At 44.4% G+C, this 144,179-nt stretch overlaps 1 protein-coding gene across 2 annotated transcripts; it reads left to right on the forward strand.

The window, feature by feature from the left end:
• The first annotated feature begins 2,214 nt into the window (after positions 1-2,214).
• Positions 2,215-103,159, forward strand: LOC116437353 (mothers against decapentaplegic homolog 2-like). Of its 2 annotated transcripts, XM_032095023.1 has the most exons (10): positions 2,215-2,506; positions 79,885-79,974; positions 81,109-81,302; positions 81,804-81,938; positions 94,165-94,239; positions 95,929-95,982; positions 97,047-97,259; positions 99,023-99,160; positions 99,322-99,466; positions 102,891-103,159. In XM_032095023.1, exons 1-10 carry the CDS (start codon positions 2,271-2,273, stop codon positions 103,012-103,014), a joined length of 1,404 nt encoding a protein of 467 aa, XP_031950914.1. In that variant the 5' UTR covers positions 2,215-2,270; the 3' UTR covers positions 103,015-103,159. The 2 variants fall into 2 exon arrangements, with proteins under 2 accessions (XP_031950914.1, XP_031950915.1); XM_032095024.1 differs by lacking the exon at positions 79,885-79,974 and having other exon boundaries at positions 2,271-2,506; positions 102,891-103,014.
• The last annotated feature ends 41,020 nt before the right edge of the window (positions 103,160-144,179 follow it).

The following is a 144,179-nucleotide window of genomic DNA, read 5'->3' on the forward strand; positions in this document are numbered from 1 at the left end:
TGTTTCAGAAACCTAGTGTGAGAGTTTGTTAAAACAGTAGAGGCCATGCAAGCCTCCTGTTTCATCTCTGGAGTTACTCAGTAACAGTTCAGAACATGCGAAAAAGGGAGTGTAAGACTACCTATTTGGCTTTGCCACCAAAATAAATTATCTAAGTTAAAAGTCCATGCCCAGATTTGCATTTCCAGCAAAGCAGTCAATGCTAAAATGGCTGCTGAAGGCTGGGACTGGAGTCCTCCATACATACTTCTGTAACTCCCCTGACATCAGCTGGAGTACTTACAGTACTCTGTGTGAGCTGCTGCAACTTGTTAACCTGAAAGAAAACAAACTCAGCAAAAAAACCCCAACAAAAACCACCCCTAAATGGACCAGTTTTTACTTGGTTATCTAGCTGAGTCTTTGTGGAAAGGTATTAGCACAGATGCAGAGGTGGTAGTGGTGCCACAGGGAAGAAAGGGAGGGCTGTGCTTCCTGTGGCAGGAAGCTGTTGGGTTGGCTTGTCTCCCTATGAAACTGTACCCTGAGTGTCCTAGTCAGTGTTTAATTTGAAAATTTCTATGATTCTCTTATTTAGGATAGATTATTTTGAATGGCTTGCATAAAGTTCCCAGTGTTAATCTTGAGTCCCTGTTAATTGGAACCTCTGTCTCCCAGATCCGAGAAAACTACATTTCTTGCTTCACCTGTGTTTTGAGGTGCTCTCAGAAGCTGGTTTATGGAGGTATAATTTAGTTGAAACTGAAATGTCATGCCTACTGAATGTTCTGTTTTGTGGAAGTTGAAAAGTTATGATTTAAAGTTACTTGTAGAATATAATCTAGTGTCTGTTGACAGTTCTCAGTGAAACTGCAAAGGTGTGACAAGGCATAAATTAGCCATAAATACTGTAGCCTGAAGTATCCCAAATCAACCATGCTGTTTTGCAGGTGGGAAACTTCAGTAAGATTAAATTGGTGTGTTTTGGATAGAAGTGAGGAGTGTATCTGTACAGGATGTAGAGGCATGTAAGCTGCCTTGAAAGCTCAAATTGAGTAGACTGAACCTAGTCTTAAGTTTTAGCTAAACCAAGGTTTTTTCAGCTGACCGAACTAACTTATACAGCTTGGAAATACGGGAACTTTCTGGAGTTTGTTGCCTGGAAATAAGATTGTTTTTGACTTCAATGCCATACTTCTATCCATAAGACCATTATGTACTTGAGCAATTTCTAACAGCTGTCTGCCTGAATTAATGTGGTTGGTTTGGGGCTTATATTTTAATACATAAAATTAGTCTAATAGAAGCTCCAAAACCAAGATTTTTTTTCTAAATGGCTATAATTTTTCTTTTAAATGATTTGAAGTGCAAGTTGTAGTGAATGTTAAACATAGCCCAACTTTCAGCATCTCTTCTAATATTTCATTTCATATAAACATCCTGACCAGGTAGTTGATACTGAAAGGCGATCAAAATTGAAAATGGACAGTTCTACTACCCATGTATCTGCAAAGTAAGATTTTAACTATCCTTTAATAAATTTTGAAAGACTTGATGATTTTGAGCACTGCCAGTTGAGAAGATTAATTATCTGTATGCCATTAAACTCTAGCTTGAAAGATGGGAATAAGCTTATTACCAGATTTATACGTGAATTTCAAATTGGTGTCCCCAGTGGAACAAAAATTGGTAGTTATTTAAAGCATGACAAACAAGGAGAAAAGGCTTGTGAAATGGCTGGCTGTTGGAAGACTTCTGTCAAGCTGTCATGACTAAATGACATTTCAAACACAGTTTTGCTTGCTAAATTAATTTGGAGATGGGCAGAATGTACATATATCTGTATACAATTTGTCAATCATTTGTGGAAAATTTTAATAAATTAATAGACCCAGCCAGCCTAGGTGCAAAGCTAGACTAAAGTTAACTTGGTTTTTTTTTGGGTGGTTTTTTTGTTTTTTTTTTTTTCCTGGAGTTGATTTAGCCAGGAAAGACTTGAGGAAAAATTAAATGTCCAATCCAACAGTAACCTTAGTCTGTGCTAACTGTCGAAGAGTCTGCTGCAAACTTGCCTTTGAATTTTATTGGTGAAGTACCTAACCTTTATGCAGACTTATCTGACTTATTTTAGGATGCAGTGCCCTATGGCATTTGGTAATAAAAAGTCCAAAGCAAGGTATTTGTTTCATGTGAAACCTCAGTGCTAATGTGTCTGTTTTGGTTTGTGTTTTTAGGGATCAGACGGGAATCTCTAATTTATTGCTTGCTGAGTGTTCTGTCTGGTAAAAGTCATGTCATCCATACTGCCATTCACTCCACCAGTTGTGAAGAGACTTCTGGGATGGAAAAAATCTGCTGGTGGCTCTGGAGGAGCTGCTGGTAGTGAGCAGAATGGTCAGGATGAAAAGTGGTGTGAAAAAGCAGTGAAAAGCTTGGTCAAGAAGCTAAAGAAAACAGGACAGCTGGATGAGCTTGAGAAGGCAATTACCACTCAGAATTGCAGTACAAAATGTGTGACGATTCCAAGGTAAGTGCTGTTGTGTTTGAAATTGTTACAACTACTTAGGAAATAAGTAAATGGATGTTTAGGCTATCTGAACAAATGACTAAAAAATCAGTTGCATGCTTTGATTCTTTACAAATTCTTTAAAACCTATATTGGTTTTATATAGTGCTTGCTTATAACTGGATTACATGCTTTGTAAAGTTACAATTTCTAATAATATCTTTGTTTCAATTTTCATTGCTACTTATATTCAAATTCAGTGTATTCTGGTCATGCCTAGCACAGTTCTTAGTTTGTAGCACTGCCTTATGGTTTTATTTAATAACCCTGTCTATAATCAGAGTGGCATACTTGAACTTTCACTTTAAACATAAGACTAGTTTTTCCTTAGTCAACACTTCAGTCATCTATTTATTTTCTGTTGTATCTGGTAGTTTCAGTTAAATTGTACAAGCTGTATCCATTCTCCTTTTTGAAGTTTTGTCTTTGGAGGCAGACTGTCTGAAGACCATTTTAATTATTTGTTATTGGTTAATGTAAATGCTTTTTTATTTAATAACTTGGAGTATTTCTATAACTGCTCTTCCACTCCTGATATGTATATGCATTTAGGTAAATAACTTGCATTCTACCCCTTTGTCTTTCTCAACTTAATTCATGGCAACTGCTGTGCGAGGGGCAAGGGTTATGTTTGTAAGTATAATGCGGTCTGTTTTCCATTCATGTTGTACAGAAATACCACTAAGATGCCTGTGCAAGCTAATTATGTGCAACACAAGTATCAAATCACTTCACAGGTGTGTTTTCCTATGAAAAAGAGGATCTGGTGACATGGGAATATTTTGGGCATTTAGTGCCTTGACACTTAAAATAATTTCTAGGGGAGAGAAACTGCATCTGGTTTATGACCCTAATTTCTGTATTAGCACATTCATCCCAACTACTTTTAAACTTTGTATTAATCATAGCACAAACTAGATTTGACTGGTGTCACTAATGATTTCCATATATCAATTGTGTTATAGCTCTTATAATGGTTCTAGTGTTTTCTTTTAGATTTGATACAGCTGTTTGGGAAAATCATGAGTATGCTCTGAATAAATGACTACTTTAATTGTGTTTTCTCTTTTCTATCCACCTTTTGTTTCTAATGCTGCCCTCTGCTTGTATTTTCTTCCCTAGAGCAGTTCCAAAATTCTCTGGGTTTCCCTTCTGCTTTCTTCCTTTTGCTGGCTGGAAAACAATCGGAAATAAAATATTAGCTCTTTCTTGTCTTGGTGTATATCAGTAGACTAAGATTGGAACCTGTAGGGGTATGTATTTCTTGACTTGACATAAGATGACTATGTATTTAGCAAGTCTTTACCATGATAAAGACAAAATGCTTTAATTGTGAGGTGTTTCATGACAGAAGCTATATATCCCATATAGAGATTCACTTGATATAAAATGTGTATCTATCTTCTAGAGCTCTCCTGCAAGGGTACTGGGGCAGTAAATATTGGTATTTCAGAAGAATAGTTGTCTAATTTTTCTAGAGTATACAAACAGTATGCTAATATATCATTGTTTTCCTAGTCTACTTTGGGTATGTCCTTCTGCTTGCATGACCTTTTGTGTGACATGCTAAATAATACTTTAAAACAGAATAAAAAGCTCTATGATAGCTCTGTATAGCCTCCATGTTGTGACCAGCAATTCTTGCTGGGCTGTGATATACTGTTCTCCTCTATCCTCCAGTAAGCTGTAAAAAGTACTGGACCTAGGTTTTACTTTTCTTAACTACTTTAGGAGTAAGCTGGTAGCTAGAGAACTCTTGAAGTGATGTTGGCAACTGTACAAGGCTTAATTTTAAACTAAGAAATGGCTTTGGTATTAAGGGGTGAGATTATATCAGGGTTGCCAGAATTCTTGAGTTTCATAGTTAGGTTTTGGACTGTTGATATTATTTCACTTTGATAGCAGGAGTCTGGGTTCCCAAGAAATAACAAATGTCAACTCAGTACTGTAATGACTTCTGGAGATTCTTATTCTTGGATTTAGTAAGTTAACGACACTGCTGCTTGAGATCTATTTAATGAATGTCTTAAAGATCTGCAGATCAGCCGGGATAAATAATAAAATGCTGAATTTGGAACTTTTTTCCTTCCTAGTCAACAGGAAGTTTGAGGTGCTAAGATGCTGAAATGTAGTTCTGATGTGGCAGCTGGACTAACTTTCCAAACCTTGTTTTGCTTAGGGAGGGTTTTTCTGTTTGGTTTTGTGTGGGTTTTTAAAACTTCCTTTAGATTTACTTACTAATACTTAGTGTAGGTATTGACAAATGTTGTGGGATGTTTCTGTTTGCCACTGTTGCATTATTTCCTCAACAGAAGTTTCATTTGTGGTTTCACAAATTTCTGGTCCCCTTGGAGATTTCCAGAGAGTTTTAACAGTACTTAACTCTAGTATACTTTTTCATCATTGAAACCTAAAGCAACTAAACACCTACAAGCTTTTCTCAAAACTGAGAGCAGCTTGGACAAAAGTTGTATTAAATTGCTTCTTCAGAAATCTGCTTATTATATATTACTGTATGTCACTGATAATCCTGTTGAATTAGGATTGCTCTGTTTTTATGCTGTTTGTCAAGATGACTACATATTAAGTGAGGCTGTTACTGCATGTGCTATGCAAAAGCTGCTCATGTGGTAATTAACAGAACTTCTTATGCAGACTAATAGAGTTTCTGAGAAAGCAGAAGCAAACAGATGGAGTGGGTGTTGACATTGCACAGCAGGGATGCTTAGCTCTTCATAAGTGGGTCAGTAATCTAGAGCAGAGGCTAAATAAGTACAGAGGTCCTTTTGACACTAGCCCTCTAAGTAATTTGTAGTTATCTTGCTGAATCCTCCCAGCAAGCCAGTGGGATTTTAATCACATAATCCCTGAGTATCTGGAAACTAAGTGTTGGCATGGGAGTTCACCATTTATATGAGTCTTCTAATAGAGCAGTTTCTTCCCTATTATCATGGATTATTCTGTTGAAATAGAGTCACAGAATCGTAGAATGGTTTGAGTTGGAAGGGACCTTAAAGATCATCTAGTTTGAACCTCCCTGCCATGGGCAGGGATACCTTCCACTAACTAAACAAGGTTGCTCAGAGCCCTGTCCATAAATACTTTGTAATTAGTGGTAGCTAAAATCCAAGCCTTTAACAAACCAAACCATGCCACATAATGAATAGTCAAATGGCATATTCATAGTCTATCTTTGTTATTTAAAAAGATCTTTCAGTGGTGACAGTACAGAGTATTGGAACCCAAAGCAGGGAAACAAATAACTAGTTTCATAATCTCACTATTTTGGTGTGATCAGCTGTGTGGCTTTTCTGTCTTTAAAAGATTATAGATATGCTTCGTGTCTTCTTGCTTCTTTTAAATAAGACTTGCCAAATGCAGTTGCTTTTGTAAAATGCCTGATAATGTACAACTAATAAGTGTTTAGTTGGGGCAGGTTTGAGATAATGTTGGCCTGGAATGTTGTAGCTCCTATGTTTTTAAAACTGAAAAAAAAGCTAGTGGAAGGGAAGCATTGAGTTTAGACTCCTTTGTGATGTCCTGTGCTCCTCTAGAGCATACATGTCTGAAACCTAGTGCAGAACTGACTGTGTCCTTCCTGAGCTGTAATTGGGTACATCCATATCACAGGCTGAGTTCTGCTTCCATGCGAACATTTGTATAATGTGTGACTGTATTAGGGATTTATTTTATATGAAGTATTACTACTAAAACTGCAGAATCTGATGAAAGTTCATCAAACATGTGAAAGCAAGACCATTTTACACGGTATCGTGGTTTGACACTGGTTAAAATGCCAGGCACCCACAAAAACCGTTCACTCACTCTCTTCTGCTACAGCTGGGCAGAGGAGGGGGAAAAAAAAAATGAAGGGTTCGTGAGTTGAGATAAGGACTGGGAGAAAACACTTTAAGGGCAAAACAGGCTAAAATTTAAAGGTATAAAGTAAATTTATTATTAACAGTCAGAAGAGGATAATGAGGAGTAAAATAAGCTTTTAAAAACACCTTTTTCCTCCCAGCCCCTCCCTCCTTCCCACCGACAGCACAGGGAGACGGGGGGGGGGGGTTGGTCAGTTCCTCACTTGATATCTTTTTTTGTTCGCTTAGGGAGAGGAGTCTTTCCTCTGCTATGCTATGGGGTCCTTCCCATGGGAGACAGTTCTCCGTGAACTTCTCCAGCGTTGTTCTAATTTCACGAGCAGCAGTCCTGCCAAAACTGCTGTAACGTGAGTCCCTCCCAGGGGCAGTCTTCCCAAAACTGTTATGGCGTGGGTCACTACTCCACGAGGTGCAGTCTTTTAAGGATAGGCTTCTCTAGTGTAGTGGGTTGAACCTGAGTTGATGGACAGACTTTTAGACCAATAACGCTTATCGCATTTTACATATTTAAACTGCGCGGAAAGGCGGGGATTTCCTTTTGTTCTAGCTCGCCTGCCGGAAGGTGGGAAGGCCTTCGAGCCACCGGGCCCTGCTGGGCCGGGCCGGGGCCTCTTCCCCTTCCCCTTTTCCCAATGCCGCGGCACGGACCCCGGGTCGCTGGGGATGGGGGGGGGGGGGGGGGGGGGGGGGGGAAACTATCCCAGAGCCGCAGGCAACTAAAACCAGCCATGGACTGCCACACAGCTAAACCCATCCGGCGCGGCTTCTTGGCACCGGTGGGTCCCTCTCCTCTCCACGCGGAGCCAGCGGGAGCTGGCGTAGCCTCCTTTCTGCAGCCAGCACACTTCGCGCTAAACTGAAGAAGACACCATGCAGCCAACAACATAAAGGGAGCGAGGCTTTCTCCACCGTAAAGGCTGAACAAGAACACTCTTCAACATGGTGGCTTCAAAGTCAGAGAGAAAGAGAAAGTGAGTCATGTGAGACAAAGCTGAAAATGGCGACAGGAAAAAAGAGGGCGGCGCCACGTTTTTTGCGCATAGCTTAAAAATACTTCTCGCAGGCCGTGGTAAGAAACTGTAATATCACAAACTGTAAACCTCTTTAATCCATTTTTTTTTAAAGTACATGGGAGATGAGGAATTCATGTGCGGTTTATAAAGATGTGAAGAGTGCCTATGCCAGGCTATATAGAAGCAGTGAAAGGCTTTTAGAGGCTTGTGAAGAAGAAAGCCTTTGTGTTCAGGCTCAAAATAACTCATCCTTAAAAAGATTAATAACCCCATGTGATTGCCCATGTCTGGCAGTGTGAAGGAACTGTGAGATTTTTCATGGGAGAGATGTTTTTTCACTGCAGCAGATTTCCAGGCGGGTCTGTTGCTGGTGGCAGTTTGGAAACCACGTGAAGCAGAAGAAACCCTTTTTTCCTTAAGCATAAGAGAGAGACTTTTCAAGAACTAAAACACTGACCAAAATCCCATGTTCTGTTTTCCTTTGTGCGAGTTGGGTAAAAGGAGGGGAGTGCTGGAAGAGAGGGGAGGTCTGCTTTAATTTATTGTTATTTCTTTTTACTTTTAATTCTGTTAGTAATTAACTTTTTCTTTGTACAGCAACTGTTTAAGTTTAAACCTGTTTTACCTCTCAGCTCTCCAGTTTTCCTCAATATTTTCTTATTTTCCCCTTATGAAAAATAACAGATTTTGTGTGCTTGACACTTAGCTGCGTCAAACCACGACATCTAGTTTGGAAGCAAGGGCTTTCTCTCCCTGTCTCTGGAAGCCAAGGCCCTCTCTCTCTGTTTGGGTCTCCCACTGGATTACAGCTTTTTCTGGACTCCACTCGCTCCAGCATGGGCACCATTCCCACAGGCTGCGAGTGGATTTCTGCATCCCCCATGGATTCAATAGATTACAGGGGGACAGTTTGTTTCACCATGGTCCTCACCACAGCTTGCAGAGGAATCTCTGCTCCGACACTTGGAGCACCTTCTCCCCCTCTTTCTTTCCACTGACTTTGGTGCCGCCATGTTGTTCCCCACATGTTCTCACTTCCTTTTTCTCCAACTAGAAGAAAAACTGCTGCTCATAGGTACTATTGCCAACAAATTCCACTAATTCAAAGATTTCTGCAGGATCTCGCAGCGCCGAGAGGTTTATTTTGTCTAGGTTCTGCATCGGGGAATCGCTCGCCATGTTTTCATGGCCAGCTTGGCAGCCCTGCCGCCACTGCATGGGCAGCAGTGGCTGCTGCAGCGCTGGCACTGTTTAACACTTCTCTTCATGCGGGGCGCCAGGAAGGAGAAGCCGCCACCACCACCCCTGCCTTCCTGCCTGCAGTGCAGCATGGCTAGGGGTGGCCAGGCAGGCAAGGCTCGCCACGGGCTGTGCCCAGATGGTGGCGGCTACGGCGGCCGCATCGCTGCGCACAGCGTTGGGATGGCTCCCGGTGGCAGTGTCTTGCCACCCCTGGGAAAAAACTGCATGTGCTGTTTTGATTTTCTTCTTAAATATGTCATCACAGAGGGGTTACTAACCTCTCTAATTGGGCCAGCAGCATGTCCATCTTCAAAGCCATCAGAGGTTGGCTCTGTCGGACATGGTGGAAGCTTCTAGCAGCTTCTCACAGAAGCTACTTCTGTGGCCTTCCCCCTGCTACCAAAAATTCAGGCCATGCCAAATTAACACACATGGTCAAAATTCTCTAAAGAAATTATTAATTTCTCTAGTATACTAGTGTTATTCCTTTGTTTGCTTGTCCTGCAGCCCTTTTTTTTCATTCCCTGCAGTGAGTTGGCACTAAGGATAAGCAGCCTAGGCATAGCTTATGGTACATGTTAAAATTGTTTTCTGAAGGCTCACTCTCTTTATTAGTTAATATGAGCCTCCATACATGGAACTTTAGTGCTGATCACAGTGTCTACAAAGGAGTTAACAGCAGAAGTAAACTAGGCAAAGATGGGATAACTGGCTTGGAACTGCTGTTTCAGAATAAAAAAAATCTTTTAAAATTATGACATTTTGAGGCCTTTTCTTCTCATAACTGAATGAAAAATAATTTCTAATTTAGGTGTAAAGAGCACAGTTTTTCTTGAATATAACCTGTGCTACTTGTTAGCATGTTTTCTTTAATTCCTTGGGAATATTTGTCAGGAAAGTGATCCACATAGCTGCATGCAATAACCTAGTTTTAGGGATGCTTTTGATCACCAGTAGGGCAGAGTTTTCAAGCTAATGTGGCTTTTAGAATAGTTTATTTTCAAGCTTTAGCATCTTTCCCCAAAATAGGTTGCTTCAGAGTATAGCAATACAGGTTAAAGCCATAGGAAATGGGTGGTTTCAACAGTTACACTGAGGGGAAGGGAAAGTTCCTCTGGAGACTGTTTTAGGAGAGTTCCCAACATCTGCTGCTAAGGTATGAGTGCGTTAGGTAAGGGGACAATAGCAGGCAGTTGGATTGACACAGTAGATCCTAAAATAACATTGCTCTCCAGACAGAGGTGAAGTCTATTTTCCCAGAAGCAGAACTTGGCACTGTCTGCTAGTTTGTAGCAGAGCTGGGATAATTCACTATTCAAGTTGGAGATGGACATTGATTCTTAATCATAGCTCACAAGTAGAGAGTTGCTATGTATAAAGAACATTCTCATGGCATATGCCATATCTCAGTCTGCATGCATTCACTTAGCTATAAATTGGTTCTATGAATTTTTGAAGACTATAGTTGAACATCTTAAGCTTTCTAAAATAAGTATAGTTATTTAAACAGTGCATCAGAATATACTATTTTTATTGCTGAGGTTACATGAAGAATGTGCTTGTAAATTGTTAGTTTATAAACTGACTCCCTTTTCTTATGACAGGATTATTGAGGATGAAGCAGAGCCCCCTCTGATTTTTCTCTTGTTGGAATTTCAATTAAAATAATGCTTTAGAAGAAATCCAGAGAGATCTTTCCTGGAAATGTGGCAAGAGATAGTTGATATTTTGGGGAGTGTTGGCCAAAATTAGCTTCAAAATCCCCTTATCCTCCTTATGATAGCTGGTGCTGTGAAGACTTTGGATGTGTTAACTGGAAAGGCATAGCAGGAGGATCAAATTGCCCTTCTTTTTCTCAGTTCTGTAATTATGGTGGGAGTTGAATGTTGTCTCTATGTTCTCTGTAAACGACTAAAGCAAGTTCTTGGTGCTAACTGTGTTGCACCAGGCTCTGGCCTCCACAGGGCAGTAAGGACAGAGTGATGGTGTGCTTTGCAGTAGCTTCCTGTTGTGTGTGACATTTCTTCATCTTGGAGTTGGCCCCATGTGTATGTACTCCTCCGGCAGCTTACTGTGTAACTTCCTGACTTCCTCTTAGTAAATGGTGTTGTGCAGCCGAAATTTCCAGCCTAGGAAACAGCCAGGCAGCTGCTTGTCTGGTGAATAGAGTCCACCTGCATTGCCTGAACATAAAATGTAAGATGATCCTGTGAGAGAAGCAGTCTGTTGTTTCTGAAAGTGGTGAGTGTGAAGCAGCTGACTTTAGGAGTGTTTTTCTGACATTTTGTAGTGTCTTTTAATCTGTATTGAGCGTTTCTTTCAATAATTTTACAATGACCGCTTTCAACTGGTCCATGTTCTGTAGTGCTGTATTGTGCAGTCTGGATTAGTGTGTAGAGAGAACAAGAGTGCTCTGAGAGATTCTACTAATTTCCTTGGAGCCTTTCACAGAGCTGGGGTGGCAGAAGCTGGCACCTGGTTTTCCAAGACAATCTTGAACCCAAAGATAAATGGTTCCAGCTCTTCATAGTTCCTAAATTTTCAGGATGATGTGGTTATAGACACAAGGATGCTGGCCCTAATTACATATGTGTAAAATGACATGTTCAAACTCTAGGTTGCAGAACACTTTTAGATGCTGTATGGACATAAAATGGGAAATAAAAATTCTTGTCGGGTTTGACTTCAAGTCTCTATGAAACTTAATTCCTAAGCTTGATGTTAGCAATCAATAAGACAGTGTTGTGAGATTTCCTGCATCTGTTTACAAACTACTCTTATGCATTTCTTTTAGCTAAAAAACTATCTTAAAAATCAATTTAGTTCATGTTTTATTACCAAATTAAACTTAAAAATGAGAACTGCTGGTCACTCACAAATTTCTCAGTTTCTTTTAAGCTGATGAGAAAAAAAAAGAAGTCTGTTCAGACAAACTAACCACATGGAAATATCAGCTTTTCTGGCATTAGTATTCCCAATTTGTTTGTTTTTTTTTTTTTTTTTAAATGCTTATTCAGGGAAGGAGTTGAATAACGGTATGATGTCTGTGGTGCTTGTCTTCAGAAACTGACTTGAGATAAATGCCTTTTTGAAGCCTTTTGTGAAAACAGTAATTTCTTAGTAAAAAGCATTTTTTAATAAAATTTTTTGTGAACTGGTCAACAGTCTTGAGGTCCTTGTTCATTGAGAGGGCCATCATGGATGAGGGTGTAACAGAGTGCAGTGAATGGTCAAAGTAGAATAAGCTAAGAAGTTACATATTGTTGTTCCCTTAACCCTTTCGACATAACTTCCACATTATAGCCTAAAGTTAAATTGTTTGCTTTCTTCTATTTGTTTCATAGTGTCAGTGTATTTCATATGTAGTGTAGGATGCAGGATTTCTAATAGCATATTTTTCTTCTACCAATGCTTCCTACTTGAATGGCTGATTAGCAGCAGGACCCTTCTGATATATTCTGATATATCTCCCTCTCTCTGGGGAGATATTATAGCAACTTTCCAGTACCTAAAGGGGCTACAAGAGAGCTGGAGAGGGACTTTGGACAAGGGCATGGAGTGATAGGACAAGGGGGAATGACTTCAAAGTGACAGAGGGCAGGGTTAGATTAGATATTGGGAAGAAATTCTTGACTGTGAGGGTGGTGAGGCACTGGCACAGGTTGCCCAGAGAAGTTGTGGCTGCACCCCCCTGGAAGTGTTCAAGGCCAGGTTGGATGGGGCTTTGAACAACCTGGTCTAGTGGAAGGTGTCCCTGCCCATGGCAGGGGGGTTGGGACTAGATGGTCTTAAGGTCCTTTTCAACCCAAGTCATTTTGATATCTGTATACAGAAGAACATATGTGCATCAGTAGGGCAATGCCCAGACACTGTGTATTACAGCAGCTAGGGCCTTGCAAGTCAGTCATTCTTTAGAAGATGAATTTGAAGATTTAAGTTTTCTAGCCTTCTAACAGTGTTGACTGAAGTTAAGAATAGTGATTGTGTTCAAGTGTAATTGAGTTTTAATTATAAATACTAAAATATAGCTGATAACTTGGTTTGTTGTACAGGTGGTGATGAGGACTGAATTGCTATAACTAAGGTTAAGCTTTAATGTAGACATAGTTCAGGTTACAGCATCTTATAATGATGTCATCCTGGAAAAGGAAGTCTTGGAGTATTAAACATACTTAGGGCTACCAGTTTTAAGCTTGCGCAATTCAGGAAGCCATGTAACTTACCCACATAATTTGTTAGAGTTGGTGTGCCAAGCAGAAAGTATCAGCATGTCTTTCGAGGTAGGTCAACATGTAAAAATATAAATGTACAAGATATTTAGCCAGTAGCAAAATGCTGTATAGTTCAAAGGAGATTGTCTCTCAAGTCAGGAGGAAAAAACCATTGAATTTTGGGAACTATATTGAATACTAACTGGAGCACTGGGTAAAGGCTCAGGGGATGTGGATTCTGGCCTTGGCTCTGCTGCTTTTTCTCAGATAACCTTACAAGTTTTTAATTTTCTGTCATTTTTCAGTCTATAAATTGAGATGATTTTTTGTAAGGTGTAGGATAATGCAATTTCTTCGCCTCAGTGGTATAAGCTGTATTATTTGTTTAGGGAGTAAGTTTAAGGTATTGTTCCCATTGGAGTATCAGTGATGTGGAAAGCAAATTTATGGGTGAAAAAATGTTGTTGGAATTTGCACAAGTTCAAGTTACTGTTCCTTCTCATTAGGATTGTCTTAATGGTAAGCAGGAAGAATAAGAATCAAAAATAAGTGTTAAAGCTTGCTTGATATTTATATGCCATTTATTGTTTGTCAGGTTAACAACTGATTCTAGGACTGTTGAGTTTTAAGCAAATGAAAAAGAGCTATTTGTGATTACTTTAGTGACTTACCTGCTTAGTGAATCCTAGTATAAAGCTCTAACTAGTTAGAATAATGTCTGTGTCTGGCACTTCATGCTACCATTAAGAAGACATATTAATCACTAAAGAAAAATGTTGACTGTGGTTTATTGTCAATACTGAGCCCCAAATTATCTCATAAATAGTATTTATTTTCCCTCCAATAATGGAATCAAGGCTTTAGTTGGCTTCAGTCAATTCTAAACTATTCCCTGGTTTACTGTAGTAATTTTCCTTTATATCAGGCCAACTATTCAATGTGACAAAGATTCTTCTCCTCATTATATTTTTCTTCTGTAGAAGTTAGCCAGTTTATTTTTATTGGTACTGTAACAAAATACCTGAGTGCTGTTTTTACTGGTGTGAATGTTTTATGATAACCAGAGCAATTTTACAGAAAAAAACCCTTCCTGGTTGTGTTGCTCAGGGAGTTAGCTTACAAAGAATTTCTAGGATAAACAACATACTGCAGTTCTTTTACTGCTGCAGCTTTGAACACAAATAGCTAGTTAATAGGCTCCCTACTGCAGGGATTGAAGAGGCACGGACTCTGCTGGATATAGCAAGCAAAGCCAGTTTATTGTACAAGTTACCAGCGTTTTATAGTTTACTACTCCTGGGCAAATCCATAGGCTCAAACCCCCCTGCCCCATTCCCATAGCAACACTATCAAGTCCTTGCAGATTCCCTCTTGTGACAGTGGTGTCCTGGCTAATCATCCTTTTGTGCCAGAGGCTCAGGTCATGGTGTCCTGTTTGTCCCATGTTTGCCTCTTGTTCTTGCCTTGGGCTTTGTTTCATCTCTGCTTCTTGTTCTTGCCTTGAGTTTCTAACCTGTCCCATGGCTTTCACCGCACCAAGGCTAGAAGGTCTGCATAACTATCAGCTTTCATCGCTCTCTGGCTCCTGTCAATTCCCCCTCTCTGTTCAATGATCATTATTTGCTTTATTGATTTATTAAATAATCTCTGAATACATGAATCAAGCAAGGCAAGCATATCACTATGATTAACAGCACCCCTAATATAAACATTCCCATCTTGACTAAATTTTTGATCCATCTAGTGATCCCCCAGTCTCCAAAAAGCCTATTTAACCAATCAGCACTATCTTCTAGTTTTAATTTGGCTACACGATCTTGTAAAGCTTTAATACTCATGTTAATAGATTGTGAGTGATCAGAAAGGTTCATACAGCACATTCCATAAAAATCTTCACATCCATGTCTGTGCTAGAAGCAAGAAATCAACAGCAGCTCTATTCTGCAATGTAGCATGTCTAATTGAATCAACATCGGTTAAAAATCCTATTAAAGCATTAGTTTGTTGAGCTAGCCAGCAGCCTAGCTTGTTTAACAATCCCAGTGCCTTTCTGGCCGCTACTCCTGGAGCAAAAAAGGAGGCTGCCCAACGTCATTATAGTGACCAAAAGTTGAGGTTATCATCACAATCAGGGGCAAATGCATGAATACTGCACTTTTTTTCTGTGGAAATCTATGTTGCAAAATCATGGATCTGTTAGGTGTTAACAGTGAGAGTCGCCCCAAACTGCAGAGGCCTTCCTTAATATGTGATGGAATAGCAGCCCAAGCTCTGTCTCCACAAATAAAAAACACTCCTGCTGGTAGTGATAGTGGGGCATTAGTAGAGTGAGAGATAATATTAGTAGTGTAATTACAGCAAGCACTTGCATTTCTAAATATAGGCTGGGTCGGAGAAACATCCCATGCTTTAGATTGGTTGGTCTTGAAATAATTAAACTTAACACAGAGGTCCATTTTTATGGACCCCAAAAGCTCTATTTCTTGGGGTTCAAGAGTTTCATTAGGGAGATATGGGACCCATTGGTCCCAAGCATTGGCATGATTCTCTGAATCAAGAATGTGAGCTTGAGAAGGATGTGGCCACTCATCTAAAGGTAAACCAACAAGGCAAGTAGAAAATAGATTCTCAGGAGAGGCCGTGGCCAAGCATAAGGTATCCTGCCCTGTTAGATTGGTTAAAGTTCTCCATACATTTGTTTTTGGCTGATTAACAGGCCAAGCAAGCGTAACAGAAAGAAGCATTAATACTAAAAAAGCTTTTGTTAGCATAAAGCAAACTTTATCTTTTAACAAGAGTACTACTAGAATATTTGGCCACTGTAGTGGGCCATTGTTCAGCAAAGACTTCCAAGTGTTCAGGCAAGCCACAGCTGTGCCCAAACACTAGAGTCTTTATCTATATATCACTGATTCAAGAATATTAATCCTTTTGTGTATTTTGATCAGCTGGTTGTTCGATGAAGGGTCTGATGTTCTTGGCTGGAACCCAACGAGGACCGGTATTTGTGGAAACACAAGCATAACCCCTTCCCCATGTAATGAGGGGAAATGGACCTATTATTTTCCCACTTTCTGGGTCTTTTACAAGGACTCATTCTTTCTGCCCTGTGTCTAATGACGTTTCCTTAGAAGTAGAAAAGTGTTTTATTATAGGGGGAACCTTGCTATCACCATAGCAATTAAAAAAATTAAAAACGTACAGTGCCTTGTGTAGCCTTCCCATTGGGGTGCACCCCTGCATCCCCCCTTTCTGTTGTGCTAAAAGATGCTTAAGTGTTGAATAAGCACGTTCAATAATTGCTTGTCCTGTAGGGGAGTGAGGGATGCCCATAATATGAGAGATTCCCCATAAGGTGAAAAAGGAGGAAAGTAGTTGAGAAGTGTAAGCAGGACCATTATCAGTTTTAATCTGCTGGGGAATCCCTAAAGCTGCAGAAGCTGCCAAAAAATGGCGGCACACATCTTTGGCAGTTTCTTCTGAGTGGCATGATGCAAATAATGCACCTGAGAAGGTGTCAATAGATGAGTGAACATATTTGAGGCAGCTAAATTCAGGATAGTGAGTGACATCAGTTTGCCATACCTGGAGGCTTTGTAGGCCACGTGGGTTAATTCCTGGTGAGCCTGTCAAAAAATTATGACACTGACAATCAGGGCAAGCAGCAATGATGTCTTTTGCTTGTTGGTACTTTAAAGCAAATGTGCGACAAAGAGCTGCAGCGTTCTGGTGAAAAAAGGAATGGCTAAGTTTGGCTTGTGCAAAACAATTGGGAAGTACCTGAACAGGTAAGGTAAGCAAATCAGCTTGTCGGTTTCCTTCTGCTATAAAACCAGGTAAAGTTGTGTGAATGCGAAAATGCATAACAAAATAAGGATGTTGTCTGGTGTCTGAAAGGGAAATTAATTGTTGTAACCACTGAAAAAGATCAACATTAGAAACTTATCTCAAAACAGCAGCTTCAGCTCTTTCAAGAATACCTGCAACATAAGCAGACTCTGTTACCAAATTTAAGGGTGTGGGCCATTTTTGAAAAACACGAACGACTGCAGCTAATTCCACAATTTGTGGAGACCCAGAAACTACAGTCACATCAGAGGCCCGTGTACCAGTCTCATTGTCCCTCCAAAGTAAAACAGATTTGTGGGATTGTCCAGAGCCATTGGTAAATACTGTAGGAGCTTGTAAAGGCATCTCACTGTGCTTGGGTTTTAAAAGAATATTAAAATTAGTAGTTAACAATTTATGAGGTGGTGAATGGAGGGTAATCTGACCTGAAAAATCAGCAAGTGCAGACTGAAAAGGTCTTGATGTCTGTAAAAGCCAATCCAGATAAACAGTAGTTATAGGTACACAAATTTGTTCAAAATCATGACCTGCCAACATTTGCAATCTCTGACGTGCCCTAATGATAAGCTGTGCAAACATTTCATGTTGAGTAACAATTGTCTTTGTCATCTAATGAGGTAAAAAAATCCATTCAATGATAAGCAAAGGGTCGGCTGTATTAGGATCTCATTGGTAAAACAGTGCATGTGGCTGTCGTGAAGGGTTTAAAAGAATCAGTGAAAATGGAAGATCAGGTGCACATCGTGATGCTTGCCTATGGGTGATGGCATCTGCTACCTTTTGCAAGGCCAATTGTGCTTCATGATTCAAATGTCTTGGGGAAGACAAGTCAGGCTCTCCTTTTAATATTGCAAAAAGGGGAGCTAGATCTGAATTTGTGATTCCCAGCAAGGGCCTTACCCAATTAATAGCTCCTAGTAATTTCTGTGCTTCATGTAATGTAGAAATTTTGTTTTGAATTTGTAATTGCTGTGGCTGTACAGTTTGGAATCTAATATGCCAACCTAGATATCACCACGGGGGCATTTGTTGAATCTTATCCTAGGCTATTTGCAATCCTGCACATTTTACAGCTTCTGTGGTAAGGGCCAAGGTTTCCTTCATGTCTTCTTGTTTTTCTGCTGCAATGAGAGTATCATCCATATAGTGATATAGTAACATATGAGGCTTTGCCAGTTGTACTGGGCTAAGGGCCTGTGCAACCAACCACTGACAAATTTGTAGGGCTGTTTTTCATCCCTTGGGGTAAAACCACCCAGTGGTATCTTTGCAAAGGCATTGATGCTGTAAAAAATATTAACTGAGCAATTTTGGACCCTTGGGGTACAGTACATGGGGGGAAGGGAGTCCAAACCATGATTTTGACTTCTCCTAAAAAGTCTGCATCAATTACACCTGGAAGTACAAACAGTCCCGTTAAAGTAGTTGAGGAATGCCCCAAAAGCAATGCACTCCATCCTTGTCCTAAAGGTCCATTGACCCCTGTGGGGGTCACATGGACGGAGGAGTCTAAGATATTTACTGTCCATACGGCGATGAGGTCCAAGCCCTCACTGCCGGAGGTGGCTAGTTGCAAGGCTGAAACACTCCTGCTGCTGCTGAGGGGGTCGGCTAAGGGATTCGTGTCTGCGTGCAGGGCCGACCTGTGCTCTGTTTCGCATTTCCTGGAATTGGTTTGCCGTCAATATCATATTTAGAGCGGCACTGATTAGCAAAATGCCCCCCTTTTCGGCAGCGCAGGCAAACTCCGGGTTTTTTGGACTTTGCTCCTTTTAAGGCATAGAAGTCTTAAGGTGGCCTGGTTTTCCACAGCCAAAACAAGTCTGTCCCGCGGGATCGGGAGCCACCTTAAGAGCAGCAAAGGCATCAGCCATGGCTTCATATTTGTACTCCACAATTCCGATAAGATTGCAAGCTTCAACCGTTTCTATAATGGTGGGGTTTTTAAGTGGCCTTAAGACTTTTTGGCAGTCCGAATTTGCATTCTCAACCGCCAATTTTAAAAGAATAACATCGTGGGCTTCTTGATGTGATACCTGTCTCTAATGCCTGTCACATTCGGTCTATGAACTGCATGTAAGACTCTTTCGGCCCTTGGGTTATGGATGTAAAAGACTTTTGCAGCTTGCTAACATCGGGGACTTTCATGAAAGTGCGATATGCATCATCTTTAATATCACTTAGGGCTTAGCGCGGGATATCCCGTGCTTGGGCTTCTGGTGCGGAGTGCTGGCCTGTTCCAGTAAGATTGTCAAATGTTAAAGCTTCGAGCTGTTGATTTGCATTCCAATGCTCTTTGTTTCAACTTACCTCAGTTGTTATGTAAATTAGGACGATTTAGATCAGGCTCCTTCTCAGGATCTACAGTTTCAGAATCAAAGGGGTCGTCTCCAAATTCCGAATCCCCATCAGAAGCAGCAAATTCCATTGCGGGAACCCGTGCCGGAGCAGTGGTGGCTTGTGTTCGCGCGGGTGGCAGAAGGACAAAAGGCGGCAGGGATTCTCCTGCGGTACTTTGGCAGGGAGTTGCAGCCGCCGGGGGGGCCGAGGCGGGGAAGCACTGCACAGCGGGTGGCACAGCAGAGCCAGCAGAGGCAGGCAGCGCGGCGGGCAAAGCAGCGGGCGGTGGCGCGGCGGGCGGCACGGGGGAGCTGCGGCCAGAACCAGTGGCAGGAGCCAACTTTTCCTCGGCAGCTTCCTGAGCTTTAAGAGTCTCTAAAATTGCTCTCCAAACAGGTAACAATTCGGCTACTAATTTGTCACCTTTAGTTGCTTTGTCCCAAAGTCTCACCCCCACATGATCCCATAGTTCCGCTGAAAAAGCTGTGCTAGGACTTAACCCTTTAACCTGTGATTCAGTCTAGCGCAAAATCAGCTTAAGAGAGGAAGAAGCAACCGACTTCCCTTGCTTCTCCAAAAGTTTAGACATAAGTTCATAAACATGCTTCTCTTCTGAGAACATATTACCCCCCATGTTCCCCACAGCTCACCTTCAAAACCTGAAGGGATTGATTGGCCGAATTCCCACTTCTTTTTAGTGACACTTCAAGTTCTGTGGGGTTACCCATCGGATGCGCATCTGTAGGCGAATATTCGCTCTCCTTACACGAGAGGCACCATTTGCGGAGATTGAAGAGGCACGGACTCTGCTGGTGTAGCAAGCAAAGCCAGTTTATTGTACAAGTTACCAGCGTTTTATAGTTTACTACTCCTGGGCAAATCCATAGGCTCAAACCCCCCTGCCCCATTCCCATAGCAACACTATCAAGTCCTTGCAGATTCCCTCTTGTGACAGTGGTGTCCTGGCTAATCATCCTTTTGTGCCAGAGGCTCAGGTCATGGTGTCCTGTTTGTCCCATGTTTGCCTCTTGTTCTTGCCTTGGGCTTTGTTTCATCTCTGCTTCTTGTTCTTGCCTTGAGTTTCTAATCTGTCCCATGGCTTTCACCACACCAAGGCTAGAAGGTCTGCACAACTATCAGCTTTCATCGCTCTCTGGCTCTTGTCACCTACAGATTTAATCCTGCTTGTAATCTATACCTGTTAATTTAATAAAAGTAACTTCCCATGTCTTGTTTACTACTTTTTTTGGTTTACTTACTCTGATTTAGTTGCAGTGCTGATTGGTGGTGAAGTAAAGAAATTCAGCCAAATTAAATTTAATAAAGAAATAGATTTTATTACGCAGCCGAAAGATCAGTCACACAGAAAGCCACGATCGGAAAAAGGTCAGTCCCGAGCCTGGGATCGGTGCTGGGTGAACACAGATCTGACCTCTATCGCGTCAGATCCCCAAGTTCACGAATGTCGCTTTGGCTGGTTCCTTCTTATACAGTTCTTGGGCAGAGTCCGAATTAATTCTATTCTTCTCGCAATTTAGCATATTCATGATGTTCTCTTGTCCTGAAGTTGGACTGCACAAAGCATTTCCTGGGTCTGATGAATTGTCCATCTTGGATGATGAATGGTCCATCTCCGATTCCTGGAACAGTTATTCTTAGTTCCCGGAATGGGATACTCGTTTAACGACTCCGAGATGTTAATCAGTTCCATCATCATCCAGACCATCACCCAGGAGTGGTGTTAATGGCTCCAGATAAGGTCTACCTCCACCCAGAGATATACTTTTTCGTATGCTGATTAGTTCCTGGCCATATAATCTTCTCTGCTGCTGCCAAGGCTTGCGAAATTTTCTCCGTCCCCGGCCTGGGGTTTGGGCTTAGGCGTTTTTATTTGTACAATTAATATATACATTTATATACGCAAGCACGAATTACCAAATTCATTTATAACAATTCCCTCCCCTTTTATATGAACACATTAATTCATGCTTCCTTTTTAATTTTAAGTCTAGTTAACTTTATTACACCGGCATTAGGTCTTGGAACATAAACAGCTAACAAATCTTTTTGCCCTTGGTTTTTCAATCTTTTTTATAAATTTACCTAGTTTATTTTTATTTGTTTTTTGAATTCTAATAGGGCCTTGGCCGCACTGCTGTTCTCTGATTTTTCTTCTAGTTTTATAATTTTGGAGATCCTAGAAGTTTTAGGTAAATTTCCTGCAGCTAGTTCTGGATCTATGGGCATTGCCGCTAACTGCATGCCTTGTACCACTGAATGGATTAGTCTAATAAAACATGGTATTAGGCAAGTTATGAACATTATCCCAGCCACTGAACATAAGATGAAAAATACTACCTTCTTCCACCATGCACCCTCGAATAGTCGATCCCACCATGATGCTTGTAAAATCGAATTCCATTTTTGAACTGGGACATGTGCTACCTTTTTGATTTCAGCAGCTAGCCCCCTTATAGTTTTACCATAGTCATCAATTTCCACACAACACTCAGATTCATTAAATTTTCCACAGACTCCCCCTTCGTCGGCCAGTAAATAGTCTAACGCAATTCGGTTCTGATATACAAAGGCTCGCATCTGGGAATGTTGTTTTGCTAGCAGTTCTAGAGCGTCTGAGGTATGATTAGATACTATCTCCACAACAGCTTGGAGCCTTATAAGACGATTGAGCAAATAAACTGGGGTTCTGGATCCCCAACTCCCGTCTTGGGCCTAAGTTGCAGGACCATAATACTCTATTATTCTTTCCACGGGCCATTCTTCTTCACCTCATTTCTGACTCTCACCAGCTATAGGTATTTCTTTCTTTATTTCTCTTTTCTTTCTGTTCAGGGCTTCGTATAAAAGGGAACTCCTAACAGACCGCTCTCAGATCTGGGAAGCGTGAAGAAGGAAGGTCGAATCATTCCTAGTGTGCATGAGCCTTTCCATTTCCTAGGCAGCTCACTATATGCCTTTTTCCCACAAATCCAATATATACCACTGGGGGCTTTCCATTTTACTTTTGTATTCTCTGGTTCCTGCCAGTAATCTTTTAAATTTTCTAGGGATTGATAAGGGTTAGCTCCAGGGCTTTTGTGCCAACATAGACTGATTTGGTCATTCCATTCACATTCTTTTCCCTTTTTCTGACTCCAATAGCCTGCAGGGGGTTCCGGTTGCCAGATTTTACTTTTATTATTTGAATTTACAGTGAGGGTGGATATACATGGAGTATATCCCATGACCTCAGTATATTCATTTCCTTCCCTGCTAATACAAATGGTCCCTATCACTCGTTGATCTAGGACCCACCTGTCAGGTCTTTGTATGGTCTTTGAGATTTGGCCCTCGTCCCATCTTAAGAGCTGTTCTGGAGCTAAGCCTTCACCCTTCCAAGGCCATTTTTCGGCAGATTTTAGTCCCCCACAGATCCAACAACTAGATAATCCTAGCTCGGTGGCAATTTCCTGCATTAAATTTATGAACAAATTTTGATTGGGGGCCGGTAATCCCCAATCATTATACTGTTTCTCTAATTCATCATACTGTTTGCTAAGAGTTAACAATTTTTCTTGTGCCACCCTCTTTTTCCTCATTTCGGATTCTTTTAAGTTCTGACGATATTATATTTTCTGGGTCCATTCCCTCTTTGTTTCTTGAGAAACAGAAGGTTTTGTCATATTTCAAACATTCCCTGTCGTCCCTTTCTTCAAGCAGATCTAATATAACAGACTCACTGCCCAGGGTCAGCTTACCTTGATATTTTAAATTTTGCCCCACCCAGTAGGTTTTTCCACCCATAATAGATATGCTTAATGTAGAGGTATCATAGCACAGATTGTTAACCTGAAAGTAGGCCACAAAAATGGATTTCATTTTTCCTCCAATCCAAACAGTCTGATTACATTGGTTGCAAGTTGGAATAGGTTTTTGTGTGACTTCCCTTTTATATCAATTAAGGTGGTGTCTACTTTTAATAGGAGGTGCCCTTGACTGCCCGTGCTTAGAGCTTGCAACTTGGGGGTAGCACAAAATTACCCCATTTGATTTACATATTTGGAATCGAGTGCCGTTTATATGACAGGTCCCACCTTTCTTTCTGATTTCACAGACTTCTGGGACTTGATATGTACCCTGTTCCTTTAAGAGGCTTGGCAGACACAGCTTACGCCTCTCGGTGAGGTCTTCCCCCTCAGTGTAGGACCAGCTATCTGGCTGTAGGTTAGCTGTCTATCATATGGCTAGGCTCAGAACCATCAGGAATCCCCACAGATGCATCCCTCTGCCTGTGCCTACGCCCACTGGGTTGCCACCAGCGGCGAGGTAAACCATCTTCTCGGCAGCAGGAATATTGTCCTGGGATCCTGTGGCCCGATCGAGCTGCATACTGCCTTTTGTACACACCTCACCTAGAGAGCTTAACTGTGTCAGTCCCGCAGGGTACTTTATTTAACCTGCGACACTTGACAGTCAGAATCTGTGCCAAAGAGTCCAATTTTCCCCTTACTCTGTTTTTGTATAGGCGATACCACTCTAAAGAATCCAATTCTATTATACCCAAATTTGTAGCAAGCTCTAAGACACGGCTAGTCAAGTCTTGTTTTTCTTCTAAACACTTTGTACACAAGTCTCTGGGTCTATAGCCCCTTTGGCAATGAGTAACCCAAACCTCATGACAATATTCGCACTCAAAAGAGCCAAACGGGTAACATATTGTCTTGGGGTGACCTTATGCTGCGTATCCCATATCGCTGCCTATGCCCAGAAATTAATTCCTGTGCCTTTCTATGCCTCTAAACTGAGCCTGAGAGGGGGAAGGAAAAAACTGAGCAAAACTTTTTCAAAGCAGTTTGCAGCTTGTTCAAGGTCACACACACAGATAGCAATTTGTTTCCCAGTTGTGGCAGGGGAGGGAGGAAGCACCCGGCTGGCTGCTCCCAGGACAGTTTTTTTTTTGGCCAGTGGTTCAGCTGCTTTTTCTCCAGAGACTGAGAGTTGAATTTTTCCTTCCCTGGAATTTCTCATTTTCTCCCTTTTCTACTCGACTGCTTGATTGCTTTAACATCAGAGCACATCGGGAGGACTTTCCACCGGGCACAGAGGGCCTGGCCCTGGCCCAAGCCCCAGCTCCGAGGAGACCAAAGGGAGGACTCTAACATTTTCCCAGGTTTTTCCTCCACAGCGAAAGATTTTATTATTTAGTATTATTTTCCTTTTCTGTGTGTTTGTTAAATAAATAGTTTTATCTCCTTCACTTTCCTTCGAGGAAAATTTATTTTTCCCAAACCTGGTGGGGGAGGGGTGGTCGTGCCTTCTCTCAGAGGATATATTTCTAAATTTGGCCAAACCGGAACATGGTTGTACATGACAACCAATTACGATACAACTTATCTGGTCCCTCCCGGTCATTTGCTGGGCCGGCGCAGTTTTATCTTTAAGTCCCCTGGGGAAGAAGTGATCCTCCACTCAGGTGTCTCTTCTTGAAGTTCTATTTTCTTCACTCGAGAAGCGTGCGTCCAACCTCTCTCTGCTGTCCGAATTGCTGCGTCTGTGGTTAGGAGGACGTGAAAAGGACCTTCCCGGTGAGGTGTGAGAGGGGTCTCCCTCTATGTTTTTATAAGTACTTTGTCTCCCGGTTGTATCTTGTGGATAGCAAATCCCAGAGGTGAATTTTGAGTTACCAGCCCACGCCTTCTCAATTCTTGTAGATTTCTGTTAATTTCTATTAGGTATGCTTGTATTTGTCCATCCTCTATCCCGGGGTGTCCTACTGGCATCACGTATAACATTTCGAAAGGTGACAGCCCTGTCTCTGAATGCGGCATAGTTCAGATATTTAACAAGGCTAAGGGGAGACATTTTACCCATGACATTTTCGTTTCCAACATTAATTTAGATAATTGAGCTTTTAGTGTCTGATTCATTCTTTCAACTTGACCCGAACTCTGGGGGTGCCAAGGAGTGTGATATTCCCATCGAATTCCCAATTTCCCAATTCGGCCAATTGCTTAATAATTTTTGAGGTAAAGTGTGTCCCCTGATCTGAGTCTATATAATCTATTATGCCATATCAGGATATAATTTCTTCTAATAATATTTTTGATACGGTTTGGGCTGTAGTTCTAGAGGTTGGGAAAGCCTCTACCCAATGTGTTAATTTATCTACTAATACTAACAGATTTTTATACCTCCCCACTTTAGGCAACTCTGTAAAATCTACTTGAATTCTCTCAAAAGGCCGGTGGGCTGCAGGGCGACTTCCCAACACTGCTCGTTGAGATCTAGCCTGGTTTACTTTTTGGCATATCATGCATCCTTGTACCTCCTGCTTGGCTAACTCATAAATTCCTTTACATCCAGAAAACCTTAAAAATTGTTCTGCTAAGGCTCGTGCCCCCCAGTGGGTCTGCTGGTGTAATCTCCTTAAAATTTTTCTACTATAATCTTTAGGCAGTAATTCTCTCCCGTCAGGTAATTTCCACTTACCTCCTTCCAGCTTTCCTCCCATTTTTAGATATTCCTCAGTTTCCTTTTTGGAAGGGCATGGGGGGTATTCCCCAGCCTCCCTTTCCTCAATCTCTGGGGTACTTACCTGTAACAAAGCTGCGCTTTTTGTCTCTTTATCGGCTAAGTTATTTCCTCGGGTCCGAAACTGCATTCCCGTTTGATGCCCCTTTACATGTACTATCGAGATCGCCTCTGGCTCCCTAATAGCAACTAGGATCTGTTTTATTATTTCTCCATGGATCAACCCTCGTCCTCAGGTGTTAATCAACCCTCTTTCTTCCCAAATTTTTCCAAAAGTGTGTACCACACCAAAAGCATACTTAGAATCAGTAAAAATTGTTCCTCTTTTCCCTTTCAATCTTTTCAATGCCCTCAACACGGCATATAATTCACATGCCTGAGCCGACCAACTAGCACTCAGAGGTCCCAACTCTACTACTTTCCCTGTTTTGCCATCTACTACCGCATATCCTGACTTCCTCTTTCCTTCTACCACTTTCGCAGAACCATCCACAAACCATTTTTCACCTTCCTCTAATTCTTTTTCTTCCACATCCGGCCTTATCTTTGTTTATAATTCTACTATCTCAGCGCAATTATGGGTGGGCGTCTCCAGGGCTTCCCCATACAGAAACTGTGCAGGGTTCTGTGCTGTAGTTGTTCGAAGTTCTAATTCATGGGAGTGGACCAGCATAGCCTCATATTTCAGGAGCCTGGCATCAGTGAGCCATTTATCTGCTTTTTGATGCAGCAGACTCCTAACACTGTGGGGAGTATATACTATTAAAGGTGCTCCGAAAGTTACTTTTTTCGCCTCTTCCACTAGGAGCGCCACTGCCACTATCGCTTGTAAACAGGTTGGCCATCCCTGACTCACGGGGTCTAGGAGCTTCGACACATATCCTATTGGTTTTCTAATTCCTGCCCAGTCCTGGGTTAAAACTCCGTGGGCGGTATGATTGCTAACATCTACAAATAGTTGGAATTGCTTTTTCATATCTGGGAGGCTCAAAACAGGGGCTGTCATGAGGGCTTCTTTCAGTTCTTTAAATCCCTCTTCATCCTGTTCTGTCCATTTTATCCTATCGGTAGTCAGTTTCTCATACAGGAATTTTACTTTTTCGCTGTAGCTCTCAATCCATTGTCTAAGGTATCCCACGAGTCCTAGCACCTGTCTGATTTCTCTTTTTGTACAAGGGGAGGGTAACGCTACAATTCCTGCTACCCTCTCGGGGTGTAATTTCTTCTTTCCCTTAGCCAATGTCCCAGGTATTTTACCTCGGGTTCAGTAAATTGGAGTTTTGTTTTTGAGACTTTTAGTCCCTTGTCTCCCAAAAAATTTAACAATCTTATTGTAGTTTCCTTTACATCGAGCTCTATTGGTCCTGCCACTAATAAATCATCTACATATTGTAGCAATTTAGTTCCTTTTACAGGTTCAAATTGGCTAAGTAATTGTTCAAGAGCCTGGCCAAAAAGATTTGGTGAGTCCACAAACCCTTGAGGCAAAGAGGTCCATCTCAGTTGCTGTTTTCGATTAGTCTCTGGATCTTCCCACTGGAAAGCAAAATAGTCCCGACTTTCTTTGGCTAGGGGGCAAGTCCAGAACGCATCTTTCAAGTCAATCACACTGTACCAGGTATCCTTAGGGGAGATATTACTTAGTAAAGTGTACGGATTGGGGACCGTGGGGAATAAGGTTTTGGTTCTTGCATTTGCTGTTCTTAAGTCTTGTACTAATCTATAACTTCCGTCTGATTTTCGTATTGCTAGGATAGGCGTGTTGTGCCTGGACATACAAGGCTCTAGAGTTCCCCTTTTTATTAGCACATCTATTACTGGTTTTAACCCTTTTCTTCCCTCCATCGGGATAGGATACTGCTTGACCCTAATGGGATCTTCTGGTCTCTCAATTTCAACACGAATGGGCGTAATTTCTAATTTTCCAACTTCCCCTTCTGAGTACCAGACTCTAGGATTTATTTTGTTCTCATCCTCTGCTGTCAGTTTATACAAACTCACTACAAGCCGAGACTCTTGAACAATTAGACTCACTTCCAATGCCACCATCAAATCTCTCCCTAACAAATTATAATCTGCTTCCTCTACTAATAAAATATTTCCCAGGCATACCCTGGTGTCTGATTCTATTTCTACATCTTTAATAACTGGAACTTTAAAGGGCTTTCCTTTAGCCCCGATTTCTATTATGGTTTCTCTGCTCTTAACACATCGCAATGGTAACCAATGAACCATACTTCATTCAGCTCCTGAATCTACTAGGAACATCAGCTCCTGTTTCTGGGGTCCTATTTTCAATTTTATCAAGGGCTCTCAGGATGTTCTGGACCCCAGGTTAAAAAGCCCCTAACACCTCTAGTCTTCCTGAAAGATCCTCTCATCTTTCATTCTTTTTCTACAATCTTTCTTAAAATGCCCCTTCTTCCCGCAGTAAAAACACCCCGATGTATTTCTCCGGTTCTCTGAATTTTGTCTCTGGATGGGAAACTGCCTCCTCTGTGACTCAGTATTCTGTGTTGAGCTTGCAGGGTCTGGGGTATGTTCTTGTTTCTGGGCTTCCCTTACTGCGGCTACCAATACCCTTGCCTGTGCTTTCTGCTTTTCTTCATCCCTCCTCATATATGTCCGCTGAGCTTCGTGGAGTAACTCCTGTATACTTTTCTCTTGCCAATTATCTATTTTCTCAAGTTTTCTCCGGATGTCTTCCCATGATTTCACTACGAACTGCGTTTTTAACAGGACTTCCCCGATTGGAGAATTTGGGTCTGTCCCAGAATACATTTGTAAATTTCATCTTAATCTCTCAAGCCATTCAGTAGGCATTTCATCTTTTCCCTGGTATTCCCTGAACACTTTGCTCATGTTCTGTCCTCTGGGTACCGCCTCCCGCACTCCTTGTATTACCATATTTCTTAGGTCGACCATGTTCCGTCTCCCTTCCTCTGTTTGTGCATTCCACCTGGGACTCTGAATTGGCCACTTCAGAGTCCCTGGCATTCCCTGTGGGTTTCTGTGCTCCCAGTCTCATACTCCAGCTTGTCTTATCATTTCCCGTTCTTCAGGGTTAAACAATGATCTTAATATCGCACATATATCTTTGTATGAGTAAATACTAGTTCCTAAAAATTCATCCAACCTATCTGCCACCCCTAAGGGATCATCCATTAGCTTTCCCATTTCTTTCTTAAATGCCCTTACATCCCCTGTGTTGATAGGTACGTTTACAAATCCTATAACCCCTGGCGCTGTTGGTACTTCTCTTAGGGGAAATAATTTAGGCTTCTCTTCTTCCCCTTTACTATAATCTCCACCGGCTTTCTTTGTCTGAAGTCATGTTCTGCTGGCAGGGGGGGAGTGGGTTCCCTTAATGGGAGAAGCTAGATCTTCCCTTCTCTCTGCTGGCGGTGGGGGTGGGGGTGGAAGCGGGGGATAGATTTGCAGTACTGGAACCTGTCCCGGCGCTGCAGCTGCACCTTCCCTTTGGGGTCCCTGAATTTGCACAGGTTGGTGTGGAGGGTTCAAATATGGGGGCGGTAGGTTATCTAAGGGATCTCACACTCCGTTCTGGGTTTCGGGACCCAAACGAGTTTTTATCGGGAGTAACTCCGTTTTAGCGAACTCCCATACTTTAGCTTAATCTTTTTCTTCCTCGCTATGAGTATTTTTGGTGTTCACATATTTGCTTAAGGCTTTGGCATGTCCATTTCTCAGAGGTGCCGAACATGGGCCAAATTAGATGTTCTCTGATCTCTTTACCTTCCCACACTTCTACACAATAATATATCATCCTTTCTTTAGATTTACTTCTCCTCTCAGGACAGTCCCACCAATGTTCTAACATCCATCATAAGGGACTATCTCTGGGAATTTCAGGTATACCTGGTTCTTTTCTTTCCGCGGATTTTTCTTGAGATTTTCTCTGGGCTTTGCTTTTCTTTTGCCCCATTTTTCCTAAAAGAATTGTTTCGCTAGCGTTCCTTTTCTTAAACTGTAATCGGTACCTACTTTTTGTTCTTTACCAGTTTACTGGCCCCGCAGTGAACCACTCTGGGGGTTTTCCGCTGGTAACAGCTCTCGACTTCAATCAGTACCTATTTTTTTTAATCGGTACCTACTTTCCTTACCTGGACTACCTAGTTCGAGACCAGAAGGTTTACCAATTCCCCGAACTCGTAGGGAACGTTCCCTTCCCTTCTGGCCTTCCTGTGATCAATCCCCCGAATGTCCCAAGTTATTTGGGTTTGACATGTGGAACGGAGTTCTATCCCGTTTCGTTCGCTTCCCCCATGACCGACCTCTTCCCTCGCGGGAGAGAGGAACTGCGATCTTGGGGTCCCCACTCGCGTCGTGATAATATCACGTCTCACACGACCTCTTCCCTCTCGGGAGAGAGAAACTGCGATCTTGGGGTCCCCACTCGCTTCGTGATAATATCACGTCTCACACACACTCGATCACCCTTCACTCAACCACGCAATACTTATGGTTCCTTTTCCTGTGTGGGTTCTTCGTGCACGTAGAGTTTTCTGAGTGAAAAACCTTATGCCGCAGCTCTGGAGATCCTACCCTGGATCCCCCCTTGAGATCCCCGAAAGCTCCTTTTATCCCCCCTTTTTCGATCATGGCACTGATCTGAATTTAGTTCGGTGGTCCGATTGGTTCGCAGAACCCACCTATCCTACCAGGCCGCTAGAATCAGCGGGGTGCCTCCCAGACGGAGAGAGGGTCAGCGATACCCCAAATCGGAATCACGTCGGGGTCACCATTTGAGGTAAAGAAATTCAGCCAAATTAAATTTAATAAAGAAATAGATTTTATTCCACGGCCGAAAGATCGGTCACACAGAAAGCCATGATCGGAAAAAGGTCAGCCCCGAGCCCAGGATCGGTGCTGGGTGAACACAGATCTGACCTCTATCACGTCAGATCCCCAAGTTCACAAATGTCACTTCAGCTGGTTCCTTCTTATACAGTTCTTGGGCAGATTCCGAATTAATTCTATTCTTTTCGCAATTTAGCATATTCATGATGTTTTCTTGTCCTGAAGTTGGACTGCACAAAGCATTTCTTGTGTCTGATGAATTGTCCATCTTGGATGATGAATGGTCCATCTCCGATTCCTGGAACAGTTATTCTTAGTTCCCGGAATGGGATACTCGTTTAACGACTCCGAGATGTTAATCAGTTTCATCATCATCCAGATCATCACCCAGGTGTGGTGTTAATGGCTCCAGATAAGGTCTACCTCCACCCAGAGATAGACTTTTTCGTATGCTGATTAGTTCCTGGCCGTATAATTGAAATAATTGTACCTCATGCTGTAGTTTTGCAATTTTGAAGATGAAGAAAAGCTGACAACTGGCATGGAATCTTGCAGCTTTGTGCTGTCGAAAGTTGTGCTTGAAGCAGTGTTTGACTCTCAGGTGTTTGGTTGAAGCATTTTCTGTTTACTAGATAACTTAAATGTTGGTTTCATGGACTCCAACTACATTTTCCAAGATTGGCTTCTGAACCTTGCTGTGTTAGTGTAAGCCTACAGCAGTGCAGCTTCCAATCACCAAAGCTTATTGATAGATCTTTACTGTCTTTCTGTAATAAATCTCCTCTTCTGTTATGGGGGGGAGGACTTGAATATAAACTTAACAGCCATATCAGGGAAAGAATTCAAATTTGTCCATACTGATGAATTCCACAAAGTTAATAATGAAATACCTTTTTAGTTCCTTTGTATTTAAATTTTGAGTGCCTGATGTTCTGCTTGTCCCATGTACCTGTCTTGGAGACTGATGCCTTGTCTAAGCACAGTTAGTAACAAAAAATCAATGTTTTGCTGTCACCTATGCATCTCAAATTAGGTGAATGTAGTAAGAGAACAGAAGGCCTTGTACCTGTTGCAGGCTGCATTGGTGGCAGCTGTTTTAAAAATGCTGTAATAGACTGTTTAATAATAAGAAGAAGTTTTTACTGGAGTAACACAGGGTTTGGTGGTCAAGGCACAAGCTCTGGTGTGCCCCAGGTCAGAGAGAGTCCAGCTGCGTTACTTCTGCCCGTCGCAGAAGCGACTTCGGGATCAGGAAAAGAGCTGCTTGCTGGGCTAGCTGGCTGGCTTCTCGGCAGAGGGAACAGGTCAGGAGCTGATGGTGTCAGCTCACGTTAGCTCGGAGACAAAGTAAGAGAGAGGCTGTTCGGGTCTGGCTTCTAACAGGTTTATTGTTAGAAGTTTCGCAACCCGAACAAGCACGGAAGGCTGGAATCCAATGTGATGGGATGGTATGCGATGGGATTGTGATGGGATGTGATGGGATCGATACTGAGGCTTTTCCCTCAGTTTTATAGGGAATTTGAAAACCCCGGTGAAAGGGGAAAACAACCAATATTGGAGTTACAAGCCAGGGGGAGGATACAATGTAACAAGAACCACTGGGGTAAACCGAGAGGCAGGAGTTATAACAGAACCAATGAACGACCGAGTAACCGAGAATTTTCCCGAACCAGGGGAGGCGGCTTGTACCTGGGCACTGCCCAGGGGGTGCGGCTTAGGCTTCTGAACCGCCCATTGACCCACCCTCTGAATCTGCCTCTTCAGGGAACTCGATCCAGGGGATGGGCTGGGATTGATTGGCATCACGCTGCCCCAGCCCCACAGTGGGCTGGGTCACACCAACACTGGAGCCCAGTATTAGTGTGTCTTTCATCATGTGGGAAACCTTCAGTGTTTTGACCAACAACCACAGACATTCCAATCAGGATTTAAACAGCTCTCCTTCCAGCAAGAAGACATATAACTGTTTATTTGAATGCTAATGTTCCTCAAGCCTTTAAAACTCTCATCTTTTTGGCTGCAATAGGACAGAGAGAGAGCAGGGTAACTGCCACCTCAGCAGAGGGCAAATGATGGTAGAGTATGGTTGACTCCTGCTAGGTGGAGTGAGGAAAATAAATTGTTGGATGTCCTGGGAAACTGCTTTAACTGTTAAGCACTTGCATGTGAGGCAAGAGCACTTGTGGGTATCATGTTTGTCGCTGTTGTCCGCAGGGACAGCACGAAGAACGACACGGAATTCAAGTCCAGGATAAATGGCATTATTTAATTAATTATCACCTCGTTTATATAACTTGGTTTGCAATAGAGAAATGACATTATTGGGTGCTTGACCATACACCTACCAGAGTGATTGGCTGAATGCCACGCCTATTTCAAAATATTTTCTTCAGTGTGGAAAACAAGACTATGCATAACAAGTTTGCACCTGTGAGATAAAGTCTTGGTTTACAAAAACCCTCGACACTGTTTACAGCTAGCTTGCGTGAGAAAGGAGACTCTCACAAGCAGCTGTAAAAAGCAGGAAAATTTCTCTGCTAACTTTTTCAGCATCTACAATTTCCCCTTTTTGTTTTAAAGACCAAAAAGGTAGCATTTGTAATCCTCTGCGGAATCCCTTGCAGCAAGGAGAACAAACACAGCATAAAGGATCCATTTGGTCATGGCTGTTACCAAGCTAAATCCAAATCAGATACTAATTTGGAGAAGCAGAGAGATTCTCCAGCAATGCCATGGGAGATACATCTAGCGAATCCAGCTATACGTCCAGTCATTAGTTCTGAATAGCCTTAAGGGCTCTAACATTCTGCATAACATTCTGACTCTATAACATAAGAAACTTGAAATTCAGTCTCTGAAATTCAGTCTCTGCTTGTAGAAGGAGCAGGCTGATGGTCGACATCTTGGTCATCATCAGAGGGATCATTCGATGAATGATCTGCATTCTGGTCATCATTTGAAGGTTGCCTTGGAGGTTGCCTGTTGTGCTTCTGGTGCTGCAGGTCAGGGCGAACGCATCTTGCAGGTAGCCATCGTACCCCATTATCTGTAGAAACGCAAGCATACCCACGACCCCAAGCAATAAGCTCATGCGGGCCTTCCCACTTCTTAGTGAGGAGGTCCCGTACCCAGACTTTTGCTCGAGGCAGGTGCGTCTCGCCTACAGACTGCAATGAGAAAAAATTATTCAAAATAACACGATTGTTTGAATTTGGTGTCACTGTAATGTTGCAGTGGGGATTCTTGCAACACATGTATCAGACAATGAGGCCCGTGGAAAAGAATATATGGACCCATTCTTGGTAGATATTTTCAGAGGTTTATTTTTCCAGCTGCCTGGTCGGCGACTTGGCCAAGAACTGAACAATCATGGGACCAGAGGGTCCTTCCCGAGCAGGGAAACACAAAAGAACCAATGGGGAACGAGGTTGACGAGGGAGTAGGGAAACCCTGTAGGCCATGCCTCTATCCCAGGGCCCCTCTCCCAGGGCCCTACACCAGGGGGGAGGAACCCCAACACTTCACCCGTTTATTTTTAACAAAAAGAGATTTAAAACAACATTGAAAACAACTGGATAAACATGAGATAACAAGAACAGTTTCTAAACAAAACAAGCCACCCTACTGAGTCAGCAGAAGGGAGACAGGACTCTGAGCATGCTTTGTGGGGAAACTTAGGCAGGAGAGGGTTTCTTTCATTTGTACCTGTTGGAACTCTAAACAAAAATAGTTAAATTCTTTCCCTACCCTTGTCATCCTCCACTTGGCACTGGAAAGGGATTTTTGGGGAAACAATTGGAAAAGGTATGGTTTTGTGAGGGAAACCATGGGTGGATAAATGGATTGGAAATACACTGGGGGTGTTGCAATTATTAAAGGATCAGGGGCATGGATCATTGATAGAATTATGGGATCAATAAAAGAACTGTAGCAATAGGCCTGTAAGCAAAAGGCCTGTGTGTGAGAAAAACTCTCCATGAGAAAATTCTTGTGTAAAAAAAACAGGGCTGGGAACAAAGAGGGAGTTTGAAGATTTGCAGCTGTTCAGATAAGACCCGGAGAAGGGGAGGTAAACTCTGAATTCTTTTAATCATAACATAACTGTAGAAGCTTGCCAATGCAAGTCCAATTATGTAGAAGTAGAAATGCGCTTTGATAAGTTTTAAGCGACTTAAGAGTTAACGAGCTGGTATACTATATAAGTGCCTTTGGATTGCTAATAAACGGAGTTTTGCTCTTATCAACCACATTGGTTTTGGACTGCAATTTTCTCTCCCCGCCAGAGCCACTGGGCCTTTCTTCTTTTTACAATTCCAACATGGGGGTAATAGGATACAGGAGAAAAGGGAAAGGTAGGATTAGGAAAGGGAGGCTGTATGGACTGCTTATAATGGGGATATTGTCTAACATGACTACGATTTTTAGCATATATATTGCCTTTCACAGAAATACCATTGTCGCTTTCTCGCGCTTTCACGTGTCGGAGGAAAATAACTTTAAGGGATGGGACTATGCAATTACACGAATTTATTGTTTAAAAGAACAAATGCATCAGTCTAGGCATGAGATTTTACAACACCTCCGAGTAATGGCAACTAGTCACAAGATTTAGGGTTACATCGTAATTTATAACTTTCTAATCCAATAGATACTTAAAACGACACTTTGTTTTAGATTTATGACCTATCACCTGTGGCACTTCTCACTGCAATGCAGCTATGTCTTGACCAATAACTTCTCATGTCACGTACACACAGATGTCTCTCTTATACCATCTACATTCTTAACTTAAACTATATAAAATCACACTATTATATTTTAAAACCCTTCACCAAAACACCCAGTGTACAATTTTACTTATAATGATAGGAACACAAGCTTGTAATCTTTTTACTTGAAATCTATAAATCTCTGTCAATTAAGCCAGACCTAGTCTCTTCCAGGGTTGTAAATCAAAGCCTCCTTTAATTGCAGGAGTTTCTACTCCTCTGTCTCCCACATCTCCCCCTCCTTTCTGCACCAAAAAATCTCCTTTGATGGATTTATCAATCATTTGCTGTACACATTGAAACAGATAAGGCACCATTAAGAGAACTATTACTATGACTGCAAAAATGTATAGGCCTGTCGTAAGACATTTCTTTACCCATGATGCTAAACCCCATCCACTAAACAAATTATCCAGCCAAGTTCCATCATCGATTCTTATTTTCGACACACCCTCTTTAAGTTGTTATATGCTCTTATAAATAGACTGAGTGGTCAGACAGATTCATGCAGCACATCCCCTCAAAGTCTTTGCATCCATGTCCATGGGCTAGTAAAAGAAAATCAATGGCTGCTCTATTTTGCAAAGTGGCATGCCTCACATTTTTGACATCTGCTAAAAGGCCACTTAGTGCAAGGGATGTGGCATTAGATTGTTTACTTAGCCAACATCCCAACCGATCCAACTGCTTTAACACAACTACTGAGGCAACTGGTGGCATAAGAAGAGATGTTGCAAGCCTTTTTCCATAGCCCCATGGGGTAAAATCATCTTTGCAATCTGGTCCATATTGATACGGAGTAGATCTTTTTTGTCTGTGTCTCACATTGGCAATTGTCTTCATATTAGGAGTAAATAATGTAAGCTCTCCCAAAGTACATGGACCACCCTTAATGTTTGAAGGGATAGCTGACCATGCTCTGTCTCCACATACAAAAATCATTCCTCTTGGTAATTGCAGAGGAATAGAGCTAGGTGCAGATGAAACTACAAAAGTACTATTACACCAAAAGGAGTGGTTCTTATAGACAGGGTGATATGGAGAAACATCTCTCATCAGTGATTGATTAATGTTTGTAGAATGGAACTCAACACAGAATTTCACTTTTACAGAACCAAGGATTTCCAATTCTTCAGGTTCATCAGAGGTTTTAGGAAGATAGGGAGTCCACCATTCCCATGTATTTACTGGGGTATAGTGTTCCCAAACTTTTGATCCCGCAAAGGTACCTCGTAAGGTCCTGTCAATTTTCTCTGGGATTGGCCAATTTTCTATTGGAACATTGACTAGACAAGTTGAAAATGGATTTTCTGGAGTTGTGGTAGACAGACATAGAGTATCCAACCCTGAAGCATTAGCTAAAGTCACCCAAACATTGGTCTTAGGTTGATTGACCGGCAAAGCTACTCCACCGAAAGTAAACAAGACAAACAAAGCAAAAAACAAACTTAACATTTGATTAAATTTCATGTTTCTTGAAAGTTCTCTTGGCAAAAGACTCCTTCTCAAATCTCAATCTCTAAACGAATTTGTAAGAATATTTTTTGTATTTCCCAGTTTTGCTTTCACTTCATCTAATGATGAGGCACAAAAATATTTTATACCTTCTTTAAATAGAAAAATGAGGATTATTTGCCAAAAGATCTTTACAACACATTTGCTTATGCACTCTTACATCAATCTAAAACCTAAAATTTACAGCTTTAACAATAAAACAAAAGATTGCAGGTATGGGCTGTAGTCTCTGCAAAGTTCACATGTGCGTACTCTTTTCTCTACTCGTAGAGTTGTCAGCTTCTTTCTGCGCGTGATATGGTTTCACATTCTTTACAGGAAGCCACCTGTGTCCCGTACCTGTAGAAACACAAGCAAACCCTTTACCCCAGGTTATTAATGGGAATCGACCTTCTATTTGTCCTGTTTCTGGATTTCTAATCAGAACCAAAGGATTTTCTCTTAATTTTGCATGTGTACTATTAGAGAAATGCCTAAATATTGGAGGATCAGGCTCCGCAGAACTATTCAAGAAGTTATAAACATACAAGGCTTTGCTTAATCGCATCTGTGGTGTTGCTTGTGCTAGATCTCCCTTTTGCTGATCTAAAATATGTTTCAAGGAATGATGTGTCCTTTCTACAATTGCCTGACTCGTGGGCGAATAAGGAATGCCAAAAGTATGGCAAACACCCCAATTCATAAAAAATGTGGCTACCTTCTTGGCTGTGTAAGCAGGACCATTATCTGTTTTTATTTCTTGAGGTACCCCCAAGGAAGCGAAAGCTTGCAAAAAATGCTGACACACATGATTTGCCGTCTCTCCTGTGTGTACAGAAGCAAAAACTGCATTGGAAAATGTATCCACTGACAGATGGATATTTTTACATTTTCCAAAGGACAGATATTTAGTGATATCCATTTGCCACAATTGCAAACTCTGTAGCCCTCGAGGATTTACTGCTCCCATGGAGACAGGAGGCTGCACCAGTTGGCAATCTGGGCAGGTATTTACAATTGCTCTAGCCTGATCTCTGGAAAGACGAAACATTCTCATAAGAGCTTGTGCATTCTGATGAAAAAAGGCATGACTCAACTTTGCTTGTTCAAAAATATTTGGCAAGGTGTTCACTATGGCAACTGTTATCAGCCCTGGAGTTGCCCTCCGCCAGGAATCCTGGGAGTGAAGAATGAGCCCTAATATGGGAGACAAAATATTGATTAGTTCTATTTTGCACAAGTGTATAAAGATATTTAAGATGACGATACAGAGCATTACTGCTAACATCCTTCAAAGCTGGTGCTTCTATTCTCTTAACTATATTAGCAACATAAGCAGAATCTGTAATCAAATTAAAAGGCTCCGGGAAAAGCTGAAATGCTCTAACTACTGCTGCAAGTTCTACTACCTGGGTTGAACCCTCTAGTATTTGAATATTCTGTTTCCATGTTTTAGTTTCTGGGTCTTGCCACGTTACCACCAAGCTATTTGTCTTTCCTGATCCATCACTAAAAATTGTCACAGCATCCAAAGGCAATTAAAGGCCAATCTCTGGGAATCATAGAGCGCAAAGGAAGTCCAGGTTGGTGAAGTCCCTTATCTCTTAGCTGTATAAGCTTGTGGCATTGCTCAAGAATTGCTTACAGCAAGAGCGTTAAGTGCTGTTACAAGTCTTTTATCCAACATCTCAGCTTGAGCAGAAAGCCTTTTGTCCATCATCTCAGCTTGACTGGTAATAGCTCTTTCCAGTTTTTCTCCTAATGAATCAGTTTGGACAACAGCCGTATGCTGTGCATTACCAACTTTACTACATGCTTCAAGCATATCTGAAATACTTGGTTGTACCCCTGGTAAAGCTCTAATAGTTCGCTGACACTCCTCATTAGTATTAACATAAGCAAGATTCCATAATAAAATTGGACGAGCAACATCATCCTCACATTGTCTCTCCAAAGCCTGGGTCAGCCGATCAATGAAAGAAGAAAAGGTCTCGGTAGGACCCTGCTTGATTTGTGTATAGGCACCTTGTGGAGAACCCACAGGCTCGATTTGCAAAAGTGCCCTTTTAGCTGCTTCTTTGAGGTCAGCAAGGACCGCCCTTGCCAGATCTGCTTGATCTTCTGGCCTGTCATGAGGTGGATCTCCTGCCAGTTGTGCAAGTGTCAGAGCTGCATTAGGACCTCCTGCATAATTCTCTATCAGTTTTCCACGAAGTCAACGCCACTTTAAATCCCACAGTAAATACTGCGAATCAGTTAAAAGCATGGAAGCAATGTTTTTACAGTCAAAAGGTGTTAAGTCCACACGATCTAAAGTTGCTTTTAACAGCTGCTTAAAGTAGGGAGATCCCAAACCACTCTCCTTTATAGCTCTCCTTAAATCCTTAATGTCATCATGTGCTAGGGCTTCTCATTTTGGGTTTGCTCCTCCTCTCCCATACCTCACCGGCAATGTTAACAACGATTTACGAGCTGGGACAAAATCATCCTCTTTAGATACCTCCCGATGTATAACATTCCAATTTGTTAAAACAGGCTTTTCCCTTAGATTTATTTCTCTCTGCTTATCGGCAGAAGAAAGCCTATTCATATCTTGAAGGCTTAAATTAAATTCATCCACTGATTGTAAACACTCATCCTGAGTTTGCACATCTGCTGTGCTACCGGCAACCCTCCGAGCTGTCATGGGGGCATCCATCTTTGCTTTCATCACTTCTGAAGATGTCATTTCCTAAGATGTAATTTCTGGAGCCTCCCGCCCTCTGGCACCATATGTCACTTCCAAGGGCTCCCCCCTCTTTTCTTCACCACCCCCCCTTTCGGGTGCAATATCACAAGCGGCCGGAGGGGGCGACTGCGAGGGAGCTCGTGGCGCAGTTAAAATTTCGGAGCCGCCATTAATCACTGAGCTGTTCAATTCTATCACCAGCTGGCAAGCAGGGATTAACATAGCTGCCGCCTTTTCGCGTTTCGAAGCGAGATCGTAAAGTCTAGTTGCAATATCATCCCAAACTGATTTAGTAAGAAGAAGGTCAAAGTCAACGTCAGGGCAATTACGGAAAACCCAAAGCAATAAATCTTTCGTTTCTCTGCTGGGAAGAGGCTCAGAATGTAACTTCAGCAAGGCATCTAACTTATTATAAACATCCCTTTGTTCTTTTGAAATATTCTCACCCATCTCTTAACCTCCCCGGCCCCTGCCTCCACTCAACGTTGAAGACAGTTCTCCTACCGGCATGCTTGGGAGAAATCGGCCCGTAACCCTCCGTTAAGCTTCCTTTCAGCTTTAGCTCCCACCGGATCACCCTTCGTTTCAGGGTTCAGCTAACTCACGTTGACCGGGGGAATCCTCTTCATCCTACTCCGACCTCTGCGCCGTAAATCCGCCGCACACCAGGCACCACTTGTCCGTTTCCCGCGCTTTCACGTGTTGGAGGAAAATAACTTTAAGGGATGGGACTATGCAATTACACGCATTTCTTGTTTAAAATAACAAACGTATCATTCTAGGCGTGAGATTTTACAACACCTCCGGGTAATGGCAACTAGTCACAAGATTTAGGGTTACATCGTAATTTATAACTTTCTAATCCAATAGATACTTAAAACGACACTTTGTTTTAGATTTATGACCTATCACCTGTGGCACTTCTCACTGCAATGCAGCTATGTCTTGACCAATAACTTCTCATGTCACGTACACACAGATGTCTCTCTTATACCATCTACATTCTTAACTTAAACTATATAAAATCACACTATTATATTTTAAAACCCTTCATCAAAACACCCAGTGTACAATTTTACTTATAATGATAGGAACACAAGCTTGTAATCTTTTTACTTGAAATCTATAAATCTCTGTCAATTAAGCCAGACCTAGTCTCTTCCAGGGTTGTAAATCAAAGCCTCCTTTAATTGCAGGAGTTTCTACTCCTCTGTCTCCCACACACCATCAGGCCCAGTGACCTCTGCTGCTTGTAACTCTTTCTTTCCTTGGACAATCTTGAACTCTACTACTTCTCCATCTCCTAAGCTTGGGATGTATTTTTTAGGGTTATTCTTTTTAATAGCAGTTCTATAAACGAATATGTCTTCCTGGTTGTCACCTCTCGTTATAAAACCATAATTTTGTTTAACATTATACCATTTTACTATTCCTAAAACCTTAGCTACGATGATTTTTTCCTTTTTGTAAGTGGCTGCTGTTTTCTGTCTTGCTGTGTTTTTGCTTTTGCTCGCTCCCATGTTGGAACTGCTGGAGCTGCCAGGGCCATTGGGGCTGCTCGTGCCTGTGCGCTCTCGCTGTGGGGTTTTGGCTTCCCGGGGTTGCATTCGGGGCCACGCAGGCCGGGCTGCGCCGCTCAGCTCTCCACGCGCCACCGCTGCTGCTGCCTCTGGTCGCAGCTGCGCTACCTGGCGCTGCGCCCATGTCTCGGCCGGGCCTCCGAGCGACGGCCCCCCTGCGCCTTGCAAACGGCTCTGTCCCAGCGCGTGCCTGGGCTTCACGCGGCTCCACTCCGCCGCCATCGCCGCCGGCCGCCGCCCCTCTCTTTCGGGCGTTCACGGGGCTTGCTCCACCACGCACTGCGTGGGGCAAGGCGGGCACCGCTGGGTTGCGCCGCTCCCGGTGCGCCTCGCTCTGTTGCCAACACTGCAGCTCGCGCTTGCCTGCGCGCAGGAACTGCCTCGCTGCTGCTCGCAGAGCACTCGGAGCACGTGGCCTGGGTTGCACAGTCCCTGAGGCATGCTTCCCTTCACAAGGACACAGCTGATATTGTTCAACAGTCTCGGTAATTAAATAATATTCACAAAAATATTCTTCTATCGGCATATATTTTGACTCAGAAAGTAACTGTGTCCAAACAGTGTTCCAAAAGTCTTTGGTAAGAATCAAGTCCCAAGAAACTTAGAAAAAGTTCTTAAACAACCACGAAAGGAAGTGTTTCAGTTCCTTTTGAGCTTGAATGAAGCTAAAATTTACAATTTGTTGTTCAAGAATCTTTTCAGGTTAAAATAAATGTCCATATGTGGCTCGGAGAGCCACGCGTTTTTCCACGGTTCCTCCATAGTTTCGAGATGGAACAGCAAAACAAAAACAAGAAGAGAAATCCGGAGTTTACTCACAAATCACAGCCGCTGTCCCAAGGGATCAATGTCTTGCCAGCATTGTCCAACCATTCTTTGCAGTGGGGATTCTTGCAACACGTGTATCAGACAACAAGGCCCGTGGAAAAGAATATATGGACCCATTCTTGGTAGATATTTTCGGAGATGTTTATTTTTCCAGCCGCCTGGTCGGAGACTTGGCCAAGAACTGAACAATCATGGGACCAGAGGGTCCTTCCCGAGCAGGGGAACACAAAAGAACCAATGGGGAACGAGGTTGACGAGGGAGTAGGGAAACCCTGTAGGCCCTGCCTCTATCCCGGGGCCCCTCTCCCAGGACCCCACACCAGGGGGGCGGAACCCCAACACTGTAAGGTGATTAATTGCATATAACACTTTTTCTAGGCTCTGTGGGGTTTCTCCATGCATTCCCCCTTTTCGTTTCTCCAGAACATGCTTCAAAGTACCATGAGCGCGTTCAACAATGGCTTGGCCAGTAGGAGAATGCGGAATACCCAAAGTATTATCTACACCCCATAGGTGCAGAAACTGCCGTGTCTTCTGAGAGACATAGGTAGGGCCATTATCGGTTTTCACAGAAGACGGCACGCCCAAAATCACAAAAGTGAGTTTCCAATGGGCAATGACATCGTGGCCTTTCTCCCCAGTATGACCAGACGCTCACATAGCTGAGGAGAACGCGTCAATAGACACATGCACATACTTAAATCTGCTGAATTCAGGAATGTGTGTTACATCCGTCTGCCAAAGCTGCAAGGCTTGTAGGTCTCTAGGGTTTACCCCCGATGGCAAAGGTGCAGTGAGTCCGTGACAGTCAGCACAAACACTGACAATGTCCCAAGCCTCAGTTGGCGTCAAATGAAGCTGCTTCTGCAGGGTATGCGCACTTTGATGGAAGAAATTGTGCGATGCTTTAGCTTGTGCAATTTTTCAGGCTGAGGCGCTACCCAGGCAGGGTTAGCTAGCCTGTCAGCCCTAGCATTACCTTCTGTTATGAAACCTGGAAATTGGCGTGGCTTCGAATATGCAAAATGTAATATGGATGCACTCGAGCTTGAATTGCACTGCACAAGGCCTTCAATTGTGAAAACAGAGCCGCGTTATTCACTTCCTTTAAAAGCAAACAATCTAAGCGCTTAGTTATGTCTGCTACATAGGCAGAATCAGTGACCAAATTCAAAGGAACCTGAGAAAACAGCTGAAAAGCCATGGCAACAGCCCTTAGTTCAACCAGCTGGGCTGAGCCCAACTTGTGGCCTTCCAGCACCTGCCACTCAGATTCTTCTTTTTTTTTTTCTCAATGTTTTAAGTTGACTGTTGCTACGGCGTGCACATCCACGCTGGCCGATCCCTGGGTGTTGGCTGCAAGCTGGCTGAGTAGGCCTGTCTCAGAGGAGCTATGCCCTGAGGAAATATTTAACTCCCCTTTGCGTTCCTGTTCAAGTTCCCTAAATGTATCAGAGGTCGACCATTGGCACGATAGATAGACTGGCAGTAGTCTGAAGAATGACCTGGCCTACCACATCTTTTGCATTGAACAACTCACCTGTTCTCCTTTTCTCTCTTCCTTCATTTAGGCTGTTTCTGCGTGCTCCCAACCTTATGTCTTTTTTGTCCACCAGAATTTAATTGAATAGGTCTTAGAACTGCTGCTAAAGCAGATTTATGCTCTCCAGATCCCACCTTAGCACAGGCGTCAACCATCTGTGTTATTGCGGGGTCTCCAGGCAGGGCATCTATGATCCTTCTGCACTCGTCATTAGCACTATCTCTTGCTAGCTGTCTGCACAACAGCTGCCTCACGGTCTCATCTTCAACCTGCTTTTCCAAGGCTGCAGCAATCTTTTCCACAAAAGATAAAAAGTTCTCTTTCTGCCCATGAGATATTTTTACATGTCTTAGGAGCAGCTGTATCTAAGCTCTTTATGAGAGCTGCCATGCCAACCTTTTGAATCTGTTCCATGATTTGAGGATGCCAGGTAGCCTGAACATCAGGGTCCCAATAATTATTGGGTCCCATAAAAGCATCCACATGAACTAGACACCTGGGATCAGTTTGAGGAAATGGTATATTCCCAGCTACAGCCTTTTCAGCCATCCTTCTCCAATTGGCTTCAAAAACTGAATATTGTACAGGTTGAAATAATGTCTGACCTAAATGCTTAATATCAAATGGAGAGGGCAGATCAGTATTCAGCACTCTAATAATCTGCATGACCTCAGGAGAAATTAATCCATACTGAGTAACCTTAGTTTGTGTACTAGTTTGAAAACAAACCAGTGGGAGGCACCAAGTCAGAATAACAATTTAATGGGGAAATAAACGAAAAAGAAAAAAAATAAAAAAAAACAATGGTTCAAACTGACAGAGTCAGGATACAACCTGACTCCCTGTTAGTCAGGGTGGTGGTAGCAGTCTGGTAGAATGGTGGCTGCAGTCCTCCTGAAGTGGTGGATGTGGTTCTGTTGAAGCGGTGATCCTGTAGAAAGGGTCTGCTCTTCCTCAGAAGGTTCAGTGGTGGCTATGTAGCTCCTGTCCTCTGGAAATCCAGTGGAAAGGTTGTCTGTGGTGTTCAGAATCTCAGCTTATATCCACGATGGGATGCTTGGTTCCTCCCTCTGGGTGGAGCATCTCACAATGGGATGATGACTCATGAGGCCAGGCGTTGATTAGGCTCATTAACAGAAGATGGTCCAGAGGGAGTTATCTCTGAGTCATGCAGCATGGCATTGATGGGCCATTAACAGAAAGATAGTCTTGCTGCAGGAGGCAAGGAAACACTGCCCCACCTGGTTTCAACAGTTCATGAGGATGGTAATAGAATACACTGCAACCCGGGACAGTTTGCAAGTCCTGAATCACTTCCCAAGTGAAACACTCATGTTTGTCAGTCTGACCAGAGTTAGGCAGAGCTTTCTCCACTGAAAAAGCCTTGACAATTCCATCTTTATCATCACTACTTTGCTGCATTGTTACATCGCTTTGATCGGCCTGCCCTCTACTCTGGGACAAGGTAGCAGACTGCTCAGGTGCCATTTGCCCTTCAGGCAATCCAATTCTTTCTAGCAACTCCCAGTCCCCGTCCTGCAATGCACACCTTTTAACCTGTTCCCAGAACTGTTTCAGATTTCTAGGATGGTGTAGCGGGTTCAATTCGAAAACCAGGCGGAAACACCAATTTAGTGTAGTGGTTTGGTCCAAAATACTCATTACTACTTACCTTCTGTGAGATAAGAATTAGAAGAAAGCAAAGCAGGCACAAAACTTGAAAGAATATAAAGTTTATCAACAGACCTAAAAGAAGGAAAAAAACAAAATCATACCATACCTTCAGAACTCTTCTCCCCTCACCTTTCCCCCTTCTCCCACTGTAAAAAGACAACCCTTGAGATGTTTAGTCTGTTTACCACTTCCTTAATAACCTTGTTCAGTTCATTTAGGGAGAGGAGTCTCTCTTGCTCATGCTATGGAGAAGACTCCACAAGAAATTCTCTCATGGCTTCAGTATCACGAGACAGCCGCCCGTGTTGGTTCTCTGCTCGTATGTGAGAGTCCCTTCCCCCGACTTGCAGCTTTCCCACAACTGCTTTCGAGGGTCCAATCCTGAGCTACTGGGGTACCATTTTAAGGTTGAGCTGTTCAAAAACAAAGGTTCTCTTCACCCATCTCTGGGAGCATTTTCATCTCTAAGAATAGAGGCCCTCCCCTCTTCCTGGGAGACAAGGGTCTTCATCATCTTCATCTCTAGGACTATCTCTGGGAGTATCTCTAGGAACAGAGGTCTTCTCCTTCCGATTGGAGCAAGAGTCCTCATCACTTTCATCTCTCCCTGTTCAAACTTCTCATCAAATTACAGCTGCTTCAGCATTTGCTTATTCCAGCGCAGGTGCTTTTGCTCACAAGTACAAGTTGAACGCTCCACCCCCCATGCTTTCATGAAATTACAATGGGTATTCTGATATATCATAGTCCATCACCACCATAGCTTTACAACAGAATTTCAGCTTTAAGCATCTCTTTCTCCTCCCTCAGGATTTCAGCTCTTCCTTCTTTACTTAATGTCTGCAGCACTTACAGCACTAAAAGGGTTAATCTCACCTGGGCCTAGCAGCTGGAATTTCGCTTATCACTGTTGGTCACATGATCTTTGCCGGACAGCGGGGCAGCTTCAGCTGAATCTTCGGCTGCACTGGATTGGGGGGGGGGGGAAAGCGGGCTGTCTGCACATAGCAGGGATGGGGGGGGGGGCCGCGGGCAGAACAGGGCCGCACGTCTCCAGGATGGCTGTGTCCCTGCTCGGGCCTGGCAGGGCCCGCTGGGCCCTATACAGGCCCAGCCCAGTTACCTGTCCTCCAGTCGGAAGCAAGAGACAGAGCTTCCCAGGGTTTGTCTATTCTTAAATGTGGACCACAGAGGCGGTCAAAATTCTAAGTGGCTTAAAAATTTGTCAATATTCAAACTAGTCAGTTGACAGGTTCTGTTAGGTCATAGAGGAAGCTGTAAGCGCCTCTTTGCAAAAGACTCACTTCTGGGGCTATGCTTGCTAACCCATGACAGATGGTGAACCCACCTCTAAGCTGGAAGCCTGTGTCGGTGAACTGAGAGGGAAGAGAGCTGTTGAGAAGGGGTCACCCAAGAAGGCTGTCAGTGTAGTTGCCACAGAGAGACAAGAAGACAATCAGCAATCTCCCAGACACATCTGAAATCACTTCCTTTGACCCTGATGAGGGGACATGTGGTCTGGCATTGCAAAGGTCAGACAGTGAGTACTCTGACCAGGAACAGGAATAGAGGGTCCCTGCCTTCGACCAGGAGGAGGAAAGGGCTGACTGGGCATACTGGACTGTGTGGATTCAAAAGCCTGGCACATCAGATCCACAGAAGTATAAAGCTTTAGTAGATACTGATGCCCAGTATACACTGGTGTTATCAGGGTACAGGGACACAGAACCCATCTGGATCTCTGGAGTGACAGGGGGATGCCAAGAATTGTCTGTATTGGAGGCTGAGGTGAGCTTAATAGGGGACAAATGGCAAAAGCACCCCATTGTGACTGGCTCAGAGGCCCCTTGTATCCTTGGCATAGACTACCTCAGGAGAGGGTATGTCAAGGATCCAAAAGGGTATTGATGGGCTTTTGGTGTAGCTACAGTGAATACAGAGAAGGTCAAACAGTTATCCACCCTACCAGGCCTCTCAGAAGATCCCTTCATTGTGGGATTGCTGCAGATTGAAGACCAGCAGGAGCCAATTGCTACCAGGACAGTGTGTTGATTTAACACAGCCTGGTTTTTAGTGGGTGGGGAAAAGCTGCTCGAAGCTTCTACTGTGTCCAGCATTGAGCCAATTGCTGAAGGCTCTGACAATGGGTAGGTTACTAGCCCAATTAGAGAAGTTGGTAACGCCTCTGTGATGACATTGTGCCGGTTTAGACAAATTTGGAGGAAAATATCCTCTGATAGAAGGCAGGTTACAACCATCCCACCCCACCAGGTTTGGGAAAAAAAAAATTTTCCTCGGAGGAAAGTGAAAGAGATAAAAACTATTTATTTAACAGACACACAGGAAAAGGATAATAATGATAAATAATAGAACCTCTCGCTGTGGAGAGAAACCTGGGAAAATTTCAGAGTCCTTCTGTAGGTGTGGTCTCTCTCCTCCTCCTCGGAGCTGGGTCGTGGGCCCACCTCTGCGGCCTCGGTGGAAAATTCTCCCAATGTGTTCTGGTGTTGAAACAGTCCAGAAAAGAAGAAGGGAAAAACCAAAGTCCCAGGAAAACAAAGTTCAACTCACCGTCTCCCTCTTGAGAAAAGGAGCTGAAAGCTGGCTGAAAAGCAAGCAGGGTGCTTCCTCCGCTCTTGCTGCTGTTAGAAGCAGAGGAGTGCGTATATGTGTCCTTGAACAACTGCTTTGAAAAGTTTGCTCAGTTTTTTTTCCCCTCTTCCCCCTCTCAGGCTCAGTTTAAAGGCACAGAAAGGCACAAAGTTAATTTCTGGGCATAGAGCAGTGATAGGGGATACACATCATAAAGTCACCCCAAGACAGGGGTCTTGAAGAAAGGAAAAACCGCAGGAAGTTCTCTCGCTTCTCCTGAGGGGTGGTGAGGTGGCTGCCGGAGGCGATCCCGGCGGGGGCCGATCCCAACGCGGCTTGGGCCATGCGAGTCTGCGGCTGCTGGGGCCCTCCTAGCGCAGTTGCTGGGGCTCTCCCAAGGCCGGGGCCCTCCTGAGGCCAGAGCCACCTGTGTGGTGCCAGGAGGGACCACACGGCTGGGGCCACCCGTGCAGTGCTAGTGGAAACCATGTGGCCAGCAATGAAAAACATGGCGAACAGTTCCCCGATGCAGAGCCCGAATGGGATCAACCTCTCGGCGTTGTAGAAGCTTTATAAGAACGTTTCAATTGATAGAACTTGAGAACAATAATACCTATGGACAACAATTTTCTTCCGAGTCAGAGAAAAAGAAAAAGTGAAGACACGTGAGGAGAACCAACATGGCGGCACTGAGGTCAGTGAAAAGAAAGAGAGGGAGGAGGTGCTCCAAGCGTCGGAGCTGAAATTCTTCTGCAAGCCATGGTGAGGACTATGTTACGATCCCGTTTAAACCCAGAAAAGCTAAGAAAGCTAAGTCTCTGTGCATAAACTGGAAAGAACTTAGAAGGTTCAAAATATTCCCAGAAATGAGATTAAAACCAAAACAAGGTTAGATGTTGATGCCAAAACATTCACGTATTTTATTTAATAGTAGAGAGGCAAAGAAAAAGAAAGAGAAAAGTAGAAAGAAAGAAATGGAAAAAGAAGTGTGCGTGGGGGGTGAGGGGGACAGGGAGAGGTGACACGGGTTAGGTGGAAGCATATCACCCATCTGAGGGTCCCAACGACGTCTCGTTGCTCCCTTCCATCTGGTCTTCTGGTGGTGAGGGTCCCCTGCCGCCGCCGTGGCCATGCCGCCACACGCCAAAGAGTACAGAATCCCGTGGATTAATATATGCTTTGGGCCAGGTGGGAATGCCCATGTGTCTCTCTTGCAAGGGCTAGCTTGGCACACTGTCCGTTGCAACACTGAGGGTCTGTTGCATCATCTCTGGTGCAGGGTCTGGGGACCCCTTTGAGGGGGGCCCCTTTGATGGGCCATGTCACCCCCTTCTGCTGTGGATAAGCTTTCCCCCCCCCCGGGTGAGGGCCCCTCAGCTTAGCTCCTCTGCACAGTGGAGGATGGGCAATCACTGCGCCTCTGACCACAGGCTTTTCCAAGACACCCAAAGGCTCTCCTCCCCCCTCCCTTTGTTGCGAGGGTCTGTGCAAGCCTGGCAGCTGATAGCCCTGGGGCTGTGGTCTCCACCTTGGAGGTGTTAAGCTTGTACTCCATGAATGTCCCCAGCCCTGAGTTCTTACTTTATCTTTTCTTCATCAGTGAGCAGTGTAAGGCCTCAGTCAGGGCCTCATTCAGGGTGTGGTAGTCTTCTTTGCAGCTTTTGTAATACAGTTGTAAAAGTCTTTCATGAAAGCGTTTAAGTCATAAACTATAATATTTCAGTCTCTGACAGACTATAATACAACAAACTATTTCTCTGTAATTCATGAGGTGCATGGGGGGATGCAAAGATCCACACATAGCCCATGAAGAAAAGTGCTCACGCTGGAGCTCGTGGATGCTGAAAAGCTGTAATCTATTGAAGAACTCGAACAGAGAGAGAAGACCCTTGCTTCCAAAAATAGAGAAAAAAAGCCATTGCTTCCAAACTAGAACAGCTTCTCCTTAAAAGACTAAACCCCATGAACTAAAATGGCCCACGACGTGCATTTTTGGGAAGACTGCACCATTTGTGAGAGGGACTCATGTTACAGCAGGTCAGGCGGGCTGCTATTCGTGAAAGTTAAAACCACACTAGAAAAGTTTGCAGAGAACTATCTCCTGTGGGAAGGATCCCACAGCACAGCAGAAGAAAGAGACTCCTTTCCTTAAATGTACTGAAGAAAGACTTTTAGGAAGTGAAAGACTGACCAAAACCCTATGTTTTTGTCTCCTTGCACAGTTGGTGGGAAAGAGAGAGGGACTGGGAATGAAAGGTGTTCTAAAGGTTTATTTTAGTTCTCATTACCCTTTTTGCTTTTAATTCTGTTAATAATAAATCTTCTCTATACTGTTTAAGTTTTGAACCTGTTTTGCCTTAGAGTGTTTTTCCCCTAATCCTTAACTCACGAAGTTTTCATTTTAATTTCCCCTTCTCTGCTCAGCTATAGCAGAGGAAAGTAAGTGGATAGTTTTTCATAGGTGCCTGACTTCTAGTCAGTGTCAAACCCCAACAGACAGTGCACTGGTGGCAATATTGCACAAATTGAGACTCCCTGGCTCACATCTGTGAGCTGATTCATCAACTGGAGAGCCAAGGAGTGATCAGCAAGACTCACTTGCCTTTTAATAGTCCATATGGCCAGTGCCAAAGTCTGATGCAGGGTGGAGGTTAACAGTAGGCTATTGTGGCCTGAATGAAGTAACGCCACCACTGAGTGCTGCTGTAACAGACATATTAGAGTTCCAATATGAACTGGAGTCGAAGGCAGCCAGGTGGTGTGCTACAATTGACATTGACAATGCATTTTTCTCAATTCCTTTGGATGCAGAGCGCAGGCCACAGTTTGCTTTCATTTGGACAGGTGTCCAATACACCTGGAATCTACTGCCCCAGGTGTGGAAGCACAGCTCTACTATTTGTCATGGACTGATCCAAACTGTACTGGAAACAAGCAGTGCCCCTGAACATCTACAGTATATTGATAATGACATTGTGTGGGACAATAAGGCAGAAGAATTCTTTGAGAAAGGAAAGAAAATGATTCAGATTCTTCAGAAAACTGAGTTTGCCAAAAAGAAAAGGAAGGTCAAGGACCTTGGGAGTAAAATGGCAGGGTGGATGCTGTCATGTGCCTACAGAGGTGGTGTGCTAGTTTGAAAACAAACCAGTGGGAGATCACAAGTCAGAATTATAATTTAATAGGAAAATTAAAATAAATGCAATAGTACAAGAACACTGACAGCGTCAGGATACAACCTGACACCCTGTTAGTCAGGGTGGTGGTAGCAGTCCAGATGAAGTGGTCCTGTTGAAGCGGTGATCCTGTAGAAAAGCATCTGGTCTTCACCTGAAAGTCCAGTGGTGTAGCTCTTGTCCTCTGAGAGTCCCATAGGTAAGAACTGCTCATGCTTTTCCAAACCCCAAATTATATCCAGGTGGGAATGGTTGGCTTCTCCCCCTGGGCAGAGCATCTCACAATGGGTTGATGTAATTCTATGAGTCATGCTGTGGGTCCCTGATTGCCTATTAAACAGAGATAGCTCCCGGAGGGAGTTATCAAGGATGGGTCATGGTAGGAGAAAACAAACATTGCCCCACCTGCTTTAACAGCTTGTGAAGATGATAATAGAATACATGCTTTTGGTTACATCTTACATTGTAACCTAGGACAGGTGGTTAACAAAATTGCAACTGTCTCCACCGACAAGAAGGAAACACAAGCTTTTCTAGGCCTCGTGGGGTTCTGGAGAATGCATGTTCTAGGTTATAGCCAGCTTCTGAGCCCCCTCTATCAAATGACCCAAAAGAAGAACCATTTCAAGTGGGGCCTTAAGCAACAAAAGGTTTTTCATCAGAAAGGAGAGAGACAGAGAGAAAAAGGGAGGGGAGAGAAAGGAGAGAGAGAGAGAAAGGGGGGAGAGAAAGGAGAGAGGGAGAGAAAGGGGGAAGAGAAAGGAAGGGAGAAAAAGGAGAGAGAGATGGATAAGGGGGGTGGAAAGGAGAGAGAGAGGGATAGAAAGGAGAGAGAGAGAGGGATAGAAAGGAGCAGAGAAGGAGAGAGAAAGTAGTGAGACAGAAAGGAGGAGAGAGGGAGAGAAAGGAGTGGGAGAGAGAAAGGAGAGACAAAGGAGTGGGACAGAGAAAGGAGATGGAGACAGGAGGAGAGAGAAAGGAGAGGGAGAGAAAGGAGTAAGAGAGAGAAAGGAGGAGAGGAGTGAGAGAGAGGAGAGAGGGAGAGAAAGGAGTGGGAGAGAGAAAGGAGAGACAAAGGAGTGGGACAGAGAAAGGAGATGGAGACAGGAGGAGAGAGAAAGGAGAGGGAGAGAAAGGAGTAAGAGAGAGAAAGGAGGAGAGGAGTGAGACAAAGGAGAGAGGGAGAGAGGAGTGAGAGTGAGGGAGAGAAAAGAGTGAGAGAGAAGGGAGGAGAGAGAGAGGGAGAGAAAAGAGTGAGAGAAAGGAGTGGGACAGAAAGGAGATGGAGAGAAAAGAGTGAGAGAGAAGGGAGGAGAGAGAGAGGGAGAGAAAGGAGTGAGAGAGAGAAAGGAGTGGGACAGAAAGGAGATGGAGACAAAGGAGAAGAGAGAAAGGAGAGGGAGAGAAAGGAGTAAGAGAGAGAAAGGAGGAGAGGAGTGAGAGAGACAAAGGAGAGAGGGAGAGAGGAGTGAGCGCGAGGGAGAGAAAAGAGTGAGAGAGAAGGGAGGAGAGAGAGAGGGAGAGAAAAGAGAGAGCGAAGGAAGGAGAGGGAGAGAAAGGAGTGAGAGAGAAGCGAGGAGAGAGGGAGAGAGGAGTGAGAGAGAAGCGAGGAGAGAGGGAGAGAAAAGAGTGAGAGAGAGAAGGGAGGAGAGGGAGAGAAAGGAGTGAGAGAAGTGAGGAGAGAGAGGGAGATAAAGTAACAAGAGAGAGAGGAGTGAGAAAGGAGGAGAGAGGGGGAGAGAAAGGAGGAGAGAGGGAGAGGGAGAGAAAGGAGAGTGAGAAAGGAGGAGAGAGAAAGGAGGAGAGAGAGAAAAGAGAGATAGAGAAAACAGGGATGCGTGAGGAGAGGGAGAGAGAGAAAAGTGGAAGTAGAAAGTGTTTTCTTTCCCTGATCTTAAAATTAAGAACCAAACACGGTTTAAGGGAAAAGGGGTTTTTACCTCGGTATTTATTTAAAGATCATTAAGGTGCACCACTTCGTCCAGGTGGAATGTGCCAAAATGCACACACACGATAGCTCACGTATGCAATTTATAGACCTTGCAAATTAGCATATCTATTAAAGATTCCCTAATGAGAAGCTTAAATGAATAGCGTGCTATTCCCCCATCCTGAGGAATTCCCCTCTGGATGGGCCTATCAGTTTACAGGATGTGTTCTAGAGAGGACCTTGGTTTCTCAGGATAGCATAGGACTTTCTGGCCCCAACTGCGAGGCCTCCAGGATGTTTGGTCTCCTGGCTTAACGGAATATTAGGACTATGATAAGTTATTTGGCTTAAGGAATTACAAGTATGCATGCTAGAAGCACTGATACATAAAAGCTATATAAAAGGGTATATGAAAGGTATATAAAAGAAAAGGCAAAAAATCATCATGGCATCAAAAGAGGGAGAGAAAAGAGGAGAGAGCAGAAGATAGTCACCACCTGTGGATCCAACAGCATCCTCTGGGTTCTCCTTCACCCTGGGCTTCTTTGTTTTGGGGGTCCCAGAGTCATTCTTCTGGGGGTACCAGCTTTAGACAGCCCAAGTTCTGGGTATACATGGGGTGATCAGAATGGTGTTCCTATAACTTGGGGTGATATGTGTATGAGCAGTTGCTTCCTTTCCCACAGTTTGCCATGGTTGGAATTTTTGTCCAGATGCATTAACCAGCATGTGCTAGCCAGATCTTACCTCTGCCCGGCCTGGAATTAGCGCCTTCCTGTCACAAATTCCTCCCCTCTGTGCTTATCTCAAGTTCCTGTTCTTGTGGCTTTTGGCAGGTTCTTTCCATGGCCTTGACAGTGTTTGAGATGAGCAACTGTGCCTTTCAAGTTCTTACACCATCCAGAAATACCAATGTAACCCCTAAGCTACATCTTCCAGTGCCAGATCTAGATGCCTCTTGAACACCTCCAGGGATGGTGACTCTTCCACCTCCCTGGGCAACCTATTCCAATGCCTGACCACCCAAACAGTGAAATTTTTTTCTAATATACAATCTGAATCTCCCCTGTCTCAGCTTAAGGCCATTTCCTCTGGTCCTCTCACTGCAGGCATGGCAGAAGAGACTGGCCCCCACCTCACTACAACCTCCTTTCAGGTAATTGTAGAGAGAGATGAGGTCCCCCTGAGCCTCCTCTTCTCTAGACTAAACAAACCCAACTCCCTCAGCCATTCCTCATAAGACATATTTTCTAGACCTTTCATGAGCTTTGTTGCCCTTCTCTGGACATGCTCCAGCACTTCGATGTCCTTTTTAAAGTGAGGGGCCCAAAACTGAACACAGTAATCGAGGTGAGGCCTCACCAGTGCCGAGTACAGGGGGACAATCACTGCCCTAGTCCTGATACCTACACTATTTCTGATACAGGCCAAGATGCCATTGGCCTTCTTGACCACATTGCTGGCTCATATTGAGCCAGGTATCAACCAGCACCCCCAAGTCCTTTTCTGCTGAAAAGCTCTCAAGCCACTCCTCCCCCAGCCTGTAGCGCTGCATGGGGTTGCTGAGACCCAAATGCAGGACCCAGCACTTTGCCTTATTGAACCTCATTCAGCTGTCCTCAGCCCATTGATTGACTCTATCCAGATGTCTCTGCAGACCCTTCCTACCCTTGAGCAGATCAACAGTCCTACCCAACTTGGTGTTGTCTGCAAATTTACTGAGGATGCACTTGATCCCCTCATCCAGATCATCAATAAAGATGTTAAAGAGGACCAGCCCCAAAAGTGAGCCCTGGGGAACACAGCTAGTGACCATCTGCCAGCTGGATTTAGCTCCATATTCCATAACTTTCTGGGCCTGTCCATCCAGCTGGTTTGTTACCCATCAAAGAGCCCACCCATCCAAGCCACAAACAGCCAGTTTTTCTAAGAGGGTGCTGTGGGAGATGGTGTGAGATGCTTTAGTGAACTCTAGATAGACTACATCCACAGCCTTTCCCTCATCTACTAAGTGGGTCACTGTCATAGAAGGTGTCTTGGTTTAAGACAATTTAAGGTGGACACTCCGAAATAAGTTATCTCTTTAGTTTTAACGAATCCCTTTCCACCAATAAGGAGAAACTAATACAAGTAGCTATAAGAGAAAAAAAAAGTTTACTAAAAAATGAAACAGCAACAGGCAAAAAATAAGTTATTGTCAATAGTTACATAGTTGCGGAAATCCTGCAGACTCCCTGTGAACAAAGAGAAACCCAAAATGGCAAAGTGTCTCCTTCCCCAAGAGGGTGCCTGCCATGTGTGTAGATTTTGGGGGGGCCCAAGTGCTGAAGAGCTAGCCAGAGTAACGACACGAACACCGATACGATTTGAGCATCGTTCTCCGCTTTATTGTTTAACTATACAAGCTTATATCTACTTTTGCAAAGATTCACGCCCAGTCCCTTTAGACGGCGTCTAATCTGCGGGGGAGCTGACCAGTGTATAACTTTGCCAAGGACTTTCAGGGCTGTCTGCAGCCAGGTGCTTTCCAGGCTTGCTTGCAGCCAGGGGCCAGTTCAGGGGTTTTTCCTCAGACACCCTGGGTTGTCCAATCTTTCCAGGGGTATCATATGCCCCTGTTCCACAAGGAATCCCTCTACACATCCCCCGTTTTCTTTTTGGGCAACCCGGGCCTGGTCGATGATCTTTCGCAGCCCCGCTTTAATGCAAGAAAAAATGAACCCAAATACTATTAAGCCTAATATAACTACAAATAGCAATCGGCAGCCTTCTACTACCAAGGTACGCAGCCATCTGGTGATACCCAGACCCTTAAGCCAATCTCCAATAGGGTCGTCTGTCTCCCCAAGGTTATGCAGGCCCCTCTGGAGGTCAGAGAGGTGCTTGTGAATTGAGACAGAGTGGTCAGAAAGATTCATACAGCACATACCTTGGAACTCTTCACAGCCGTGGCCGTGGGCTAATAGTAGAAAATCAATGGCAGCCCGATTTTGTAATACTGCATGCCTAACACTAGTAACATCTGCGCTTAGCTCGTGAAGCATCTGCGAAGTTATGTTCAGCTCATCCCTCACCCAGCAAGCAAGTTTATGTAATGTTGCATGCGCCCTAGCTGCTGAAGCACCAGGTACAAACATTGATGCTAGCCAGATTGTACTCCGACTCCAAAAGATGGGCTTTTCAGTCCTTTCACATTTTAGCTCATGGACTGAACGCCGCACCCTGGTTTCAGTGGGGTGGGTGATATTTAAGAGTTGATGCAGGTTTGGATGGAACAGGGTGAGTTTCCCTAAGTAGCACGGTCCCCCATGTGGGCTGGCAGGAACCCCACTCCACGCGCAGTCCCCGCATATTAAGAATGTACCAATGGGGAGGCGTTTTGGGCCTTGACCTGTGAGGTTGATTTGGGGGTAAATTGCTTCGGACTCGTAGTTTCTCAGAAACCAGTCTGCAAGAGGGTCAACAGTGGCCCAAAGGCGCCTATTAACATTTAATTGACTGGTGGTGGGCAACTCGAATGTCATGTAACCATCCCCAGTTTGGTTTGTGGAACCCAGTAGATCTAACTCTTCTGGTGTTCCCATGGTGACATTGATGCTTTTCAAGAATGCAGCTTGCCAGCAGGCACACTGCTGCGCAGGCTTGAGTCCGATCAGCCCTGAACAATTGCCATTGCCTGTGGCGTTCCCTATCAGGGAGCTGTTGTCTAGCATCCCTCAGAAGTCTTGCGGGTTAAAATATGGGACCCCAATTAAGCAGGTGCGAAATGGGTCCCCTGGCATGGCCAGGCTCAGACACATAGAGTCTTGCCCCGTTAAATTAGCTAGGGTGACCCACATGTTTTGTCTCTTTTGCATTGCTGTCAACATTGCATGGGACCCGGGTAGGATACTTACGAGAAGCAAACCTCTCAGAATGTTTGCGGGCCAGGCGCTGCTTTGTCGCTTCCCAGCGCTTGGGGGGCCACCACATGCTGCCGTGGGACACGAACCTGTGTGCTACACTCTCGCCCTAACACTGCCACACTCCGTACTGCCTTCACTCAGTCTAAATGGGCGGACAGCCGATCGAAGATGTCCACCAATGCCCTTGTCTCAAGACAGTCAAAAACAATTCCCCACTCTACCTCTGTGTCTGGTGCTATACCCAAGAATTTACGCAACTCCCCTTCTTGGTTCCGCCTTCGATCACGGTCCGCACAAGGCGGGCACATATGCCACCCGCTTTCTAACGTTAGCTTGTGTGTCCAGAGGGTCTGCCAACAACCACCGCAAGTCACTAGCAACCACCCAGGGCAGCCACTACATTCGCCACAGGGTCTCGCTATTTCCCCCACTACAGAGAGTGATGGACCTGGCAAGTTCTCAGCCCCCTCACTCAGCCGTGTCTGCAGCCTCTCCCAAGGCTTCTCGGGACGGGGGTTCCAGTGTTCCAGCTGTTGTAGTAGTGGCGTTACTTTCCTCAGGAGCCGATGCTGACTGCGCCTTCTTGCTTCGGGGTCCTGCATGCATAGCACAGCACCACTTGCTGGGCACCCACAGTGGTCCCTCTGGGGAGGAAACACGCATATATCCTCGGCCATTAAATAGCACTGGGCTGGGACCTTCCCACAAACCCTTTCGAGGGTTACGGTACAAAACACTTATTCCTGGAAGAGCCTGTTTGATTCCCCTACAAACCGTCTGCTGATGGATTGCCACTGGAGGCTCCTCCCTATCCCCGGCCAGAGAGAGGAAGTTCAATGTAAACAACACTTTGCTTAGCTGTTTACTTGGTTCCATCTCTTCCCCTTTCTGTTGGCCCAGATATTCTTTTCGTGTACGATGGGCTCTCTCTACCACTGCCTGACCGGTGGGCGAGTGTGGGATCCCCGTGATATGTTCTACACCCCACTGCTGCATAAATCTGGCTAGGCGACCGCTGGTGTATGCTGGCCTATTGTCCGTTTTGATCTTTTTGGGTACCCCCATTACTGCGAAGCAAGAGAGCAGATGCCGCTCCACATGCAATGCCTTCTCTCCTGTCTGAGCAGTAGCCCACAGGAATTGTGAAAAAGTGTCAATTGTTACATGGACGTAGCGCTGTCGGCCGAACTTAGGGACGTGAGTGACGTCCATTTGCCAGAGCTCGAGAGCGTTCAAACCCTTGGGGTTAACTCCCACACCCAACCCAGGGCCGTGATGGCTACAGTGGGGACAAGCCTGCACTATGCCTTTCGCTGCTAACAGCGGGATCCTAAACTGTCTCTGCAGGGATTTTATGTTTTGGTGGAACAACTCATGGCTACATCTGGCTTGCTCAAAAGTGCTCGCAGGCGGGAGATGCACTATGGGGGCACAGGTCACCACCTCGTCTGCACGGGCATTGGCCTCTCCCAGCCCGATGTTCCACTGGTGGCTCCGAACGTGCAGGATACAGTAGGGGTGTGTCCGTTGTTGCAGGGTATGCCGCAATGTGTGGAAGGTATCTTTTCAGCTTTATACTGGCTAGGCTAGTAGTTTAATGCCTTAGAAAGCCTCGAGCAGCCTAGAGAGGTAGCACGGGCAATCTAGCACTTTAGTAGTTCTAAAATCGGTACCTGTATCAGCTGCAAAGCAAATACCATCAGCAGAAGCAAAGAGGGAGAAATATAGCTCTCTGCTCGCTCAATTTTCTGCAGTTAGAAGCTTTCAAATGAGACAGACAACAAGAGATGTTCACAGGAAGACAGCTGAGCCAAGAGAGGGCGGGGCCTCCCTCGATGATCTCTTTTATTAGGAGAAGGGGAAAGGGGAGGACTGGGGGCGGACCTGGGGTGACCGGCCAATCAGACACTGCTAAAGAGTTTGAGTTACATTTGGTTTTGCCCGCGCTTAGAACAAAGGAGCTCAGAGCACATGGCAGGAGCAAGTGTCTTTGGGAAGGGGAGGGGAAGCTCAGAGCAGGCAGCAACAGCAATGTGATAAGCAGTCTGCCCAAATGTTCGTTGTTAGTACGCCGGATTTCTGCATCATGGATCTGTTGGGCTACTCCAACGACATATAGTGAATTGCTGATTACATTCACCAGTTCCTTCAACCACTGTTGTAAGGCCCATATCACGGCGCGCAGTTCGAGTGTTTGCAATCTGTCGGCCGGTTCTCCTGCTATAACATAAGTCTTCCAGCGGTCGTTCTCTTTCCACGCACAGGCGGCCTGCTTCGTCTTCCTCCCCGCATCCGTGAACACTGTGCACCCTAGTACTGGCCGTTCTACACTCATAGTGCCCCAGCAACTGTGCCAGCCTTCCCTGTGGGTGCTTGTTATGGACCATGCCGGTGAATCCGAGCAGAGCTTCTTGCAGTGCCTCCACATGGCGTAGCATCCACTCCAAGTCCCCTGTCTGGACCGGTATACTGATGTCCTCTGCCTCCCTGCCGTCCAACTCCACCACTCGGTCGCAACTCTTTTGGATTAAAAGCGCCACCATCTCTACCCTGAACTGCAGTCTGAAGCGTGGCTGAGTCGGCGGGAAGATCCATTCGAGAATCCGGATGTCCTCCCCCTTTTTCTTTTGCCATTGGTGGATGATGGCATGTGAACCTGCTGTGCCGATCAGGGTGATGAGGACGGCGAGTGGGACTCCTTCTTCTCTGCGCGACACCCATGCGTGCCGGAGCTTATCTGCGACCTTGGCGAGAGCTGCTGCTTGGTCCAGGGAGCATTCTTGAGGTTCGGCAGCGTTCGTCCCGTGCAGCCATGGCAGGAAGGGGGCGAGGTCGGCGTTCGTGATTCCCGCGACTTCGCGGACCCATTGCAGATCTCCTAGCAGCCATTGTGCATCATGGAGCGCGGAGATTTCTGTGTTTAGCTCGATCTTTTGGGGCCTAATTTGCAAGTCTGATATGAGCCAGCCCAGGTACTTCCATAGTGCAGTCCGCTGGATCTTCTGGGGGGCGATCTCTAATCCAGTCTCACGCAGTTGCTCTCTGACCCATTGCATCTCTTTATCTGGTAACTCTTTAGCAGTAGCTATCAGGATGTCATCCATGTAATGGTAGATGAGTGCTTCTGTGTAGCGTCGTCTAATCGGACGTAGCACCCAGTCAACATATAGCTGACACAGCATGGGGGAATTTTTCATTCCCTGGGGCAGGACAACCCACTCGTAGCGGTTAGTAGGCTCACTGCGATTCTTTGTGGGCACTGTAAAGGCAAAACATTCTGTGTCCTTTGGATGCAGTGGGATTGTGAAAAAGCAGTCTTTTGTGATTTGCCATCCCGCTGGGATCATTGTAGGAGCCAGTAGCCCAGGTTGCAGCGCCCCCATAGTTTGCATGTGTGCATTCACTTGTCGAAGGTTATGAAGGAGGCACCATTTTCCTGACTTCTTTGGGATCACAAAGATGGGGGTGTTCCATGGGCTGACCGAAGGCTTTATATGTCCTGCTGCTAGCTGTTCTGTAACAAGCTGTTCTACTATCTTCAGCCTTTCATCTGTTACCGGCCACTGCTTGACCCAGACAGGGTCATCTGTTAACCAGGTGAGAGCCCGTATGGGCGGCTGATCGGCAGCGGCCATCAGCATAAATGCTGGTCTATGGTGAGCACAAGGCCTAGCTGCGCAAGGATGTCACGTCCGATCAGGCCTTGCAGGGTCTGAGGCAGCTTCATAACATAGGGGTGACACAGAATGGTTTGATTGTCCTCAAACTCTAGGGCAATTGGGGTTGCATTTACTTGGGGGATTTGTGTTCCTCCCACCCCTACCAGCGTGGCTGCTGGTTTTTCCAGTCCCCAACCAGGTGGCCATACCACCTGGTTAATTATGGTAACGTTGGCCCCTGTGTCGAAAAGCAACTGTATTTTGATGGCTTCTGCCCCCCTTCGCAGGATCACTTGCCGCTGAGGTCTTTGGGCCAGTTCAATGTCCAAAACACGTTGAACCCAGAGGACCCAAAAGCGTGGTCTCCGCGGACACTGCTGTTGCTGGTTCCCTTGTTGGTCATTAGGGGAATGGGGATGATTTGGGCAATGCGACTGCCCTATGGGATAGACACAGGTGGTTGCATTGCATAGGCCATGATCTTAATTTCGCCGGTGTAGTCGGCGTCGATGACTCCAGGGAGCACCACTACTCCCTGCCGACTGGTTGATGACCGCCCCACGAGTAGGCCACCCAGACGAGGGCCGTCTCATGACAGGGGGCCCTTGGCTGTGGTCAGGATCAGGGCGATTTGGTGGTTCGTCAGTGTGACTTCTATTGAGGTTGCCACGTCCAGTCCGAGGCTCCCTCGGGTGGCTGGCTGGTTCTGCTGAAGAAAACCACCAGGGTTGCACTCGACTCGTGGCTCTTTGGGGCGCTCACTTGTGTCCTGGCGCGTGGCCCCACCGCGCTGCGCTGGCCATTTCCCACACAGCGGCATGCTATGGTGGCATGGGTGCCGGAATTGCAGTTGTGGCACCACAGCGGTTTCTGGCAAGTGCGCCTCAGGTGCCCCTCTTCACCGCATCGGAAACAGGCTACTGCGCCCATCTGGGGACCAGGAGGTGAGCCAGCGGCCTTCGCCCCCTTTTTCCTTTGTGCCCCTCCGGTCAGTGCTGCGGCGATGACTTGTCCCTGCTTTTGCAGGACATTCTGCAGTGTTGCGGTAAACGCAGCTGTTTGAGATGACTGTTCCGCACGGGTAGCACGCACGAGCATCTCGTCTACTCCTGCTCCCTGCGGCAGCATGGCAAGAATCGTCTTAGTTTGCCTATTAGCATTTTCAAAGGCAAGGGTCTGGAACATTTGCTGTTGGAGCTCTTCAGAGAGCTCAGTTGCGTCCTTCAAGGCTGCTGACAGACGGTCAATGAACTGACCATATGGCTCCGACAGCCCCTGTCGGACTGCTGCAAACGGAGGTGACTTCTTCTTTTCGGGTACTGACAACAAGGCTTTATGGGCAAGAGTCTGTGACAACTGATGAATGATTGTGGGCATGGTCAGCTGCATCACCATTACTCCATAAGCCCCGTTCCCAGTTAGCATATTGGCTTGGATTGCATACAGTGGGTCTTGTGTATCACCTTGGTGTTTTCTAGCTTCTTCTTGCGCTAGCCGCTTCCACGTTCGCTCCCAGAGCAGGAACTGTGAAGGGGTTAACAACAATTGTGCAATGCTGATGCAATCATTAGGACACAGGACATCTGCTGTAAAGATAAACTGCAGGATGCTCCGTGTAGCTTCGGACCGTAAGCCGTGCGTGGTGATCGTTTGCTTTGCTTGCTGCAAGATCTTCCAGTCATGGGGTTCCCACTTTGCAGTGTCCCCCTGTATCAGTACAGGGCAGGCTAGGGCATCTACGGCTTGCCAATCTCCTTCAATAATTGCGTTACGGACAACTCCATTCCATCTCCTTCGCAATGGATCAGTCCTTGCCGTCGGGTCTGACGGAGGCGATGGGTGCACCTCTTCTTGCAGGAAGGGAGGGGCCATAGGCCCTGTGCCCAGTTCTCCGGATGGGAACGTAGGAGTTCTGGTGGCAGTCTTGACCAGTGGGTCCACAGGACGCCACGGTGCTGATGGTGTGGTTTTGCAAGCCTTAGACTCCAGTGCGTCCTGACGCGGAGACAATTCAGCAAGCTTCTTCATTAATTCATGCATCATCTCTCGGTGCTTCTCCTCCTCTTGGGGCTGACCCCCGGTAGCCCTGGCTGTCTCTGGCTCTGCAGGCGACAAAGTCGTGGAGGCTGCTTCACAGTCGGACGATGATCTGCTGTCCAGCAGAGGGGGGTGGCGCGCTGCCATTTTCGGCCTGCAGCTAGGACTGCTTGTTTCTCCTCTGCTCGTCTGCGCCCCGCCCCCAGAGTTGGGAGCCTGTACTTCCGCCTTTGTGACCATTTCTCCCTCAGGCGTCTCGGTTTTGAAAGACAGGTGTCTGCTAAGGAAGGCAGAAGCCCCCCTTGAAGTGGCAGATATAACCCCTTTTCCCTCTAAGTTATTATATTTTGAAATCAAGGGCCTTTAGGCAAAGATGTGGGAAAGGATGGAACAAAGGCTTCACAAACCCCTGGGCAGCCGATCCCGGACTCTCAGGAACAGCAGGCTGGAACGGCAGGCTGGAACGGCAGGGACGAGCACAAATCCCGGGTGGCAGGCGAGATGTATCCAGATGGGAGAACCCCACGGAGGCCCAGGCAGGCAGGGCGAGCAGGGCTACAGCGTAGCGAAAGCTCGAAGCAGCAGCGGGCCAGGGCAGCCACAGCCCGGTCTCCAGCAGGGCAGGGAAAGCGGCTTTGGGATCCCGGCGTTGTTTCCAGCAGGAAGAAAGAACGGCCAACAAGAAAGAAACAGCAGCTCCTTTCTCTGCAGCTTCTCTCTCAGGACGCTCAGAGCGAACTGACCCCACACCCAGGTGTAGACAGAGTAGCCAGGCCCGCCCCACTTCCCTTTTTTGTCTTTCTTAAGTACAGCTATTTGTCCCCTAGCAACATGCATATGGGAGAAAAATTCCTTTAACAGGAAAAAAAACCTAAGACTAAACTAAAACCCCAACATTATCCACCCCGAATTTTTTCCCATACTAACATGTTACATGAAACTTAACTTTTTTAACCATATAAATCTATGCATTACCCAAATTATATACAAATATACATGCTGATACTGATACAAGTACAGAGCCATGGGTAGTCTTTGCTCAAGGCAGACTTTACCCAAACAGTTTTTCCAAGCATACCTCTCATGTGCACCACTGGAACCTTATCTCCGTCTGTTGTTTGTAGGGGTTCGGATTGGGCAGGGCCTGCTCGGCTGGTGGAGCCTCGAGTGTTAACTAACCAGGTGGCTCTTGCTAAATGCATCTCCCAGTTTTTGAAAGTCCCCCCACCCAGTGCCTTCAAGGTGGTTTTAAGCAGTCCATTACACCGCTCAACCTTCCCAGCTGCTGGTGCATGGTAAGGGATGTGGTACACCCACTCAATGCCATGTTCTCTAGCCCAGGTGTTTATAAGGCTGTTCTTGAAATGAGTCCCATTGTCAGACTCGATTCTCTCAGGGGTGCCATGCCTCCAAAGGACTTGCTTTTCCAGGCCCAGGATGGTGTTTTGGGCTGTAGCATGAGGCACAGGATAGGTCTCCAGCCATCCAGTGGTGGCTTCTACCATTGTGAGCACATAGCGCTTGCCTTGGCGGGTTTGAGGCAGTGTGATGTAATCAATCTGCCAGGCCTCCCCATACTTGTATTTGGACCATCGCCCAGCATACCACAGGAGCTTCATCCACTTGGCCTGCTTGATCGCAGCGCATGTCTCACAATCATGGATCACCTGGGAGATACTGTCCATGGTTACATCCACCCCTCGGTCTCGTGCCCACTTATAGGTGGCATCTCTGCCCTGATGACCTGAGGCATCATGGGCCCATCGAGCTAGGAACAGTTCTCCTTTATGTTGCCAATCCAAGTCTATCGGGGACACCTCTATTTTCGCAGCCTGATCTACCTGTTTGTTGTTACGATGTTCTTCATTAGCCCGGCTCTTGGGGATGTGAGCATCTACATGACGGACCTTCACGGATAGCTTCTCTACTCGAGTGGCAATGTCTTTCCACTCTTCAGCAGCCCAGATTGGTTTTCCTCTGCGCTGCCAGTTTGCCTTATTCCACCTTTCCAGCCAACCCCACAGAGCATTGGCTACCATCCATGAATCAGTGTAGAGGTAGAGCTTTGGCCACTTCTCTCTTTCAGCTATGTCCAGAGCTAATTGGACAGCTTTGAGCTCAGCAAATTGGCTCGATCCACCTTCTCCTTCAGTAGCCTGTGCAACTTGTCATGTGGGGCTCCATACAGCGGCTTTCCATTTCCGGCTAGCGCCTACAATTCGGCAGGAACCATCAGTGAAGAGGGCGTATTGTTTTTCACTCTCTGGTAGCTTGTTATATGGTGGGGCTTCTTCGGCACGTGTCACCTGCTCCTCTTCTTCTTCAGAAGATAACCCAAAAGTCTCACCTTCCGGCCAGTTCGTAATTATTTCCAAGATCCCGGGGCGACTTGGGTTTCCAATTCGGGCGCGCTGCGTGATGAGGGCAATCCATTTGCTCCAAGTAGCGTCGGTGGCGTGATGCGTGGAGGGAACCTTTCCTTTAAACATCCACCCCAGCACCGGTAGTCGGGGTGCCAGGAGGAGTTGTGCCTCTGTGCTGATTACTTCTGAGGCAGCTTGGACTCCTTCATAAGCTGCCAGGATTTCCTTCTCTGTTGGAGTGTAGTTGGCTTCAGATCCTCTGTAGCTTCGGCTCCAGAATCCCAGTGGTCGGCCCCGAGTCTCACCAGGCACCTTCTGCCAAAGGCTCCAGGACAGACCATTGTTCCCGGCTGCAGAGTAGAGCACGTTCTTCACCTCTGGTCCTGTCCTGACTGGGCCAAGGGCTACGGCGTGAGCAATTTCCTGTTTGATCTGGGCAAAGGCTTGCTGCTGTTCGGGGCCCCAGTGGAAATCATTCTTCTTGCGGGTAACCAGGTAGAGAGGACTCACGATCTGGCTGTACTCTGGAATGTGCATCCTGCAAAAGCCTATGGCACCTAGGAAAGCTTGTGTTTCCTTGTTGGTCGGTGGAGACATTGCTGTGATCTTATTGATGACCTCAGTGGGAATCTGACGTCGTCCATCTTGCCACTTTACTCCTAGGAACTGGATCTCTCGGGCAGGTCCCTTGACTTTGCTCTTCTTGATGGCAAAACCAGCTTGCAGGAGAATTTGAATTATTCTCTCTCCTTTCTCAAACACTTCGGTTGCGGTGTTCCCCTACACAATGATGTCATCAATGTACTGCAGATGTTCTGGAGCCTCACCCTTTTCCAGTGCAGTCTGGATCAGTCCATGACAGATGGTGGGACTGTGCTTCCACCCCTGGGGCAGTCGGTTCCAGGTGTACTGCACGCCCCTCCAGGTGAAGGCAAACTGAGGCCTGCACTCTGCTGCCAGAGGAATGGAGAAAAATGCATTGGCAATGTCAATAGTGGCGTACCACTTCGCTGCTTTGGACTCCAGCTCGTACTGGAGCTCCAACATGTCCGGCACGGCAGCGCTCAGCGGTGGAGTCACTTCATTCAGGGCACGATAGTCCACAGTCAATCTCCATTCCCCGTCGGACTTGCACACAGGCCAGATGGGGCTGTTGAAGTGTGAGTGGGTCTTGCTGACCACCCCTTGTCTCTCCAGCTCGCGGATCATCTTGTGGATTGGGATCACAGCATCTCGATTTGTCTGATACTGCCGGCGGTGCACTGTCGAGGTGGCAGTTGGCACTCGTTGCTCTTCCACTTTCAGGAGCCCAACTGCAGAAGGATTCTCTGATAGTCCAGGCAGGGTGTTCAATTGCCTAATGCCCTCTGCCTCCACAGCAGCAATCCCAAATGCCCACCTGAGTCCTTTTGGGTCTTTGTAGTAGCCATTCCGGAGGAAGTCTATGCCCAGAATACACGGGGCCTCTGGGCCGGTCACAATCGGATGCTTTTGCCACTCCTTCCCAGTCAGGCTCACCTCAGCTTCCAAAAGGGTCAACTGCTGTGATCCCCCGGTCACCCCAGCGATGGATACAGGTTCTGCCCCCACATGTCCCGATGGCATTAAAGTACACTGTGCCCCAGTATCAACCAATGCATCATATTTTTGTTGCTCTGATGTGCCAGGCCATCGGATCCACACCGTCCAGAAAACTCGGTTCTCCCGTGCCTCTTCCTGGCTAGAGGCAGGGCCCCTCTAGCCCTGGTTATCATTCTTTCCCTGGGCGTACATGCTCGAGGTACCTTCAAGGGGATCCGACATATCATCCTCCCTTCTGTAATACCTGGCAGCTCGGTCACAGGAGGCTGAGGCTACTTTCACCTTAGCGGAACCCCCTCGATTAGTGCCTCCCTCCTTGAGTTCACGCACCCGCGCTGCCAGGACAGAGGTGGGTTTCCCATCCCACCTTCTCATGTCTTCCCCATGCTCACACAGGAAAAACCACAGCTCAGCTCGTGGGGTGTACCCTCTCTCTCTAGCAGGGGGACGACGGGCTCTGACTTGGGGGCCTGTGACTCGCACTGGTGCCACACTGACCCTTCTCATCTCCTCCCTCATCTCCTCCCTCATTTCCTTCCTCATCTCCTTCATCTCCTCTTTGAGGTCCTGGACCACAGCAGAGACATGAGCTTTCAGCGGGCCATTGATCATGATGTCATAATGCCTGAGCTTGTTGGCAACAGAGCCCACTGTTTCTCGGGTATTGTCAGCATCAATCGTTGCAATGAAGGTGGTGTATTGCTGTGACCCTAGCTTTGCCAGGTTCCACATCATCTGTCCTGTGCACCTGACCTTATCGGGGTCATTATCATGCTGTCCATCCTTCCCAAAGAGTACCTCTAATATTGCCACCTCTCTTAGCTGTTGGATCCCTTCCTCGAGTGTCTTCCACTGCATTCTATGATGATACTCCTGCATTCTTTCTTTGTGGATGAACCTTTCTCTCACACTCGTTAAGAGCCGCTCCCAGAGAGAGAGGGGCCCTGGCTCCCTCACAAATATCTGGTCCACACCTGGGTCCTGGGTCAACGATCCCAGATACCTTGCCTCACCACTATCCAGTTGCACACTTGTGCCCATAAGGTCCCAAACCCGAAGCAGCCAGGTGGTATAAGGCTCACGCCCCCTTCGCACAATGTCGTTTCGCATAGCACGGAGACTGTCGTGCGACAGGGACTCAGTGATGATTTCTGGCTCTGGCTCTCCTGCTGGTTGTGAGGGCCCTGGTTGCCCATCACCATTAACTGGTCATACTGATTTGGTCTTACACTTCCTCCTTTGCACAGGGGCGACTGCTGCTGGCTGTGGTTGTCCTTGTGGTTCAGCTGGAACCTGGACGGTTGTAACATCCGTGGGTTCCACTGCTGCACCATCGGACTCACCCTCTTTGGGGCAGGGAGAGGGTTTTTCACTAGCTGAGGAGGTGTATTCCCTTAGCAATTGGCATATCTCCTGGCGCACCTGGCCCATCTCCTGGCACATCTCCTTGCGCACCTGGCCCATCTCCTGACACATCTCCTTGCACATCTCCTGCATCCCTTTCGCCAGTACTCCCACCCAGTTCGGGTAGTCCATTTCTGAGGTGGGCTGTTGGGCGGTATCAGTCTGTGGGACAGGGTCTCTAGTGTCTGGGGCTGTGTCAGGCTCTGGGGCAGGATTGGGCTCTGGGGTAGGAACTCTACTCTCTGGGGCCATGTCAAGTTCTGGGGCAGGATCAGGCTCTGGGGTAGGATCTCTAATCTCTGGGGCTGGTGTCTGGGTAGTTATCCAAGCCGATCTCAACTTATCTTTGAGTGCTGAGTAGGCCTACCAGCAGCAGATGGTTAGTATTCAGAGGGAATTTAAACCCTTCGAAAATTGATGGGGTGGGCCCAAAGAACTGGTTGAGGGGTTGGGGGAAAACTTCCCCTGGTCTCATTTCCTCACAGAAGGTACCATTGTTAACATAACCCCAAAAACATGTGCTCAGTGTGTGATAGCCATTAATCCATGTGCCCACATTCCGGAGGAAGTTAAAAACCCCCTGAATTCCTCACCTTCTCGACCCATAACGCAAGCTGGATAACAGCAATGGTAGCCTTAGTCAGAGGACCCATATTCAAGTAAGGAGCTGCAAAGGGGAAGAATATAGCCACGGCTACATGCCACCCAAACCAGGGTAAACTAGACCACATAGTGCTGCCTAACAAGGTTCCAATATCCAGCACACAAAATAAAGTTATCCAGGAACTGTTATTCCTTTTTCACCTCTCTCTCTTAATGCCCTCAGGCCCCACGTTGGGCGCCAAGATCTGTCTCGGTTTTGAAAGACAGGTGTCTGCTAAGGAAGGCAGAAGCCTCCCTTGAAGTGGCAGATATAATCCCTTTTTCCTCTAAGTTATTATATTTTGAAATCAAGGGCCTTTAGGCAAAGATGTGGGAAATAGGAATAACAGTTCTTTACTATATATATATATATATATATATGTATAAAACCAGTCCAACAAAACAACAACAACTATGGCAGTAACAGCAATCACAAACCCAGTCCCAGCCTTCTCGGCTGTCAGGCTGTTTCCCCTCGGGTGCAGTTCCGCTCGCAGCCAGCAGGGGCGCTGGCGGCTCCCGGTGAGCAGGGCAGGTGCGATGGTTCCCCCGCGGCTGCAGGGGGCGCTCCGGAGTGAGCTCGGGAAACACACGGCACTGGTGCCCTGGGATCCCGGAAGGGATGGAACAAAGGCTTCACAAACCCCTGGGCAGCCGATCCCGGACTCTCAGGAACAGCAGGCTGGAACGGCAGGCTGGAACGGCAGGGACGAGCACAAATCCTGGGTGGCAGGCGAGATGTATCCAGATGGGAGAACCCCACGGAGGCCCAGGCAGGCAGGGCGAGCAGGGCTACAGCGTAGCGAAAGCTCGAAGCAGCAGCGGGCCAGGGCAGCCACAGCCCGGTCTCCAGCAGGGCAGGGAAAGTGGCTTTGGGATCCCGGCGTTGTTTCCAGCAGGAAGAAAGAACGGCCAAAAAGAAAGAAACAGCAGCTCCTTTCTCTGCAGCTTCTCTCTCAGGACGTTCAGAGCGAACTGACCCCACACCCAGGTGTAGACAAAGGAGTAGCCAGGCCCGCCCCACTTCCCTTTTTTGTCTTTCTTAAGTACAGCTATTTGTCCCCTAGCAGCATGCATATGGGAAAAAATTCCTTTAACAGGAAAAAAACTAAGACTAAACTAAAACCCCAACACTTGCTTCCCCATCACGTCCAGCAGCTCCCGCAGCTAACGCACAGGTGCTGCTGTTCCCTTCATCGGTCGACCTGCAATCAGCTCGAAGAATCGCGCAACCCTGGACTCCACCCTGGCCTCCGGCAGCCGCTCCGTGAGACCCCCCTCTCTTTCTTTTCCGGGGCTGCCACCCCCCAGGGCTTCTATGGCTGCCACGGCCACCTTCCTCTCTGCCTTCATTTCTGCAAGGGTATTAGTCACAGCTCTCCATGTTAATCCGAGAACTTTTGCTTCTTTACCTTCCTTTCCACCCTCTATTGTGGACAGCCACAGTCTGTTTCCAACTTCCCACCACTCTTCAGTCGAGAACAAAAGCGAAGTGCATTTCAAAAACCCTTGTTCCCGGGCCCATGTATTTAGGGCATAGAGATCTCGATCTTTTATGGTCTTGCCTCTCTTAGAGAGGATACTGGCTAGGAGACGAGTGGCAGCCTCGTATTCCATAGCTTCTTACCTGCGGGGGCCCGCTCGGCCGCGCGAGCTCCAGTCTCCAGCTCCACTCAACTTTTTTGCCGGGACACTCCCGCTCTAGCTCTCCAGGCTTCTCACCATCGTTGCGATAATTCGGAGTCTTGCCGCATTCAAGCGAAACCGCATTTAAGTGAAAACAAGCCGCATCTAAGCGAAACGCATTTAGGCGAAAACAAACCGCATTTAAGCGAAAATCACTCCAGTCCCTGCTCAGGTGCCAGGTTTGGGGGGGGCCCGAGTGCTGAAGAGCTAGCCAGAGTAATGACACGAACACTGATACAATTTGATCATCGTTCTCTGCTTTATTGTTTAACTATACAAGCTTATATCTACTTTTGCAAAGATTCACGCCCAGTCCCTCTAGACGGCGTCTAATCTGCGGGGGAGCTGACCAGTGTATAACTTTGCCAAGGACTTTCAGGGCTGTCTGCAGCCGGGTGCTTTCCAGGCTTGCTTGCAGCCAGGGGCCAGTTCAGGGGTTTTTCCTCAGACACCCTGGGTTGTCCAATCTTTCCAGGGGTATCATATGCCCCTGTTCCACAAGGAATCCCTCTACATGTAGAGACAAAGGGAAAAGACAGCAACAGCCCTCCCTCCAAGATAGCGTGCTCTTCAGGTGATTGTGTGGTCTGTGAGACAAAAGGGAGATGGCAGACTAACCCCACTCGGTGCACCCTTGCCCCTGGAAAAAAAAAAAAAACTATGAAGGTAGGAGCTTATGAAGCAGTTTAGTGGCAGATGGGAATTGCTGGCATTTGTGGGGGTCAGTGCTACTGCTTGCTACCGCCTGCCACCCGCTGGACTTTGCCGGTGGTGGCGCTGCTCTCTTGGGTCCCCGCTTTCATGGGGGGGAAGAAAATGGACTCTCAGGCACTGATGAATGGCAGCCCAACCCTGGACCAGCTTAGGCTTCGCACTGTTGACAGGTGTTGCAAATTTTACTCTGAAACAGTTTTTGATCATGAAATGCAGCTTCTTGAGTTGCTACTTTTGTGAGTCCAGAAACCTGCCTTAAACAACCCCTTCCAGAGGCCAGAGAGAAACGGAAAATAAACCACAAAAGGGAGCCTCTGCCTTGAGCAAGAGCTACAAGGCGAAAGAGATAGAGAGCCAAAATGGCGAGAGAGAGGGCTTCCTGCATGGTCCAACTTTTAAAAGCCCTGGGCACCCCCTGTCCTGCCGTTGCGTTTCTGGCTGAGCTACAGGGTCTTAAAGAGACAGTAACAAATTTGGGCACAGATACATATGGAATACAATGACATTTTGGGTTACTCAGGACAAAGGAGATCAGATTGGTCGAGCAGGACCTTCCTTTTGTAAATCCATGTTGGCCAGGGCCTGATCCACTGATTGTCCTGCATGTGCCATGTAATGGCACTCAGGATCATCTCTTCCATAACCTTGCCTGGCACCAAAGTAAGGCTGACAGGCCTGTAGTTCCCTGGATCATCCCTCCAACCCTTCTTGTAGATGGGCATTACATTTACTAATTTCTAATTAGCTGGAACTTCTCTGGTTAACCAGGACTGCTGGTATATGATTGAGAGTGGTTTGGCAAGTTCTTTTGCCAGTTTCCTCATTATTCTGGGGTGGATCCCATCTGGGCCCATAGACCTGTGGGTATCTAATTGGCATAGCAGGTCACTAACCATCTCCTCCTGGATTATGGGGGCTTCACTCAGCTCCTGGTCCCTACCTTCCAGCTCAGGGAGCTGGTAATCCTGAGGACAATTTGTCTTGATATTAAAGACTGAGGCAAAGAAGGCATTAAATACCTCTGTCTTTTCTTCATACCCAGACACTACACTACCCTCTGCATTCAATAAATGGAGACTCTCCTTGACCCTCCTTTTACTGTGAATGTATTTATAGAAACTTTTTGTTGTCTTTAATTGCAGCAGCCAAATCAAGTTCTAGTTGGGCTTTCGTCCTTCTCATCTTCTCCCTATATATGTCCCTCATAACATCCTTATAGTCCTTCCAAGTTATCTGACCCTCCTTCCAGAGATGATAGATTCTTTTTTTTTTCCCCTAAGTTCCAGCCTAAATTTTCTTTTTGACCAGGCTGGTCTTTCCCTGACAACTTGTCTTTCTACACATGGGGATGACCTGCTCCTGAATATTTAACAATTCCTTTTTAAACCACATCTAGCCTTCCTGGATGCCTTTGCCCTTCAGGACTGACTCCTAAGGGACTCTGTCAATAAATGTCCTAAACAGGCCAAAGTCTGCCCGCCAGAAGTCCAAGGTGGAATTTGGCAGTCTTAGTAGGAACTGTCTGTGCTGAATGCAATACTGTATGTAAGCCAATGAACTTTTTTAATAGCCAACTTTGTTTCATCTATATTACACCGAAGCTTGTCAAATCAGGCTTTCCTTTTACTGTTGTCTTTGAGACCCTCTCTGAACTAGTTCCAAAGGTTTGGTATGTTTCCCTCCCAGCTGTTCTTGAACCTTAGGTGCATCAGGAAGAAGATAACTGATATGAGAGGAAGGATTCTATTCTTTCATCCATCAATTCATTGATCCTTTTCTCAAAGTTAGTATCAGTGGAGTGTAATGGGACAGTGTCTTCACAGGAGCATCACCAGTGATGAACCAGAGCTGAAGTCAATATAGTGGTGGTCTTGCCTTGGTTTCCTGCTCCATATGTTGCTGTGTGAAGTCTTGGATGTAAGATCTTACATAGCAAGATTTTAAAAACAGGAAAACAAACAAAAAAACCCACAAAAAACCCCAACCAAACAACCAAAAACCAATTAGTATGCAAGGTACAGATCTTCAATCTGCAGACTTCAACCTGTTTTCTCAGGCAAATTTTACACAAGCAGCCATGAACAATGTTAATGCATTGGCATTTGCCCATTTGTGAAAAAATGGGATTCTATAAATCTAGTGGTCATTTCAAACTCTTGTTTGAATAGCTTGGTGTAGCTCTCAAAGCAAATTCTGCACCTCTTTTCTACCCCCCTGACAAAGGTACTAAGTCAAGGTAGTAAGTCCTGTAAATGTTAGGCTGGTATAAAGGTGTTTGTGTCCCTGTGCTAAGTAACTTCTCCAATTCAAGTGAAAACCTGATCATATTTTTTGTTGCATTTTTCTTGTTCAGTCTTTCAGTGAAAATGTGAGTGAAAACCAATGTCAGGCTCACATCTATAGGGAAGACTTTGCATAAGAATTCTAGAATTTGAAAGCTTTCATCTCCCACTTTAAAACAGATAAATGGGGTACTGTCATGGTTTACTGAAATTATTTTTCATTTCAGTCACAGCTCCAGAACTACAAATGCCTCAGAAAATGTAGGGGTAGACAAATTAGATTAAATGGAAGAAAGGCTTGTGATTATAAGATGCAGGAAAAAAGACAAATGGAGAAGATTGCCTTGAACGTGGACTTGGCAAACTTGTTAGTGGCTGTAGATTCTAAAAGATATAAAAGATTTAGTAAAAATGTTAGTGGCTCAGTGCAATATTTTGCAAATAAGCAAGTTAAATGTCCAAGACCATTCTGTAATGATTTCTGTATAATGTGGGCTTTGACTAGCGTGATGCTAACGCAGTGCGTGGTCAGTGGAGAGTTTGCTGCATTATTCCGAAAGCGTCCCGGGCAGGGGATTTGCTCCAGCGGTGCCGTGTAGCACACTAGCAGGCTAACTTCACCCGTGCAGCTGGAGGCACGGAGACACACACACACTCAAGCTGGATAGCTCACGCGTTACCAGAGACAAAAGAGTCAGGAGGGGTCCTCGTATAGCATTCCATGGACGAAGGTTTATTGCAGCTCCGTGAAGGTAACCAGGGACAAAAGACGAGAGAACAATGCAGTGTCCAGGGTTTTATACAGGGGCGGGGTAGAGCACCAGGGGCCAATGATCTGAGGGCACAGGGGCAGTACAAAGGTGGGACTAGGGAATGGGAGCCAATGGGGAGAAGGGAAGGGTGAAGTGGGCAACGAGCCAACCAGACCCAATCTGCATAGCACCACAAAGCCTGATGGGAGAGGCTTTTCCTTCCTTACCCTAAGTTAGGGGGTGCTCTTAAACTTCAGAGTTGGCCCACCAATGGGCCTCTGCTGCTTCGGAGTTCTTTGACCCCTCCGCCATCACAGTCGCTGGCTCAGCCACCTCAACATCTCCCCCTTCCTTATTTAAAGAAAAAGCCTCTCCTATTGACTTAGATAGGCACTTCTTAAGGCACCCAAACAAACTTAAAACCATAAAAATTGTTAGAATCACCCACAGTCCAGCTTTGACTAAGGATTTCACCCATCCTTCAAGTCCCCATCGTCCAAAAAGATTTCCGAGCCAATCCGCGTCTCCTTCTATCTTTAGTTCTTTAATTTGGTCCTTCATTTTCTGTATTGTCACGTGGATGCTCTGGCTATGAGATGACAGGTTAAAACAACACAGACCTTCAAATTCCTCACAGCCATGTCCATGGCCCAATAAAAGAAAATAAATTGCTGCTCTGTTTTGCAGTGTTGTGTGCCTGGTGGTTTCTTCATCCTCAAGTAGTTGAGAGAGGGCACTCAATGTTAAGTTAGCATGCTTTCCGAGCCAGCACTCAAGGTGAGTAATTTGGCCCAGGGCCTTTGCTGCTGCTACCCAAGGCAGAAAAAGTGATGCAGCGACTCTTTTAGACGTTGACTAATTAACAATTTTGCTATCACAATTTGAGTCTAATTGCTGTATTCCTCTCTTTTGGCGGGCCAATTGAGTATGGTTTTCCCAATACAAAATTTGGGTTTTGTTGGGTGTTAGTACAGAAAGCCTGCCGAGAGTGCACGGTCCCCCCTGGAACTGGGATGGGATTCCGGACCACGCCCGATTCCCGCAAATCAGGGACATACCTGTAGGAAGTACTTTGGGATACATGGGTGACTCAGCTGGGATAAGGTGCTCGTCTCGGCACCACTTGTTGGTGGAATAAATTTTTTCAAGAGGTGTCATGTCTTTAATATAACTCAATTTCTGGTGTTCTGACCAGGATAACGCCACTCCATTCAGGCTGAAGAAAAACCTGAGGCAGTGGGTAGCCTGGGAGGACCCCAGTAGTCTCAATTTCTGGGGTTCATCTGGTGCTGTAGCCAGCACGTTCATCTACAACATGATGCTATTTGCATTGCAGGTTTTATTTGCCATTTTTCTAGTGCTACCACTTCAGGTAAAGAGGAGGCTGTCAACTGAACTCAGTGCCTTTTAAGCTCCTTTACAGTTCTGCTTTCTGAGACTAAAGAAGAAGAAAATGGAACTGCAGTTATGTATGAATTGGGATGATATTTAGCAACTTCTGTATAGAGTTTCTGGTACTTCATATGTAAATATCTTTGAAGTGGTTCTGATGATGTGCCATTCACAAAATTGGGAATTGTGTGGAAGAACAGTAATTGGCATGGCCCAGTGCTGGGGAACATCCTAGCTGCTTTCTAACATAAATGATCATGTTCCAGGGCATGGGAATGTTTCCAGACAAGACTTAAATTATGAGTACAGATGTTAATCCTTGATTCTCCTAAATTCTTTATGGAATAAGGCATAGAAAGGACTCTTCACAAGGAGTTTTGGATGCTTCAGAAAGGTAGATTTAGGAAAGAATGCCTCCTATTTATTTTGGGACAGTAATTCTGTACTCCTGTTTCCCTTTCAGAGGGTTTTAGTGGTTGTTTATAGTGGTTGTTTAAACATCTTTCAGAATGCAGTCACCTTTCCAGCACCACCTTTCTGGGATGAATAGATATGTCTGCCCTCTGTCAGGCTATTGCTTGCGTATGAATGAACATATTGTGGTCTGTCATGGAAGTGCTGTGCATGAAGTATGCTTTTTAGGGTTGTGAAGAATTTCATTCTGATTTAGTGTGTATGTGTGTGAATATTAAGAGGCCTTGTTTACTGTCTGGGTGATGTAGTGGGGGGGGACAGTCTTGCATCTCAGGCAATGGATCTTTTATGTGAGCAGGAGAGTGGAGAGACCACTTTATTTCCTCAGATGTTTCTTCCAGTGAACAGTAAAAGCTATTTTGAGCTGACTTTATTGATCGTATGGGTTGATTTCCTGCAGACTCTTCTGTGTTTGATTGTGGATTATTGGAGTTTAGTATAGTCATTGTCATAGGTTAGCAAGCATAGTCCCGGAAGGGTTGTCCTTGCTAAGGGGTGCTTACAGCTTCCTCTGGGAACTGATAGAACCTATCAGCTGGCCAGTTTGAATATGGACAATTCTTTAAGCCACTTAAAGTTGTGACCGCCTCTGTGATACACACTTAAGAATAGACAAACTCCCCCCCCCAAGCTCTCTCTCGTTTCCGGTGCTGGGACAGGTGGCCGGGCCACGGCCATCCTGGAGTCGATGGACCTGTTCCAGCCGTGGAACCCCCCCCACTGCCTTGCCGTGGGCAGCCGGAGCGACTCGGCTCTCCCCCCTCTCCACTTCGATAAGAAAAATTCAACATTCCAGCTGCAAAGCTGCAAGGCTGAGGTGAGATTAACCCTTTTATTGCTGTGAAGAGCTGAAAACCTGAGGGAAGAGAGAGAAGAGATGCTTAAAGCTGAAATTCTGTTGTGAAGCTATGATATGTCAGAGTATCCCGTTGGAATTTCATGAAGATATGGGGGGTGGAGTGTTCAACTCGTAAGCAAAAGCACCTGTGCTGAGATAGGCAGATGCTGACGCAGCTGTAATTTCATGAGAAGTTTGGACAGGGAGAGATGGAAGCGATGAGGACTTTTGCTCCAAACGGGAAAGGAGAAAACCTCAGTTCCTAGAGATGCTCCCAGAGATAGTCCTAACGATGAAGATGATGAAGACCCTTTGCTCCCAGGGAAGGAGAAGGGCCTCTGTTTTTTTGTTTCTGAACGGCTCAACCTTAAAATTGTACCCCAAAAAACTTCAAGAGTGGACCCTCGAAAGCAGTTGCGGGAAAAGCTGCAAGTCGGGGGAAGGGACTCACATCGCGAGCAGAGAGACTCCTCTTCCTAAATGGACTGAACAATATTTGGAAGTGGGCGGCTGTCTCGTTGTGATACTGTTTTCATAGCACGAGTAAGAAGAGACTTCTCTTTCTAAATGGACTGAACAAGGTTATTATGAAAGTGGTAAACAGACTGAACATCTTAAGGGTTGTCTTTTTACATTGTCAGTGGGAGAAGGGAGGAAGGTGGGGGGAGGAGGAGAGTTCTGAAGGTGGTATAATTTTTTTTTTTTCCCTTCTTTTAGGTCTGTTAATAAACTTCTTTATATTCTTTCAAGTTTGGTGCCTGCTTTGCATTTCTCCTAATTCTTATCTCACAGAAGATAAACAGTAATGAGTATTTTAGACCAAACCACTACAGTCATAGTGTAGATGAACCAGTAAAACATTTCTATTAATCCTAACTCTAAGCAGACATACATCCTGGGAGATAGCATATCATGTAAGCTGCTGAATATTAGAGCAGTTTTGCTCTAACTGTTCACTTTTTCTGTACCTCCTGGCCTGCCTTCCCTCCATGCTCTCCTGAGCTTCATTGCAACCTATGACTCTGTTGCAGTCACTTCAGGATACCGTTTGTCTTTCTGTAGGTTATGAAATAAGCTGTCAGGTTTGATAGTTTGAATATTTATAGAGAGAAGAGGTTAGCAATATAAAATATTGTTCCTATTCATCATGCTTTGTCAGGAGCTGTGAAATTTTACTTTTACATGTGCTGTCTTAAGTCTTGTGCAGCAAATGTGTGGCATGCCATGCTTACACCAGTGATGCACCCCACAATTTTGGGAATGTGTAATCTGTAACAGTGTCAGCTTTGGAGCACTGCTTTGTATAAAGGATCCACTGCTCAAAGGTAATGAGATGACTGTCAATTAATATGCAGCAGACTTTGTGTCTGCTCATTGTTCTTCTAATTTAATGTATGTGATGGTCTGTATTACAAGCAGTAGTGGTGAATATTTAAGGACACAGTACAGTGTTGGAATGCTCCCTGGCATCCCACAGGCTCCCTATGTGTCTTCAGGGCAACTATTTCAATCCTTATGCAGCTTCTGGCAGTCTACCATCCTAGAGACATCTTAGGAACGTATAAAAGAGAGGCTTTAGGCTCTGCTGATACAGTGATGCTCAGGATCCCTCTTTGCCCACTCTTTCTAGAGATCTGTGATGCTGCCTGTGTCTGAGATAGATGTAACTTGTTCAGGAGAGTTGGCTCTTTTGAAGAGCTGGATCTAAATCAGAGAATGGGCCTTCTCATCTGACACTGCTGCTCTCTACTAGACAAAAAGTTCTCTAGTACAAGATTTTACTTTACTTGTGTCCATAATCAGTAAAATGTCAAAGGCCATATTTTATGTAACAATTTTATTTGTGATAAATGCAGGCTGCTGTCCGCAATTATAGTCTTATTCCTCCTTTGTAGTGCTCATGTAGCTCTACAGTGAATAGAAGTGATCTAGATGAAAAGTAACTCTCAAAACTTAAATTTTCTGCCATGTATGTTCTGTGATCAGATAGCCAGTTTATTAATTTGGGTTGCTGATCAATTGCATGAACATTTCAGCCTCCCTGGAATGGCACTAAAAATGAGGTGTTTGGGACAGGCAAGAAGGGGACAAGAACCATTAATTCCCTTCATCAGTAGCCCACACTTATGTTTATGTCTTCTTGTTTCATAACACTAATGAATTTTCCCTGCGTAGGGAGGAGAAATAAAAATACCTACTTCACTTCCCTTAAGCACTCAATCCAAACTCGTGACTGTATCAGCTAAGTTTAGTAGTTTAAATTGCAACACCTATATTTAAAACCAGGAGTTTGGTGAACTTGGATTCTTTTCTTTCTGTTGCAACTTTTCAGAGGCTATTCATTTTAAAGGGACTGTAGCAGACAGTCAAACTTCAGGCTCTGTATTTAGGAAGTGGAGATGTAAGTTGCTTGTGAACCAAATTCTCATAATTTCTGAGGTGCGAAGTCTAGTTGTATGTCACATATAAAAAATAAACTGTCCGTTTTTAGTGGTCACAGAGTAAGTCAGTGATAGAGCTGAGCTGGATTTATGCTTCTGAGTCTGCTTTCTGTTTACAATCCCATGCTGTTTTCTTGCTTTGTTTAAATCTGATGCTGCTTTTAGTTTGTGCCTATGACTGAAGGCTCCTTTTTCTTTACTGTTGTGATCTTGTCCTTGAACCAGTTTGGTAAAAAATTAGTTGTCTCTCTTTTCTTCCTCCTTGATTTAGCAATTAAAGGTTTGTTATCCTGTAGTTGAATCCTAAAATACTATACTGTAAAACTGTGTTAAACATTCTGTGTTTTGTATACCATAGAAAAGAATATTTAGTTCTTTAATCAAGGAGAGTACAGAAAACAGTGAGAAGTATTAGCTACAATGTGCTTTTCTTTAAAGTCTGAATTTTCCTCTTTTGGGGAAAGCAGCAAATTAGTGCATGAAGAATGAGATTAATGCTTAAGTGGTGGTACATGAAAGTTAGATTGTGATGTTCAGTTTCAGACATACATGGCATTTTTTTTGAAGTCTTAGGGAAGCTTATGTTTAAAAACAAACAAAAAAACCCCCAAGAAACAAACCCAGAAACTACCCTTTAAAACTGATTTTTTTAAGAGCTAGGCTGAAGAAGTTTTGCCTGTTTTAAGTAACTTTACAACTGTATTGACTACTTAAAAGCAGAGAACTTGTTAACTTTTAAAAACATTTATCATTTACCTTGAATCACTTGTTCCATTTTGATAGCCTCCTTCATATAGAAAATATAGCATGAGATGTCAGTCTAAATACAAGTCTAACAATGCTCTATCTTCTATGTGAAAGGAAGTATTCTGTACGTTTTTCCATGTTTGACACCATAGTGTTTTGAATAACCATGTTCCATATTCATATCAATTTTTTGTTTTTGTTTTCAATTTATTATGCACAGCACTTGTTCTGAAATTTGGGGACTGAGTACACCAAACACGATAGATCAGTGGGATACAACAGGCCTTTACAGCTTCTCTGAACAAACCAGGTGAATATTCTGCCCTCTTGCATCATAGAAATCTTGTGGGAGGGCTTGGCTTTGGAGGGTCTGTAATGGGATGCTTTAGCTGTAAAATAAAATAAATGCTTCCTAGGCCTCTCATGGTACAGCATTTTAAAATATTTGCTTGCCAGTGTAGAAATTCAAGTGTTATAAGCTGATGTTTTGAGAAATTAAACTCTAATTCTGCAATATTGATTTTTCATGACAGTGCTATTGAAAGAATGGGAAGACTTGTTAAATGCAAGTTCTAATATGATTTGGTATTTATATTGACAAAGTTGGGAAGCTTGATTCTTTAGACCTAATCTTACAAAGTACTTAAACTGCTTTGTATGTCACAAGCTTTCAGTTAAATCTTGCTAATTGTCTCAGATATGAGCTACTAAAGAATTGTTTGTCAATTCTTCAGTAGTTAATGGCAGGCAAATTCTAAACAGGGTCTTTATTTTTTCATGTCACATTACTTGATTTGTGTATTGAGGTTTGTCTCCCATCCCATAACAATCATAAACATCTGCATTTGTGTAAGCATATGCAGTCTGTCTTAAAACTAGCAAAACGATTTCAGCTGGTAGTAAGGCAGACAAAGTCAAGAAGATAAACTTTACAGTCCTTAAAAGATGTGCATTCATGCCTTTTGCATTACAGTTATACTGCCATGTGGATCACTTGGGCAGCTGACTGCTTATAGGCTTATTTGTAGTCCTGTGGGAATTCTTAAAGCCATAAATCATCTATGCCACAGCAAAGCTTTGAGGTTTAGTAGCAGAAGGGACCATCAAGTGTGTGATTTTATTATTTTTTTTAACAACTCTCTTCTGCATTTAAAAAATATATGAAGCAATCATCCTAAACACTTGGTTGGAGGTAAAGTGGCTTTTAATAAATTCTAAATTCACTGGCAATGATTTGAGCAACTCAAATATAAGTTAAGAGACTACTGATATGATCATTTTTATCACATTTGAAGCCTTTCAACAAGAATATAAATGTCACTAGCAGTATCAATCCACTGAATTCTGAGAATGAATAAACTCTCCATCCCATGGGTGTACACTCTTGCTTGAGTGACTAAGAGCATGCGGTCTGTAAAAACTTTTTAACATCTTTCCCCTCCAGATCTCTCGATGGCCGTCTACAGGTATCTCATCGTAAAGGATTGCCACATGTTATGTACTGTCGTTTGTGGCGCTGGCCAGATCTTCACAGTCACCATGAACTTAAAGCAATTGAAAACTGTGAATATGCTTTTAATCTTAAAAAGGATGAAGTATGTGTAAACCCTTACCACTACCAGAGAGTGGAGACACCAGGTAGGAAGACTACTTCTGACTTTGTATAGCATCTGTACATACTCGATCAGCATAATGTTATAAGTGAAAAAAGAGAAAGATTATGCTTTCTCTTGCCAAAAGTACAAGATTCTTAGAGATACAGCTTTTGAGAAAACCACCCCTGATAGTTTTTAATAGTAAAGTTACTGAAAAATCTTTATGAATGTGGAGATACCTTTACCCCAATAAACATTTCCAGGACTGCTAGCAGTTTCCACATGGCTAAATACGACCCAGACTGAAAAGGAGAACAGATATGATTCACCTTTGCTAATGTGGAATAGTCTTACTCAAGAGGCACTTCAGGAATCTGCTTCTACCACTAGCAGTACAATCGTAATACTAGCAGTACTGAGATTCAGAAAATTTCAAAACATCTGAAGAAATTGTTAGATGGTTTAGATATATATTTTTTCCTTTTAGCTCACAGAAGCGTGTATTTTGAGGGTCTTACTAATGCTTTGAATTTTGCTTTTCCAGTCTTGCCTCCTGTACTAGTGCCACGGCACACTGAGATTCTAACAGAACTGCCGCCTCTCGATGACTATACCCATTCCATTCCTGAAAACACTAACTTTCCAGCTGGAATTGAACCACAGAGCAATTACATACCAGGTATTTTCTTAACTTTTGCTGTAAACAGTACGTTTAACATTGTGCTGCTGAAACAAAGATGGTAATTTTATGCTCCTAAGTGATCAAATTAATTGCAAGATGTGCCAATAAGTTAGATCTAGTTGATTTTGTGTATTAATTCCAATAGAAATACCTGAACATTGTAGTTTGCAGAACACGATCCTGTGTGAAACTATATTGCTTACTTGGTTTCAGTATCTTATTTAAGATTCAGAATGCTAATGAGTGAAAAATAGACCTTTGTCTTATGCTTTCAATCTGTTTTACAAGCATATAGGGGTTGCCAAGTGCTGCATATTGGAGATTGAGAAGCAGTTTACTACTCAATCTCACCACATGTAGTTTGTGGAGAAAACTTTAAGTTGCAAATCAGTGACTTAGTGTTTTGATTTGTAGTTCACAATCGATCAAGGTCTGCTTTGGGTATTTGTTAATATCGTGTGCACAGTTTTGTCTCTTTAGTATGAGAGAACAACCTAACAATATTGAAATCAAAGAATTCCTTCTTCCCGTTCTTTGCCCCTTCCCTACCCCAAGACTAACCTGCTACAGTGCACCCAAAAGCTGGTACTATTACTGAAATATAAAATCAGTGAACTTTGTTTCCTGCCCCAACTTTGTGTTTCCTATCCCTTCAGGAAGTTGCCTGGAGCGTAAAACCAAGTAAAGCTGAAATTTTCTCATAAATGTTTGTGCTGGTTTGGACAAATTTGGAGGAAAATATCTTCTGATAGAAGGCAGGTTACAACCACTCCTCCCCCACCAGGTTTGGAAAACAAAAAAATTTTCCTCTGAGAAAAGTGAAAGAGATAAAAAACCTATTTATTTAACAAACACTCAGGAAAAGGATAATAATGCTAAATAATAAGACCTCTTGCTTTGGACAGAAACCTGGGAAGATTTCAGAGTCCTTCTGTAGGTGTGGTCTCTCTCCTCCTCCTCAGAGCTATGTCGGTGTGGGCCCACCTCTGCGGCCTCAGTGGAAAATTCTCCCAATGTGTTCTGGTCTTGAAACAGTCCAGAAGAGAAGAAGGAAAAACCGAAGTGTCAGGAAAACAAAGTTCAACTCTTCATCTCCCTCCAGAGAAAAGGAGCTGAAAGCTGGCTGAAAAACAAGCAAGCTGCTTCCTTCACTCTTGCTACTGCAGCAGGAGAATGCAGAGGAGTGTGTATCTGTGTCCTTGAACAACTGCTTTGAAAAGTTCGCTCGGTGTTTTCCTCTTCCCCCTCTCAGGCTCAGTTTAAAGGCACAGAAAGGCACAAAATTAATTTCTGGGCATAGAGCAGTGATAGGGGATACACATCATAAAGTCACCCCAAGACATTTCACCCCTTATCCCATATGGTAGACTCAATGCCCCAACTAATATATTCTAACTCTACACACACACATTAATACACACACATATATATACATATATACAGCTATATACAAACAGTGACAGTGACACTCAGCAAGCAGTGGTATACAGGCATTCCACATTACGTGTGGTTTTCACCCAACAATCAAATCTCCCTCTGGTATACAACGTGTTGTTCCATCTTTCTGCATTACCCACCATGTGCAACCAGGTCCCTGAGCAAAGACAACCCCACGGATGGGTTTGTCTGTACTTGAGGCAGAATTAACCCAGTCTTTCCTAACAGACCTCTGGCATGCACTACTGGGACCTTATCTCCATCTAGTGTGTGAAGGGGTTCAGATTGGGCTGGACCCACTCGATTGGTGGAACCTCGGGTGTTAACTAACCAGGTGGCCTTTGCTAGATGCTGCTCCCAATTTTTGAAAGTTCCCCCACCTAGTGCCTTCAAGGTGGTTTTCAACAATCCATTGCACCATTCCATTTTGCCTGCAGCTGGTGCATGGTAAGGGATATGGCACACCCACTCAATGCCATGTTCTCTAGCCCAGGTGTTTATAAGGCTATTCTTAAAATGAGTCCCATTGTCAGATTCAATTCTCTTGAGGGTGCCATGCCTCCAAACGACTTGCTTTTCAAGACCCAAGATGGTGTTACAGGCTGTAGCATGAGGCACAGGGTAGGTCTCCAGCCATCCAGTGGTGGCTTCTGCCACTGTGAGCACATAGCGCTTGTCTTGGCGGGTTTGAAGCAGTGTGATGTAATCAATCTGCCAGGCCTCTCCATACTTGTATTTGGACCACCACCCACCATACTGATGCCTTTCCGTGCTGGGTCCTAAAGTCCTGGTCACAGATTGTTGCTCCGGCCCCTCTGTAATTTGCCGGCAAAGAGAGGGGCAAAGCAAGATGTGTTCCAACCCAAGACTGCGAGTTTCAAGGTCTTTAGTGTCCCTTCATGGTCGCCAGCAACTGATGCCTTTTCCTGGTCTTAAAATCAAGAGTCATACACGGTTAGAAGGGGAAAAGGGATTTTACCTTGGTATTTATTTTAAGGATCCTTAGGTGCACATGTCCAGGTCATATGCATCGAGATGCACCCCGCCGAGTATGCCCCCAAGGATCGGGTATAGCATTATAGGTTTTACTAATTAGCATATCTATCAAAGATTCCCCAATGAGAGGCTCAAGTGAGCCCCCCTCCCCAAGGAACCTTCCCCTGGATGGTTCTATCTTGGTTTACAGAATGTGTTCTGGAGAGGACCTTGGGGTCTGGGGCACACTGATCCCTAGCTACGAAGCTTCTAAAATGTTTAGTCTCCTAGCTGAACAAACAAGTCCAAGAATGTAGGGAAAAAGCACTAAGAATATAGAGGTTGTAAAAAGGTATAATAGGGGTATAAAAGAAAAGGCAAAAAATCTTCATGGCATCAATACCACAGGGGTTTCACTTGCTTGGCCTGCTTGATCACAGCGCACGTCTCAATCATGGATAACCTGGGAGATACTGTCCATGGTTAGATCCACCCCTCGATCTTGTGCAAACCTATAGGTGGCATCTCTGCATTGCTGACCTGAGGCATCATGGGCCCATTGAGCTAGGAACAACTGTCCCTTGTGTTTCCAATCTAAGTCTATCTGTGACACTTCTATCTTTGCAGCCTGATCTATGTATTTGTTGTTTTGGTGTTCCTCATTACCCTACTCTTGGGAACATGGGCATCTACATGGCGGACTTTCACAACTAGCTTTTTCACCCCTGCAGCGACGTCTTTCCACTCTTCAGCAGCCCAGATTGGTTTTCCCCTATGCTGCCAATTCGCCTTTTCCCACTTTTCCAACCATCCCCACAGAGCATTGGCTACCATCCATGAATCAGTGTAGATGTATAGCTTTGGCCACTTCTCTCTTTCAGCAATGTCCAGGGCCAGCTGGATGGCTTTCAGTTCGGCAAGTTGGCTCGATCCACCTTCTCCTTCAGTAGCTTCTGCAACCCGTTGTGTGGGACTCCATATGGCTGCTTTCCACTTTCGTTTCATCCCTACAATTTGACAAGAACCGTCGGTGAAAAAAGCGTAGCATGTGTCTTCTGATGGCAGTTGGTTGTACAGTGGAGTTTCTTCAGCACATGTCACTAGTTCTTGTTCTTCTTCATCAGTGAGACCAAAGTTTTCACCTTCAGGCCAATTTGTGATTACTTCCAAGATCCCAGGGCGATTCAGTTTTCCGATACGGGTGCGCTGTGTGATGACAGCAATCCATTTGCTCCATGTGGCATTGGTGGCATGGTGGGTAGAGGGAACCGCTGAACATCCACCCCAGCACCAGTAGTCGAGGTGCCAGGAGGAGTTGTGCTTCAGTGCCGATTGCCTCTAAGGCAGCTTGGATTCCTTCATAAGCGGCCAAGATTTCCTTCTCTGTGGGAGTGTAGTTGGCTTCAGATCCTCTGTAGCTTCGGCTCCAGAATCCCAGTGGTCGGCCCCGAGTCTCACCAGGCACCTTCTGCCAAAGGCTCCAGGACAGACCATTGTTCCCGGCTGCAGAGTAGAGCACGTTCTTCACCTCTGGTCCTGTCCTGACTGGGCCAAGGGCTACTGCATGAGCAATCTCCTGCTTGATCTGGGAAAGGCTTGTTGCTGATCAAGGCCCCAATGGAAATCGTTCTTTTTGCGGGCAACCAGGTAGAGAGGACTCACAATCTGGCTGTACTCAGGAATATGCATTCTCCAAAAACCTATGGCACCTAGGAAAACTTGCGTCTCCTTCTTGTTGGTTGGTGGAGACATTGCTGTGATCTTATTGATGACCTCGGTGGTAATCTGATGCCATCCATCTTGCCATTTCACTCCCAGGAAATGGATCTCTTGAGCAGGTCCCTTGACTTTGCTCATCTTGATGGCAAAACTGGCTTCCAGGAGAATCTGGATGATTTTCTCTCCGTTCTCAAACATTTCTGTTGCGGTGTTCCCCCACACAATGATGTCATCAATGTACTGCAGATGTTCTGGGGCCTCACCCTCTTCCAGTGCAGTCCGGATCAGTCCATGGCAGATGGTGGGACTGTGCTTCCACCCCTGGGGCAGTCGGTTCCAGGTGTACTGCACGCCCCTCCAGGTGAAGGCAAACTGAGGCCTGCACTCTGCTGCCAGAGGAATGGAGAAAAATGCATTGGCAATGTCAATAGTGGCATACCACTTTGCTGCTTTGGACTCCAGCTCATACTGGAGCTCCAACAAGTCCGGCAGAGCAGCGCTCAATGGTGGAGTCACTTCATTCAAGGCACGATAGTCCACAGTCAATCTCCATTCTCCTTCCAATTTGTGCACAGGCCAAATCGGACTGTTGAAGAGTGAGTGGGTTTTGCTGATCACCCCTTGGCTCTCCAGCTCACGGATCATCTTGTGGATGGGAATCACAGCATCTTGAGTTATCCGGTACTGTTGGTGATGCACTGTCGAGGTAGCAATTGGTACTCTTTGTTCTTCCACCTTCAGAAGGCCTACTGCAGACGGGTTCTCTGATAGTCCAGGAAAAGTGTTCAATTGCTTAATGCCCTCTGTCTCCACAGCAGCTATTCCAAAAGCCGACTTGAGTCCCTTCGGGTCTCTGAAATACCTGTTTCGGAGGAAGTCTATGCCCAAAATTCACGGGGCCTCTGGACCAGTCACAATGAGGTGTTTCTTCCACTCATTTCCAGTCAGGCTCACCTCAGCTTCCACCAGGGTCAAATCTTGTGATCCACCTGTTACACCAGCAATAGAAACAGATTCTGCCCCCACATGTTGCGATGGGATTATTGTGCACTGCGCACCAGTGTCAACCAAGGCATCATATTTTTGTGGTTCTGATGTACCAGGCCAATGAATCCACACAGTCCAAAAAACACGGTTTTCCCTAGCCTCTACCTGGCTAGAGGCAGGGCCCCTCTATGCCTGGTTATCCTTCTTTCCCTGAGCATACATCTTAGAGGTTCCTTCAAGGGGATCAGATATGTCATCTTCTCTTCCATCATTTCTGGCAGTTCGGCTATGGGAAATTAGAGCTTCTTCCTTTTTGGTGGAACTTCCTTTCTGAGTCTTGCGCTCCTTGATGTAGGAACCCAGAGTGCAGAGAATATTTCTCTGCCTGTTTTGAAGGGTTCTACCCCCCTGGATAACACTTTTTTTTACCTTCGTCCTTGGAGAAAATTGCCTACCCTCTGGGAAGAATTAGAATCTACACTGGTGTGAACTAGGTGACAGAATATTATGTAAGATTGTCACAGGGTGAAAAATTTAGAGGATTTGGGTTTGATAATATAGTAAATAGATAAAAGCAAAATACTTCAAAATGGACGATTGTTGTTCTTCTCCAGACTTTCTTCTTGTACTACTACTCCGTATTCTGCAGTAGAAGTAGTTTGGGATGATTGGATAAATAATTCTTCAGTTCCTGTCTGCGTGACAAGATGATTTATTATACATTGGTGGAAAAGTAAAAATAATGTACGCTTTTAGTGACCATTGGTTAATTTACCTTTAAAAGACTGTGTAAATCTTGATAATTTGGCATTCTCCTGCATTCTCTGCTCTGTGCTATGTCTGGATCACGTTAAGTGGCTCTATTTCTCCGATAAGACTTAATAAACAACTATCTGAAAGTAGAGAAGGCTGAATGTCGTTTGTGTCCCAAACTCCTGACAAAGACTCTAAATTTCTCCCTCATCAGGGGAGGTGTAATTACGGCACGGTTAGTGTCAAATGGTGCCCTGTGTGAGGATCGAACTCACGACCTTCAGATTATGAGACTGATTCCTACACTTCAATTCACGCACTCGTGCTGCCAGAGCAGAAGTGGGTTGTCTCTCTAACCTCCTCATGTTTTCCCCACTATCATACAGGAAATACCACAGCTCACTTCGTGGGATGTACCTTCTCTCTCTCTCTGTGGAACATCTGTGTTTGGTAGCAGAATCTCTGATCTGTACCACTGAGATTTGGAGAAGGCCCTCTTTAATCTCCTTCTTGAGTTCCTGGTGATTCTTCTCTATCTTATCTTCCAATTTCTGCAGACGTGTTTCCACAGCTGCGATTCTTGCATGTGTTGGGCCATGCGTGGAATCTGCATATGCTCGGAGCTTCGTCGCCATATCCTGCATGGTCTCATTCCCACCGTCATCTGGTTTCATTATTGCTAAAGGAGAAGCATATTCTTGTGGCCCAAGTCATATGAGTTTTTGCCACATCAGTGCATCAACTCTGACCCTATCTGGACTCCTCAATCCTGGGTCATGTGTGTAGACAATCTCTACCAGCTCTGGTTCTCTCAAGCGTTGGATCCCTTGTTCTATGGTCTTCCACTGGGTTTGCTGCATATAGAAATCATCTGCGCACAGATATCTTTCATTCACGCCTGTCAAAAGCCGTGTCTAGAGACTGACAGAGTCAGCCCTCTTTATCATCGCTTGGTCGATAGCCGGATCACGTGACAGGGATCCCAAATGCCTCGCTTCAGCACCGTCCAGCATTATATCATCACCTGCCGCATCCCAAATACGGACCATCCTACTTATTATGGATTCATCAGACCTTCGAGTGTAGTCCTTTTTTAGGCTGTGAAGGTCTTTAATGGATATGGACTCAGTAATGGTTTCTGTACCTGAGTCAGTTGATGGCTTTGAGGTTCCTTCCCCCACATCATCATCATCTTTCACTGGGCGATCAGTTTTGGTTGTGTGCTTTTTCCTCATGACGGGAGCCACTGTCAATGGCTTAGACTCTCCATCTGGTTTGGCTGCAGCCTGAGTGACTGGGGTGTCTGCTGATTTATCTTCCTGCCCCTCTACCTTTACCTGCTGCTCTCCAGTACCTAGCAGTGTGCGATAGGCATATGCCAAGGCCCAGCATATTGCAATGAGCTTTTTCTCATTAGAATTGTCATTGCATTTCTCTTTCAGATATTTCCCCACCTCAGCTGGTTTCTGAATTTGTTCAGGGGGAAAGTTCCAAGTTATTGGGTCAGAGAATTTCTTCAGGATTTGGCCCATATCCTCCCATTCCCCACGCCACTCAGGATTTTCCACCTCTGGGTCAGGTGTCTCATCAGTCACCCTGGAAATCTGAGTTCTGATTCTAGACAAGCTGCAAACCATATAGAGGAAGCTTAACAGATAAAATACTAGGAAGGTGGTCTCTTTAACATCCAGGGGAAACTGAACATTCTCAAAAGATAATGTATCAAATTTAAAGGGAAAGGAGATGAAAGGCTGGGAAACCCCATCTCCTTGTCTTCTAACAAACTGGGTGCAATTACTAATAAACTCCCAAAACAGTCCACTGAAACTAGGACTGGGGTTAGGACAGAGAAACCACTTATCATACACACTCCGAACAACTGCCAGTACCTCCTATTATAAATCATTATCACCGAGCACAGCAAGATAGAAATCTGGATTCGTGCCCCTGCTAAAGTTACGTATCAGGGACAAGATCAGAGCAAGTTGTGGATAGGCAAACAGGCCTAGGGACCAGAAAGGCATTAGTACCTCAAGCCAGAGAGACATTATGAACTCAACCAACATGGTGACTACTTTACCCCAACACAAAGTGTAGCGGTTTAGTCCAAAATACTCATTACTGTTTATCTTCTGTGAGATAAGAATTAGGAGAAATGCAAAGCAGGCACCAAACTTGAAAGAATATAAAGAAGACCTAAAAGAGGGGAAAAAAAATTATACCATACCTTCAGAACTCTCCTCCTCCCCCCACCTTCCTCCCTTCTCCCACTGACAATGTAAAAAGACAACCCTTAAGATGTTCAGTCTGTTTACCTCTTCCATAATAACCTTGTTCAGTCCATTTAGAAAGAGAAGTCTCTTCTTACTCATGCTATGAAAACAGTATCACAACGAGACAGCCGCCCACTTCCAAATATTGTTCAGTCCATTTAGGAAGAGGTCTCTCTGCTCGCGATGTGAGTCCTTTCCCCCGACTTGCAGCTTCTCCTGCAACTGCTTTCGAGGGTCCACTCTTGAAGTTTTTTGGGGTACAATTTTAAGGTTGAGCTGTTCAGAAACAAAAACAGAGGCCCTTCTCCTTCCCTGGGAGCAAAGGGTCTTCCTCATCTTCATCTTTAGGACTATCTCTGGGAGCATCTCTAGGAACTGAGGTTTTCTCTTTTCCCATTTGGAGCAAAAGTCCTCATCGCTTCCATCTCTCCCTGTCCAAACTTCTCATGAAATTACAGCTGCGTCAGCATCTGCCTATCTCAGCGCAGGTGCTTTTGCTTACGAGTTGAACACTCCACCCCCCATATCTTCATGAAATTACAACGGGATACTCTGACATATCATAGCTTCACAACAGAATTTCAGCTTTAAGCATCTCCTCTTTCTCTTTCCTCAGGTTTTCAGCTCTTCACAGCACTAAAAGGGTTAATCTCACCTCGGCCTTGCAGCTGGAATGTAGCTTATCGAAGTGGAGAGGGGGGAGAGCCAAGCTGCTCCAGCTGCCCACAGCAAGGCAGTGGGGGGTGTTCCACGGATGGAACAGGTCCATCAACTCCAGGATGGCCGTGGCCCGGCCCGGCCTGGCCCGAGCAGGGCCTGGGCCGGGCCCACGGGACCCTGCACAGGGCCTGCAGCCACCTGTCCCAGCACCGGAAATGAGAGAGAGCTTGGGGGGGGGAGTTTGTCTATTCTTAAGTGTGTATCACAGAGGCGGTCACAATTTTAAGTGGCTTAAAGAATTGTCCATATTCAAAGTGGCCATCTGATAGGTTCGATTAGGTCATGGGGGGAAGCTGTAAGAAGAACATCACTTCCGAGACTCAGCTTGCTAACCTATGACACAAAGTAATTAAATCCAACCCAAAATGTAATTAGTACCGGTTTTTTCACTTTCTTTCAAGCCCTGCGTTGAGCGCCACTAATTATTTGTGCCGGTTTAGACAAATTTGGAGGAAAATATCCTCTGATAGAAGGCAGGTTACAACCAGCCCTCCCCCACCAGGTTCAAAAAAGAAAAAAATTTTCCTCTGAGAAAAGTGAAAGAGATAAAAAAACTATTTGTTTAACAAACACTCAGGAAAAGGATAATAATGCTAAATAATAAAACCTCTCGCTGTAGAGAGAAACCTGGGAAGATTTCAGAGTCCTTCTGTAGGTGTGGTCTCTCTCCTCCTCCTCAGAGCTGTGTTGGTGTGGGCCCACCTCCGGGGCCTCGGTGGAAAATTCTCTCAGTGTGTTCTGATGTTGAAACAGTCCAGAAGAGAAGAAGGGAAAAATCGAAGTCCCAGGAAAACAAAGTTCAACTCTCTGGAGAAAAGGAGCTGAAAGCTGGCCAAAAAGCAAGAAGGGTGCTTCTTCTGCTCTTGCTACCGCAGCAGGAGAACGCAGAGGAGTGTGTATCTGTGTCCTTGAACAACTGTTTTGAAAAGTTCACACAGTTTTTCCTCTCCCTCCTCTCAGGCTCAGTTTAAAGGCACAGAAAGGCACAAAATTAATTTCTGGGCATAGAGCAGTGATAGGGGATACACATCATAAAGTAATCCCAAGACAATGTTTAATGCAGCTATGTTATGAATAAGCTGCAAATTCAGATCTGGACTCTCTTGAAGAATAAAATTACTTGAAACTCAAATATGTGCAATTTAGAAATTGTATCTATGTGTCTACAGGATATTGCTTGTGTTTTCTTTAAATGTATCCAGGAATTTAAATGGCATTAAAAATGCAATAAATTTGTTCTCATCTGTTTAATCTGGGCCATGTTTGTTGCCACCTAGGGACAGCAGATCTTTAAAGAGCAATTTAAGGGGATGGAAATTGGTGCTGCTTTCCTAACTGATGTATGCCTTTTTCGACTCAGAGGGCTTTTGATAGCATTTACTAACAACTTACTGGAAAGCTACCATTTGCAAATCCGGTGCTATGGAAATTAGCTAAAGCAGCTAGGTAGTTATTTGCAGGACGTATGTTCAAGGTGATTGTGGGCATTCACATGATTTTCAAATGTTTATGCAGCTAACCACACCTTGCCTCTTTGTCACTGACACCCTCCTGTTGTGTTCATGGCATCTTACTTTATTTGACCTTGCTGACTTGATCACTTAGCTAGGTTCTGAAAAGTCTGTCGTGTCTTGACAGCCTGCTTCAGAGAACCATTTTCTTTAGGGGTAGGCCAGAGACTAACAACCGTAGGCCAGAGACTAACAACCATGGTAGCTTTGCACCACAATACTGTCTCAGTACATGGTCTACAGAGAGGTTGATTTCACTTACAGCTGGGAAGATGGCAATCATGAAGGTGCAGGATTGCTGTTGGGGCTGTTTGTTCCATTAATACTACTAGGTGGAGGAAATCTCTATTCAGACAGAGATTAGTTAAGGAAAATAATCTGTGCCAAAGACTCTAGATTAGCAACTGGAAACAAGAGGCGTGGGTTGGATTGGAAATTGTTATTGACCTTTTACCATGGCTGTGGGATTAACTATAATGAATGATTTGGAAAAGGGTGGAGTCCACTTTATCACAATTAATTCAATAAAAATGTTCAAAATTAGTATGATTTTTGTTATAATAATTCTTGATAGTGAAGATTTCCCTTAATCGTCCTTTTAAATTCTCATTTGAATTTTGTCACATCTATATTTAGATCATTAGTTTTACAGAGTGAACCAAATATATAATTCTTTTGGTTAATTTTTTTAATCAGCTGACTTAATCTAGTTTCCTCTTGCTGGCTTCCTTCTGACCTTACTATATTGCTGTAAATCTCAGACATGATATTTGATATAATTTTATTTTAATTCTTAGGCAAAAAGCTTTAAATTTCTGCTGTTTGATAATAATGTAATTAAATGTATTTAATCCCTCAGATGTCTCAGACACAATTCTAAGGCGATTGTAGACATAGTTAGCTTCAAACACTTTCACTAAAGCAATCCAGGTTTTGCCTTTAATATATAAAATCATAGAATATCCTGAGTTGGAAGGGACCCACAAGGATCATTGAAGTCCAGCTCCATGTAGGAAAAGACATTTGCCCAGTTCAAAGAAAATTATTTCCTGAAAGGCAGTTGGCTAAGTTATCTGGATTACAAAGTACCTTTTAAATGGAGAAAAGGAACATGCATACTCTTCTGGGTTTTGAAGATATTTCTGTTGAATTAGACAAAGTTTCTAGTTTTAGAATGCTTCAAACTTGTTACTGAGTTTGCTTTGGTTAGTCAAACTCCATCTTTAAAGAAAGCTAGTTAAAAGAATAGATGATTGTTTTTATAGAGCTTGGAAGTAATAATGATAATAGAGCTTGTGCACTGTGACTATATAATATAGTTATTATTGAGTGAAATCAACTTTTTGGTAATGAAGAAAAATTGATTTGGGGATTGAACTGAAAAGTAACCTTCAAATCTATAAGGCATGGGAGGGTATCTGATCTGATGGTTATAGTACATAAAGACAGCTCACATGATTTTTTTTTGTGCAAGTCACCAGATGTGGGGTTTTTTTTCATTTGTAATTCTACTAAATGTGAAAGCTGTTGATCACAATTGCAAAACTGTTACTTATTCTAGTGAATGTCTCTTGTCTTAAATGGAAAAGACAAGTATTATCTGTTAATTATATATTTGAACAGTTGACTGGCATACAAGAGATGATACATTTTACATAGACAATTAAGGCAGATAATGTTTGAAGACCTACTGGAAGGAGAAAGGGATGGCAAAATGACATTCTAATAAAGTATTTAGGTATTGAATGGAGCTCATGAGGACTTGAGAACAAAAATCCCAAATGCTAAATCTTACAAATTTCCCCAGTCATTGAACCATTAGGTGTTTTGTTTGGTTTTTTTTGACAGAAACACCACCTCCAGGGTATATCAGTGAAGATGGAGAAACAAATGACCTGCAGTTGAACCAAAGCATGGATACAGGTAGCTACTTTCAAAACTTGGGATTACTAGCTGTGAGCTGTGATCCCTCTGCATAGCAGCATGAATTCAGCCTAAAAGATGATGGCAATTTTCCTCTGTACAACCTGGTGTTTTCTGTTTAAAATATCACTTTCAGTCTTTAGTGAACAAATTAATATTTTGTTAGGGGAATGCTTTTAAAACATTCTGTGCCATATTAAGTACATTACATTTGTTTTGTAATGAAAGCATACAGGTCTAATTAAGTCTTCATCAGATTTTAATAGCTGATTTGTTTTAACCATCCCCAACTTTACCTTCTGAAACAGGTTAATTGAAGCAATATGTCTGTTGGCCTAAACAAGTTACAGACTCTGAATTTTGAGAACCTGTCTCTTACCTCTGGCACCTTATCACTTCTGCCATGTTTCAAATCAATTCTTGTATGGAAGGCTCTATGGAAAGAGTAGTAGAAATATTAAGCATCCATGCCTTTGTATGAAAGAGTTTCTAGATTATGTGGTTGGCTTTAGACTTGGTCAAAGAACAGTTAACATGCTGGATAAGAACATCCTGCTATGTGCTGGCAGACAAGTGTATTTGGTTAGCTAATGTTAGCAATCTTTTTCAGTTAGTTGGAATCAACTGCACCAGTTTCCGAAAGAACTGCAATGTTTTCCCACTATGTGATAATGGCTACCTTAATTTAAAAAGCCTGATATCAGCAATCATTGTAGGAATGATTCTGTGCAAAGCCTCTTTGTATTTTGTCTACTAGTGCACAAATTGTGTTGGAGAGTTCATGTTTTTCTAAATTTTTTCCTTCCTCCTTCCAGGAAAAAATAATCTCAAATGAGGAAATCCAGCTTGTTCTTCTAGAGATAAACCCTCTCCTTTGAGAATAGAGGCAATATCTTGTTTGTCTCATCCACTTTTTCTTAGCTTTTTTTCCACTGAATTTGGGAAGAAGTCACTACCTTCTCACTGGGCTGAAGCACCTCTCTTATGAAGACAGGCTGAGAGAGTTGGGGTTGTCCAGCCTGGAGAAGAGAAGGCTCCAGGGAGACCTTAGAGCACCGTCCAGTACCTAAAGTGGCTACAAGAGAGCTGGAGAGGGACTTTGGACAAGGGCATGGAGTGATAGGACAAGGGGGAATGTCTTCAAACTGATAGAGGGCAGGGTTAGATTAGGTATTGGGAAGAAATTCTTTCCTGTGAAGGTGGTGAGGCACTGGCACAGGTTGTCCAGAGAAGCTGTGTCTGCCCCATCCCTGGAAGTGTTCAAGGCCAGGTTGGATGGGGCTTTAAGTAACCTGGTCTAGTGGAAGGTGTCCCTGCCCATGGCAGGGGGGTTGGAACGAGATGGTCTTGAAGGTCCCTTCCAATCCAAACCACTCTATGATTCTGTGACAAGCACATAAATAAAGTTATGTTCAGAGAGTGTGCATGAAGTGAAAGCTCTGCCAAATACAACACTAAGATGTTAATTAAGTCTTTATGAGGAGGGGTAGGGTCCCATGAGTCTGGAAAATTAAATGCAGTCTTAATTCTCAATAAGTGTGTGATATGCTGGAAAAGTGGTGTTAGGATTTCTGAGGTTTCTTATTCTGAAGAATTTCAGCGTAAAACTATATCTAGATAATGGTTATTCCTACTTATCTGAAATAACAAGAGTCATTTACTCTGAAACAATCTGTATTGCTTCAACAGGATCTCCAGCAGAGCTGTCTCCTAGTAGTCTTTCTCCAGTTAATCATAGCCTGGGTAAGGCGGAAATACTTTTAATTGTTTCTCTGTGTGATGACTCTTCTTTATGTTTATATTACATTAAAACCGAAAACGTACTTTAAAAAAATAAGAACTGTATTAGGAGGAGACTGTTGGGTTGACTTCCTGATGATAAACATAATAGGGCTGGGTAAATAACTTCTTAACTACTACTCTATTTCTGTAACTGTTGAGTTCCTAGCAAAGAGAAAGAATAATATGGTTGTGTGTGCAGGACTAGCATTTATAAAATAAATAGTTTAAAGGATGTTAGCCAATCCATAGTGCTGCCCAGACTTGCTGACTCCCTTGTATATATGTTTTGCTACTCTTCTCGTGTACTGTTTCACCTGTAACTGCAACACAATCATTGGTCCCACATTAGTTGCCCACCTGCTTTGATCAGGTGCTATTGCTGTGTATTTGTATAAATGCTTCAGGAAGATCAGATTCCCCTGGGTTTGTTTAAGGAATGATGACAGAAAAATGCTGTTCAGAACGCTTAGTAAGTAATTAGGGTAGGTAAAAAGGGGAAGCAGCTCAGGAAAAGCTGAAGATGCACAGGGAAGATACTGAGCTCTCATAGGGGAGAGTAAAAGGAGCTTAGAACTACTTTTAGATAAAGAGATGGTATAAGATCTAGTGTAATACAAGGAAACATAATTTTCATATTATTTTCCTTTGTGTGGTTCAGTGTTTGATAGTTTAATCTTTTCTTTATCATTGCCAAAATGTTTGCAAGTTACAGAAAAGCAACAGAAATGTCTCAACATCTGGCACTCACAGCAGCATTAGCTTAATTATTTTGCCAAGCAAAATGCAAGTACTGAACTAAATGAGCTGTGGTCAGATTAGATCACCCCTTCTTCCCCTCCTCCTTCCTTTGTGTGAAAGTCTAAATTCCATTCTGTTTACTGGAGTAGGTAAAAATGACAGCAAGTAAAATATAATTTGAGGAGATTACTGCTGTTGTTTCTGGGAGAGACAAATAGCAGGGCAGATAGATTTCTTTTCAGCATCGAATTCTGTATTAAGCTTGTTTTTTAATTTTTTTTTTTTAGACTTGCAACCAGTTACGTACTCGGAGCCTGCGTTTTGGTGTTCAATAGCATATTATGAATTGAATCAGAGGGTGGGAGAAACCTTCCATGCATCCCAGCCTTCCCTGACTGTAGATGGCTTTACAGATCCATCAAATTCAGAACGATTTTGTCTAGGTTTGCTTTCCAATGTAAACAGAAATGCTACAGTGGAAATGACAAGGCGGCACATAGGTAAAGATCTCTGATCTTTAACTTCATTTTAGACATTAAATTATCTGGAATGATCCAGGTAGGATGAGCAGATCTGTGTTTTGGGTTCCTTTCACCCTTGTGCAGTCAGCCATAGAACTTCTCTCTTGTGGCTTGCCAAAGAGACCTTGATCTCTCTTGCTAAGGACAGAAGCGGAAAGATAGAGAGATCACTGCTTCTGAAATTGGGGAGAAATATAGCTGCTTCTGTTACCACAGCCTGTTGCAATTGGGAAGAGATGTAGTGATGGCTAGAGCTGAAAGGAGCTCCCTTTCCTCGATCAGTAGTCACTAAACTGGTGGCAGCAGCAGTCACACAACTGTCAGGATGCAAGCGGCACAGGAGGAAGCCACTCAACTGTAGAGGATTTCTGTTGCTCGTGTTGCTGTTCTCTGCCTTCTGGAAAAAGATGATGCACCAAAGTATCCCAAGGGGCAGGTTTTTGGCTTTCAGGCTCCTCGTTAGACTGCTCTGCCCTAGGTAGCATTTGTATTCAAAGGTGCTTATAATTGAAATTTAAGCTTTAATTGCAAAATATTAGCATGTTGCTTAGTTTATCCTAATTTATAAAATGCAGAATGAACATTGGTAGTACTTGAATGCTTTTCTGAAATGGGAAAACCTGCAGTTAACATGCTGTTTTGACATGATTAAGATTTTCTTTGTAATGGTTAGTAAAGAATATTGTTTTCTACAATGCAGTGTCTTGGCTTTAGGTTCTTCAATAAATTACCCTTTTTTTTTCTGAATTCTTTTATTTAGCAACACTCATGAGGTTTTTTGGTTTGATTTTTAGTAAAAATTTCAACCTCTTTAGTAGAACCTTCTGATTCCCTCTATGCTAAATCCAAATGCTTGTCTAATAAAAATTTAGATGTGCAGAAGCCCAAGCTAAGCCTGTGCTAACTGATCAAAATGATCAATGATGAGGCAAAGCAAAAATGTAAGGAGCTCTCACTTTTTTTAATAGAGCAATTCACATTTTGTTTGAAAAATTGTTTTAAAGAAAAGGGGGAATAGAAACTATGGCCTTTAAAGAGCCTGTTAATTATAAATAGCTTTCTTTGAGAGCTCAATTGTGCATTACTTATCTTCTGCTAGAAATAACCCATGCAGGGTTTTTTTCCACTCAGAGAGAGAGAACAAAATCACAATGTAAAAGTGAACAATAATAATTCTTATGTTGTAATAGGGCTAAATGAAGTCCTGTTGGTTTTGTTCAAGTAGTACAGAGAAAGGGGTATGCAGTGGGTTGTGAAATAGTATGGGTGCATGTAAGCAGAGAGTGTTGAAGTGGTACAGTGTTTTCCTTTTTTGCCATAGTGGCCTGTGCTGCTTCATATACAATGCTTTAATACTAGCACAAGTTTTAACTCTGTTGAACCTAATATTTTTATTTCAATTCTGGTATTTCTTTAGGTAAAAAGTTATTTGGTAATGAACATTGCTTTCTAATTTGGATTTGGTTACAAGCCATTACATGGCTAGAAAATTCTATCTCACTCCTGACCAAAAATTATTCTGCTTCTCCTTCAAATATTGTGTGTTCGTGGGAGGAAAAATGCGAGTTAATTGTGTTCTGCTCCTGCTACAGCTGTCAGCCCAGCACTGTTGTCCTGTAGATAATTGATGTCTGTTTCTGTTATAAAGAAAAACCTTGGCCTTCTCTGAAACAAAATACTCTCTTGTTTGTTAATCTGCTTGGGTCATATCATAACTAGAGTTCCTTTGAATTTTGCTACAGGAAGGGGAGTACGTCTGTATTACATTGGTGGAGAAGTTTTTGCTGAGTGCTTAAGTGATAGCGCGATTTTTGTTCAGAGCCCCAACTGTAATCAAAGATATGGCTGGCATCCTGCAACTGTGTGCAAAATTCCACCAGGTTAGTAGCTTACCAAAGGTCTTGTGTAAAAATATTCAGTGAATGTATTCAGTGGACATTTGCTTTCCTTTTCATAGTTTCTTCATAGTTTTGGGCTTCTGTGTAGCAAACACAAGTATTCATTGATTGATTGTACTCTTTGGACTTTTTTTTCTTTTTAGGATGCAACCTAAAAATCTTTAATAACCAAGAATTCGCTGCTCTTCTGGCTCAATCTGTGAATCAGGGTTTTGAAGCAGTTTATCAACTTACTAGAATGTGTACCATAAGAATGAGTTTTGTTAAAGGATGGGGAGCTGAATACAGGTAAGAAACTTGTTTTTAATTTTAGAGTTAATTTTTCTTCTTTCACTAATGCACTATTTTTGTCTGGTTTGAAAGCTGTACCTACAGGCTTCTTACTGCTACTGTAGACATGCTGTCTGCAAGTTGAACCCCATATTTTCCTTTTTCTCCCTCATCAGCTATTGAGTTTTTAAGTTATAAAGACCAGAAAGTGATTTTAGTATTACAGTCAGCTGTTGAGCAAGGAATGTTATCAAAGTTCTGTTTCCTCGCTTGGTTCTGCTTGCTTGCTTATTGTAGAAAAATCACTGACAATATCTAGAACTTTCACAGTTTGTGCTGTGAGATTATTTGCTATTTGTTAGATGTACAGTCATTTTGGTCTCTGTCCTGTTCTGTGTGGAGTATAATGAATTCATTAAGTTGTGGTGAGGGATGCAGTTGATAGTATCTGACAGAAAGAATTGAAGTCATTTGGAGCGCATTCTGCAGAATGAAACAGCTGGAGAATGTGCATTCAAGGGATGACAAATATTTTGGAACTTGGAAAAAACTTTGTGGGAGTAAGAAGACTGTTTATGTAGTAAAACTGCTAAAAAATGTTTTGAGTGGAAAAAATAGCCTTTTATCTGATTTTTTAATATATTTCAATTGTATTCTTTATTTAAACAAATTCCTTAAACCTCTCTAGAAATTGTCCCCTGAAAGAATGAAGTCTGACATATCAATACCCTATTGTAATACATAATGACTTTTTAAAAATCCATATAATTTCTGAGGTTGAATAATGGTGTGTAGGTTCCACTCTGAATCTTGGGGGATTTGCTTTTTTTATCTGCTCTTGAAATATATGCATGTAAATAGCAGCATCAGTATGTGGGGGAGGCTTCTCAGATAAATGAAACCAATTTTGTAGAAGTCTAATTGGATAAAATGAGAAATTTGAGTAATGGAATAAATTGGTACCTCTTTGTTAGTAAGAGATACACAAAAAAGAATGTGGCTCAAGTTTAAAGAACTATTGGATTTGTCTCAAAAGAAGTATGTATACACTTACACATAATTAAATACAACATTCAAATCAGAACAGAAGAAGCTTAATCAGTCAGATTATATGGAGACAATTTGAAGTGAATGGAGTGTAAGTGCTGAATTAAAACAGTGGGGAGCCTTTTGGTAAATTTGTTTCTAAGGAGGGAGAATGTTTGTTGTTAGTAGTCTATAAACTGTTCAGAGATCATAGGATTAAAAATACTGCAGTGCAAACTCTTCCAGAACACCACAAAAACTGATTACTGGCATAATGCTGAACTAGTTACTTCGCATCTCTATTTAAGATGGTGCTAATAAAGTATTGATGCACAGAACCTGTAAGTTATGCTGCAGTTGTGATTAAAGCAAGAAGAGGTTGCTCCTGCAAACACAACCTTGAATTTAAACGAATGTAGTCTGAATTGTCAAAATAGACCAGGAGGCACTGCAAAATCCATCATTCTTGTTAAAACTTCTGTGCTTCATCATTATGTCAAAAAGGTTTCTTTTAGAACAGGCTTGGGCAAAGCCAAAGCATTACTTACACTTTATGCTATGTGGGTAAATGCATAGGTATGGCAAAGTGATAAATTTTGTTTATTTACCAAGCTTATAAGCTTGGTAGACGAAATAGTTTACAACTTTTTGCTCAACATATGTTTGCTAGAATTGAGGATGGTGGTAGAAGTTCAGATCAGCAGTCAAGTGTTCACGTTATCACAACTATCCAGGTCTAGGATCATCTTCTGAAGAGAGTTCAGTAGAGAGGTAATTACAGCAAACAGACTTAGTGATATGAGAACTGGAAATCTGTGGGTAGAAGAGGCTGAGTTTTAGCTTTGAAACAGCTGCTAAGCAACTGTTGCTCTTTTATCAACTTCTTCCAGTGTAGTGCAAAGCTAGGGTTGTTGAACAGAACCAGTTATAAAATTCTGAGGAAGCGTGTTGTGGAACACATTGTAGGGGAGTTAACAGCATTGGAATAATGAACTTCCTTCTTTGGGAAAGGATTCGAGACTAAATGGAATTATATTTCCTGTGGTTTAGGTTGTTTCTATTGGATCACTTTATTTTGGCATAGGCATTTGAGGCTAAGATAACAATGTTTTTCAGAGTGCTGAGAGTGCACAGACCCCAGCTCCTTTCTTTTCCTAGAAAATATGAAATCACTGACAAATTTGGAAATTCATCTTCTCTCTGGCTTAATTTTTCTGCCTTTTCAGTTCCTTTGTTTATATAAACAGATTTCCTTAAAGCAAAGGGTTGCAGTGCCAACAGTAAAAATGAAGGGGCTGGGTTTGTGTCTGACTAATCTGCTGCCTTTGAATCTTAATGTCTTCTTGCTTTGACTTTGGGATAGCTAGAATTACTAGGAAAAACTGGCTTAGCAACAGTAGTCTTGGCAGTCTAGTTGGGGAAAACTCCCATGCCTGGAGCAGGTACAGTGAAAAAAACAGGATTTTTCAGGCAGAGTATGTCGGATACTGATTTTTTACTTTGGAGATGAGAAGGAAAATTTTTGAACAGGTCTCTGAAACAAGGATATATGGGAGAGTGAATGAAGTTGTTTTGATTGTCAGCCCTTCAGTTTTACTGAGACTTGCTATATGGTGTTTAATTAATTCTATTGTGAAAAATTATAGGTAAGTTTATATAGAAGACAACGGAAACACAATTTTTATTTTGGTTGTTTGTGTGAGAATGTTGCAGTACAAAACACATGTAGAAGTGTAAGATTACAGAAAATTGGAGATAAACGTTTAGTGTTCCTTTGAGATAGCATCAGTTAGCACAGTATAACCAAACACTGTGTTTTGACATAGTGTTTCTGACATCTAGCAGTTTCCTTATACATTTATCTTGTCATTTGCTCCAAAAAAGCCAGACCTTATGATCATCATAGCATTGTGCTGTTTGGCCATGCTGATAGCGCAGAGTCAAGTGTTTCTATTTTGTATTTCTCAGTAATTGTCTACAAAATTCAAACCCAGTTATGCGTGCACTCTTTGAAGGTTGTGATGCAGCTGCACACAGCTTTGATGTGAACACCACATTGGTTGAACAATTTTTAGTTTTGAATTTCTTTTTAGATGTAAAGCTCTTGGTGTGGTACTTGAGGCGTACTTGAAGCAAATGCTGAAGCTCTTATTCTCCAGAGCAGAATATTCTTGATATATTATGGACAAGCATGTAATTATTGATGTGTCTTACAGATGTGGAGTGTTTTGGAGTTTTTGTTGGGGTTTTTTTTCTTCAAAGACTGTCTGAAAAAAGTTTAGTAGTAGTTATGGTAATGGTTGTGGATTTTTATCTTTCTGTGTACGAGATATAGATGGCACAGATTTGATTATATGATGGAGAACTTTATGGTAGCTAAAGCTGCTTTCTGACTTCCCTATTCTTTATTTTCTAGGCGGCAAACAGTAACAAGCACTCCTTGCTGGATTGAACTTCATCTGAATGGACCTCTACAATGGTTGGACAAAGTATTGACTCAGATGGGCTCCCCTTCAGTACGCTGCTCCAGCATGTCGTAAAACTCCTTCCTCTGTTACCAGTGGGCTAAATATCAAGTCTAATCAACAGACTTAATATAACACCTTGTCTGTCATAGTATTTGTGTGTGGTCCCCATGAACTGTTTACTATCTAAAAAGGTTTTTAAAAAAGAAAAAAAAAGAAAAACAGCACTTGAGGTCTCATCAATTAAAGCACCTTGTGGATTCTGTTTCCTATACTCTGCTACTAGATGAAAATTTAGTGTATAGAAATGTCTTTGTCAGAAAGATGGGACTGTTCTCAAGACTCTTAATGGTGTTTTTATTAGGTTTATAATTGAGTGTCCTAATGGTTTATCAATAACATGAATAACTAAGTATATGTATAGGTAATGCCTCATGATCTCAAATATCACAGTATTGTGCTGTTTTACATTTTAGTTCCCATAAATAGTTGTTTGGGTTTTTTTGATTTAGGTAAATCTCTTATAAAATTCCAAGACTCTACTCCCTTATTCTTTTATATTTTTTTATATAAGCAGATTTTTGAGTTGTCCTAAACATAAAAAGCTCAACTTTTTGCTGCCTTCTTAAAGAAAATCCCTCAATTGGAAAGGAAAGAAATGTCTTGAGATTCATCTGTGAAATCTTAAGACATTTTATATACTTAATGGGGCCTAAATCAATTCATATTATAAATTCCAAGTATCCATCACACTAAGAATCTACTTTTCTCTACCCATCTGAGTTGATGAATCTGGTGCCAGCATTATTGCTGGCAATGGTGTAATTTGGGACTTTTTTGTTTACCTTGAATCATTGAAGTCAGTGGTTTTTCTCATGGAATGAGAATTTATCATAGCATTGGATACTGGATTAAGTACACAAGGTTATTGGCTTACCCCTTACATCTGTATTTTTTCATTGAACAGATGTCACTAAAAATCGTGGGTTTTAGTTTTTGGAGGTAAATACCTTGAAAAACTCTTTCCCAAGGTAAACTACTTTTTCATATAGGTTTTTAATAAATGCATCTTCTTAATATATTTCAGTAACAGATTTTAAATTTCTGATCTGTGTGGCTTTGTATAGCTTACTTGCATACCAGATCATACACATTCATTGTCATAATGGGTCTTGTTATCAAAAGTAGTTGCTTCTGCAAAACCTCTAGGATAGTGGTTGCTGAGGTATGACCAGCAAAGGAGGACTTCTAGGTTCTTTGCGACAGTGCATGTTATTGTGAACCCTTGGACACTACAGCTGCACCATAATAAAAATATTCTGAAATATATTCTACAAATAAGTCTGGGTTGGGGATGGGTTGGGAAGCTGTATAGAAGGGTTATTCTGACTTGAAAAATATATATCTTACTAACAAGCTTGTGATCTAGCTGTCATTCTTTTGTTATTGTGGCAGTAGCAGGATTGTCTTTGTCTGTTTTTCCCATTGTTTCATCCATTACACTAGTACTGTACTTTGTAAGTACAGCTAGTGATAGCTTTTAGAACAAAAATGGGGCCAGTGTTACAGCTTTTAATCTGTTAACTGAATTGACAATAGTGATGGATATTTTTATGCCATAATGACTAGGGCATAGAAGCAATACCAAAAATCAAGCCTTGAAAAAGTGGGCCAGACACCTTTCAAAAATTGGCAAAGCCGTTACCAATTTATGCTAGTTTTACCACTAGACTAATGTATTGGTAGAACTTGTGAACCAAGAAATAAGCTTCATGTGTGTTGCATTTGCCTAATATGTGAATACACTAATAAAACTTTTAATTCTCATGATGGTTGGGTTTTTTATTAATTGCTGTCTATATTTTCTGTTGAAGGTTAGGAGTCATTCTAACCCACCCAAATAAATGGCACAACTGTCCTGCATGTTGTGGCTGGAAAGGTATAGTTTAGATGTTAAAATCACTTCTCATACAGCCGTTGTGCAGGTTCTGGATCTATGTGTGTTTAGTGATACAGATTTCTGCTCTCAATCAAGTTTATTAAAGCAGTTGCTTTTTCCTACCACAATCAAATTGCATTCTACTAGCCCAGATGATTATTTTCACCTGTGAAACAGATAAGAGCAACTTGTCTGGGTGAAAGACTCCCATTGCATTTATGAGCAGTTTGCAACTTGAATCAGTTGGATAACCTAATTCTGTAGTCCTCTTGCTGTGGATTTCTGTATGTGTTCTTTCAGTTATGGCAATATTACTTGCTTTGCCTTGAACATTGTAATTAATAACCTTGACCATACCCTTTTTTTGGTGGGCACTTCCAAGTAGACAAGGACACCGCAGACATTATCTGTGGACCTGTGGTGCTGCCTGCATGCAAGGCGATCTCAGTCTATGTAGGTCATTTTTTTTAACTTCTGTTAGTACCACTAAGACATTGTCACCTGCAATTGATGTTTCAGCCACAGCTTAGTGGCACAAGGGAATTTATCTGCATTTGAAACATTTGCTTGCCTGTATTTCATTTAAATTCTTTTATCAGTTCTTGAGTAACTTTACCTACTCCTGTTTCTTAATCCAGTGCCTTTCTGACTTATCCCACTGCTGTTCTGCTCTTCAAAATCTGACCAGTGCCTGCTCAAGCATCTTAATGCGGAATGCCTGTGGTATGTAAGGAATGTGACTTCATCCCTCTTCTCTTCTGCCAAAGTACTGATGTCCAAAGTACATATGAAGAGTAATTTTTTTTTTAATGAGGCTGTTTTGTAAAATAAAATAGTTACCAAGCAGGGAGTACTCAAATGGAGATGCTTAAAGTATGGGTAGCCAGCTGCTTATCTGTATTGTGGAGCTGGAAAAACTCTGTATGTAATTGGTTCCTTAAGTTTGGACTGTGATTCTGTGACCCTGGTTTCTGATCTCTCTCTTGTCACTAGCCCTGTCTGAGCTTGATTTTCATAGTATTGCCAAAGCCAAATAATCAAAAATCAGATAGTTGATGTAAAAACCGAGGCCTAAAAATTATTTTTGAGTTGCCTTTTGGCAACTTGGGTATGCTGAGCTAACATTTAAGAACCCTTTTCCCTCCAAAGAAAAACTTGATTTCATTTCAATGTTGTTTCAGGGCTGAGGCTTTGAGAACAATGTCAAATGCCTGGACTCTTGTGGCTTTAAATTGTGAGAATTGATAGTAGAGCATTTTCTCTGTGTATTTCCCCCTTTAGTGCATGTTTCCTATCTAGGTGGTAAGCTCTCTGCAACAGGAATTCTCCGCTGTTACCTTAGCATCTTGCAGAGTACTTTGGATTTCAGGTGCTGTTATATAAATCTAGAGCAGCGAGAGCTGTAGTGTTTTCCTGCTCTTATTCAGGACATTGTGCTTAATAAGAACTTAACCTCCTTGAGACTGATTGCAGACAAGCAGCATAAATAGTTTAATTTCAGACTACCTGTATAATCAGAACAGAGAGGTAAAGTCGGAATTTGGGGCTCTGAATTGCTCTCTGGTAGAGAACCTAGGCTGTTGGCTGAGGTGCCTGATTTAAATGCATAAAGTATGAATATCTGCCTGTCCTGGTTCTGGCCAGGACAGGGTTTATTTTTTCAGTAGCCAGGAGGGGGCATGGCTAGCATACAGAGGTTATTCTTTACAACCTCATGTCATTTTCTGGGAACAGGGGAAGGGGTCCCTTTGGGGTCATGTAGCATGGTGGGTGGGCGGGTATTGCCAGGCTCTGTGTGATGAACAAATCATGTGTGAATCATTCACCTCCCTCATACACTTTTGTTATTAATATTGTTGCTATTACTGTTTTTTTCCTTATTTCATTGCCGTTTCCAGTAAATTGTTCTTATCTCAACCCATGATCTTTACCTTTTATGCTTCCAATTCTCCTCTCCAACCTGCCACAAGGGAAAGGGGGGAGGGAGCAAGTGGCGCATGGTTTGGAGTGTTTCAGTGGGAACACTAAATTGGGGGATACCATTCCTAAACCATGACAGCCTTATTTGGCAACCAATTTGGGGCTCAAAGGGTTGAGATAACAACAGATTTTACCAGAGCAGGTTGGAACCAAATTTGATCTAAGCATTTGTTGTATTAGGTACAGAGCAACTGGTCACAATGTTGCTTGGTCTGTTCACGTGGTTATGCTACCTAACCCTGTATATATTCTCATATATGCAACATGTGCTCCTCGTGATGAACTTTTTCAGAACAGGGAGAGGGATCAGGAGTGTTTTGTTGATGTACTGTGTGATATCAGTTTATGACAGAACATCATGGGCAATGAGGGTCATTTGAGATGTCTTCAGTGTTTCCCTCCTGCCCTTACCTTGCATGCTACTTCTAGGAGTCCTTTAATAATCGTACCCAGCCTGTGAGGGGAACAGGGGAGGATGAATTTCCCCAGCTTTTCACCCCCTTTTCCTCCTTCAGGCCTGTTACAACAGGTTTTGAGAATTTTGGATTCCCTTTGGATGTTAAGGAAAGCGTGTTCTTGTTGCTATGTCTGCCAGGTCTCCTCAGTGAGGTCCACACCACGTTTAGAGTTACAAGAGAGTTTTAGGAAGGTCATTCAGAGATCTGCCCTGAGGGTGGATAATCATGAGTGGCATGGAAGGTGGGAGAAAATCAGCCAGCTTTTGAAGGACTATTCTGCTCCGATGGTTTGGAAGTTCACCCCTGAACAACTACAGGACCCTGATAAAGTGGCAGTATATTGGAAAGAAAAATGCTATGGCAGTTCTAGAGAGGCGCGAAGTTAGGCAAGGTGCTAGGCCCTGGCTACTATTTATCAGACACTGCCCATTACTAGACAGCACCCTCAGGGGGAGGAGGAGGAGGAGGAGGAGGAGGAGGAGGAGGAGGAGGAGGAGGAAAGCAGACCAACAGGCACTGTGACCACTCAAACTGCAGCTGAACCAGAGGAACAACCTGTGCTGGTAGCAGTTGCCCCTATACAGAGGAAGAAAGCCAAGACAAAATCAGTTCTCTTAGGGATGAAGAAGTAGGGCCCTCACAGCAGGAGGAAGAGGCAGGGCCAGAGATAATCATCCAATCCCTATTCCTAGGTGAGCTGTGAGATATGCAAAAAGATTTCAACTGCCAGTTGGGTGAGCCCCTGGTGACCTGTTTGCTCTGATGCTGGGATGTTGCGGCCCACGATATGAAACTAGATGGTAGTGAAGCCAAGCAACTGGGATCCCTGACCCAAGATGTGGGCATTGACCAGGAGATTGCAAAAAGAATAGAAACTCTCAGCCTCTGGAGACAACTCCTGTCTAGCTTGAGGGAAAGATATCTTTTCAAGGATGATCTAGTAGTGCACCAAGACAAGTGGAACACCATGGAGCAGGGTATCCGGTACCTGAGAGAATTAGCTGTGCTGGAGGTACTCTTTAAGGATTCAAATAATGAACAATCCCCTATAAATCCAAATATGGTCAAGTGTACACAAACCATGCAGCGGAAGTTCCTATGGAGAGTGCCATTGTCATGCATCAACTCATTGGCATTGATGTCAATGAAAGAAACAGAACAAAGAGTGGATAATTTGGTTACCAAACTCTGGCAATATGAAGAAAGTCTCTCTTACCCTATATGGGCCTGTGTCTCATCTGTGTAAAGACTGTCCAAGGACCTCCATCAATTTAAAGAGGACTACCAGCAATTTAAAGAAGTGTCCCATGCCCCACTAGTACAAACAAGAGTCTCTGCTATTGGGAGAAAGTGCCCCCCTGCTCAAGAAAAAGGATACACACCACGAGGTAACTTGTGGTCTTACCTACATGGCCACAGAGAGGACATGAGGAAGTGGAATGGAAAACCCACCACTGCCCTAACAGCATGGGGATGTGAGTTGAGAGGAAGAACAAGCACTGCAAGAAATCCTTCAAGGATAAATGCTGCTTCAGTTTCCAGTGGTCAAGTCCTCAGACAGAAGAGGAAGGTGTAATGGTTTGACCTTGGCTGGGTGCCAGATGCCCACTAAGCCACTCTATCACTCCCTTTCCCAGTGGGACAGGGGAGGGGGAATAAGATGGAAAACAACTAGGAGGTTGAGATAAGGCAATTTACTGAAGCAAAGAAATAAACAAGTGAAAGTTTGCGTGCGCATCAGCAAAGGAAAAAGTTAATCTCTACTTCCCATCAGCAAGCAATGTTCAGCCACTTCCAAGGAAGCAGGGCTTCAACACGTGCAGCAGTTGCTCTAGAAGGCAAACATTGTAGAATAATGAATGACCCCCCATTCCTCCTCCCTCCTTTAGCTTTTATATCTGAGCTGATGTCATATGGTATAGAATATCCCTTTGGTTAATTAGGGTCAGCTGGCCTGGTTGTGTCCCCTCCCAGAATCTTACCCACTCCCAGCCCCTTGATGGAGGGGGAAGGAATGTTAGAGGGACAGCGCTGCTCAGCAGTAGCCAAAACACTGGTGTGTTTGTTATTAACACCCTTCCAGCTATCAATGCAAAGCACAGAACTGTGAGGGGTGCTAAGGAAAAATGAACTCTATCTCAGTCAGATCCAATACAGAGGGTTGATGTCACTTGTGATCCTCTTGAAAGGACCTCCAGTTCATATTTACAAGAAGTGAGCAATGAGTACTATGACCAGAGCTAGAGGGGCCCTGCCTCCAGACAGATGGAGGAAAGGGATAATTGGATCTATGGGACTGTGTGGATCCAATGGCTTGGCACATCAGACCCACAAGAGTATAAGGCTTTAGTTGACACCAGCGCACAATGTACCCTGATGCCATCAAGATATGTAGGGACAGAATCCATTTCCATTTCTGGGGTGACGGGGGGATCCCAACAGCTGACTGTACTGGAAGCTGAAGTGAGCCTGACTGGGAACGAATGGCAAAACCACCCCATTGTGACTTGCCCAGAGGCCCTGTGCATCCTTGGCATAGAGGGTATTTCAAAGACCCAAAAGGGCATTGTTGGGCTTTTGGGATAGCTGTTTTGGAGACAGAGGAAATTAGCTGAATACCTTGCCTGGTCTCTCAGAGGACCCTTCTGCTGTGGGACTGCTGAGGGTCAAAGAACAGGTACTGATTGCTACCACAACAGTGAGCCATCGACAATATCACACCAACCAGGAATTCGTGACCCCCATCCATGAGATGATTCATGAACTGGAGAGACAGGGAGTGGTTAGCAAGACTCACTCACCCTTTAGTAGCCCCATATGGCCAGTGCGTAAGTCCAGTGGAGAGTGGAGACTTACAGTGGACTATCGTGGCCTGAACAAAGTCACACCACCACTGAGCGCTGCTGTGCCAGGCATGCTGGAAATTCAGTATGAACTGGAGTCCAAGGCAGCAAAGTTGTGCCACCATTGACATTGCTAATGCGTTTTTCTCCACTCCTTTAGCAGCAGAGTGCAGGCCACAGTTTGCTTTTACCTAGAGGGGTGTCCAGTACACTTGGAACTGACTGCCCCAGGGGTGGAAACACAGCCCCATGATTTTCCATGGACTGATCTAGACTGTACTGGAAAAGGGTGACGCTCCAGAACACTTGCAATACATTGATTACATCATCGTATGGTGCAACACAGCAGAGGAAGTGTTTGAGAAAGGGGAGGAGATAATCCAGATTGTCCTGAAGGCCGTTTTTTCCATAAAGCAAAGCATGGTCAAGGGACCTGCCCAGGAAATTCAGTTTTTAGGAGTAAAATAGCAAGATGGATGTCATCAGATTCCAATAAATATGTTCAACAAAATAGCAGCTATGTCCTCACTGACCAGCAAGAAGGAAACACAGGCTTTCCTAGGCACTGTGGGTTTTCGGAGGATGCGTATTCCAGATTACAGTCAGATTGTAAAACCTCTCTTTCACATGACCCAGAAGAAGAACAGTTTTAAGGGGGGTCCTGAACAACAAGCCTTTGAACAGATTAAACAGTAGATTGTTCGTGCAGTAGCCCTTGGGCCATTCAGGACAGGATAAGATGAGAAAAACGTGCTCTATACCACATCTGGGGAGAATGGTCCTTCTTGGAGCCTCTAGCAGAAGGTACCTGGAGAGACTCGAGGACAACCCCTGGGGTTCTGGAGTTGGGGATACAGAGGATCTGAGGCCTGTTACACCCCAACTGAAAAGGAGATCCTGGCAGTTTATGAAGGGCTTTGAGGTGCTTCACAAGTGATTGGCATCGAAGCACAGCTCCTCCTGGCATCCTGACTTCAGTGCTGGGCTGAATGTTCAAAGGGAAAGTCTCTTTTACACACCATGCCATTGGTGCTACATGGAGTAAGTGGATTGCTCTGACCACACAGCGAGTTTGAATAGGTAACCCCAATTACCCAGGGATCTTGGAAGTCATCATGAACTGGTCTGAAGGAGAAAATTTCAGACTATCGGAGGAGAAAGAAAAGCTCACTCATGCTGAAGAGACCCCACCATATAATCAGCTACCAGAAAATTAAAAGCGATACACTCTCTTTACTGATGGTTCCTGCCATATTGTAGGGATACATAGAAAATGGAAAGCTACCATATGGAGTCATACATGGTGAGTCGCAGAAGCTATTGAGGGACAAGAAGGATCAAGTCAGGTTGCAGAGCTGAAAGTCGTCCAGCTGGCTTTAGATATCACTGAATTTAAAAAATGGCCAGTGCTCTACACTGATTTGTGGATGGTAGAAAATGCTCTGTGGGAGTGATCGATGCTAGACTGATGGAAAAAGATAGATTGGCAGTGCAGAGGGAAACCCATCTGGGCTGCTGAATTGTGGCAAGACATGTCTGCCCGGTTAGAGAAGCTGGTTGTAAAAGTACCTCATGTAGATGCACACATACCCAAGGGTCAGGCTACTGAAGAACATCACAACAGACAGGTGGATCACGCTGCCAAGATGTATTGGTTTTGCATGGCCTGGTTTTTGGTAGCAGGGGCAGCTACAGGGGTGGCTCTTGTGAGAAGCTGCTAGAAGCTTCTTCCATGTCCAGCAGAGCCAATCCATGGTGGCTCCTAAGATGGATGTGCTGCTGGTCAGGGCCGGACCAATTAGAAATAGTGGTAATGCCTCTGTGATAGCATATTTAAGAAGAAAGATAAACAAAAAGTGATGGCACAGTTTTAATTCCAACCAGAGAAGAGCGGAGTGAGAACACATGAGAAAAACAACATGCAGACACCAAGGTCAGTGAAGAAGGAGGGGGAGAAGGTGCTCCAGGCACAGGAGCTGAGATTCCTCTGCAGCCCATGGTGAAGCAGGCTGTCCCCCCACAGCTCATGGAGGTCCATGGGGGATGCAGAGATCCACCTGCAGCCCATGGAGGAGCCCCACGCAGGAGCAGGTGGATGGCTAGAGTAGGGTGTGAGCCCGGAGGAGAGCCGTGGAGAGAGGGCCCCTGCTCCCATGCTGGAGCAGTATATTGGGGTGATTTTATGATGATTAGTCTATTCCCTGACCATCTGTTTTATGCCCAAAAATGGTTGCTGTAACTTTAAGGTGGGTCTGGGGGGGAGGGGGGAGCCTTGGGGCTCTTCAGAGGTCTTTTCCAAAGCTTCACTCCCCAGGCATCCGGCATGCCATGCGGTCTGGGTCTTTTGCTTGGCTAGCTTGTTTTTTTTTGTTAGCCCAGGCAGAAGTTTTTTTCTTTCCCTGGCCTTGCAGAGGCTGCAGCATCAATCCTTCATCAGCTTTTTGAAGTGACCTGGACGGTTTGATTTTGGTCCGAAATCGGAGAGAATGACCAGCAGGAAAGGTGAGGAGTTGCTCCATTTCAGCCCCACATCTCTGAAAAAGCTGAGCTAGCAAGAGAAAGGACACCAAACCCACCTGCTTCATCTGCCGTAAAGAGGGGACCAACACCAGAGATTCACCAGGTTCCCATCTGTTTGCCTGAGCTGCTATGTGAACCTTTTGGTTTTATTCCCTGAGACAGGAGCCAGTGCCATCTTTCTCCCCCCCTCCCCCCCCCCCCCCCCCCCCACGTGGCAGGGGGTTTTTTTTGGTTGTTTATTTTTTCTTTCCCTGTCATTTTGGGGTTTTGTTCCAATGGGGGGGGGAGGGGAAGGTCTGACAGTTCAATATCAAGTATTTATTTACCTTTTACTGTGCCATGTGGGCACTTTGTTGGTCAATAAATGCTTGGGGGGTTTTTTCACTTTCATCCACTAGTATTCATTTCTTATTGACAGAAAGGGATTGTTGGAACCCTTTTTTTTGTTAGATGAAACACTTATTCCAGACTGTTTTTCTCCTAAACTTGTCTCTTAACCGAGACAAGCAGCCTGTCCTTGAAGAACTGCACCCTGTGGAAGAGTGACCCACGCTTCAGCAGTTTGACAGGTACTGTCGCCTGTGGGATGGACTCACGCTGCAGCAGTGTGGAGAGAGCTGTTGTTCACAAGATGGACTCACAATGGAGAAATTCACAGAGAACTGTCTCCCGTGGCAGGGACCCCACAGTGCAGCAGGGGAAACAACTCCTCTCCCTGAGCAGCAGGAGAAACCACGGGTGATGAACTGACCATAACCCCCATTCCCTGTCTCCTTGCTCCGCTGGGGGAGGAGGTAGAGCTGGAAAGGAGGGGGGGAAGGTGTTTTTAAGGGCTTATTTTACTTCTCCTTATCCTGCTCTCATTTTGTTAGTAATAGATTCATTTCATATCTCTAATTTAAGTCTGTTTTGCCCATTATGGTATTTAATGAGTGATCTCTCCCAGTCCTTATCTCAACCCATGAACCCTTCATTAATTTTCTCTCCTCTGTCCAGCTGCAGAGGGGAGTGAGTGAGCAGCCTTTGTGGGTGCCTCACATCAGGCCAGCATCAACCCACAACACAAGATTAAAGTGTCTCAGGTGAATCTGGACTGGCAACTGTTGTGGTTTGACACTGGCCCGATGCCAGGCACCCACGAGAGTTGCTCATTCACCCTCCCCTGCCACAGCTGGGCAGAGGAGAGGAAAAAAAATTAACGAAGGGTTCATGAGTTGATATAAGGAATGGGAAAATAACAATTCAAGGGCAAAACAGGCTCAACTTAAGTTGCAAACTGAATTTATTACTAACAGAATCAGAGGAGGATAATGAGAAGTAAAATAAGCCCTTAAAACACCTTTTCCCCCCAGCCCCTCCCTCCTTCCCACCGACAGTACAGGGAGACAGGGCATGGGGGTTTTGGTCAGTTCATCACCAAGATTTTCTTCCACTGCTCTGGGAGAGGAGTCCTTCCCCTGTGAGACCGTGGGGTCCCTCCCACAGGAGACAGTTCTCCGTGAACTTCCCCAGCGTGGGTCCACTCTCACGAGCAGCAGTCGTACCACACCTGCTGCAACGTGAATTCCTCCCACGGGCAAACAGTCCTCCTAAAACTGCTGCGACGTGGATCTCTCTTTCCACGGGGTGCAGTCCTCCAAGGACAGGCTGTTCCAGCCTGGAAGCAAGGGCCCCCTCTCCACTGGGTCTTCCACTGGATCACAGCCTCTTCCAGGCATCCACCCACTCCAGCATGGGCACCTCCCCCATGGGCTGCGGGTGGATCTCTGCATCCCCTGTGGATCCCCATGGGCTGCAGGGGGACAGCTGCTTCACCATGGTCATCACCATGGTCTTCACCACTGCCTGCAGAGGAATCTCAGCTCCGGTGCCTGGAGCACCTCCTCCCCCTCCTTCTTCACTGACCTCGGTGTCACCATGTTGTTTTCCCTTACATGTTCTCACCTCCTCCTCTTCTCTGACTAGAAGAAAACTGTGTGCCCTTTGTTTTGATTTTCTTCTTAAATATGTTATCACAGAGGCGTTACCAACCTCTCTCTCATTGGCCCAGTTTTGGCCAGCAGCATGTTCATCTTCAGAGGCATCAGGGATTGGCTCTGCTGGACATGGTGAAAGCTTCCAGCAGCTTCTCACAGGAGCCACCTCTGTGGTCCCCCTGCTACCAAAAACCAGGCTGTGCAAAACCAATACAGCAACATAATTCTGAATTATTTCTGATTCAGTGGGCCCATGACTCCTCAGGTCATCAGGGAAGAGATGCAACAGATGGGCTCGTGGTCAAGGAGGGGAACTTAACCATAGAAACTATCTCCCAGGTTATCCATAACTGTGAATCATGCGCTGCGATCAAGCAGGCCAAGTGGGTAAAGACTGTGTATGGTGGATGATGTAAGTATGGGGGGGCCTGGCAGATCAATTACATCACACTTCCGCAAACTCACCAAGGCAAGGGCTACGTGCTTACAATGGTAGAAATAACCCCTGGGTGGATGGAGATGTACCCTGTGCCTCTCACCACTGCCTGGAACACCATCTTGGGCTGTGAAAAGCAAGTCCTGTGGTGTCATGGCACCCCAGAAAGAATTGAGTTGGACAACAGGACTCATTTCAAAAATAGCCTCATAGACACCTGGGCCAGAGAGCACAGTATTGAGTGGGTGTATCATATTCCCTATCATGCACCAGCCTCTGGGAAAGTTGAACAGTACAATGGACTGTTAAAAACCACACTGAAAGCAATTGGTGGTGGGATTTTCAAACATTGGCATCTACATTTAGCGAAGGCCACCTGGTTAGTTAACACTAGAGACTACCAATCAAGCTGGCCCTGCCCAATCAAAACCTCCACATACTGTAGAAGGGGGTAAAGTTCCTCTGGTGCATTATGAGGAATATGTTAGGGAAGACAGTTTGGATTAGTCCTGCCTCAAGCAAAGTCAAAACCAGCTGTGGGATTATTTTTGCTCAAGGATCTGTGTACACTTGGGGGATAATCAGAGGGACAGGGAAACGCCATGTGTACCTTAACAGGTTTTGATTTTTGGGTGAGAACAGTCAACAATGTTGAATTGTATGATATTTGTTTCTGAATGACACTGCCACTATATGCCATAACTACCATGGACAATGAGGATGGACTGTTCCAGATACACCAGTTGTGAGCTCCTGATGCAGTTTGCAGCCATCTGACAGCACACCAGCCCTCCTTCCCTTGAAGACATCTAGTGTAGATAGAACCCATAGTCATGGACTAAATGAACCCAGCACACTTTTTGGAGGGATGGCAATTGACTATGGAAATTATACTTGTGTTTGTACATGTATATATGTGTGTATGTATGTATGTACATACAGTTGGAAAGTGTAGGATCTAGGCATGATGTAGATGGTATAGAAAAAGGGGTGGATAATGTCCTTGTTCCAGTCAGAACAGGGTTAATTTTTGCAGTAGCCAGGAGGGGGCATGGATAGGACCTGGAGTGTATTCTATACCACCTCATGTCATTTTCTGGAGACAGGGGAAGGGGTCCCTTTAAGGTCGCATAGCATGGCAGTCAGTCAGGTATTGCCAGGCTCTGTCTGGTGAGCAAATTGCATGTAAATCGTTTGCCTCCCTTGTACACCCTGTTATTAATATTGTTGCTGTTACTGTTTGTTTCCTTATCTCATTGCTGTTTCCAGTAAATTGTTCTTAACCTGTGATCTTTTCCTTTTGTGCTTCTAATTCTCCTGCCACAGGGTGGAAGCAGAGAGGGAAGTAAGCAAGCAGCGTTGTTTGGAGTGTTTTAGTGGGAACACTACATTTGGGAATACCATTCCTAAATCACAACACTGCCTTGATAGGTTCTTGGGTCCTATCAAAGTAGTCAGTTTGGATGTTTAGGAATAATAGCTTAAACTAATTAACACAGTTAAAACTAGAAATCACAACTACCATACTTCACTAAGCTTTTGATTTTCATGTGTCCTTGACTTTTCATGTTGAAGTGGGAGGGTGTGAAATTCAGACGTTAATAATCATCTGTAGCTCTGAATTATTGGCACAGTGAACTGTGTTTTAACCTTCAAACTTCTTTTTTTTTTTTTTTGTGGTTACAGCTTTTTTTAGCATTGCAAACTGAAATTTTACTGCAGCTGGGTTTTGAGTTAAAATATTGTGAAATACGGGATTTCGCTATACTCCACTCTTGGAGGTTAGGATTTTTTCTTTTTTTTCCTTTCTCTCAGGAAATTTTCTCCCATCTGTTGCCTAAGAGATAATAACAACCGGTACTTAAATGAGACAAAAGAAGGGGCCAAGGTGGGGGGAGGGGGTGCAGCTGGCTGCAGCCTCTTAGCCAGGGGCTTTTCTCTTGGGAAGGGCAGAGATACCATGAGATTTTCACTGGGGAGTCAGGGGCTGAGCTCAGCTCCTGGCTCTCTCTTGCTCTCAGAATCGGAGGGGAACGGTCGAGCTGCTGCTACCTTGGGAGAATTTGCTGCCATTGCGGAGTCCAGCCTGTTACTGCTTTCTTCTTTACTGTGGGTGAGCTGTTGCTCGTAAGAGCAGCTGTTGAACTGGGACCTTAGTAACACCCGATCGCACTGGAAAGGACCCTCACCATCTACTCGGGTGCCTCAGGGGAAAAACCTGGGACCCCAAACCCCTCCCCTTCCCGGAGGGCACATCTCCCTGCCTGTGTGCGGCAGCTGCTACGGAGAAGCCCGTCTGCCGCTGCCCAGCCCTGCTGCTTTCGGCTGCTGCCTCGGGCTTTTTCACTACACTTTAACCCAGCACCCCATGTCCATCTGACCCCCATGGCTCCTGCTAATGCTGCGGAGTTTTCTGTTACATTTTGTTTGCCACCCCGGGGGTGTGCTTGCCTCTGCCATCCCAGCTGCCACTCCGAGGTTCCTGCTGCAACCCATTTCGCCATCCAGCCCACCCACCGTTACCACGTGAGAGAGATGTGGCTGAGCTCACGCCACAGTGAGGTGAGGGAATCATTGCACCTGCCCTGCCTGGCCAGGAGCCAACAGCGCCCCTTCCAGCTGTGACCATAACTACACCAAAGGGGAAAGGGCCTCACAGCCAAGAGAAGGCTGTTGCTGGTTTTCTGATTTTGTTTGTGGTTGCAGTCGTTGTTGTTTTGTTTGCCTTGTTATACATATTCATACTAGTAAAGAACTATTATTCCTTTTTCATATCTTTGCCTGAAAGCCCCTTAATTTCAAAGTTATAATAGTTACGAGGGAAGGGGATCATATTTTCCATTCCAAGGGAGGTTTCTGCCTTCCTTGGCAGACACCTGTCTTTCAAACCAAGACAGAGGTATTTAAAAGATGTGTAGAAGTGCCACTTGAGAACATGCTTTAGTGGTGGCCTTGGCAGTGCTGGGTTAACGGTTGGACTCGATCTTAGATGGTTTTCCCAACGAAAATGATTCTGTGATTCTATGCTGGCAGAGACAGATGTATAAAATTGAAAAAGTAAATTTGGATGGTAATTGCTAGCTTTAAAGAGCTTGCTGATCTTTACATGATTAATGACCCATTTATGAGAATTGGAAAATAGTATTTATATCCATATGACCTGTGACCAAGTAATCAGAGCAACAGCATGGCAATGATTTGGTGTCAGGTGAAAAGCCACTGACACCAATAGGCCTATGCTCAGGGAACACAGCAGTGACAGGCTGGAGGGCAGCCTTGTTTGAAAACCAAAGAAAGCGGAACAAGTTGATTTCAAAGATAACCACATTCTGCATTCAAAGCAAACCTTTAGCTAATAATATTAAATGATAACAAAAGAGACTGTGGTCAGTTACAAGTAATAAACTATTAATTAGAGCTGTGTCATAATCAACTCTTGACCTTCGAGCCAAGACAATAAGCAATTTGTGATCCTTTGTTTCCCTGCTCTTGACTCCAGTAGTGTCAAGTGTTGGATACAGGTGAGTTATGTTGTTTTCTCCCTTTGGGAAAGTTGATGCCTGGTAGCTTGAGGATATTTGGCAACTTAGAAACTAATTAGGTTAAGATTAAATTTTCCACTCTGCCAAACTAAGCACAAAAAGATAGGTTGTGGATACAAAAATGCTGCTAGCAAGGATTTTCTTGCTATTTTCTGTGACAGACTTTTCTCTCTCATAGAAGAGGTAGCAGAATTATGTAAACAACCAAACTCCTGCAGCCTTGAGAAGTCTTGTTTATAGTACAGTAGAAAAACATTTTGACAATGGATGTTTTAGGATTTTAGCCAATCACCCCCAAGGGGTGGCTGATCCTTGTCCAATTAGACTATGAAGAAAAAAGTCTATAAAAGAGTTTTTAAAATAATTAAATCAATCTTGCTGCACAATTCCTGTCTACCGGATCTTCTCTCCTCCTCCTCCCTATGGCTGCAGGACACGGTGATATACCCTAGGGCCCAGGCTTGCGGTAATATTTGGTGCTGCCCGACGTGATCTGCACGCTGTGAAGTGTCCTGCTGCTGCGAGCCAAGCCGAATTTTTCTAGAGGTACACTGTTCCCCCCGGGACCGGGAGGTCCGACGGGACTGAGAAATGGCAAACAGCGGCTCACAAACCGACGCTGTGGTAATGGTCTGGAAAGGTGTGTTTAGCATCATGCACACCTCCGTTCCTGAAAACTCAGTTTGGGAATTATTAGATTGGGCTACCTTAAAAAGGGATTTCCATGGATAGAGATACTGCCCTGAACTTTGCCTTATGGCAGGAACTTGTCTGTGCTGTCTGGCACGCACTCCCGTCTGGGGACCCAGCAGCGTTAGAATTATACCGAACCTGGCGTTCGTTATTTATTCTGCTGACTGACCTCGACTGTGGCAGCAGAGTTGGCTCACCTATTTCAGTAATGAGCAACGGAGGAATGTCCGAAGGGGACCCCGCTGACCGCATTCAGGGGCAAGTGATGGTGGATCCAGAAAAAAACCCCCGGCTCCACAGGCAGAGCCTGCACCGCCTCACCCTGCACAACCGCAGGACTCCGCGGCCCCCAGGGACCCCGTGCCAGCAGAGCTGGGGGTGTCGGGGCAGCGGGAGGGCGCGCGGTATGCCTTGCCGCTTGGCTCAGCGGCGGCCACGGCTTATCCAGGGCCGCGAATTAGCGGTTTAGCGAATTGGGCCATGGCGGCTCCTAGCCCGTTTGTGTATGCGCCAGCAGAGCCAAAACCGCCCGGATCTACCTTCTTGGCCGGCGTAGCCCCAGGCGTGACTGCACCAAGACTACCTGGGTGTGGTCCGCTGCCCTCCTTGGCGCTGGACTATTCTGCGCAGTTGCAGAACCGAGCTGTCGACCTTTTAATACAGTATCTGCCTTTGCTGACAGAGCTACCGAACATATCACGGCAGCTGGAGGAACTGCTCAGATTGCAAAAGCAGCTGCTGCAGATGCCAGAGGCACCCCGCCATGCAGGGTGCGCCGGGCCCGCGTCTCCCACGGGCGGCACGGCTCTGAACCAGGAAGCGGCGCGGCCAGTGCTGAACCCCGAAGTAGCGCTGCCGCGGAAAAACCCAGAAGCAGGGGTGCTGAACGTGGCCGGGGAGTGAGAAATGGCAGCAGTTTCGGCAGTGGTGCCGAGCGCTGGCGCGACTGCTGCACAGGAGCCAGCAGCGCCGGCAAACCCGGAACCCTCAGCGACGGCGCCGAACGCTGCCGCAGAGCAAGAGACAGGCGCAGCGCCGGGCATGGCTGCAGCCCCAGAGATGGCTACAGCAGCTCCAGTACCAAATCAGTCAGAACCGCCCGAGACGGCATCCCGTAAAGAGGCTGCTGTTCAAACTTCAGCGCACGCAGCTGTAGTCTGTGCTGTCTGTTCTGCCCCTAGCCAACCTAGCTAATGTGCCCCTCTCCGCCCACCTCTGTTCGCTCACAGCGTCTCAGAGTTGCCTTTGCCTGATGATTCCTCATCAGGAAGTGAGGCAGATGAGGTTCTGGCCCCGGGGCGAAAAGCTGCCGTAGCCGGGCGGCGAAGGAAAAGGCTGCTCCGGTCTCGCCCCTGGACCTTTCAGGACTGCACAGTAACACTGCGTCCGACCCACTACAATCGCTTCTTAGAGTCAGTTAAAATGCAAGCATTGGAGGAGGGAGATTGGAAATTATTGGAAACACTTAGAGTGCCAAATAGATTTGAGGATTCTGGGGGTAATCGGGAAGCTGTTACACTCCATCCACAGGCTATGCCAGAAGTTCAGGATGGTAGTGACTCCCCAAAAGGGGAGATCCAAGCTTTCCCAGTGTATAACGCTCTCCCAAATTCAGGGGAGCATGGCAAGCATGAGGTGATTGCTTGGAAGGTCGGACACGATCTGCAATCCAAGGTGACACAACACGGGCTAGGTTCTGCTGAGGTTATGCAGATAATAAGGGTGATAAATACAGATTTGCATGCTCCATTTGATATCAGACACTTAGGTCAAATTCTATTTCAACCTATACAATTTACAGTTTTTGAGAAAACCCGGAGAAAGCTGGCCGACAAGGCTGCATTAGGGAATATGCAGCTCCCTGCTGCCGATCCTAGACGGACAGCAGGAATGGATGCTTTGATGGGGACTGGTCCCTTCTCTGATCCCAACCTACTGGGTACTTTGTCCTCTAGCATCCTGCAGCAAGCTCAACAGGTCGGCATGGCTGCCCTGTTAAAAACCATAGAGTTGTCTGCGCCTAGAAAGCAATATACTGAAATAATTCAAGGGAGATCAGAGTCATTCCTCTCTTTTGTAGGAAAAGTTGCTGCTTCTCTTGAGAAGCAGGTTGAGGATGACGGGTTAAGGCAGATGTTGTTAAGGCAGTTAGTGAGAGAGAACGCAAATGAAGAGTGCAGAAAAATCATACATACCTTACCAGGAGACCCTGAGGTAATAGACATGGTCGAAGCCTGCACTAAGGTGGGATCTGGGAACCAGAAAAGGTCTGCTTTGTCAGCGTTCCTGCAGCCTGTTCACGCATCTTCTGATTGTGAACCAAAGCAACCAAAACAGGTGAAAAAACAGAAGCAGCCTAAGCCGAGCCAAAAAGAAAACACACCGATCCCCCAGTGCAAGAGGTGTGGCAGGCCAGGGCATTGCTCGGACTATTGTAGATCCCAAACTCATGCTGAGGGACAGCCTTTGTCAGGAAACTTCTGCCGGGGTGCAAGGAGGGGGAATTGCTCTCTGATGCAGTCACTCCCCCAGAGAGTGGCACAGGTACAGGCACAGGCTTACTCAGCCACCCTAGAAACGGCATCCAGGGATCAGACGGTTTTGACGTCCATACCGCAGGTGCAGTCGTCTTAGACTCTAGCAGTATTTATAAGGTTCCCTTGGATGCATATGGACCCCTACCCCAGGGATCCAGTGCAATGCTGGTGGGAAAACCTGATGTTGCCCATCAAGGAATCTTAGTGCACTCAGGAGTTATGGATGCTGTCTTTAAAGGTCAGATTTGTGCTATGGTCTCCATGCAAAAACCCCCTGTAACTATTCCTGAAAAGACCTGCCTTGCTAAATTAGTGCCTTTTAAGTCTTGTGTCCCCAGGATAGAACAACAAACTCACGAAGATAATGGCAGTGGATCTACGGGACTTCCGCAGGCCTTCTGGACTGCAGACATCTCTGACCAAAGGCCACAGATGACACGTACCCTGATCCTGCCGAAGGCCCGTCCGCCCCGGATTCAGCTTCGAGGTTTGATTGATACGGGTGCTGATGTGACTGTCATGTCCTTCTCTGCGTGGCCTCCCTCATGGCCTTTATCCCCTGTGGGATCGGCCACTGCAGGATTAGGAGGAACCACACAGAGCTATTTAAGCGAACAGCCTGTGGTGGTGAAGGATTCAGAGGGGCACGCAGCTACAATTAGGTCTTATGTTACTACCACTTCCCTTAACCTTTGGGGACGGGATGTGTTGGCAGCTTGGGGGGTACGGATCGGGACAAACTTTTAGCAGGGGTCACTGTGCGTAAGGGCGCACAGTATCCTACACTGCCTTTGCGGTGGTTGGCTAACACACCAATCCGAGTCAGGCTCTGTTCAGTTAGTTGAATTAAGGCCTGTTATCATGGCTTTTCAATGATTCTCACAGGAACCTTTGAATTTGGTTACTGAAGCCAACTAGAAAAAGCTTTGTATACAATTAATCACCTTACAGTACCACAAAATTCAAATAATCCTGTTATTCTGAATAATTTTCTCTCATTGCAGTCTTCAGGCGAGACACAACTGCCCCGGGCAAAAGCCTGGGTATGGAATTTACTTACTAACCAGTGGGAAGGCCAGCATGAGCTTATCGTTTGGGGTCGTGGGTATGCTTGCGTTTCCACAGATACTGGGGTACGGTGGCTACCTTCAAAATGCATTCGCTCTGACCTACGGCACCAGAGGCAGAACAGGACACCTCCAAATGATGACCAGAACGCCAACCATCCAAATGGCGACCAGAATGTAGATCATCAGCCTAATGACTCTTCTGATGATGGCCAAGATGTCAACCATCAGGCAGATGGTCCTTCTACAAGCAGAGACTGAACTTTGAATTTCTTGTTATGAAGTCAAAGCCTTAAGGACATATTTAGAATTTATAACAGATGTAAATTTCTGTTTGGGATTAATAGTAGAGTTGTTATCTTATCAAACAAAAAAGGGGGAATCGTGGATACAAAAATACTGCTAGCAAGGATTTTCTTGGTATTTTCTAAGCCCGTGAGAGACTTTTCTCTCTCACAGAAGAGGTAGCAGAGTTATGTAAACAACCAAACACCTGCAGCCTTGAGAAGTCTTGTTTATGGTATAGTAGAAAAATATTTTGAGAATGGATGTTTTAGGATTTTAGCCAATCACCCCAAGGGGTGGCTGATCCTTGTCTGTCAAATTTCCCACGCGTTCACGTGTCGGAGGAAATAACTTTCAGGCATGGGACTACATGATTACACGAATTTATTGTTTAAAATAACAAATGCATCAGTCAAGGAGTGAGATTTTGCAACACCTCTGAATAATGGTGACTAGTCACAAGATTTAGGGTTACATTGTAATTTATAACTTTCTAATCCAATTGGCACTTAAAATGACACTTTGTTTTGGATTTATGACCTGTGGCACCTCTCACTGCAATGCAGCTATGTCTTGACCAATAACTTCTCATGTCACGTACACACAGATGTCTCTCTTATACCACCTACATTCTTAAACTATATAAAATCACATGATTATATTTTAAAACCCTCCACCAAAACACCCAGTGTGCAATTTTACTTATAGGAACACAGGCTTGTAATCTTTTTACTTAAAATCTTTAAATCTCTGTCAATTAAGCCAGACCTAGTCTCTTCCAGGGTTGTAAATCAAAGCCTCCTTTAATTGCAGGAGTTTCTACTCCTCTGTCTCCCACATCTCCCCCTCCTTTCTGCACCAAAAAATCTCTGATGGATTTATCAATCATTCGCTGTACACATTGAAACAGATAAGGCACCATTATGAGAACTATGACTATGACTGCCAAAATGTATAGGCCTGTTTTAAGACTTTTCTTTACCCACGATGCTAAACCCCATGCACTAAACAAATCATCCAGCCAAGTTCCATGATCGATTCTTATTTTCGACACACCCTCTTTAAGTTGTTATATGCTCTTATAAATAGACTCTGAGTGGTCAGACAGATTCATGCAGCACATCCCTTCAAAGTCTTTGCATCCATGTCCATGGGCCAGCAAAAGAAAATCAATGGCTGCTCTATATTGCAAAGTTGCATGCCTCACATTTTTGACATCTGCTAAAAGGCCACTTAATGCAAGGGACGTGGCATTAGATTGTTTACTCAGCCAACATCCCAACAGATCCAACTGCTTTAGCGCAACTACTGAGGCAACTGGTGGCATAAGAAGAGCTGTTGCAAGCCTTTTTCCATAGCCCCATGGGGTAAAATCATCTTTACACTCTGGTCCATATTGATGTGGAGTGGATCTTTGTGTCTCACGTTGGCAATTGTCTTCATATTAGGAGTAAATAATGTAAGCTCTCCCAAAGTACATGGACCACCCTTAATGTTTGAAGGGATAGCTGGCCATGCTCTGTCTCCACATACAAAAAACATTCCTCTTGGTAAATGCAGAGGAATAGAGCTAGGTACAGATGAGACTACAAAAGTACTATTACACCAAAAAGAGTGGTTCTTATAGACAGGGTGATGTGGAGAAACATCTCTCATCAGTGATTGATTAATGTTTGTAGAATGGAACTCAACACAGAATTTTACTTTTACAGAACCAAGGATTTCCCATTCTTCAGGTTCATCAGAGGTTTTAGGGAGATAGGGAGTCCACCATTCCCATGTATTTACTGGGGTATAGTGTTCCCAAACTTTTGATCCCGCAAAGGTACCTCGTAAGGCCCTGTCAATCTTCTCTGGGATTGGCCAATTTTCTATTGGAACATTGACTAGACAAGTTGAAAATGGATTTTCTGGAGTTGTGGTAGACAGACATAGAGTATCCAACCCTGAAGCATTAGCTAAAGTCACCCAAACATTGGTCTTAGGTTGATCGACTGGCAAAGCTACACCACTGAAAGCAAACAAGACAAACAGATAAAAACAAACTTAACATTTGATTAAATTTCATGTTTCTTGAAAGCTCTCTTGGCAAAAGACTCCTTCTCAAATCTCAATCTTTAAACGAATTTGTAAGAATATTTTTTGTATTTCCCAATTTTATTTTCACTTCATCTAATGATGAGGCACAAAAATATTTTATACCTTCTTTAAATAGAAAAATGAGGATTATTTGCCAAAAGATCTTTACAACACATTTGCTTATGCACTCTTACATTGACCTAAAACCTAAAATTTACAGCTCTAACAATAAAACAAAAGATTGCAGGTATGGGCTGTAGTCTCTGCGAAGTTCACGTCTTCATGCTCTCTTCTCTACTCGTAGAGTTGTCAGCTTCTTTCTGCGCGTGATATGGTTTCACATTCTTCACAGGAAGCCACCTAGGTCCCGTACCTGTAGAAACACAAGCAAATCCTTTACCCCAGGTTATTAATGGGAATGGACCTTCTCTTTGTCCCGTTTCTGGATTTCTAATCAGAACCAAAGGATTTTCTCTTAATCTTGTGTGTGTGCTATTAGAGAAATGCCTAAATATTGGAGGATCAGGCTCTGCAGAAGAACTATTCAAAAAGTTATAAACATACAAGGCTTTGCTTAATCGCATCTGTGGTGTTGCTTGTGCTAGATCTCCCTTTTGCTGATCTAAAATATGTTTCAAGGAATGATGTGTCCTTTCTGCAATTGCCTGACTCGTGGGCGAATAAGGAATGCCAAAAGTATGGCAAACACCCCAATTCATAAAAAATGTGGCTACCTTCTTGGCTGTATAAGCAGGACCATTATCTATTTCTTGAGGTACCCCCAAGAAAGCGAAAGCTTGTAAAAAATGCTGACACACATGATTTGCCATCTCTCCTATGTGTACAGAAGCAAAAACTGCATTGGAAAATGTATCCACTGACAGATGGATATTTTTATATTTTCCAAAGGACAGATATTTAGTGATATCCGTTTGCCACAATTGCAAACTCTGTAGCCCTCGAGGATTTACTGCTCCCATGGAGACAGGAGGCTGCACCAGTTGGCAATCTGGGCAGGTATTTACAATTGCTCTAGCCTGATCTCTGGAAAGACGAAACATTCTCATAAGAGCTTGTGCATTCTGATGAAAAAAGGCATGACTCAACTTTGCTTGTTCAAAAATATTTGGCAAGGTGTTCACTATGGCAACTGTTAACTTATCAGCCCTGGAGTTGCCCTCCGCCAGGAATCCTGGGAGTGAAGAATGAGCCCTAATATGGGAGACAAAATATTGATTAGTTCTATTTTGCACAAGTGTATAGAGACATCTGACGATACAGAGCATTACTGCTAACATCCTTCAAAACTGATGCTTCTATTCTCTTAACTATATTAGCAACATAAGCAGAATCTGTAATCAAAAGGCTCTGGGAAAAGCTGAAATGCTCTAACTACTGCTGCAAGTTCTACTACCTGGGTCGAACCCTCTAGTATTTGAATATTCTGTTTCCATGTTTTAGTTTCTGGGTCTTGCCACATTACCACCGAGCGATATGTCTTTCCTGATCCATCACTAAAAATTGTCACAACATCCAAAGGCAATTCACTTAACAGTGGTCTTTCTCTAAAGCTTAATTTTGCCTGAAATAATTTATGACTAGGGAAATGAATAGAACAGGTGCCTGGATAATTCAATAATGCAATTTGAAGTTCTTCTGAGTTTTGTAATGCCCAATCAAAATATTGCTTCTTTAGAGGCAAATAAATTATCGCAAACTCTTTGCCTTCCATAGTTAACAACCTTGACCTGCCTCTGATTATAATCTGAGCTAACATTTCCATCGTTGTGAAGATTGTTTTTGGAGATCTGTAAGGCAAAAAGACCGATTCTATTATCAATAAAGGATCTTTGGCAGAAGCATCCCATTAAAATATAAGACCATACAATAGCATTTTTTCCCCCAGTACTGCAAGGAAGAATGGTTGTGAATCTACACAACTATGTGCTTGTCTTTTCTGAAAAGCCTCTGCTACTCTGTCAAGTGCCTTTAGAGCTTCAGGTGTAAGGGTTCTTGGGGATGTAATATCACAATCTCCCTTTAGCAAGTCAAAAACTGGAGCAAGTTCATCATTAGTAATCCCTAAAGTAACTCTAATCCAATTTATCTCTCCCAAAAGCTGCTGCAAATCTTGTAAAGTATGAACTTTAATTCAAAGCTGTATTTTCTGTGGCCTTATTGATTGTTCCATCATTTTCCATCCTAAATATTTCCATAGTGGAGTTTCCTGTATTTTCGACGTAGAAATCTCAAGTCCAGCCCTTTTAATCTCTGTTACAACACTGTCACGAGCTTCCTCCATCTCCTTCTGTGTTGGTGCTGAGATTAACAGATCATCCATGTAATGTAGAATCTTTGCTTTAGGATGTTTTCACCTAGCTGGAGACAAGGCTTTTGCCAAAGATTTATTTCTCTCTGCTTATCAGCAGAGGAAAGCCTACCCATATCTTGAAGGCTTAAATTAGATTCATCCACTGATGGTAAACACTCATCCTGAGTCTGCACATCTGCTGTGCTACTGGCAACCCTCCAAGCTATGGAGGCATCCATCTTTGCTTTTCATTTGCTGTCATTTCCTGAGATGTAATTTCTGGGGCCTCCTGCCCTCTGGCACCATACATCACTTCTGAGGGCTCCCCCCTCCTCTCTTTACCATCCCCCCCTTTCGGGTGCCATAGCAGAAGCAGCCGGAGGGGGCGACTCCGAGGGAGCCCATGGCACAGTTAAAATTTCGGAGCCGCCATTAATCACTGAGCTGTTCAATTCTATCACCAGCTGGCAAGCAGGGATTAACATAGCTGCCGCTTTATCGCGTTTCGAAGCGAGATTGTAAAGTCTAGTTGCAATATCATCCCAAACTGATTTAGTAAGAAGAAGGTCAAAGTCAACATCAGGGCAATTACGGAAAACCCAAAGCAATAAATCTTTCACTTCCCTGCTGGGAAGATGCTTAGAATGTAACTTGAGTAAGGCATCTAACTTATTATAAACATCCCTTTGTTCTTTTGAAATGTTTTCACCCATCTCTTAACCTACCCAGTCCCTGCCTCCACTCAATGTTGAAGACAGTTGTCCTACCAGCGTGCTATGGGAGAAATCGGCCCGTAACCCTCCGTCAAGCTTCCTTTCAGCTTTAGCTTCCGCCAGATCACCCTTCGTTTCAGGGTTTGGTTAATTCAACTCACGTCGACCGGGGGAATCCTCTTCATCTTGACTCTGACCTCTGCGCCGTAAATCCGCTGCACACCGGGCACCACTTGTCAAATTTCCCATGCGTTCACGTGTCGGAGGAAATAACTTTCAGGGATGGGACTACGCGATTACATGAATTTATTGTTTAAAATAACAAACGCATCAGTCTAGGCGTGAGATTTTACAACACCTCTGAGTAATGGCGACTAGTCACAAGATTTAGGGTTACATCGTAATTTATAACTTTCTAATCCAATAGGCACTTAAAATGACACTTTGTTTTAGATTTATGACCTATCACCTGTGGCACTTCTCACTACAATGCAGCTATGTCTTGACCAATAACTTCTCATGTCACGTACACACAGATGTCTCTCTTATACCATCTACATTCTTAACTTAAACTATATAAAATCACACGATTATATTTTAAAACCCTTCACCAAAACACCCAGTGTACAATTTTACTTATAATGATAGGAACACAAGTTTGTAATCCTTTTGCTTAAAGTCCACAAATCTCTGTCAATTAAGCCAGACCTAGTCTCTTCCAGGGTTGTAAATCAAAGCCTCCTTTAATTGCAGGAGTTTCTACTCCTCTGTCTCCCACACTTGTCCAATTAGACTATGAAGAAAAAAGTCTATAAAAGAGTTTGTAAAATAATTAAATAAATAAATCTTGCTGCACAATTCCTGTCTGCCAGATCTTCTCTCCTCCTCCTCCCTACGGCTGCGGGACACGGTGATATACCCTAGGGCCCAGGCCTGCGGTAATAATAGGTCTGTGCCGGTATGGACAAATTTGGAGGAAAAATATCCTCTGAGAGAAAGCAGGTTACAACCAGCCCTCCCCCACCAGGTTCAGGAAAAAATGAATTTTCCTTGGAGGAAAATGAAAGAGATAAAAACTGTTTATTTAACAAACACACAGGAAGGGAATAATAATGCTAAATAATGAAACCTCTCGCTGTAGAGAGAAAATGTGGGAAAATTTCAGAGTCCTTCCATAGGTAGCCTCTCTCCTCTTCCTCAGAGCTGGGACGGGGTGGGCCCACCTCCAGGGCCTTCACCTCAATGGAAAAATCCCGATGTGTTCTGATGCTGAAACAGTCCAAAAAAGAAGAAGGGAAAAAACGAAGTCCCAAGAAAACAAAAGTTCAACTCTCCATCTCCCTCTGGAGAAAAAGAAAGCCAAAAGCTGGCTGGAAAGCAAGCAGTGCTTGCTCCTGCTCCTCTCTCGTTGCAGCAGAACGCAGAGAGGTTTTATCTGTGTCATTGAAAACAAACTGCTTTGAAGAGTTCCCTCAGTTTTTCCTTCCCCCTCTCTGGTTCAGTTTAAAGGCATAGAAAGGCACAAAATTAATTTCTGGGCATAGGGCAGACATGTGGGATACAACATCATAGTCACCCCAAGACAAGGTCTTAAGACACAAGAGACCACTTTGGAAAGAGCCAGCACACATTTCTGGCAGATCCAGCTAACCTAATTAGATGGAACACAAAACTGTCCTCCCACTCATGCAGACCTGAACTTCTGCCAGCACTTGTGGTGTCTCACAGCTCCAAATGCTGCCAGGGTCAGGGGAGGTCCCTGTGGTCCCCCTGATGGCCCTAAATCCTCCCTGTGCACCATTTCACCATGGGATGGTCTCTGCCCACCTATATCTTCTGGTTCACCTAATACATATAGCAAACTGGAAGGATAAAATAAACTCAACTACCCAACTGAATTAGTAAAAATTAATTAAATTAATTGTGTGCTGAAATGATAGGCTTGCAAGGCACCACCTTGCTCATTGCATCTCATTGCTAATCTAGCTGAAATCTGCCTTTGAAGGGTAGCAAATCCCATCTCTTCCCTTGCATTGGGATTTCTTTCACTGTGCCTCTTGCCTGCAAAGACCCTATTTGGGTAAACCTGTTGGTCCCCATTCCCAAGGTCCTGGTGCAACTCCAGTTTTCTGGGAGGGAATTTGTTGGCTCCTTCCCACCCCATGGCCATCCCAGGGCTGAGGACAACTGAGAACCAGGCTATTTGGCAAAGAGGCCAGGGCCACATCTTCTGTTCTTGGCCAAGCACATGGTCATCATGGAATGTGCTTCAATGTGCACAACTGGATACGCAGTGTCTGTGATGAGGAAGATGAGGTCTGCTCATGGGATATGCTTCACTGCCTGAAGCCTGTCCACAGCACCAAAACTCTAGAAGTATTTGCAGGATTTGGCTCCAGTTGAGTAAATCCTGCCAGGTAGGAATCCCCTCTTGAGTGCGATCAGGTAGAAATTAATTCCGGTTCCTACAGAAATTTCTTTTTTAAAATAAACAAAAAACAAACAAAAAAAACCTTTTGAATGTCATCAAAATATTTTTTTAAATACACAAAACCAGAAAGGGTTTTGTTAATATTGCTAAAAGCCCTTTCCCATACCCCCAAAAGCCCCACACCCCTACTCCAAGCCAGCTCTGCACTGTAGTCCTCTTCCGTGTGGTTAGCATCACCGAACGCTGGAGAAACTGTAATTGTTCATAAGCAAAGTAGACTTCCCAAAGTACGATATTTGTTCAATGGATCATTAAGCCAATATAAATAACACTTAAGCATGCATGGAAGCAATGAAGATTTAAATGTAATTATACAGGGAAACATGGAGCATGAGTCCGCTTTCTGAGGCTGCAGTGCAGCATGACTAGCATCATTGAAGTGAGGGGATTAAACTGAGCTTAGGAGGGGTTTGATTCTCCAAGGCACTGCTTTAGGTTTCTGCATTTCTTTCCTGCTTAAAAAGAAAATTTCGGGACAGACTCTGACCTTTTTACTTTGTTCCTGGAATAATTTCCTCACTAATGATTCCATCAAGATCAATGAAATTTAATTAAGAAAAAACCAAAAAACACCATCCTTCTACAGCCATGGGAATTGCTGGAAGTGAATTGAATCAAGATATCACACCACTTGGGGCCAGTTCTGGAGAACATTTTGGAGTTGTCCTTGTGTGTCTGACATCCATAGATGCAAGCTCCAAAGGGGAACTCAACAACCTTTTCAGCTGACTTGCCCAGATCTTTGTCATACAATCCTTGCCTTCAGCCTGGAAAACCCCAGTCCTGAGGACATCCACCTTCCGTTGGCAATTGAATCACGGACCCAGACTAGCAGGGAATCTGAATAATTTATTCAAAGGAATGAGCTGGTTTTATACACTTTTCTAAGGCACAGTATTTCCTTAGATGGCAATTCTCACTATGTGACCTATCTCATGTCGCCACATCAGCAATACACTTCCTTTTACGGGATGATCACTTGCTGTTCACCCATCTGTCAGCTCCTAGCAGGCTCCTCTCCGTAGGAGTCTGCTGTGTGACACCTCCTCCCCCCAGGGTCCGGTGGAGACAAGCTTCTGTGTGCTGCCATGTGCCTCTGCAGGCAGGTTTTACAGCTCACAACCCAATTCTATCTTATTTCTCCCCATAACCTTCCTCTTGATTTATCGACTTTGCATTATAAAATTATAGAACAGTTTGGGTCAGAAGGTATTAAAAAAAAAATAAATGCCTTAAGTTATATTACCATGTCCCGCAGCCATAGGGAGGAGGAGAGAAGATCCAGCAGGCAGGAATTGTGCAGCAAGATTGATTTATTTAATTATTTTAAAAACTCTTTTATAGACTTTTTTCTTCATAGTCTAATTGGACAAAGGATCAGCCACCCCTTGGGGTGATTGGCTAAAATCCTAAAACATCCATTGTCAAAATATTTTTCTACTATACCATAAACAAGACTTTTCAAGGTTGCAGGTGTTTGGTTGTTTACATAACTCTGCTACCTCTTCTGTGAGAGAAAAAAGTCTCTCACGGGCTTAGAAAATACCAAGAAAATCCTCGCTAGCAGCATTTTTGTATCCACAATTCCCTCTTTTTGTTTGATAAGATAACAACTCTACTATTAATCCTAAATAGAAATTTACATTAGTTATTAATTCTAAATATGTCCTTAAGGCTTTAACTATCTGACTCCATAACAAGAAATTCAAAGTTCAGTCTCTGCTTGTAGAAGGACCATCTGCCTGATAGTTGACATCTTGGTCATCATCAGAAGAGTCATTAGGCTGATGATCTACATTCTGGTCACCATTTGGATGGTTGGCGTTCTGGTCATCATTTGGAGGTTGCCTGTTCTGCCTCTGGAGCCGTAGGTCAGGGCGAACGCATTTTGAAGGTAGCCACCGTACCCCAGTATCTGTGGAAATGCAAGCATACTCACCACCCCAAACGATAAGCTCATGCTGGCCTTCCCACTGGTTAGTAAGTAAATTCCATACCCAGGCTTTTGCCCGGGGCAGTTGTGTCTCGCCTGAAGACTGCAATGAGAGAAAATTATTCAGAATAACAGGATTATTTGAATTTTGTGGTACTGTAAGGTGATTAATTGTATACAAAGCTTTTTCTAGTTGGCTTCAGTAACCAAATTCAAAGGTTCCTGTGAGAATCATTGAAAAGCCACGATAACAGGCCTTAATTCAACTAACTGAACAGAGCCTGACTCGGATTGGTGTGTTAGTCAACCACCGCAAAGGCAGTGTAGGATACTGTGCGTCCTTACGCACAGTGACCCCTGCTAAAAGTTTGTCCCGATCCGTACCCCCCAAGCTGCCAACACGTCCTGTCCCCAAAGGTTAAGGGAAGTGGTAGTAACATAAGACCTAATTGTAGCTGCGTGCCCCTCTGAATCCTTCACCACCACAGGCTGTTCGCTTAAATAGCTCTGTGTGGTTACTCCTACTCCTGTGATGGCCGATCCCACAGGGGCTAAAGGCCATTAGGGAGGCCACGCAGAGAAGGAGATGATAGTTACGTCAGCACCCGTATCAATCAAACCTTGAAGCTGAGTCCGGGGTGGACGGGCGTTCAGCAGGATCCAGGTACATGTCATCTGTGGCCTTTGGTCAGAGATGTCTGCAGTCCAGAAGGCCTGCGGAAGTCCCGTAGATCCACTGCCGTTATCTTCGTGAGTTTGTTCCCCCTCCTTGCACCCCGGTGGAAGTTTCCTGACAAAGGCCGTCCCTCGGCATGAGTTTGGGATCTACAATAGTCCGAGCAATGCCCTGGCCTGCCACACCTTTTGCACTGGGGGATCAGTGTGTTTTCTTTTTGGCTCGGCTTAGGCTGCTTCTGTTTTTTCACCTGTTTTGGTTGCTTTGGTTCACAATCAGAAGATGCGTGAACAGGCTGCAGGAACGCTGACAAAGCAGACCTTTTCTGGTTCCCAGATCCCACCTTAGTGCAGGCTTCGACCATGTCTATTACCTCAGGGTCTCCTGGTAAGGTATGTATGATTTTTCTGCACTCTTCATTTGCGTTCTCTCTCACTAACTGCCTTAACAACATCTGCCTTAACCCGTCATCCTCAACCTGCTTCTCAAGAGAAGCAGCAACTTTTCCTACAAAAGAGAGGAATGACTCTGATCTCCCTTGAACTATTTCAGTATATTGCTTTAGAGGGCAATGGACCACACCCAGGCAGTCTCGGTGCAGTCACGCCTGGGGCTACGCTGGCCAAGAAGGTAGATTCGGGTGTTCCTGGGGCAGCCAATGAATGCGCAGGCGGGCTAGGAGCTGCCACGGTCCAATTCGCTAAACGGCTAATTCGCGGCCCTGGATAAGCCCTGACCGCTGCCGAGCCAAGTGACAAGGCATACTGCGCGCCCTCCCGCTGCCCCGACACCCCCGCCTTTGCTGGCGCGGGGTCCCTGGGGGCTGTGGAGTCCTGCGACTGTGCAGGTTGAGCCGGCGCAGGCTCTGCCTGTGAAGCCGGGGAGTTTTTATCAGATCCAGCACCACACGCCCCTGAAGCCCGGTCAGCGGGGTCCTGTTCGGACATCCCTCTGTCACTCATCACCGAAATAGGCGAGCCAACTCTGCTGTCACAGTCAAGGTCTGTCTGCAGCATAAATAACGAATGCCAAGTTTGGTATAATTCTAACGCTGCTGGGTCCCCAGACGGGAGCTTGTGCCGGACAGCACAGCCAAGTTCCTGCCATAAGGCAAAGTCCGGTGCAGCATGTCTGTCCATGGAAATCCCTTTTAAGGTAGCCCAAGTTAATAATTCCCAAAGTGAGTTTTCAGGAAAGGAGGTGTGCATTATACTTAAAACACCTTTCCAGAGCGTTACCACAGTGTCGGTTTGTGAGCTGCTGTTCGCCATTTTCTCAGTCCCATCAGACCTCCCGGTCCCGGGGGGGGGGGGGGGGGGAAGGGGAACAGCGTACCTCTAGAGAAATTCAGCTTGGCTCACAGCAGCAGGACACTTCGCAGCGTGCAGATCACGTTGGGTGCACCAAATATTAAAAAAAAAATAAATGCCCTAAGTTATATTACCAAGTCCTGCAGCCATAGGGAGGAGGAGAGAAGATCCAGCAGGCAGGAATTGTGCAGCAAGATTGATTTATTTAATTATTTTAAAAACTCTTTTATAGACTTTTTTCTTCATAGTCTAATTGGACAAAGGATCAGCCACCCCTTGAGGTGATTGGCTAAAATCCTAAAACATCCATTGTCAAAATATTTTTCTACTATACTATAAACAAGACTTTTCAAGGCTGCAGGTGTTTGGTTGTTTACATAACTCTGCTACCTCTTCTGTGAGAGAGAAAAGTCTCTCATGGACTTAGAAAATAGCAAGAAAATCCTTGCTAGCAGCATTTTTGTATCCACAGGAAGGGACCTTTGAAGGTCATCTAGTCCAACCCCCCTGACATGAGCAGGAACATCTTTCACTAGATCAGGTTGCTCAAAGCCCCATCCAACCGGACCTTGAACATTTCTAGGGGTGATGCATCCACCCCCTCTCTGAGCAACCTCTTCCATCATGCAGAGCCAATGCAGATTTATTTGGGAAAGCTGCTCAAACCATAAAATGCTGTCATGTTTAAGAGACTCATTGAGCAAACTCTGGGGCCTTACAAGGTAAATGAAAGCTGGAGGAGGGAGAAGAGAAATCATTCCCATAACAAAAGTGGACTCGGGAGTGAACTACCCCATTCACTAAATAGCCTAAAATTAAACACATTTTGTATAGAAAAAAGTACCTCACAATTTCGAGGTAAAGCACCATTATAAATTAATATAAATGGAATAAATAATATTTTGAAACTACCTAAAATTAATTTGAAAATGTGAAGCCCTTGCCCCCACTGCTGTCTTGGAAAAGAGTGGATTTAAATAAAGCAATTAAGGTTAAATTAAGCATTCCTTTAATCTAGACTAAATGTTTTTAATTTTAAGAGAAAAATTTTTAAAAAAACCCCTTTGCTTATGTCTTGAACAAGCTGTTTTTCTTTCAAATTTTGCAGAGGATAGAAAATAAGGGATAACCTTTCAACTCAATCTATGGGACAGCAGATGATTGGTGGGGAGGATGTTGGGTGCTCTGGGTGTGATGGGCACTGGGATGGCTCTGCTCTGCACCAGCATCTGTGGAAAAGGGGTTTTGCTGCCCTGTTTTCCTCTCTCTTTGTTTAAATATGGCTTTTTCTGGAGTACAAGCTGGGGTACATCATACTTGGAGGGTTCATGCAGGTTTGGCATTTGTCCTGGGTTGCAGTGTATTCTATTACCATTCTCATGAGCTGTTGAAATCAGGTGGGGCAGTGTTTCCTTGCCTCCTCCCCCCAGACTATCTTTCTGTTAATGGCCCATCATTGTCTTGCCACATGACTCAGAGATAACTCCCTCTGGACTATCTTCTGTTAATGAGCCTAATCAACACCTGGCCTCATGACTCATTACCCCATTGTGAGATGCTCCACCCAGAGGGAGGAACCAAGCATCCCATCGTGGATATAATCTGGGACTCTGAACACCAGAGACAACCCTTTCTACTGGATTTCCAGAGGACAGGAGCTACACAGCCACTATTGGACTTTCTGAGGAAGAGCAGACTCCTTTACTACAGGATCACTGCTTCAGAGGACTGCAGCCACCATTCTACCAGACTGCTACCACCACCCTGCCTAACAGGGACTCAGGTTGTACCTTGACTCTGTCAGTTTGAACCAGTGTTTTCCTTTACTTTTTTTTTTCCCTTTTCTTTAATTTCCATTAAATTGTTATTCTGACTTGGTGCCTTCCACTGGTTTGTTTTCAAACTAGTACAGCATTTAAACAAAAGGTAGCTGAGGTTCCCTGCAACAATGAGATTTTCATTGAAAACTGGAGTGGTTTTGACTGTGGAAAGCTAGTTGTCAATTTTCTGCCTCTTCTCAATGTTATTTAGGTCTCTTCAGAGCTTTGTTTTGGATAAGGGAAAACACAAACTTCTTTGCGGATGAGTTCATCATGCTGTGAAAAGCCAGTCATCGCCATTTTTTATAAAGATTTGTTTTAATGATTTGCATTCAATTAGGTGAATAACAATTTGAAAAGTAATTCTGGGCACTTTGTCATGCAAATGGCTTAATCTTTTCCATTGCTGTTGCAAATATGAGGACCAGGGTCTGCTAAGACCTAGGGACCCACCTGTGTGCCAGCCTGCAGTGCTGCCCACCCTGCTTTGCCCCTGCCAGCTTGTAAAGCCACCCACAGATTCAAGGCTTTGAATTTAGTGTTTTTCTCATTGATTTCTGTTTCACTGAAGTCCTTTATCTCATCCTACAAGAAAGATGGAGAGGGGCTTTTTACAAGGGCATAAAGTGATAGTGATGCCTTTTCCTGGTCTTAAAATCAAGAGGCATACACGGTTAGAAGGGGAAAAGGGATTTTACCTTGGTATTTATTTTTAAGGATCCTTAGGTGTACACATCCAGGTCATATGCATCGAGATGCACCCCACCAAGTCTTTCTCTGTCCCCTCTGTCTCTGTGTCTCTCCTCTTCCCCCCTCCCCCCCCAACATTGGGTATAACATTATAGGTTTTACTAATTAGCATATCTATCAAAGATTCCCCAATGAGAGGCTCAAGTGAGCCCCCCTCCCCAAGGAACCTTCCCCTGGATGGTTCTATCTTGGTTTACAGAATATGTTCTGGAGAAAACCTTGGGGTCTGGGGCACACTGATCCCTAGCTACGAAGCTTCTAAAATGTTTAGTCTCTTAGCTTGACAAACAAGTCCAAGAATGTAGGCAAAAAGCACTAGGAATACAGAAGTTGTAAAAGGTATAACAGGGGTATAAAAGAAAAGGCAAAAAGCTTCATGGCATCATTTCCCCCCTTTTAGAGACTAACAAAACTCTATCTTGTCTAGTCTCTAATCTACTCTACTTTTCTACCCGCAGAACCAGTTTACACAACCGGCTGCTCCACAGGCAATTACACAGATAATAACTACAATTACAACTATTATGAATATTTCTTTTACCCAGGCCCAGTTTGGTAACCATGAGGTGAGGGTATCAAAAATATGATCAAATTTTAAAGTGTTATTTCTAGAAGCTACTTCATGTAGAATTTGAGTTCCCTTCCAAATTTCATCCAAATCTTTTTTAATTCTTCCACTTTGGTCCACATAAGAACAACAAGAGGTATTGACAATAGCACATACACCTCCTTGTGCAGCAAGTATGAAATTGAGAGCTATCCTGTTTTGCATAACTGCACGGGACAGACTGTCAACTTCCTCCTGTAAGGCTGAAATTGCATCTGCAGTATGCTGCTCAATACGTTCAATGACAGCCGAGATGTTTACAATTGCTCTCTCCAGCTCAACTACTCCATAAGCGGGTACAAGAGCTCTGAATATGCTATGAAAAAGTGTGGGACGTTCAATGAGGGGATTAAGAGATCTTTTTCTCCTCTCATTTGGTTTTTCAAGATGGTCAAATATTGTTATATTTGGGACCACAGCCCCAATAGCACAAGCCTGGTCTTTGTTCACGGGCATAACTTTCCATGCCTTATCACCACATATCCAATACAACCCTGTCCCAAATGGCTGAGCCAGTCTCCACCCTGTCAATTTCATCTTTGCTGCAATTCTTGGGTCTGTTATTTCCCTGAAATGGGTCTGATGACAATATGAAGGAAGAACGGCTTTTCCTGTGGCGTTTACAATTGCACAAGGAACCTTATAGTTTGCATGCTCTACCAGGCCACTCAGGGTAATGGGAGGCAGAAGGGTGCTATTAATTGGTTCCCACGTTTCAGTGCGGTTTTCTTCCATTAAAATGCCAATCAATGGCCAGTGACCCTTCCCATCTAGGGGTGGTAACTGAGTACAGATCCAGCAATCGCTCTTATTAAGAATTTTGGAAACATTTTGGACCACAGTCTTATGCAAATCATGGGGTGAACCCTGAACCATGGTTACCAGTTGGGCAAACAGCAAACATGTAAAAAACAGTTTAGACTGCATCTTTCTGATTCGTATCAGTCTCTGTCTTCTTGTTGATTTCGGGAGCAGAAGCTTTCTTCACCCTGGAGTAGTGAATCCATGGTCCCTTGCCAGCAACCTTGACCACAGTAAAAGTGGTCAGCAAAACTTGGAATAGTCCCTTCCACTTGGCTTGCAAGGGGTCGCTGTCCCACCACTTGATGTAGACCCAGTCTCCAGGCTGGAATGGATGAGCAGGTGTGTCCAATCCTATTGGTTTGGATAACACAATGAATCTCTGGAGCTTCTGCAAAGTGGAACTCAGAGCCATTAAATATTTCTGCAAATCATTTTTACCTCTCATATGAATTTCCCCTGGGATATGTGGAACCTGGTATGGCCTGCCATATAATATTTCATAGGGACTGATGTTGTCCCTTCTCCTTGGCTGTACGCGGACTCTCAGCAAGGCTATAGGCAGGGCTTGAACCCATGTCATGGATGTCTCTTGACAAATCTTGCAAATCGGGGTTTTGAGGGTCCCATTCATGCGTTCAACTTTGCCACTTGCCTAGGGCCTGTATGGTGTGTGCAGGTCCTAGGTAAGTCCCAAAATCCTGCTAACTTCCCCAACCACTGTTGCAACAAAATGTGGTCCCCTATCTGATGACATTCCCAAAGGAACCCCAAATCTTGGTATTATATGATTGAGCAAAGCTTTCACTACTTCTTTTGCTGTGTTGGTGCGACAGGGGAACGCCTCAGGCCATCCACTGAAGGTAACCAGTACCAGTATATACCTGCATCCCTCTTTGCGTGGCATCTCAGCAAAATCTATTTGCCAATAATCTCCCGGGAGATCTCCTGTCTTTGTCACTCCTAATACAACTCTCTTGCTTGTGTCAGGGTTGTTTTTACAGCAGGTTTCACACTTGCTTGTTACAGATTGTACAATATCAGTCATTCCTCTCCCTATCACTACTTTCCTCAAATGTTTTAAAAGATTTTCTGCTCCCCAATGGGTACTTTCATGCTCTCGCTGTGCTATTTCCCGAAGGATCAGGGGTGGAACTACGACTTGTCCTACTGGGGTAACAGCCCACCCACCTTCTTTGATTTCAGCCTTAAGGAACTTAATTAATTTGTGATCCCTCTGATCGTATTTTGGGGTAAATGATGACAAATCTATCTCTGTGGTACCACTGCAAAAATGCCTTTTTCTGCAATCCCCCTGGCTGTTTCGTCAGCAAAACGATTTCCCAGTTCAGGGGCTGTTTTCCCTTTTTGATGACCCTTGCAATGCATGATAGCTACTTCCGTAGGCTTCCAAATGCCCTGTAAAAGTGTAAGAATTTGTTTAGCATGCTTAACTTCATTACCTTGAGCAGTCAGCAGGCCACGTTCCTTCCAAATAGCTCCGTGGGCATGAACAACACTGAAGGCATATTTGGAATCAGTCCATATGTTCACCTTCTTCCCCTCACTCAGTTCTAGAGCTCTCATTAGTGCAATGAGTTCAGCCTTCTGTGATGATACATCTGAGGGCAAGGCTTTTGCCTCAATGATTTTATCTGAGGTGTTTATGGCATAACCGGTCACCCTCCTACCGTTTCTCATGAAGCTGCTCCCATCAGTGTACAGTTCCCAGTCTGGATCTTTCAAAGGAACATCTTTCAGGTCTGGTCTGCTGGAATAAGTTTCCTCTATTGTCTGCAAACAATCATGCTCAGGCACACTGTCAAGTAATGTGGATGATAAAAACATCACAGGGTTTACCACAGAAGTTGTCTTTAGAGTAACATCATCCTGTTCCAACAACACAGATTGGTATTTGAGCATCCTGCTAGGGGAGAGCCAGTGTCCCCCCTTTTGCTCCAGCACATTTATCACTGCATGGGGTACATACACGACAATGTGCTGCCCAAGGGTGAATTTACGGGCCTCCTGTATCAGAAGGACTGTTGCTGCCACAGCTTTCAAGCATCCTGGCCAACCCTGGGCTACATTGTCTAGTTGTTTTGAGAAATAGGCCACAGCTCTTCGCTGGTCTCCAAGGTGCTGTGCCAGTACCCCCAGAGCAACATTCAGTCGCTCATGTGTAAAGAGTTCAAAAGGTTTAGTCAAGTCCGGCAGTCCCAGAGCTGGGGCTGACATCAAGGAATGTTTCAGCTGTTTAAATGCAGCCCTGGCATTCTCTGTCCACATGATTGTCCCCTTTTCCGCTGCTTTAAGGACCTCATATAAAGGTCTCACCAGTATACCGTAGTTTGATATCCACAGGCGACACCAACCTACCATTCCCAGGAAGGCCTGCATCTCCCTTATGGTATGGGGCTCTGGAAGTCGACAGATGGCTTCCTTCCGTTCTCTGCTGAGTTGGCGATGTCCACGGAAAATTTCCAGGCCCAGGTATACTACTGTTTCCCTGGCAACCTGTGCCTTCTCTTTTGAGACCCGATACCCACTTTGGCCCAAAAAGTTCAGCAGACTTACAGTGAGCTTTATGCAGTCATCTCTTGTCTTGGCTGCTATCAAGATGTCATCAACATACTGGAGAACCGCTCCTCCTGGTTCTTGTTTCCTCCAGTCCTCAAGCTACTTTGCCAGCTGGTTTCCGAATATGGTCAGGCTGTTTTTGAATCCTTGTGGTAAAACTGTCCAGGTGAGCTGGGTCTTTCTCCCTGTTTCAGGATTCTCCCACTCAAAAGAAAACAGTTCTTGGCTATTCTTATGCACAGGAATGCAGAAAAAGGCATCCTTGAGATCTAAAACAGTGAACCACCCTAATTCATTTGTTAGTGTTGTCAAAAGTGTGTAAGGATTTGGTACCACTGGGTGTATGTCCTCTGTTATCTTGTTGATTTCCCTCAAATCCTGTACCAACCTGTAGCTTTTACCATCAGCTTTCTTTACTGGCAAGACTGGTGTGTTGTACCTGGATTTACATTCTACTAACAACCCAAATTTGAGTAACTTTTCAATCACAGGTGCTAATCCCTTACGAGCTTCTAATTTCAGAGGATATTGTCTTTGCCTTACTGGTGTAGCCCCTGCTTTGAGTGTAATACTCACAGGTTCAGCTTTTTTGGATCTCCCAGGAGAATCATTGGCCCACACTATTTGAATGACAGCCTCTTCAACTTCTTTGGGAATTTTTCCATGGCATTCCTGTACAAGTATAGCAGCTGCTTTGATAATTTTAGATTCTGGGATTATAACTTTCACTTCCCCTTCCTTTGAAAACTTAATTTCTGCTTCCAATTTTTCCAATAAATCTCTGCCTAACAATGGCATTGGGGAATTTGGCATATACAGGAACTGGTGAGTGACCCAGTGTTTTCCCAATTTAAATTTTAAAGGTTGGAAAAAAGGCCTTGTTTCACTTACCCCTGTAGCTGCAATAACATCCACAGTGTCTTGACTCAGTTTACCTTTTAAAGTATTTAACACAGAATATGTTGCCCCTGTATCAACCAGAAATTCAACATCATCATTCCCCAGCTTAGCTACAACCGAAGGCTCTGCTGGGGTAGTTACCTTCGGTCCCCGTCAGTCTGTATTTACAGGTAGTTCTGAAATTGGGGGCTTCTTTTCTGCTCGCGATGGACACTCATTTTTCCAGTGCCCCCAGTTTTTGCAAATTGCGCATTGGTCCTCAGATAGGGGAAAAGGGGGACCCCTTTTTGATGTCTCAGATGACTTTTCCTTATCATACTTCTTCTTGTAGTGGGGTTTATGATGTTTATCTTTGTCTGCTAAGTCCCTGTTCTGGTACACCTTCCAGGCTACATTCAACAATTTACTTATGTCCGGTGGCCCATCTATCTTTTGCAGCTTTCTCTTGATGTCATTAGCAGATTGACCTATAAACAGGTAAGCCAGGTGGATCTGCTGCTCAGGTGAGTCAGGGTCTAAGGTAGTGTATTTTTGTGCAGCCTCTTTAAGCCTATTTAGAAACTCTGTGGGGGTCTCATTTGGATTTTGTTTAATTTCATATAACTTAGCCCAATTCACTGCTTTAGGAACAGCACATTTTAACCCAACAACCACCCATTTTTGGTATCGCTTCAGCTTTTCCATCTGTTCTGGGACATTAGGATCCCAGTTAGGGTTTGCTAGGGGATAGATATCATTAACTGACCCTTGAAGACTCCCAGTTGCAATCTGAGTTTCTATAGCAGATATAGCAGCTTTGTTGACCATTTCTCTCTCTGTTTTATCCAATAATTCATCTAGCATAACATTTAGATCACCCCAGTCTGGGTTTTGGGATTTTATGGCCATTTCTACATGCATAGCTACTCTCTCTGGGTTGTCCCTGTACTTCCCAATTGAGTTTTTCCACTGCTGTAATTCTCCGAGAGAAAATGGTGCCGTTATATAAATGAGTCCTTGATTTCCCACAGCCTGTCTCAGAGATGCTTCTAATGCAAGTTCTTCCTCCCCCCCTTTATCTGTTTTGGACCTTGTGTGTTTAGCGACGGGACTGACTGCTTTCATAGCTTCTCGGGCTATCCTGCCCCTTCTTCTACCTCCCTCCCCATGAGAATCATCTGTATCAAAATCATCCCATTCGCTTTTAATTGAAATTGGTTCATTGGTTTTAAAGATTGTTCCAGGCAAATGTTGATCTGGAACCATCTCGCTCTTTGCAGCAGTGGAGGGGTAGGGAGGCAGGGGCTGCAAGCAGGTTCTCCCGTCCCTAGCTCTGTAAGAGCCGCCTGGGTCGGGGCCATCCCATCTGCCCTCAGCTTTAACACTGCCTGTGCCGCGAGGTGGGGAGAGCGAGCGGCTCCTCCCGTCTCTGGCTCGGAAACTTGCGGTTCTCTGTATTGGGGAATGCCGCCGCAATTGCCCGTGTCCATTTCTACCTTCACTTCTGTGTTCAGGGTACTCGGGGAAAGGCGGCCAGCCTGCCCCTTCCCTTCCCCCTTCCCCGTCTCTGCCTCTGGAAAGGTCAGAGGGCGGTGGCCAATTCACCCCTTCTGCGCCTCTGGGGCTGGGGGGGCGGTGGCCAATCCACCCCTTCTCCGCCTCTGGGGCGGTCAGGGGGCGGTGGCCAATCCACCCCTTCCCTGCCTCTGGAAAAGTCAGGGGGTGGTGGCATACCTGCCTCTTCTCTGCCTCTGGGGCGGTCAGGGGGCGGTGGCCAGTCTGCACTTTCTCTGCCTCTAGGGCGGTCAGGGGGCGGTGGCCAATCCACCCCTTCTCTGCCTCTGGGGCGGTCAGGGGGCGGTGGCCAATCCGCATCTCTCCTACCTCCGCGCCCGCCCTCCGCCCCTGACGAGGCTCGGGGCTGGGGGGCCCCGCGCCGCTCCTCCGGCTTGGAGCCGGCCGCCTGCCCTCTCCTCTGTCCCCGCTCGGACAGCGGCGGGGACAGTGGAGGCGG

This window comes from Corvus moneduloides, chromosome W, assembly GCF_009650955.1.
Source record: "Corvus moneduloides isolate bCorMon1 chromosome W, bCorMon1.pri, whole genome shotgun sequence".
NCBI lineage: Eukaryota > Metazoa > Chordata > Aves > Passeriformes > Corvidae > Corvus > Corvus moneduloides.

Coding starts and splice junctions, on each gene's coding strand:
- LOC116437353 (XM_032095023.1), top strand. CDS start 2,271: ATGTCATCCATACTGCCATTCACTCCACCAGTTGTGAAGAGACTTCTG. Junction 94,240..95,928: donor GAACCAAAGCATGGATACAG/GTAGCTACTTTC, acceptor TTGCTTCAACAG/GATCTCCAGCAGAGCTGTCT. Junction 99,467..102,890: donor GGATGGGGAGCTGAATACAG/GTAAGAAACTTG, acceptor TTTATTTTCTAG/GCGGCAAACAGTAACAAGCA.